This window comes from Tasmannia lanceolata, unplaced genomic scaffold (assembly GCF_043159265.1).
Source record: "Tasmannia lanceolata isolate RefF3 unplaced genomic scaffold, GAP_Taslan_0.1 ptg000037l, whole genome shotgun sequence".
Taxonomy (NCBI): domain Eukaryota; kingdom Viridiplantae; phylum Streptophyta; class Magnoliopsida; order Canellales; family Winteraceae; genus Tasmannia; species Tasmannia lanceolata.
Genome location: NW_027518714.1, coordinates 13,300,665 through 13,415,408, shown reverse-complemented (window position 1 = coordinate 13,415,408; position 114,744 = coordinate 13,300,665). Strand labels below are relative to the sequence as shown.

Genomic DNA, 114,744 nt, shown 5'->3' with positions numbered 1-114,744 from the left:
TTTGCTTCTAAATTGTGGAAACAAAAAGAAAATCTTAATAAAAAAATTTCATCATGAAATGTTTTTCCTGCAATCCAAATAGGGCGTAAAGGAGAATTGTGCATCTGTATACACGCAACATACATGGGAAAGACATGAGTGACGACTCTGAGGATCACTTTCTTAAAGTCGAACCCGTCTCATGTTCTCTACACGACTCCAAGAGTGTTAGAAAATCAGACAACAAATCTATATGGTACACAAGTCAAATATGATCGATAATTGGGACCATTAATTTGCTAATCCACCACCAAGCTCCACAGTAGGGCCTAGTTTCATGTAGAACAAAGAAGCCATTGCTTGACAAAGGTGTGTAAAATCATCAGTCAAAACTCTTAAATAACGCACTTATGGGAAAATGACTTCGGAGGTTGGAGATGAGAAAGATGGCTTATGCTGGTCGTGTTATGAATGTGTGTGTGAGAGAGAGAGAGAGAGATTTTGGAGGATTTATGGTTAGTTTAATCTTCATTGTTCTATGCCTATCTTGGTCTATTATTCTTAGTAAACCATAGAATTGTGCGTGTTTCTGAAACACGGGAAGTAGGTGAGAAACTTTAATCAAAATGAAATTGATAGTTTGGGTAAACTTTTAGGGCCCCTTGAAAATGTATGCATCTCTTAAAGAAACCGACAAGAGCATTTGGGCACCGGCCCCACACCATGCTTTTTCCACTTGATATTCACCTTCTTTCTTTCCATGCATGTTAAGGCCATATTCATTTTAGATTTTTGACAACTGATTGTGAGTCCAAAACCGATCGTTGGACTCAAAATTAACGTAATTTTGAGTCCAATGATCCTTTCTGGACGAGCAAAGAGAAAAATCTCCCCTTTGTAAAGTGTCGAGTGCTCGATTGGCACTCCTAGGGTACGTAGTAACATTCACATGGTCGTGGCCACATAAAAAACCAATGTGTGAATGGCTAAAAAGAAAAGACTTCTGATTAGTTAGTAGGTATGCACTAAGGTAACATGATGGAAGAAACCTTGAACCTTCCTAATCTTTATTGTCCCGTGTCAAGGAAACTATGGGCTCCACGTATTACGAGTAGTTTTGGTGTATCACGAGTGTTCCCAAATTTAAGTGTGAAAGTTATTCTCCATTGGGGAGGGGACCTCTTGGTAGCGTTGGAAACGACTTTAGTGCTTAGTTCCTTTCATATTGGTTTGACATACTTGGAAGCAGAGGCATGATAACGGTCACAAAGAGCTTCATCCATGGAAGCTTACAAGAATCATATCTATGTGACAAAATCAACCCATCATTCTAAGTTGTCCACTTTATTGCACCTGTCTACTATCCGTACTGAACAAGCTCCCATAATAATGTCGTATTTTGGTTCAAAAATTTGCTCATTTAATCTCACTTAAGAAAGCATCATTTTCATTGTGACTGTGCCCGCTGTTAAAATAAGGTCTGTTTGCCTAGGACTCGATCTTGGGTAGAGCACAAACTTAGATATGCGGATGAGCTGGTAGAAAGGTTGAAGAAAGAAGGGGTGGAACGTGTAGAGTTGCTAATAGGCGACACCGTCCCACCCTAGGGTGGCTGCATTTTTTAGAGAACTAATGGGTATGACGCGTAGCCTAAGTTGGGAGGGTTAGTGTGTGGAGGAGCTAAATATTGCAGGGACAGCTCGTCCTCATGCATGCTATGGATTCTATAATGTACGCCACAAGGAGATGGTGTGTACGTGATCCAAAATATTAATCAATTGAAAAGAAACCGGTCTTTGGTTCAATGGAAAAGCCACAAAAGCCGCCTCATCCAATAGTTTGTTAAATATTTAATCAACCTTTAAGCAGAAATAAATCTTTATCTCTGGCCATGATGATCAGATTGAAGCTGTTGATGGTGCGCGTAATCCAACAGTTGAAGACGCTCCTAAACAAACTCGGTTTTGATGTGGCCTTCATATCTATAAGCTGTTGGGAAACTTGCCTTGTTTCTCATGGCTCGGTGGAAAGTAAAATTAGAAACAAAGTGTTTTTCAGAATTTAGTAAAGGGAAGTGATATTTACGCCCCTTTTGATCACGAGGGACACCCAACGTCAGTGTATCAATGGCAAAAAGGGAGCTGATGTACTTTATGTCAGAAAAATCCAGTGGCTTTGATTGCAAAGTACACTGGCAAATGGGTGTCCCGGTGATGAAAGGGGCGTAAATATCATTTCCCTTTAGTAAAACCTAAGGTATAAAAAGGCAAGAGATGTTCCTCTCTTGGTGTGGGGCGGCTTTTGGGTGACGGCTGCCAAGTGTTCTGCAACGATTACGATAATGGCTTCGGCTTCTTTTTTTGAGTGTGGAGAATGAAATGATGTAAATAATGCCTAAAATCTCATTCGGCTAACCTAATTAGCCCACCAAACCAGTTTCCAAACTTTCTCATTTTTACACGACTAAACGATGGGATTATGTCAAGTCGCTCCTCAGATTCTCATCAATTCATTTCCACCCATTTATCATTCGAGCGAGAATGGGAAGCCTCGTAGAACACACACTTAAAATTCTAGAATCAAATAAAAGTAGGAACATGTTGGCAGATGAGGAGATCAGTTTTAAGAAAAAACAAAATAAAATAGATCTAGCTTGGATTTTTCAAGTAGGAAAGTATAGATAAGTTCCCCATCCAAGGTCCCAAGGAGCTAAGGAAGTGAGTCATATATCCTAGATCACAAGCAGTTGCCAAACAAAACATCAAGTGCAATATACTAATTCAAAGACAACTGACTTAGGAGCTCTTTGGATGTAGGGAAAATATTTTTCAGATTTTTTTTCCATGGAAAATGAATTTGCCAGTGTTTGGTAAACTGATTTTCCATTGAATTCTTTTTCCAAAATTTAAAAAATTCCTTATTTTTCATGGAAACCTGCAAACCTACCCGACTTTGGAATTTTGTTTTCTATGGAATATTTTTTATAGAAATTATTGTTTTCTATTCCCTAGATTCAAACACTCCCTTATGCCATGTTTGATGTCTAGGAATTTTTTGGAAAAGTTTGGAAAGGAAAGATATTTCTAAATTTTCCTACTTTTTGACACACGAATAATAATAAAAAGATGATTTGGAACCAGCACTGTGCAATTTTTACTTACAGGGACCTTCAATTTATGATAAAATCCTTCCAAATTAATCGCAGTCATATCATCTCCCTCTAAATTGTGGAAAGGAAATTTTTTCCCAAGAGACAATTTTCCATCATAATTGTTTTTCATTCAATCTTTAGGGCCTGTTTGGGTTGTTGGAATTTTTTGGAAAGTATGGAAAAGAAAAGCCTTTTTCAAAATTCCCTGTTTTTCCATTGTTTGATTACACAAGAGCAGAAAAACAAAGGTAACCTGAATTTTGAAGACCTTCAGTTCACAAGTTTTATTTTCAAAGATCATAAATTTAGGCTACAGAGGTTATTATTTAAACAGCCATGTTTTGATAATTGGACTTACTCATCTTGTCTTTTATTATTTAAACAGCCGACAAAGGTTATTACAATTCCCAAAAAGCTCAGAGAAACCCATTAAAAAAGAAAAGACAAGACAAGCTGAGTTTGTAAAATCATTAAAACATGGTAGTGCTAATATCAGTAGTCTAAATTTATAATGATATACCTCCAAATAAATCATAACCATACGATTTTCCACTAAATCATGGACACACAAAACATTTTCCTAGGCATTTTTTTTCAAACCCGAACCAAAATCCGAACCTTAAACATGTGGCTTCCCTTGCCTTCCTTTCACCAAAGGGTCCCACCCATGCTCAAACCAATGGCTCTCAATCAAACACCACCTTCATCACATCTACTACTCCAAACCCAATTCTCTTTCTTCCTTTTCCCAACTCCAAACAGCTGAAAAAAGAAGAGAAAAAAAAGGAAGAGAAGAGACTCTTTATCTTTCTCTAATGGCAACATCCATTTCAACAACAGGGCTCTCTTCTTCCTTTCATGGAAGATGGGGCACTTCCTTAGCTGGAGAAGACCGAGTCATGATGCCAAAATCGGTTCGAGTTCGAGTCGGGAAGCCGACTCGGTCGAACCCAGTGATGAAGAATGTGAATGAAGGGAAGGGTCTCTTTGCTCCTATAGTGGTCATCACACGTAATGTAATTGGGAAGAAGCCTTTTAATCAGATCAGAGGGAAAGCTATAGCCTTACACTCACAGGTACCAAATCTTTCAAGCTTCTTATCCTTGGAACTAATGATGACCTGTTTGGATTGCAAGAAAAGCATTTCCTTAGGATTGTTTTTTGTTTCCACAATTTCCAAAGAAATGATAAATTTTAGGGATATCATTAAGGTCCCTGTATATAAAACTTGAACTGTAGTGGTCCAAGTTGCTTTCGTCCATTAGTAATCAAACAATGGAAGAGCATGAAATTTTGATATAGTTTTTCTTTTCCAAACTTTTCCAGAAATTTCTTGCAATCCAAACAGGCCAAGATAAACTGAGTTTGTTTGGCATTAGAATGAGCAAGAAAGTTTCTTTTTCATTTGCAGGGAAAATTAAGATACACCCACTCAACTTTCTGACATTTTTAATGATAATCCTAACTTTTCGAAGTCATCAACGACACCCCTTAGTTTTCAATAATGCTTGTTACGTGACGGGGTCAGGGTGTTTTGATGAATTTTGAACTATAAGGGTGAAAAGTCAGAGGTCTACTCTATGGATGGTGAAAAACCGGCGGTAAAGTCAGGATTATCATTGAAAATGTCAGAAATTTGAGGGGGTGTGTCAGTATTTTTCCCTAATTTGTATTGGGAAGTTTAATTTACTTATTAAATTCTTCCGACCCTGATGCCCAATTCACTTGCTTTAATAATGGCACTCCACTCCTCATTTTGCACTCGTAATCCGCTTTTAATGGCTGTTATAATTCTGAAATGGCTATCCAATGCCCATCCAAGAGAAGTGTACAATAAAGTCACGATTGTCATCGTAAAAAAGAGGGAGCGCCGATGCCATTTTCTTCTGTAAATTGTGATCAAAATTACAACATTTTGGTGGGAGATAGAGTCCCATCCACCAATTCACGAAGACGCTATTGTTTATGAATCTCCCCAGCCATCCTTATGTTGCCGCGTGTACCAAAGATAACGTTATGCTTATTATTATATCAAAGAGAAAAGCGTTACTGCGCAGCTGCAAAGGGAGGGAGCCTTGCGCTTAAGTGACTTAAAAAGCCTCCCATCAGTCCCGCTATACAATCCAAATGGAAGGCTTTTTAAGCCACTTAAGCGCAGAGCCTCCCTGCCCATAAACACTTTCCTCTATATCAAGAGGCATGAGTATTTTTGTCATAATAGACAGCTATTAATGTAACGGTGTACATGTGATGCGTTATAGAGGGCTGTTAGGGTCCTCCATGTGTGGATGTGTCTTAATGAGAGCATTTTCTATGATTTGCAGGTAATTACTGAATTCTGTAAATCGATAGGTGCGGACGGGAAACTACGTCAAGGTTTGATTCGTTTGGCCAAAAAGAACGGAGAAAGGCTCGGATTTCTTGCATGATTTAACAGCTGAATTTTCTTTTCTTAAAAAAAATTTGTGGGATCATAAGTGGAAAAGTGTTTCTATTTTTTCCAAGAGTTGTTGCTCTTGTTGTTGTTGTATTCGTCTGTCCATGTATCCGGGAAATGATATATTCACCCCCTCTTATTCCCTGGGCCAACCCCTCCTAGTGTAAGAAAGTAGTCACAATTACACCACAACAGTAGCACAAATATATTTATTTTTATTTATCTCATCGTTAGCAGCCATGGGCCCAATTAACATTATGCCACTTCAACTTAATCAGATAATCATATGGTTTATCGACGCTGGTAAGAGTTTATAAACATTTTTATACCTGTAGATTGGTTGCTTTACTGAGCTATTGAGTCCAAATTTCTTTTGGGATTGTCCGCTTGTGGATGGCAAGTCCGAGTTTATTTTCACCTGGGATAGACTTGTCACAGTTTACGTGGTTCTATGTATTTTTAGTTTGGAATGAACCTTAATGTTTTTTATATGTGGAACAAATAATTTATGTCACCTTTTTTTTTATTGAATGGAAGTTGATTTCTTTAAAGTTTAAACAATGCATTGCATCTTATTAAACTATTTACGAATGATCGTCTTACTTATGCAGTAGTTCCTAATTAGTCTGTTGCATGAGAGAGCAGCCACATAGGCTCACTTTTCAACATATTTTCTCATTATTCATGAGGTGGCTGCTCTTTCACGCAACGGATGTTCTGCGAAATGCCTTTTGCGATGGATCCTAGCAAATCTCTTCTAATTATGTATTTATCTTTAGGGAGATGATATTTTTACTCCCTTGCATTACACATGCACTCCCCTTATAACATGAAAAGTGGGCAACTTTAACACTTTTAGACGTCAAATCATGTCGCGGCGCGCGCGTGTGTGCGCGGGAGGGGGGGGGGTGAAAATATCATCGCCCTATCTTTATTATGGTGCTTTCAGAAATTTATCTTAAATTTTTATAATTTGCATGCCTTTTTTTAATACACTTTTGTGATTGTATACGTTTTTCATTGAAATCAACCTATTGCCATATGGACCAACATGCATGCCGAAACCGAAATTTAAATCCTTGTTGAGAAAGAAAAAAGAAACAAAGCATTTGAGAGAGGGAGAGAGGGGAGGGGAACTAGCCAAAGACACGGTCTAGAATCATCTAATGGTGGTGGATTTTTGTGTATAGCACATCCATAGCAAGGCCTAGGGAATAAGTGGTTTGACACTTTGAACCACGGCTCGAATTTGTATTCCCTCCCGTTCAATTTTTTGCTTCAAAAAACATTCCTTGCATCACAAAACAACCCTATATTGAAAGCTATGTTGTAGGGAAGTTGATGTGTGCACCTCATGTACGATTTTGCGGGTCCCCTAGTATCGGAGTTGTAACAACCAATGAGAAAATTGGAACACAAAATGGGTGTTCTTCTCAAAACAAGGGAGTGCAAAAATCATTACACAAAGTTTTTTTCCACGATTGATATAGGGGAATTGCTAGCGTTGCAAAAGGCTTTTCGACAGACCAGCCACCTCGTGAATGGACGCAACTGTTGTCTCCATTCACGAGGTGGCTGGTCTGACGTGTGACAGGCGTTGTCTCCATTCACGAGGTGACTAGTCTGACGTGCGACAAACCAGCCACGAAAAACCTTTTGCAATGGATCCTAGCAAATCCCTATGGGGTCCCATTTCTATTACCAAGCGATCGTGAATTCATATGGGTTTTTGTAAGGTTGAAACTTGGGTCGCGTAAAACCCAACCCATACAAAAAAAAAAAAAAAAACATGGGTGGGGTTTAGGAATCTCAGCGACCCGGCATAACCTGAGATAGCTTATAGCGTAGTGTAGGGTTCTCGAAAGCCGACCCGCCCGACTCGATTTGGAACTCCAGTTTTTGTGTCTTTCACAAATGACAAAATAATGAAAGGAAAGAAAAAAAAAATCTCTAATTATTTAATAAAAAGAGCTGATCTGCTTAAGTTAGAAAGATAATAAATATTGAGATGGGTTCATTGAATTCATATGGGTTTTTGTAATCCGATATATCGAGTTATAAATGTAATCAGTATGGGTTGGAGATATGGGATTTGCTAGGGACTATCGTAGGAGGCATTTTGCAGGCTGGCTGTTACATGAGAGAGCAGCCACATGGGCTAACTGTTCAACAGATTATGTCTTATTCATTTAATTCATCTGTGGTTACTGCTCTATCCTTCAACTAGGGGTGCAACTCGGGTCAGGTTGAAACCAACCCGACCTGACTCTCAAAGAAGGCTAACCCGACCCGTCTGAAAAAAATAATAACTCAACCTGAACCCAACTCGAACCCGGACAAATTTCCCAATTCGGGTTGGGTTGACCCGGTTATGGTGATATGTTTGCCCTTTAGGATAAAAAAAAAAAGAAAATGGAATTTTTTTTTTAAATGTTGGGTTTTGATGCAGGTCGTCTGGACAACCTGACACCTACCTGCAACTGCTGGTATGCGAAATGCCTTATCCCAATGTCCCTAGCAAATCCCATATCTTTTTTTTTTTTTACGGGTAAGCTGGTGCTGGGGTTAGGAGCAAATCCCATATCTATCATTAATAAAAATTGCTGAAAAGGGAGTGGAAATATCATTTCCCCGTGACAAATACAAAACCCTAATCCGCAACGTGGCAATTGCGAAGACGAGAGTCGAACTACAGCCGTGTGGCTCAACTTGCATCACATAAACTCTCGATATTTTACCAAAGAGCAATAATTTTTTCGCCCCACTGTAGGATAATGCGCCCCACCCTTTTAACGTGATTTGACGACAATATCCTTCGTTTTCGTTTCCCCTTAATCTCCCTTCTAGACCCCCCGAATTTCATTTTTTAGGGCTGTTCTCTCTTCTCTCCATCCATCTCATTCTGGTAAGAAAAAATTTGTCTCTTCTCTTTCAAATCTCTCCCTTTTTCTTAAATTTCATACGATTCAACTGTTTTGATCTTCATTTCTCTTCTTTTTTACCAGTGAAATCTGTTCTGATCCAACTCAAATGGCTTACGGAAGAGCAATTCATCAGCTTCTGAGGAGGAGGTTTCAATCTCAATCGACTGTAAGATCTTTTATGTCTTTTTTGCGTTCGATCTTTCTCATTTATGGAAGTTTCCTGTTTTCTAGGGCATCGAATTTTCCTCAAACCCTATTATCGTATTTCAAATCTTTCTTAAAAACTCTAGATTTCATTGTAGCCTAAGTAGATCGCCCTTCTATTGCATCCTGAAAATTGTTTTTTGGATCTGCAATGCAAATGAATTTTGATAAACTTGAGTTGTTTGATTGTTGTTGTAGAAGGTTCAGTGTTTGAAAATTGTGCTAGAGTTTTCTTTCTGATTGGCTTTTAGTTTTCTATGTTTCATTTCTTACAAAATGATTAGTTATAAGGAATATGTTACACACCTGAGAAGGAAACTAGAAATCAAAAATCTAATAAGGACGTGCTTGGAAATGTAATTTAATATGTCCTACCTCCACAAAGTCTAATAATGACGTGCTTGGAAACGAATTTAAGAAGCAAGACGTGAAACGGAAGTGGAAAACGCGAGAAAAAAAAATAGAGAGTAAACAAGTAACTGGTAAGCAATAGAAAATTGCTTGAGAAATGTTTCTCAGGAAATGCGCTATAAACATTCCAGAAACGATAGTGAAACATCAAGGGAAACACATATGAAACACTAGGTAAACACAAGAGAAATGTGTGAGAAATGCGCCTGATAGTTTTTTGCTTTTATTTTTGTTATTTTTTATGTTATTATCCTAATTTTCTTTTAATTTGTATTTTCATAAGTTTTGTGTATTTATGTGTGTTTGTAGATTTGAAATTTATTAATTTTAAAGTTCTACAAGTTTTTACGTATAAATTCATATATTTATAATTTTTATTTAAATTAGAGACATGCATAGATGATTTATATATGTTCTTTCTATATTTTATTTTTAGCAGAATCTTTTACTTATTTCTATTATTATTACTACATATACTATTGTTTTCCTTTAAATATTATCCTACAATTTTTACGGTGTGATTTTCGCAAAATATTTCCCATATGTTTCACACTTTTTTAATAGTTATGTTTCATGTGTTTCGCATATGTTTCTCACGTGTTTCACATAAGGTTTCCATATGCTTTTGCTCTCCCACACGTTTCATAATGTTTCTGCCAATTTTTTTTTGTGTATCGTAAACGTTTATCAGAAACGTTTTCGAAACGCGTTTTTGGAGATCCCCCTCATGAGTTTCACACATGTTTAACATAAGTTTTTCATATGCCTTCCACGCTTTCCCATACGTTTCCCATGTATTTCAGAAATGTTTTCGCCAAATTTTTTACATGTATCGAAAACATTTCCCCAATTTTTTTCACGTATCAGAAACGTTTTCGAAACGCATTTCCGGAGAACCCCCAGGCATTTCCTCTAACTATGAACTACGCTACATACCATCAATCCCCACAGTGGATTGGCTATAAGACAACCAAAGTACTTATCAAAGTCATGTGTGCTGCACCCTGCTCTATTATTAAAGGTGGGTAATTTCTTAAAACTTCTTGTTGAAAAAAGTACTTGATTTCAAATGGCTTTGGCTTTCATCAAATTCTTGATTTGGATATTGAAAATGAAAAATAAAAAGGGAAAAGAAAAGGAAAGATTGTTGAAGCAAAAAGAAAAAACTTTGTTTCTAAATAAAAAAGATGACAAGATTTTTTTTTTTGAACCTACCGTTTTTGTTGAACAATGAAGAATTTATTAAAAAAGAGAAATGCCTACATGATCGAGATGATTAAACCACAAAACCAAAAAAAAATGACAGAAGAGGCACAAAGAACGGCAACAAAAAAATCAAAGTGGCAAGTGATCAAACATCTCTAAAGACTAGCTCAACCCCGAATCAGGTCAAATATCCTGCCTCTTTATTAGCTGAGAGAAATACATGGTGAAAGTCATGTTGTGCATCTTGACCGTGTCAAGGATTTCTTCAATGACATGAGCAAATCTCCATGGATAAGGAACGCCATCTCTTTCTGATTTCAAAAAAGAAAAGAAAAGGGAATGTCATCTCTAATCCACTGGATCACATTAAGAGAATCCCCTTCAATGATAAGTGAGTCAAGAGAATCCTGGTCCACATTCTCCATTGAAGCCTGGATCTCCACCCATTAGAGGATAAGGAACGTCATCTTTAATCCACAAGATCACTTTAAGAGGATCCCTTCAATGATGAGTGAGTCAATAGAATCTTGGTCCACAATTATGATTCCTCTAGGCAAGCCTGGTGTCACGGGGAAACAGTTCAGGACACAACCGGTATTAAAATCCATCTCGTCTCGTCTCGTTGCGTCTTGGAAATGCGTTGTTTATAGCACCTTTGGTCGCCACTGGTGGTTAAGGGGGTTGGTTGGCCAAACACTATAGGAGGAGGTGACCCTGTGACTTGTGACTTCTCCCCCGTTAGGCCCAGCAGGTGTGGGCAGGAGCCTTGGTGGCTTGCTCATGGGTTGCAAGAGGACTTGCTTGTGCATCTGTTGCACACAGTAGGAAATCATACTTCAACTCGTAGGCGTGCCCTAAGGGAACTTTGGGTGCGGACTGCGAGCTATCCATAGGGATGCTCCAGTTTCTTTGGTTGAGGATGGGGGCCAAAGACAGTGCATGTTGGGTTGGGTTCCCACATGCATTGCGCGGCGGACCGGTGCAGGGGGCTACTTATACTGTTTGCCCCTCTGCACCGCGGTACGTCTCGTGGGTAGGCCATTCTCTAGGTCTTCCATGGGTTCGTGCCGGGGCGACTTCGGTTGCCCTCGCGAGGTGTACACCTTGCGGATCAGTCCATGGGGCATCTTGCTCCTTGGATGACCAAGCCCTAGTGCTTGGCGGATTGGTGCGTGGCATCGTCATGCCTCGTACTCGATGGACTTTGCATTAGGCCCCAAGGCCTTATGTTCGATGTACTCGTGATGCAGGCTGATCATGAGTGTGGGTATCTAGAAGCGCATGTCAAGATCTGAGCCAAGTAGCCTGTTGAACAGCTTAGAGTTTGTGTGCACATTTGAAGCATCAAGGGGTGTTGGCGTGCAGGGCCTTTAAAGGCTTGCACGATTGAAGGCTGGCCCTAGCATTCGTACATGTTGGGGCGCCGCACGGGTTATTCCGTTGCTCAAATATTTGGCCCGTGACACTGGTCTCCACCCATTAGAGTTGCAAACACCAATTGACCCCGAAAATACCACAGTAATCATGGGTTTCCTAAAGTCGAATCACCCCCCCCCCCCCTTCCACCACCTCCGCCGCAACCATCACACCCACCCCACCTCGCGCCAATACACACATCCTCCCGCCGCCACCACTACCCCACCCCACACCACACCTCCTCCCACGCAGGTGGGTACCCATATGGGACAAGGGTGTTCCGTCCGAATTTGGCTCAATCTAATATCCTCCCGGGAAAGATGGAAAGTGGATTTAGAAACACCATTAAAAATGTGAAGAGCCCCCAACCACTGCACAATTGCCGTAAAGATCTACTGGTGAATGAAATGAATACCTTTCGAGGCACTTTTACAAACCTTTCTGTTCCTTTGCTTCCAAACTAGCCGAAGTGAAGCTAAGAGAAACAAGGCCCAAAGAGTGTTACTTATAGCAGCCCAAGCTGCAAAGATCCAAGCTTCAAACAACTCAGAAATGTGACCAAGTTGAACTCAACTTACCCCAAACAATCAAAAAATGAAACTCCATATCTCACGAGCGAAACTATAATCAATAAATAAATGATCAATCGTCTCTTCCGCTCCAAGACACATGGCGCTATGATTAACAATAATCTTAGCAAGATTTCAGACTTGCTATACTGGCCAAATCAAGTTGTATCTTTTTTGTTCTCCTTGCACAGCTTTGTCTAAGAGTGGATACTAAGTCAACCTTTGTCTTTTATTGTGAAATCCTCACCTAAGAGTATGTGGGAAGTTCTGTCAGGATACCATACCCTTTTGTGTTAACCTCATTTACTTAAGAAAGCTGATTCTTATATACCCCCAAAAGTAAAGGGGATAGAGAGATAGAAGCACTTCTCTTTATCTAACAGCATAGATTAGTATTTGATTCCAAGTTCACTAGTTTTAAGAAGTACCGTTACTAGTAGTTCATTATTGCTTACTCGCGGTGCAGGCCCCTCCAATGGTGTCATCATTTATGTTGAAGCACGATCAAGATGGATTTGGATCTTCTGGCACAAAGTCTATGAGAATGTTGGCACTCCTTGGAGCTAGTGTTTCTGGTCTTTTGGGTTTCGCCGCCATCGCATCTGCTGATGAAGCCGAGCATGGCTTAGAGTGTCCAAACTATCCTTGGCCTCACAAGGGCATTCTCAGTTCCTATGACCATGCATCGTGAGTGAGTGCACCTGTAATTTGTCACGAAAGAGGAATACTAATATTATTTTCCCAAGGTGAGAAAGAGCATCTCCCGCCCCTTTGGTTGGCCCAGGCAATGGGAGCCATACCTGAGCCGACGACTTTGACGTCTCAGGTATGGTCCCATCCCATGCACCAATCAGTGAGAAGGAGCATCTCCATCCCTTAGGTGAATGATATTTTTTTTATTAGCAATCATTGTTTAAAAATAATCTGATTTCTATGTACTTTTCTGATTGAAAAATAATCACCTTGTTATTTGACAGAAATACTACATTATTATGGAACCTGCAAAATTTAAAATGACTGCAGTAGTATGATAGCGACCTCTGCGTAACATTTCCTAGTCTAAACTTGACATATGCAGGATTCGGCGTGGTCACCAAGTTTACCAACAAGTTTGTGCATCGTGCCATTCAATGTCTCTGATTTCATATCGAGATCTTGTGGGTGTGGCATATACAGAGGAGGAGACAAAGGCTATGGCAGCTGAGATTGAGGTGGTTGATGGGCCCAATGATGAAGGTGAGATGTTTACTCGTCCGGGTAAGTTAAGTGATCGTTTCCCTCAGCCATACCCAAATGAACAGGCAGCACGGTTTGCTAATGGAGGGGCATATCCTCCAGATCTTAGCCTCATCACTAAGGTAACTCCTAGTCTTCTTTTTTCTTTCTTTTTTTCGTTTTTTTTTTAGGTAACTCCTCGTCTTACAAATATTTGTTTTCACTGATGGCTATGTTGTTCTACAATACACATCTATTTGGTGCTTTCAGGCACGACACAATGGTCAGAACTATGTGTTTGCGCTACTTACAGGCTACCGTGATCCTCCTGCTGGTGTTTCGGTAATTATCTGTCTCTCTCATTAGCACGGAAATCTATTAGTCTCGATGTGCTATCTCTTTGGATTTCCCATGTTTTCTGCAAAATCTAGATGCCTCTGGCTGTGACGTTGGACAAAACTCAAAAGATGTTTTGTAGCTCATCGGAATGGACCTACAGCACAAAAACCGCCTTGTCAAGCTCTTATTGTGCTTGTACTTTTGCTTGAGATTATCTACGCATTGATTGTTGTCTTGGGTACATAGCTGCCACAATATAAAGGCCTGTGTGTTTTTTTGTAATTCTCTCATTTAGTGTTGCATTAACTCTGGTGTCTACTGACCTTCTTAGGCAGCCACAATATTTGTGATAATTCACATTAGGTAATGTCCTTTCTGTTTATTCTTTAGCCCAAGTATTTTTTTTTTTTTTTTTTGAATGGTTTACCCTAAGTACCGTTTGCATTGCTATTCAGTTCAGCTATTCATGTATGGTTTCATTGTTTCCTTGAATTTCTGTTTGGTTTTTGCACAAATGTAAGCAGTTTGTTGTTTGAGAAAAACTTTATCGTTCCCCACAAAGCCACAAGGGGCAAAGACTAACGCGGTGCGACCAATGGGACTTGTACCCAACCAAGGGCTGATGTTTTATTCTTTGCTCCTTATGGCGAGTGATACTAGTTTTCTCTTGTTCTTCTATCATCTGTGCAGCTTTTATTGTTACTTTTGTTATGTATTCACATGGATTGGTCGTTACATCTTGCTCGCAAAGCCTAATTCAATATTTTTATTTGTATCTTGAATTGTAGGTTCATTCATTGCTTGGTCTTTACATCTTGCTCGCAATGCCTAATTCAATCCTTTATTTGTATCTTGATTTGTAGGTTCATTCATTCTATTCAGTCATAATCTTTTTCAACCATTTGTTCTTGTAGTATATCTTTGTGTTCTCCTTTGTGGTGCATCTTGCAACCCAGCATCAACTACTTGTTCCCTGTTCATTCATTTTATTCAGTCATAATCTTTTTCTACCATTTGTTCTTGCAGTATATCTATGTGTTATCCTTAGCTGTGCATCTTGCAACCCAGCATCAACTACTTGTTCCCTGTTCGTTCATTTTATTCAGTCATAATCTTTTTCTACCATTTGTTCTTGTAGTATATCTATGTGTTATCCTTAGTTGTGCATCTTGCAACCCAGCATCAACTACTTGTTCTCTGGTTACATTTTCTTTTTTCTTTTTTTTTTGCATTCTCCATTAATACTATAGGAGCCCTTGCAAACCCATTGAGATCCCTTCTCTGCTTTAGCCGATCTCTCATATGAAAAGGCCTTCATATGAAAACCATGAGGTTGGGGGTTCAAGCCAGCTTACCTATCAAAAAGAATAATTGATCCATTCAGCTCATCCTGCTATTGTGATGCATCCATCGATTCATCTATGTGGAGACTCATCTAGGGAAAAAGTGAAAGACGATTATTAGTTTGAGGAATTTAGATGCTCCGTAGTCATTTCTTTCCAGTATGTTCATGTGGGGTTCCGTCATTCATTAGTAATGCTCACCGGGCTCATCTATACAGAAAGCCTATGATATACATGTAACATATTTGAGGGCAGTTCTATTGTCCCAACTCTGTCCCAAGGACAGCTTGTCCCAGGTTGTATATTGAACATTTCGGGAAAAAAAAACTTATTTTCACTAGTCTTACTTCATTCTTACTTGACATTTATTTAATTTCCGCATCTGTCTTTCCATGCATAAAATATTGTTTCTTTAAAATATTAGAGTTGATTCCAATCCTAGTAGATTGCAATCACCCATTTTAAGAAACCTCCCTTACTGCATTTTAACTTAAAATAATATTATAGTAGCGCCATTAAAAAAATATATATTATAGTAGTGTTTGGATAATTTTCTCATTTTTTTTCAAAAACATGATCGGTATCAATTTTTCTTCTTCTCCACATCTTGTTTTTTTCTTCATTGTTGTCTTCTTCTCTATGCATCTCTTTCCTCGTTCTCTTGTCGATCCACCTCTGTGTATGTATGTCAAAAGGCAGAAATGTGGGGCTTCACCGAGGAGTTGGGAGGAGCTGACCAGTTCATGCTCTTATTTTACAGTAGTAGGGTTCCTGGTGTGGTCATAACTAAGATCCTGATGACAAGATCAGAGCCACGAGGGTGGAGGTTGGGCTGTACGTTTACGATAGACTAGATGAGATTACAGGATCAGCTAGGGACCCGTCTTGTCAAATCCAAATGGAGACTTGCGGTGAGGGTTTCGTTGTCATGGATGGGGAGGACAGAGAAATTTGTTGTTGGCTGCAGTGATAGGGGTGCAACTTGGGTCGGGTTGAGGCCAACCCGAACCCAACCCGAGGAGGAACCATTTACCCGAACCTAACCCGAGTTCCGACCCGAGGAGCCCTTTCTTCAAACCCGAACCTGACCTGAGTTCAACCTGACTCAACCTGAGTTTTTAAGCTTACTTTTCAAAAAAAATGATAAAAAATGTCGGGTTTCACCCGGGTCCCGTTGCCCAAGCCCCCAACCCGAACCTGACCAAAACTCAAGCCGGGTCGGGAAAATTCAACCCGAACCCAACCCGAGTTCAACCGACCCAACCCGACTTTTTTTAAGGTTCAACCTGACCCGAGTTGCACCCCTATGCGGTGAGGGTTTCATTCTCATGGACATGGAGAAACAGGAGGGATCGTTGTTTGCTGTGGCAAGGGTTTCATTGCTATGGACATACGTAGTTGGCTAGTTGCAGAACAAGACTAAGTGTGTGACTGAGGCCATAGTGGTTAGATGGTTGGGGGAGTGGCGAGAGCAGCCAAAGAAAGGAAAGGAGGAGAATGTTGTGGATTTGGGATCCATGGTGTTGATGATTGTAGGGGTTTTGCCGTTGACAATTTTTTTACGAATGAGGGAGAGAGAGAGAGGTACTTGCCTGACGATAAAATATGAGAGATGGAACTAAGTTATGATCTAATTGTCTTAGACTCTTACCCTAAAATTTATTTCTACATGTTAATTCTGACTTTGATGCTACGATTACCATAACCCATAGAGGAAGGTAGGTATGCATATTCGGCTTTCTAACCTTTTTTGGGAATTTGGTTTCATGATTTGGAAGTATTTCCGTCACTGGAATATGCTTCATACAGGGACTATCAGAGTTAATCCAGTGAATAGTTGGACATTTCTGATTGTGAGCAAGGTTTTAAATTTCGGTTTTGTGGTATATTTCGGTCCTCACTGAAACCGAAATTTCAGCCGAAATTCGATAAAGGGCCTCGTAATTTTGGTTTTTTGGGCCGAAATTTCAGTAATTTCGGCTGAAATTTGGTAAAGGATTAAAAAAATTAATATTTTTTCCGAAATTTCAGCGAAATTCCCGAAATTTCAACCGAAATTTGTACGTTTCGTCGATTTCGGTCGTTTTGGTTCCGGTCTCGACCGAAATTTCGGATTTCGGACGAAATTTAAAACCTTGATTGTGAGAAACATGTTGTGTTCGTCTTGTTTATATTGTTGCTGTACTGCCTGTTCAATTGTAGTTTCTCGAATTTGTTTTAAGTGACATACCCTTGGATCTGGATTCTAGATTCGAGAAGGCTTGCACTATAATCCCTACTTCCCTGGCGGTGCAATAGCTATGCCCCAGATGCTTATTGACGGTGCTATTGAGTATGAAGATGGTACTCCTGCCACCGAATCCCAGGTACTCCTGCCCTAATTTCAGCACGCATTTTCAGTTTATATTTCACTTTGATTTGGTAGCTCATGTTTCCTTTTTCAACTGTTACTGTAGATGGGGAAAGATGTTGTGTCATTTTTGTCTTGGGCAGCAGAACCTGAGATGGAAGAGAGGAAGCTGGTAAGCTTAGGCTTTGACTTCCTGGTTTCTTACTTTGCATACCTAATTTTTGTCAGTTAATATTTTATTAATTGAAGCTTTAAATGTTGATAGAATTTCTCATATGCAGATGGGTTTCAAATGGATATTTGTTTTGTCCCTTGCTCTTCTCCAAGCTGCTTATTACCGACGATTGAGGTGGTCAGTTCTGAAATCACGCAAACTGGTCGTTGATGTTGTCAACTGAAATTATCTACTTTTTTTTTTTTTCCTTTCCTTTCTTGTGTGGAAGGATTTGGATTGGAATAATCAGTATGATTTTGGAACACATTCTAGTCATATTACTTTGTCTAATAAGACAATGGAAGACACAGAGGTTGTCCCATCTCAAGTTTTTTTTTTGGAGAGAGAGAGAGATCTGATCTACTCAGGTAACTTATTTCCCAGCTTTCAACTATTTATGGGAACATTTTATTAGACTATTGGATCGTTCTTTTGTATGTTTTACAGAGACATCCGTGCTCCAGTTAATTTTGAACTTTCAATAACTATACTTCAAAGGTGGAATTTTGTGTTTGACACCCATGAATTCCACTATTTTCGACACGGGTGTCGTGCCTAATTTTGAGGGTGTCTAGACCTGCATCCTTTAAAGGGTAACAGGCCAATGCTATGTTGTCATACTCAACTCAGCTTAACTAAGCCTTTGTCCCAAACTAGTTAGTTGGGGTCGGCAATTCAATCTTGGTAAAAATGTGTAGGGTATGTCTTGGCATTTGTTTAATATTGACCTTTCTTTACAATACCAAAAAGAAAGTTTAGCAGCTGACAGATTTTCTCGAGATCTGGACTGGACCTTATTGTGGATAGGCACAATGCAAAAACAGGTAACCTATATAAATAAGATATAAATAAGAGGACTTTGTTTTTGGAAAGTGACATATTTCATTCAGATAGCATTCGGGAACAGAGTCCCAGCATCCATCCTTTCTGCCCAATTCGTTACAACGGGTCTAATTAGGTGAAAACGAGGGCTTTTGCAGTGTGTTTCTCGTTCCTCCACCTTGCATTACTATATCGACCAATACAGCTTATTTTGTTGAGAAAAGGCATCAACAGAACAAAGTCATGAATTAGAGCAGAAACATTTGAGTATTATTGTTTCAAGTTAGAATGTATTTGAATTTACATGCATAACAGAGAGACAAATTCTGAAACTGCAACAAGGGATGGGATTCACACGCTTCTGGGAGCATAAAGGGCAGAGTTGTGCTGGGTGGCAAACAAATTCCCTTTTCTGCAACCTTTTGTGGAACATGGATTCGATTTAATAAGCAACCATATCAATTAAACAACTGTAGTTTCTTTTAAGTCTTGTGTTTTTTAACTCTATTCCAGTCGAATGATTGATTGAAGCTAATCTGAAGGGCATTCTCTCATGCAAAACCAGCTGTGAACTGGCTTTCCCCCAAATTGCCTACCAAAACCCAAACTTATAATCTAGTACATTATTAGGGGATCCATCGTAAGAATTTTGAGTTCATCGGTTTGAAAAAAGAACCTGATTATTTATCTAAAATTCTAAAGTATTTGTCAATACATGTGATCAACTTCTAAAATAGAAAAATAATAATTCATGATTTATCAATTCCTTTTTTTTGAAAATTGACGAAACATATTTATACTATGAGGATTACATTGGGGAATGATTTATCAATTCCTTATAGTATTTTACTAACTAAATATAAAATAATAATCACAGGGATGTCTAACAGACTTTCAAAAATAATACTAATAAATGAAAAATTTTCCATTTCAAAATGCAAAGTTGAAATCAAACTCCATGACATTTTCTATACAAGCTATGAAAGAATTACCAGAAAAATCATTAAATTGCTCCCAGTGAAGTGAAAATCTAACAATGAAGGCCATAAAAATTTCATATAATAATACTTCTCTTCATAAGCATACATCAATTCGGCCTCCCAACAGTATTTTCAAAACAAGCACTCCCTCTCTTCAAAAGAAGGTGCAAACAGTAAGACAATGACCATAATAACAAAACTAAGAAGCTTTTTTATTTACTACAAAGCAAAAGAGAAACAATGACATTTGGTCACTCAAAAGAGAGAGTCCACCAGACTGGTTCTTCAGCAAGTTTCTTCAATACCTTTCTTGATATTACCAAGTTTCTCATTACACTGATCAATGCCATCTTGATCAGTCATCTGCTCATCTGGAAGATGGAGTTTCTGTGTCGAGTACTTTTGAACGCTTAGCAGGAGGAGAACATGGTCCACCTTCAGTATCTGATTTGATATCAGAGGTTTGAATTTCAGGCATCTTTTGGTTGCCGCCCAACTTGCTGGAACTTTCTTCTGTTACTTCCAAATCGGTTGCATCATTCTCTTTTTCAACTTGATCCATTTCCAAGTTTTCAGCTTTGGCGGAAGAATGAGCTATGTCTGATGATTGAGCAGGTGGGTCAGCCAGAGCAGAGGTTGCCTTGAGCTTGTCACCTCCCGACATGCATTGCTTCTCAAACATCATTTGTAGGTATTTCCCTTGCTCTTCTATTCGCAACTGGAGATTTCTCTGAATCTGCGAGAAGAAATAAGATGAAAATCAGTGTTTGAATAATAGCGGCTGATGCAGATAGTTGTGATATGAAGCATTGGGCAAGTGTACATTTTTCTCCTTAGAAACTATTGACAGGAGAAGTACAAGTGAGAGCTTGCTTAGGATCCAAAATCTTGTAGGCCTTGCAATGGATCGGCTGGGTCCATAAAATCTCCCCAGTGAGAATATCCCAATTCTTTTGTTTTTGGAGGCTTTCCTGATGAATGTAGACAATTACTTTTTTTATTTTAATCCATCTATCTAAAGGCCACAGATTGGAGGTTTAGGATAGCCCAATGGGGCAGATTTTGAGAGGGCTTGGCCCATTTATAACAAGGTCTAGCAGATAAATTTGGTTTGGAACATTGAACAAGTGGTCATCATTTGTACTTTAGCCAACCCATATGGACATGCATCATATGACAACCAGATGCAAACCTTGTACGCTGCATCAAATTTTAAGAGAATGCTTATCTACATGCAAACATGTGCAAAAGCTAGAAGATACTAATGAAGAGATTTGAAATACAGCCATTGTAGCGGTAACAGATTTTGTAGTATTACCAAGTTAAAATTTAGAAAAACTGAAACTGAAAATACAATAGTAAACATTCCCACGCTGGCTTGATCCATCATTTATCGATTGCACGAAGTAGCTTCTCTGTCTCCCCTTTGAGAACATCTCTCCGAAACACTTCAGATGCATTCAGCCTGATTTGTTTGCAGTGTGGTAAAAAAGGGTCAACACTTGTAGTGAATGTGACCCCTTGAAAAAACTAGCAAATACTTCTTTTTAACTTTATTAAGAATGAATTACAAGTGAATTTCAGCGGGTAATGATTTCCCCAGTCTAGAGCAAGGAAGTGCCAACCGTTAGTTTTTTATGGAAAGCTAAGATTGAACCCATTACCTCAACATTGCAACATTTCGTTCATTGCCACTGGGACGAAGGAAGCGGTCAAGCAAGCATCCATGGAGACTACAGTTACGTATTTATTGAAAGGGATTTGCTAGCGTCCATCGCAGAAGGCATTTCGCAGATGGTCTGTTGCATCTGACGGTAGCCACCTCGTGAATGAAGATAAAATCTGCTGAAAAGTGAACCTCTGTGGCTGCTGTCAGATGCAACAGACCATCTGAGAAATGCCTTCTGTGATGGACGCTACCAAATCCCTTATTGAAATTATGGATTTTTCAAAGAAATTGAACTTCTCAGTATTTCCAGCATCCACCAATAAGGCAGTTCAAAAGCTGCCTACCTTGCAAACCTAGGACATCCGCCCCTTGCCCTCATTCGTTGGAACCGTTCTAAGTGTAGTTACCTACCTGATGTTGTTATATTTCTAACCACAAGGAGGCATGGACAGTCAATCAAGTAACAATAACAGTAGAAGAAATTTGAGGAGAATTTTAAAAGAAAAAGGAAATTGTTTCGATATCAACTTTAATATCTCACTCAGAGGACACATTCCTACAAAGAGTCAATGGGAGGATTCGGAAGTGGGAGTCTGGTGGCTCATTTTCTGTGATAATCTTTTAACATAGTGATTACAGGAGATTGTAGAGATGCTTCATGTAGAAAGGACGTGGAGCAAATGCCTCATGTAGAAAGGATGAGGACCCCTAATCCTTAATAGTTGTCTTTTATTTTTGCAACATAGGCAAACCACCAAAGGCTACCTAGGCACAAAGTTATATCCTATAGGCCACACAAGGTTGTTTCAGTAAGTACAAAACAATATCACTCTCGTTGCTGTCTCCTTCTCAAGAAGTACATGAGGGTCAACTCTATCAGAGTACATCTCAATGGAAATTACTCTATCAGAGTAAATTATAACATCACAATTTCTTTTGAAAGAGACCACGTACTAATGAAGAACGATACCAGTACATTGTTATGGGGGTGATATTTCTTGCTGCATCCATTTAATTTAAAGTATTTGTCTTGCATTCCATTTCAAATATATATATATATATATATATATATATATATATATATATATATATATATATAGAGAGAGAGAGAGAGAGAGAGAGAGAGAGGAAAGTGTTTCTAAGCACATGCTCAAAAACACATGTGGCCCACATTTTTTAGGGGATCCAAAGCATTCATTTGGAAGGCCCTTCCATGGATAGGGTGTGTACCAAAAATCAGCCCTATGGGATCATCCTAACCCTGCCATTTGTGGAGGGGAAAATGGGCAGAAACATGGACACATCTGTCCATTTTCCACTCCAACTTTGATTGGGTTAGGATGATCCTATAGGGCTGATTTTTGGTACACACCCTATCCATGGAAGGGCCTTCCAAATGAATGCTTTGGATCGCCCAAAAAATGTGGGCCACATGTGTTTTTGAGCATGTGCTTCGATAAGTTTATCCAAGCACGTGCTTAGAAACACTTTTCTCATATATATATATATATATATATATATATATATATATATGAGGAAAGTGTTGGTGAGCAACTTATGGTGAGCTTAAGCGCCCAATCACATTGGGGCCTACTTTGTTAGGATGATCCAAAGCATTCATTTGAAAGGCCCTTACATAGATGGGGTGTGTACCAAAAATCAGCTCCATAGGATCATCCTAACCCATCCATTTGTGGAGGTCAAAATGGACAGACATTATTTGTCCACAAATCTGCCCATTTTTGTCCTCCACAAACGGAGGGGTTAGGATGATCCTATGGAGCTGATTTTTGGTACACACCCTATCTATGATAGGACCTTGCAAATGAATGGTTTGGATCACCACAGAAAATGTGGGACCCATGTGATTGGGGAGCTCACCATAAGTTTTGCTTAAGCTCACCAACACTTTCCTCATATATATATATATATATATATAATGTCCTGCTTTAACAGACTCTAGAGCCTGTCCAACCCAAGTCTCTACTGTTTATTTTCAAAAGTGGAGAGCATTTTCCTTTAATGGAACATTCTTTTCTTTTGCATATTTTCCTAGCTGCAAACAGACTTGGCTAATGTACGTCTTCCAAGAGACAATTATTTTACCAGATCTGGTAAGAAACTCAATAAATTCATACCTCAAGTTGTTCATGAAGTCGTTTCTGGACTTCCATTTGGAGTCGTAATGCTTCGGTAATCTCATTGCCCCTGCTTGCCAAAACAGTGCTTAAGATTTAGACAATCAACCGAATTCAACATAACAATTTAAAGAATAACTCATAATGGCTATATGACTTGCTGTGCAGGACGAAAGTCAAGAAATACACACTAGAGTGTTTTTTTTTTCTGAATGATAACACACTAGACTTAAATCGAAAATATTTTTTTGAATGGTAATGGCGAATTCATTAAAGAAACCGAGACCGAGAGGGTCCCAGAGATTACAAGATAGAAGAGGGCCAATCAACCCAAAAAATTACAGAAAATAAAAAATAGCTGAGGAAGAAAGTCGAATAGTTCAACTTTCTCCCTAAAAACTCCTTCTCTAGCCAATTTGTCAGCCTTTTCATTCACTGATTGCCTTATATGGTTGAAGGCAATCGAAGTGGAACCAATTCTATCTTGAATCTCATCGAAAAATGCGGCAAACCTCCAAGGAACCATGAGTGAGCATCTGACGATATTAAAAGAATCCCCTTCTACCATCATCCTATTTATATCTTCATTACGAAGCAATTTGATACAATGATGGATGGCTCGAACCTCCGCTTCATTGGAATCTGCTACTCCTATGGGACCACTAAATGCCCATATCACTACCACCTCCTCATTCCTCAACAAACCACCAGTACCTGAAGGATCCGGATTCCCCAAACTTGAACCGTCAAAATTCAATTTGAGGATTCCATGAGAAGGCGGGGACCACACTTGGATTACTTTGGAGTTAAATTGAAAAAATTATAACCAAAAAAATTGAAATGTGAATTGCAAGTAAAATCAAATCCCAACAGGCCCGGTCAAGCCATCAACAAGAAACTGCAGTAGACAAGAAATTTTTGGGCTGAAAATTCTCTCCTTGAGTATTAGGTTGGACTGGATCAATATACCCACTACATGGTGCAGTTTGATGGAAGGCAAAAATTACCATAAAATGACATAACACAGTTCTAGAAATTTTTCAAAAGAAACAGCTCTAGAAATTTTCATAAATGAGCAAATAAATATTAACTTACGTTTTTAGGTCCAGAGATGACATTCCTTCAGGAGTAGTCATCTTTCGCTCTGAACTCCCTATACGAGGCAGAAGGAACAAAGACAGTTTTAGAAATAAAAGTCATAAATCATAGTTCCATACAACATGACTACCTGACAAAGGTTAACAGATAACACTAGGTTAACAAAATCCAAGGCGAGATAAAAGAGTAGAAAAACATATGTAAATATGCAAGAATATAATCAGGAAAAAAACTAGCCTAGAATGCCATGGAAACATTAAAAAAAAAAACTGAAACAATGAATCTTGAAGATGACAGTAACTTACCTTCAGATGAGTCAGGTCTGTACCTGGCTGTTCTATATTTCTGCAACTCAAAACGAGAATGATATCCAATCAAAATCAAGGGAATACATGGTTCTTCAATGAAACCAATGTCCAGATCAGAACCTACATACAGACCTGCAGGTGGCTTTTTACATGGTAGATAGTCAAGCCATCAACATTCATGAGCTTCAACACACCCTTAGGAGTTGCCCCTGTAAGTCAAAAATTACAAATCAATACACAAAATTTGGCCGACATAGGATCTAGAATTACAGTATGTCATAGGTGGTTACACACTTTCGCTACCGCCAAGCTGATTGACAGCTTCTACAAAGCATTCGTGGAGTTCCGGGGTCCACCGCATGCGTGACTTGGTTTGGGCTCCATTGACAGATGATGAGGGACTAGCGATAGGGCATACTTCTCCAAAAGGAGTAGGAATCTGCTGATGAATTTGCGTCTGGTTGAGTGAAATATTAGAAGATGGTTCAGGTACCTGGTTTATGATCTAAAATAAACAAAGAGAAACAGAAAGTCAAATATGTGCAAGTAATTTAATACAATAATAGAACTACAACATGTGTGCAGTAGTATTATGTCTGCGTGTGGAATTAATCAGCATTTATGTTGCCTTGGATGGGAGCATGGTTTTAAATTTCAAATTTGGTCGACCGAAACCGAAACTACCAGCCAGTCCCAAGTTTCGGTTGAAATTTCGGAAATTTTTGTGTTTTTTGTTAATGAAATTTCGGTTTCGGCTGTGTCCGAAACTGAAACCGAAATTTTAAACCTTGGATGGGAGTAGCCTACCTTTGGTTCCAGATCAGGAACATTTGCATCAACAAGATTGTCACTCCAATTGGAGGCCAGAGGGTCATCAACGGTGATCAGCTGATCTGCCCAATCCTGCCAATCAGTCCTCTTTGTATGGTCCTCAGAAGATACACTACCACTATTATGGACTTGGCTTTGTTGGATGGAAATATTATCAGGGAAATCAAGAAAAGCCTGCAAAGGATCTGTACACCATTCGCTGTCTTGTTTAGTAAAACTACTCGGAGTTTCAGACTGAAATAATCCCGAACCACAAGAATGTGTTAAAGTCAAATTTGAAGAATGAGAAAGAAATGGAACACTTCTGGAATGCCTCTCATGAGATGAAATGGAAGAAAAATGAAGATCTGAAGAGAATCCTGAAGCGGACGAAAATAAGTGCCCAACAAATGCACTGTTGGAGGGTTGTGGAGTTGGATGTAGGGACACGGGATTTGTTCTCAGTTCTCTTTCCAAGGAAACCTGTTGATAATCTGGTAATTGTGGGTACTTATCCTCAAAAGGGATGGGGAGAACTGGTGATGATGATGACATAGCTCCAGATACTCCTAGGTTACTGAATTGTTTTGGGTCTGATGACTCTGATCTCCGCATTGACAAAGCAGGTCGTGCCTCCATTCCTTTCCATGTATAAATAAGGGCCCTGTGTGTCAGACATTCATCCAATTAACAGAAAGTAGCATGTGCCCTCCAATACATTAAACCTATTCCCTTAACCAGCTAAGCTATTATACGCGAAAAGAAAAGCACTGATGCAACATGTCGAGCAGTAGAAGTAAACCAATCACTGACCTACAATGAGATTGAATCACAAGACATGGATTACCATGCTTTGAATTATTTAAAATCTTTTATCCACAGAAGCAGAGAATTACACTAGGGTGGTAATGCGATTGAACAGATGTCACTCAGAAAGTCTCATTTCAAGAAATTTTCTGACTTTACAGAGACAGAAATGTAGACACTCGATGAAAGTTACAGACCACATGATACAGAAAAGTGCACACTGAAATCCAACTCTCAGAGTTTGACTCTGCAAGGTCGTCACAGCAGTACAGTTTGGGATAAAACATAATCTTCCCTTGATATCCACCTTCATAGAAATTAGAAAATTATATGTATAGCAATGTTAAATTTATATAAATATTGAATGTTTATATGTTATATCCCAAAATACCATACACAACATTCTCGTTAAAACGGATGTCCTATGGTTTGAAATAATACCCTGTGTGATAATTTTATAATATAGTTACAAGGCTACTAATAACGGCACAACCATGTTTTGATAATGGGACACCTGACTTTGTTTTACCCTTCTCTGATTAGCTGCTGAGAGCATTTTGGGAAGTGTAATAGCACTTGACAGCTGGTTAAACAATGTAACACAAGGTGAGCTCGTCCCATGATCAAAACATGGTCGTGGGGATACCAGTCCCCTAGTTACAAACATGTCGTAATTTTTTATTTTAGTACAAAATGATAAAACAAGAATCTCTTATGAGCTATAGAAAATCATAATTAACCCAATGGTACTCCCTAGTACATTCTAGAATATGTAAAGAGGCAATTGGTCAGGAGAGTTGATATTCACACCCCCTTGTTTTAGTATCGTACAACCCTTCTATTTATTTTAAACTCCTTCACTGCCTAGGGCCAACATTGCAACTTAAAAGAAGTCTAGTATTCTATTTGTCGTAGGAAAGATCCATGTAATGGGATTTCCCAAGTCATTAGGAGTTTGAGTTGAATTACGAGTTTCATTTCAAAAAAAAAGTAGTTTTTTTCTAGTAAGATTAGATATAGTCCATGTAAAGAGACTAAGAGAGAATAGGCTTGCATAGCTTTTTTTTAATGGATTTGGCTTGCATAGCCTGTAAATATGAAAATCTTATTAGCACAGAAAACGTTTGAATATGAATGAAAATTGATGGTTTCTTATGTTGATTGGGTGTGATGCCTTTTCTGAAGTGTGATGCTTTATGTCCTAAGGTGTGATGCCTAGGAAAACCTTAGTGTGATTCCAAGTCAATTTTCTAGCCATAAACTTGTTTCTTTTTCTTTTTCTTTTCTTCTCTTTTTTTTGAATAGCATTATTCTTTTCTTCTCTCTTTGTCCATCTTTCTTTATTTCTTTTCTGTGACCTATTCTCCCAAGCCTTGCGCCCATCGATCCCATCATCAAGCTTTTTCACCACCTTCAACCTTTCTTCACAACCTTACGCTCTTTTTTTTTAATAGTATTTACAACCTTACCCTCTTTACATACTATTATCTAGCTATTACAAACCTGAAGTAAAATCCCTTACAGATCAGTCCTTACACAGATCTGACACAAACCTAAAACCCTATCCAAAACTCCTCTTTCCTAAGCCTGCATAAACCCAGCAATCTACTACTAAAATCTGAAATATAATTGTGCAGTTACAGTCCACTCTTAGAGACTGCAGAACCTGTAAATCCACGGATCAATCACTTCACCCTTCGTAAACCCCATCAATCCTTCAATATCTACCCGAAATCGACCAATAAACCTTAGCCTATTACTGCAGTTTAGTTTTACCACCCAAAGACCAATAACGGTCCACTTTAAAACTGTAACAGTCCAACTATGTCAACTGTACAGCCCATAAACCTTTCAACCAGTCACATTAACCGGTAAGTCAACTCGCAACCCGTTTATAAACCTTATATTTAGGCTGTAACCAACAAATACAACTAGTTTATATCCTAACAGTCCCTGCACATACTTGTTTCACCTAAAAATCCCACATCTACACACCAGTCATCCTAATTCCTACTGCACATAAACCAGTCCTAAAACTCTGTTACAAATAATTTTCAGACCAGTTACAGTTAGAACCTTATTTAAAAACTGCCAGTCTCATATACATAAATCCAGTCCATGAAACCTGTCTACAGTCTATATAAACCCAAATCTCTTGCCTATTCCCACCTCATACTTAACCCAAACCCTTGATGAGTTAGTTCCCAAGGGCTGTCCTAGGTGAATTGGTATCAGGGCTACAATACCAAGTACCTTTCTCTTTTCGTCCTACATCAATTTGGTATCAGAGAGAAGTATCGGTCGGTCCTTTGATCGTCCTGCATCACCTTTGGTTACCAACAGGATTCTGCATATCGTCTGGAGCTATATGCACCCTATTATAGAAAAGATGGAGAAGAAATTAGAATTGTGGAAGAGGAACTTACTCTCCTTTGGATATCATATAACCCTAATTAAGGCGGCCTTTTTCAACTTACCTATACATTTTATACCCTTATTTGTGGGTGGCCAAGAGATTGGAAAGAACTCGAAGAAACATCTATTGGGAAGGAGAGAAAATACGCAAGCATCTCGTGAAGTGGACCTTGGTGTGTAGACCCCAACAAAGGAGAATTGATTATTGGAAATCTGATCCAACGGAATAAGGCTCTCCTAGGAAAATGGTTGTGAAGATTTAGAGAGGAAAAAAACCTCGATGGAGGAGACTGATTTTTGGGAAGGATATTGTTAGATTTGGGCTAAGGGATGGAGAGAGAGGGTGAGGTTTTGATTAAACATATGGTTAGATGTCCCATCGTGCCAAGCTTTCCCAAGCTTGTGTAGGTGGTAGACTATATCGAATCATTTATCATATTTCATTACTTTACCAGTGGGGATAGTGAGAAACGAACCCGCATGTTCTCTTTAGCAAAGATCAATTTTACCATTCAACTATATCTCCATTTTATTCATTCCTGATACGATGCATATATGATACACATCATATATGGATCTAGATCATTTTTTTTTTGTCAGATACTTGAGAAGATTCCAATTCTCTTCATTTTTTTTTTCATTCAAGCCATTATTTCTATGGACTATGGAGGCCCAATCTTGACTATTCTTACTCCGGAGATTCTGTATTTTCTCGGATCTTAGTTAAGGAATAAATTGCAAAAAAAGACAAATGCTATGAAATGGTGGGTGTTCGCGTGAGTGCTTTATAAGAATCTTAAGGAAACTGAATTTACATGTTTGATTACCTTACTGTGTTCCCTCGAGGAGTGTTTCAAATCACAGGTATGTAAAGACAAAGGACTATGAGCCATGGACCCAAAGGGGGAGTTCACAATTAGATCCTTCTTTGGGACACTCATCCCTCACGAGACCACACTACTCACATGGAAGGAATGGAATGTGTCGGTTCCAACCAATATTCAAGCATTTGTGTGAACAACATCTGTAAGGAAAACGAAAAGATAGTGGGTCATCTTTTTAATCATTGCAAAGGGGAAGCAGTTATATAGTTGCAGGTTTATTTCTTGGTTTGGAGTGTGTTGGACAGTTGGCAATGTCGAAACCTTGGTATTACGGGCAAATGTTTCCTTTTGGAACAAGAAGAATGAAACATTTGGGGATGGATTTAGTGGCTTCTCTACAGTTGCTTGGAATATCAAATTGTCCCTGGTAAGCTGAGCACTGATTAGGAAGGAGTTCCAACAATACCCCTTTGACGTCATATTGAGGAACTGGAGCAGGGCACTAATTAGGAAGAAGTTCCAAGGTTACCCCTTTGACGTCATATCAAGGAACTCGAGCGAAATCGCAGTGTTAAGAGCCCCTAAACAAAAAGTTGGCTAAGATTCTTTGGCAACTTGTCAAGCAATGAATATTCCCTATAAAGAATAAATAGTTGCATTCTTAGGACAATATGCACAATGGATGTGTCACGATTCACGAGGTTTTGTGATTTCATGGATGTTGGTTCACAAGAAGTTCCACTTTATTAAAGGTGGTAATTTACAAAGAAGTTGGAAAGCAGTGGTGGGTAGGGCTGCACAACAAAACCGCTCAAACCGATAAACTGAACCGAACCGGGCCATTCGGTTTGGTTCGGTTCGGTTTTTATATCTACCGGTTCGGTCACGGTTACGATTTTCACAAAACCGATCCAATCGGTTCGGTTCACGGTTCAGAAAATATTAATCCGCAAAACCGAACCGAACCGGTTCAGATATCTCTTTTTAGTATTTTTTGCCGTTCAACTTCAAACTTCAAACGGTTCGTCCATTATCCCCAAAATCAAATGGTCCAAAGTTGTCCATTATCCCCAAAATCAAACGGTTCATCCAATATTAATCCATTTATCTTTTTCTATTTATGACTGCCCATTACTTATAGGTAAAATACAAATAAACCGTGAACCGAACCGAACCGAACCCGTCAAAACCGGTTCGGTTTGGTTCGGTTCAACTGCCAATCGGTTCGGTTAAAGACATTCCCTTAAACCGAACCGGACCGAACCATGTGCAGCCCTAGTGGTGGGGAGTAAGGATAGCCAGACGGTAAAAGATGATTTAACAGAGAGAGAGAGAGAGAGAGAGAGAGAGAGAGAGAGAGAGAGAGAGAGAGAGAGAGAATCCAACTCCTAAGAGGACTCTTTAAATGATTTTGGAGGCAGTTCAACCAGAAAACCAGACCATGAGCGTACGCAATCTGATTAGTGATGGAAGTGGAGGTTTCAGATTGACATTTTTTTGGGTCCAGATGGAATAAAAGAAACCAAGGAAAGCTGAGGAACATGCCATTCTGCATAGGATCCGTGTCTTTATATTTTCATTTTCTGGACATCCTATAATGAAAGAAGACTCTCTAACACGATGAGTGGATAAGAGGCACAGATCAATTTCCTTAGCTAATAACAGATGCATAAGAGGATACTTGAGACTTGCCTGTGCCTATCAAATAATCTTTCAATCATATCCGCATTCCACATAAAGGCTACACAAATTTCCTTTTATATAACAGAAAACCCTATCTGAAACACACACGACTGGGCACATCCACTCAAGATGGATTATATGAACATGCGAAGACAAGAGGTACTCAAATTTACATCAATGATAGCCCAAATACCAAAGTTCAGGTTTACATTTAAAGGTCATGTATGACATTGACATAGGATAAGACATTATCAAACACACGGTAGAAAAACTTCAAAATCCTCTGCATCACCATGCCCTGTCCAATTACAATACGTAAATTGTTGGGTCCCTAACCAATACGCCAAAAGCTCCAGAGCTAATGGAACGTGTTAGGCTAGGCCCTTTAAACCTATACCATACCAGTATGGGTCCCACCTAGTCCCATACCTAGGCAGGCCCAGGTAGCCATTTCCACAAGTCTCCCCTTCAGCGGCAGCTCACTCCATGGCAACTTCACTCTAGCGGCTTTCACTCTTGACTTTTTACCATGTAACCCTCTCCAAGTAATCCTCTCCACAGGGCGACCCTTCCAGGACAGGACACGAACAGGGAACGCCCGTGCCCGTGTGTCGACCCAACCTGTATGGGTCGAGTTTTTAGTAACCCGTAAAAAACAACCCGTGGGTGACCCAACCCGCAAAAACACGGGTCGGGTCGGGTCAACCCTCGGGTCTTTTGCATTTTTTTAACATTTTTATTTTAAAAGAGGAGAGGAGATCAAGGGCTAAGATCAAGGGCCATTTCTCTTTACTCTTTCGTTTAGTTAGGGTTTGAGAGTTGAGACTTTGACTCTTTGAAAAGAAATCAAGAAAAGAAGTAAAGAACAGAGCATCTGAAGCTTGAAGAGGCTCAAAACTTTTTCCCTTCTTCCAAGCTCCCAAGCTTATGCTCTCAGACCTTAGATCTACCCTCATTTCCAAGATTTGTCCATTCTCACGGATCTAAACCTTAGATCTGAGCCTTGTTTTCTTCTTGTTCAGCAACCTCGCCGGAGATCCGACCAACTATTTCCGGCAATCTCGAGAAGAGGGCTTTTATTCGGGGTAGGAAAGAGGGCCATAATGTAAATAGGTTGTGCCCACAAAATCATTAGCATAGGATGATTCTAACCCTCCAATCTAAAGAGGGACTTCCAATATGGAAACTTCTATAGATCGAACGGTTAAGATCATCCTATGGCAATGATTTTTGGGGCACGATCTATTTACGTTGTGACACATCAAATGGACGGTTTGGATCATCCTATGGTGTAGGCTGTACTGTCAATTTTGAAAATTTGGGGGTGAATTTATCACCGCCCAATAAAAACTTTGCTTTGGAAAAAATATGCGGGTAACCCGCGGGTCGACCCAACCCACCTGCACTGGGCACGGGTCATCTGATTTCTGACCCGTCGGAATGCGGGTCGACCCGACCCACCCGTTTGCCAGGTCTACACCCCCCCGCCAGGGACCGTAACATAAATCCATAAAAGGGGAGCAAATACTCATCATCCTTAAACAAAATCCATCTTCAGATTGCATCTTATAAAAAAAAATTTCATCCACCCCATTAGGAAGACAAATAAACGGAGAGACAATCATCCGTTATCCATTAAGCAGAAAAAGAAAAATGGGGGAAACCAATAAAAAAAATTAATCCAAATAGATATCAATACACCAAAAAACTATTCTCAGGTTTGATCAGAAAACCAAATATCTCAGAATAAATTCGAGGGATTCTGCTAAAAAAAAAACATCAAAATCGAGAAATTGGCCGGGCCTCTTACCTCGCGCTGGGTAAAAAGCAAGCGAAATCTCTGAATCAAACCCTAGAATTCCCAAAACAACGATCGGAGCCTTTATGACTTTGCCACGACAGAGAGAAAACAAGAAAACATTCCCGCACGGCCGTGAGTCTGACGTCCATCTCACAGGGATAAGAAAGTACGCCTCCTTTGCCTATTCTCTAATAAGAGATGTGATATTTTTACACTACAAACGGGTGTCCCGGGGAATAAAAGGGGGGAATTATATAATGCACGAGATTTTTTAATTTATCGCGATATTTTTCTCCATTGTTTCTTTTAGCTGTTCTCCAAATCTTATGCCCCGCCAAGCTCCCATGGCGATCAACGGTTGGAAGCATACATCCAGTGGGCCCTCCTTCTATGTACATTTTAAGACTATCAGGCAAGAAAAATGCACCAATTGAGCAATTGTAGCCATTGATCATTTACAAGAAATCAATCGAGCAATCAAGATCATCCAAACAATTAAACTTCGCATATCGGCCTATCCATTGTGGGACCCGCCATTATTTCAAGAATGATTCTTTCACTCTCGCTTGGCATTTGTATGATACAGACTAGAGCGGGGCACAAGTTGTGGTGGACCCTGTAAACTTCAGGCACTTTCCTCTTTTTCTTCTAAGAAACTTAGAAAGCATATATGGATAAGAGGTAAGGAAAATGACAAAAAAAAAGCCCCCTTTTGCACGAATATCAAGAAAGCAATGGTAATTTGAAAATACCAAAGAAGAGTGCTTTTCACTTTTCATGTATTTTGGATGACAGAAATGCCCCTCCTACCCATTCCACTGACAGGTTTCTTGTCAGTCATAAATCCTAAGCTAAAAGTAAGACTTTTTCATTTTTACCTTTGGGGAATGATGTTTCCACCCCCTTTGACGGATAAAATCCCCCCCTTTAACGTTTTCCATGAGAATGGTTCACTGCTTGAGGATAAATTCACCCTCTTTAACGCTTTTTCTTACCTTTGAAAGTTAACATAAAACATTTAAAGGGGGGATTTTATCCGTCAAAGGGGAGGGAGAATATCATTTCCTCTACCTTTTTCTCTTCTCATTTTCAACTTTCATGATCAACCTTTTACCTCATGCCTTTTTCGATAGTGGTTCAGAACTGTTGAAATAGTGGTTAATAGTGTTCGAATAGTGGTTCATGTGTTTACATAGTGTTTATTAAGTGTAAATAGTGGTTAAAAATGTGTAAATAGTGGTTCAGAGGGTATAAATAGTGGTTCATAGTCTACCATCAGCGGTTCGTGGGTGTACGTAATGGTTAAAACAATATAAATAGTAGTTCAGGGTTGTAAAAAGTGGTTCATTGGATCCGATTCCATCTAGTTTAAAGTAGTTCATTGGATTGGATTTCATTTACTTGAATAGTGGTTCATGAGTGTTGGAATAGTTATTCATGTGTTTATATAATGTTTTCTAAGTGTAAATAGTAGTTCAGAGGGTATAAATAGTGATTCCAACTAGGGGTGTAAACGAGCCGAGCCAAGCTTGGCCAGGCTCGGCTCGTTAAGCTCAAAAGCTCAGCTCGGGCTCGAACCAGGCTCGGCTCGGCTCGGTCAGGCTCGCGAGCCTTACCAAGCTCGAGTTATATTAAGTTCACACCCCTCATCTTCCATGGACAACCCTATCTAGTGTAATTTGACTACTTTTTTTACACTATGGGGGGTGGTCCAAGTAACAAATGGAGTTCCAAAAATGAAATGACATATTTTGCCTCCCCCTTTCACTCCCTGGATAACCCTTTTAGTGTATATATTAATATAATATATATATATATATATATATATATATATATATATATATATATATATATATATTATAGCAGAAGAGAAATTAGAGAATTTTTTGATTTGTTTGTAAAATCTGTGGATTTAACACGTTAGCTGTCTTTGCTTTTCTCAAAATACTCACCTGTAAACTATCAACTTTCCAAAATGTCATTCGTCATTTCAACGACAAGTTCTGTCTTTTCCAGGAAAAGTTTATCCCGTACAATATTTTCCGTCCAAAATGGCCTTCGTATTTTCTCGCCAAACAGGAAAAGTTTTTCCCGGAAAGTAATCCCCTCTCAAAAGTCAACAATAGGGGCTGCTTTTTTAATGCACAAGTACGAAACTGTTGTGTTAATTACACAATATTACGGATTAGGACGCTTTTCAAACTATTGATGAAATCCAATTATTTTAAATACGGATTGGGGGCACCTATCAAACTATCGACGAAAATCTATATATATTATAGCAGAAGAGAGATTAGAGAATGTTTTGATTTGTTTGTAAAATCTGTGGATTTAACACGTTAGCTGTCTTTGCTTTTCTCACAAAATACTCACCTGTAAATTATCAACTTTCCAAAATGTCATTCGTCATTTCAACGACAAGTTCTGTCTTTTCCAGGAAAAGTTTATCCCGTACAATATTTTCCGTCCAAAATGGCCTTCGTATTTTCTCGCCAAACAGGAAAAGTTTTTCCCGGAAAGTAATCCCCTCTCAAAAGTCAACAATAGGGGCTGCTTTTTTAATGCACAAGTACGAAACTTTGTGTTAATTACACAATATTACGGATTGGGACGCTTTTCAAAATATTGATGAAATCCAATTATTTTAAATACGGATTGGGGGCACCTATCAAACTATCGACGAAAACATGTAATCTCACCACTTTAAACCCATGCATAGTATGCATCCGATGGCCTGCGGGTCCACCCATGCATAGCATGGCCCTACCATTTTACATGTGCTTCTTTAGTGGATAGGGCCCACCTTTTGCACATCATTTTTATTACTTTGCATCTCACCACTTTAAACCCATGCATAGCACGGGTGACCCGGGGCCCAACCATGGATGGCATCGGCCTACCATTTTACATGGGCTTTTGTATTAGATAGGAGCCACCTTTTCCGCATCATGTGTTATAAGGTTGGGTCTAACCACTTCAAACCCATGTTATAAATCCCCGTGCCTTTTTAACAAAACACCCATTAAAGCCACAAAATTTCAATCTTACCCCCCTGCTTTATGGTTTTTTAATAAAAATTCTATAGGGCGATCTTAACCATCCGATTTAAGAGGAAGTATGAAAACCTCTATATATTGGAGGGCTATGATCAGCCTATGGATATGATTTTTGGGGCACAACCTATTTATGTTGTGTTCCATCACATGGACGGTTTGGATCAACCTATGACATAGTCCGTACAGTTCTTTGTCGGCCCGTGCATCGCACGGGGTTTTTTACTAGTATATATATATATATATATATATATATATATTAAATTCTTAACTTGGTGAAGAAGAAATAGAAAGTTAAACATTTTGGTAATGCAGGCCTTTTGGCTTCAACAAGTATTTTCTTTTTTTATTAGTAATTTTCATATTTTGTACAGACAGAATTTACTTATTTTATTCTGTTTTTTGGCCTTTAAATAGAGGACAGGTTTAGCCATAATAATTTACCAATGGCTTCAAAATTTATTAAGTCTGTTATTACATGTAGAAGTACATGTAGAAGTTATGCTTCAGTAGGTGGAAGAATTAGGAAATACCAATGTCTGATTTGTTTAGATGATGTGCGCAAGGATTTTGACAAAGGCTTCTCTACAAAGAATAGACTTATCGATCATTCAAAAGCATTGCATAAAGCGTACAGACATTTTTGTCCCACGTGTAGGAATGCATTTATGAAGAAGTTTCAAGCGGAACCAAAAGAGCATAACTGTTTTGATTCCGAGGAATATAAGAAAGTTGATTTTTTTTATTTTTAATCTTTTTAGTTTTTAGTTTTCTTATTATATATATTATTTTTGTAGAAACTTGTTGATCCGAAAGTATGGTACGTCTAAATAGGAGGAAGAAGATTGATAATGGTGAGGAGGAATCGCTTGAACCGAGTGCAGTTTTTTTTTTTTCTTTTTTTTTTCTATTAAGGTAAGAAAGATATGAGATTCTATTTATACTAAAATAAAAGGATTCTGGCGCCATGATTTGCATGCCAAATTTGTAATTGGTTATTGGATGGACCCGATCGGCATGCAAATCATGATGCCGTAACCCTTTATTTTAATATAAATAGAATCTCATATCTTTCTTACCTTAATAGAAAAATAGAAGAAAAAAAACTGTACTCGGTTCAAGCGATTCCTCCTCACCACCATCAATCTTCTTCCTCTTATTTAGACGTACTATACTTTCGGATCAACAAGTTCCTACAAAAATAATATATATAATAAAAAAACTAAAAACTAAAAAAAATTAAAAATAAAAAAAATCAACTTACTTATATTCCTCAGAATCAAAACAGCTATGCTCTTTTGGTTCCGCTTGAAACCTCTTCATAAATGCATTCCCACAATTGAGACAAAAATGCCTATACGTTTTATGCAATGCTTTTGAATGATCGATAAGTCCATTCTTTGTAGAGAAGCTTTTGCCAAAATCCTTGTGCATATCATCTAAACAAATCAGACATTTGTATTTCCTAATACTTCCACCTACTGAAGCATAACTTCTACATGTACTTCTACATTTAATAACAGACTTAATAAATTTTGAAGCCATTGGTGAATTATTATGGCTAAACATGTCCTCTATTTAAAGGCCAAAAAAACAGAATAAAATAAGTAACTTGTGTTTGTACAAAATATGAAAATTACTAATAAGAAAAGAAAATACTTGTTGAAGCCAAAAGACCTGCATTACCAAAATCTTTAACTTTCTATTTCTTCTTCATTCCAGCTCAGCTGAAACCAAAAATGCTTTAACTTCTAAACAGGACCATTGCATTTGAATGCGCCCAAAGGCAGCAAGCCAACAATGGCAAAAATGGCTCCATTCCATCTCACCCAAAGAGGAACTCAACAATTGATAAAACACTACATTTGTACCTAGCGTGAAATTCACCATGGGTACTGTATTAAAACATAAAATGCTTATAGTTTCAAAAACTTATTGCTTGCTAAAGCTAAAAGCTTCAAAAAAAACTAATCCAAAATCAAATACAAAGTTATCAAGAGGGAAACACCAACTATGCTCAGTAGTTTCAAGAAATCCTTCAGGTAATAAGAAACTCACAAACTTAAGCTACAGTAATAAAAAAAAAATGAACCAGCAGCTCTTATACTATGGCATTAGCTGCACTCGCAATTCTTGGCCACAAATCCGCGCATTCCTTTCCAATCGGCCCTGTAATTGCAGACCCTGAAACAACCAAAACAGAAAATTAGATTATACAATGTCACCATATGTTTTTATGCTTGGTGTATCCACCAAAAACTCTTTAAGGCCCTGTTTGTTTCAAATTGAGACAGCCGATGGTGAGGGCCCCAACCGTTAATTGGCCCAAAAGTAAATAGGGCCTGCGTGTATAAACTAATTAGTGCAGTTTAAATGGTGGAGATACCAACATGCTAAGGATTCGAATGAGATATAATTGGCAGGGCCCCACACCTCAAGAGCTACACACTACTCATTGCCTATATCTTATTGTAACAAGTGATAAATATGGTATGTACTGAACAGTAAACATATTATTGGATTTTTATGAGCAGCTAAAAAATTAGTCCATGAGTTGTAAAAGTTGACAAAATTGGCCTCAAATGTTGAGAAGAGCCTGAAGATATATATAAATGACATGCCTTTGGTGCAACAAGGGTATTTTCAACATTAAGATGTTGCACTTAGTAGACGAAATTTCAGGATAATTACTCTTGTCAGAAAACATAGCCTTCTTATTTTGTTCAAATAATTTGCAGTACCTTTCATTTCTCCCTTTGGATTTACTATCACACCAGCATTGTCTGCAGATTCAATAAACAAAACAAAAGGTTAGAAACTCACCACCAACTCTAAATAACATGAAAACAATTCACAGAATGAGGCGGAGAAAAGGAACAGAAGTATACATCAATCATTATGAGAGAGCAAAGAAGCAACAATTGAAAGAATAAGGAGAAAAGGAACACAAGTATACATCAATCATTATATGAGAGCAAAAGAGCTTTCATATCGCACGTTCACAACCCACCAAATCATACATACATTGGTCGAATTTATTGATTGTATGGTTTATCCTCCAATTGCTAATAACACAGTCTACACTATAAATTAATTTATACTATATACCGACATGGTTTACCAAAAGTTCTAGGGATGAACAGTTTTGCAGCAGATAATTTATAATCTCTAAATTCTAATAAGTGATATGAAATCTTTATAATTTATTATAAAGTTTTGTCGGCCACACTTTCTTGAACACAGATATTTTAATAAAAGCATACAATATGGTATACGTAGCTATAAGGAACCTAAAATGATATTTAAAGGAAAACTAGTAAAGGAAAAAACATTATATAATTAAAATATTTTCCCCTTTTTTGCACGATAACTCACTATTCAATCATAAACAGAAAGTCAGACACAACAAAAAATGAAAGGAGCAGCAAAAAAGAAAGAAAAACAGACATCACAATGAGATAAAAAAATTAAAGTGAGGATCACATTCCTGCCTAGTACTTCCTTCGTGGGGAATCAGCCATTCCGTTTGCCTCCCGCAGGATGTAAGAGATGCAAATATCCATCTAGCTGCGCAGCTGAATGAGTTTGTTCAGCGTGTGGCCAAACCTCCACATGCCAATGCCACGCCTCACGGCCAATCCAATTACTTTGCTCAGGTCCCCCCCTTGCACCCGCACCTTATACCCAAGATTTTCTTTAAACAACAGAAGCCTAGTTAGAAGTTCCACAACCTCCGTTTCAGACGAATCCACACTCCCCAATAGGAGCAAAGTATGCCAAGATAATCTCGCCCCTATCATTCCAAAAAAAATACCGCCAACTCCAACAGAGCTGAATGGTCAATGGAACACACATCAAAATTTAGTATTGCGGTGTTGGGGGTGACATAATCCATCCAGCAGAGATTCACTCTTTTATGTGTTTCGCTTTAAGGACTTCCATTTACTCATTAAATTACTAATTAAAATTGTTAAGACGTTTTTGAGTTTAGGATTTCTCAGCTTGGATGTCTCCATGTTGGGAGATTCTAGAATATGTATATTTTCATATTCTAGAGTTGCTAAAATCATGTGGTCTTGCATGTTTAAGCATCATTTCATTGCTATAGGACAATCCCTAAGTTTGGAAACGTTTGGAAGGGAAAATTAGCTAAATTAACTCTTGCCAATTTCACACAAAGAATCCAAACGAATTTGCACTTATTTAGAAAGTTCTACGGAAGCTTTTGCCTATAAAAAGAGACTCTGAGTCCCTCTTTCCACCATCACAAAATGTGAGAGGTCCTTGAAAGTGGCAAATCACATTGAGAGACTTCCCATTGAACCCAGTGGTGAGTTAGGTAAGAGAAGTGGTGAGTTAGGTAAGAGAAGTTTTGTAGGGGAGTTTATGGGCTGTTATTGTGCTTAGAAAAGGCCAAAGCATCGTCAGTCTACACTTCAAGGAGGAGGAGCCATGGCTCAAAAAAGGAGATCTCCCCTTGGCTATTCTCTTTCCTCTCCAATCACTAGGCTTAATGGGAAGCCTCTATCGAAGTGAATTCTCTCTCAAAGAGCACTCACATTTTGTGATGGTAGAAAGAGGGACCAAGGGTCTCCTTTTATAGGCAAAAACTCCCATAGAACTTTCTAAATAAGTGCGATTTCGTTTGGATCTTTTAGGTGAAATTGGCAGAGTTAATTTATCCAATTTTTCCTTCCAAACATTTATAAACTTAGGAATTGCCATATAACAATGAAATATTGCTTAAATATGCAATGCCACACGGTTTTAACAACTCTAGAATATGAAAATACATATTCTAGAATCTTCCAACATGAAAACACCTAAGTATAGAAATCCTAAACTCAAAAACGTCTAATAGTCTCCCACTTGCCTACATGGGCTTTATACCTTTCACATCAACTTTACATTCCGTTCAATAAGTTATACTAACAACGGATCATGTAATCATTAGATTATTAAATTATCCAACGACCTTCCCATGGTCAAATATGAATAAAACATGGTTCACTTTATGTCATTACCAACATTCTGCTTTCAAAATACCAATTCAATGTGCACAATACAAATAATGAAAAGTAGAAAACTTTTTTTTATCAAGATCAAAACCTCAAAAGTGATCACAATACAATGTCTGTAAACTTTATGCAGACTCCCACTAATCAACATAACCGGACTTGCCAACCCCATGCGCACTACATGGTCATTAAAGGCCTTAGGTGGTAAGCCTTTTGTCATCGAATCTGCCAACAGAAGTGTGGAACTTATGTATTCAATAGACACCAACTGATCATAAATCCTTTCCCTAACAAGATACTTCAATCTAATTATTTTTTTGCCATCTCTTAATTTGTTGCTCTTGAAAAAGAAACCCGCACCAGAGCTATCACAATATATCTTTATTGGCTTCCTAATGGCTTCCTAATGGTATCAGCAACCTGAAGCCCCAAGATAAAGTTTGCAACCACAAGGCTTGTGCCGAAGCTTCCCAGCATACTACAAACTCCGCCTCCATAGTAGATGAAGCTCTAGTTCCTTGATTTACGCTTCTCCAGAATATAAGTCCTCTTAAAAAGCATACAGATATATCCTGATGCGGATTTCATGGTGTCCCGACAACCAGCAAAGTTGGAGTCAGAATAACGCATAACCTTCTTAACAGCTTTCATGCCCCCCAAGTAGGCCAAAACTGGACGGGTACAAACTTGAGCATACATGAGACTTCCTACTGCCGATGCATAAGGAATTCTGTTCATTTCCTCTCGTTCCAAATCGTTCCTTGGGACCCTGTGAACCACTAAATATATCGCTTACCCACAGGAGCAATGCCAGCTACGCATTTATCCATGTTAGATCTTTTCAGGACTTTCTCAACATAGGCCTTCTAAGACAATCCAAGCAATCCTTGAGTCATGTGTCGGTAAATCATCATAAGAAGCTTCACCGAGATCCTTCATGTCAAATTTGTTAGAAAGGAATTTCTTGGTTTCCATAAACATGCCTAAATTGCTACTGGCAAGCAAGATGTCATCAACATATAATACTAGAATGATGAACGTGTGCTCCCACTGACCTCGAGATATATACATTGATCCACAGTATATTCCTTAAACCTAAATTTTGTGATAATTGTGTGAAACTTCAAGTACCACTATCAAGGGGCTTTTTTCAAACCATAGATGGATCTTCCAAGCTTGCATACTAAACGTTCATTGCCTTCAACCTTAAAGCCTTCAGGTTGAGTCATATAGACGACCCCATACAAGTCTCCGTGTAAGAAAGCAGTCCTGACTTCCATCTAATGTAACTCTAAGTCGTAATGAGCCACTAAAGTCATGAGTATCCTCAAAGAGTCTTTCTTTAGAAACTGAAGTCTCTTTATAGTCTATCAATGTGAATAATCTCTAGTAGACCCATACTCCTAGTAGCTCCTTTCTTATTAGTTTTAGTGTATTTTCCTTTAATGCGATCTGTTCACACACCAAAATCAGAAAAGTCAAGTGGTTCAAGAACTCCTTACTTCACAAGTTGTTCAATCCTATCTTCGATATTTGGCCCAACCGTCTAAGCCATAGAAGTGAGGAATCCTTGTCTAATTGACTTAGTTTATTGCCAACATTTCTAATTTTATCATTCATATGCAGAGAGAGTAAATTTTGAGCATGATAGGAGTCTAATTTGATCCTATATAGATTCTCCTCCAAAAGGCCGGAACATGCTTTCTTTCTTTTTTAAAATGGCAATAAACCGGAACATGCTTTCTTGTCCAATAGAAAACTTAAATTCAAAATCAAACAAATCAAGTCTTGCAACAGAAATTAGATTCCTAGTTATATTGGGAACATAAAAAGTATCGACTACATCTAGATAAAAGCCCGTGTCCAAATAAGACGAAAAGTCCCCACAGCTTCCGCATCAATCTCTATTCAATTTCTTAATTTAATGGTCCGTTGTCCTTTGCTCACTTATGCATTGAATTTGTAATGTGGACAGATGCTCCAGTGTCTACCCACTAAGTATCCTTAGGTGCGTCAACTAAATTTGACTCAAAATACATAAAAAACAAAATTATTACCTTTCCTTTCAAGCCATGCTTTGTACTTAGCGCATTCAACCTTTATGTGTCCTTTTTTCTTGCAGAAGTAGCACTTAATACCCAATTTTTATCCCTCAAGAATGTGAAAAACTTCTTTTTCAAAGTGGGTGGGTGGGGGGTGGGATGAATAAAGCCCTTGGAGGCATGAGAACTTTCTAATTTTAATTGAATTGTCGTATCCAACTCACGATTCATTAATTAGATCACCTGTGTAAGAAAGAAAAAAATAACAAGATCTATTGGCCCTACTAAACTTGCCTTACGAATCTCCCCTTTGTTAAGACTTATTCCCCAAGAACTGCACATTTGCACCACTTTCTACGTCTTGGGTATTTCCCTCAGCTAACCAACTTCTATGGGTAGCCAGTAGCAACCATGCGCAATCTCCTTCATTTGATGAACTCTATTACATATAACTCCCTACCCTGCCAATTATATACTCATGGAGGTCCATACTTTGTACCTACATCAACACAGCCTACTCTCATCTCAACAGCTTTTAAAACTATTGATTTCAACTCTACCCACATGAATACCTTGATCTGATAGCTTTATCTCTAAGGAGTGCATTCTAATCTAGATATTTGGACTAATGGCCTTACTCCAGGTTGAAACCAATTGTAGGGGCTCTTTTCTCCCCGATTCACAAATGGGAGACTCCTATCTGTACCATGTCCGTTGGCTGTTCATCAAACTATGCATCCCCTCAAGGGTGTCCAATATGAAGCTGATATCAGATTGCTTCAATATTTCCCTAATAACTTTTTTTTTGCTTTGCCATGGCTAAAAGTTAATTGCATATGAACTAGTTCACCACATATGTATGTATTCATTTAAAAGTGGTACATTCAAAGTAAGCATGTGGAAAATAAATAGGTAAAAATTGCATGCCTTACACAACAAAAAAAAGAGTTACATAAAGTTTCTTGGAACAACTAGCTGGTAAATGTGTGTACAACCAGGCAATTTTTAATGGTTGGACTATCCTTTTTTATAGAGATTTACTATGAGACAGGTGACACCATGAAAGCGCAAGAACATCAGGATGTCTAATGCTGGAATTTTATATATGCTTCTCACTTTAAAAGAATCCATAGAAAGCCTTGCACTACCGTGAACAATAAAGAGAAAACATTAACTTCATGGAAAGTAATAAATACCAGTCAAGTGTCAATTATTTTTTGTTGTCTTTTCAAGTTTGTGTTGAGAAACTTCTGATAAAATAAATAATTAAAAAAATAGCAGAAAAACTAGAAAATAAATAAATAAAGATAAACAGTTAAATTTATGAAACAGAAAGGAAGATGAAGTATGAAACCTGGTTATATTTTTGCAATTGTTTCTTATATATTCGTCACAAATTAACATGTAGTCAGAAAATCTTGCAATATTTTCAGACAGAAAATGGGTATTTTGTACGGGTTTCAAATTCAAGAGATCCTGATATTTCCAATATGTTTTCTTCATTCAAAATCTCAAATATATTTTGGTGAGTTTAATGATAGGGATTTCTTAGCATGGGCATAAAGGAGATATCTACTTTAACTACACTTCTCCATAAAGGCTTTAATCTGTTACAGTATGTCTCAGATGTATCGAATAGAGAGCGATTTGTAATAAAAATCGCTCCAACTTTAATCTGTTATAGTCAGTCTCGGATGTATCAAATAGAGAGATTCGCAATAGAAATTTCCCCCATGCAAATCCAATTGGATTAGTCCCATGTTGCTAGTGCTAAGACTCTACAAGAAACAATGTATGATGCAAATGACAAGATAAGACAAATCCAATGAGTGTCTAAAGTTAGTAGCCCCAATCCTTATTGAAATCAAATACTAAGAAATTTTAAATAAATATATATATATATATATATATATATATATATATATATATATATATTGCAACAAGATACATTTACTCAGATCCAACAACAAAATCACCGTGACAATGCAAAAATAACTCATATAACTCATACAAGTCCTATGTAGCTAATGCTAACATGTATAATGCAATTGATACGATAAGATGAAAGCCATGAATGTCTAAAGTTAGTCACCCCAATCCTTATTGAAATCAAATACTAAGAAGATTTTAAAAGAATATAATGCAACAAGATACATTTACTAAGACCCATCAACAAATTCACCAAGACAATTAAAAAAAACACTCATACAAAACCAGAAATAATAAGAATGATTACCCTCAAAGCAGATGCAACAAGATACATTTACTCAGACACATCAACAAAATCACCATGACAATTCAAAAATAACACATATAAGTCCTATGTAGCTAATGAATAACCCATACAACTCCTGTGTAGCTAATGCTAACATGTATAATGCAATTGATACTATAAGATGAAATCCATGAATGTCTAAAGTTAGTAGCCCCAATCCTTGTTAAAATCTATTACTAACAAAAAGTTAAAAGAAAAAAATGCAGCAAGATACATTTACTCAGACCCATAAACAAATTCACCATTACAATTCAAAAAAAAAAAAAAAAAACTCATACAAAACCAAAAATAATAAGAAAGATTACCCTCAAAGTACATGAATACACCGTCCTTTCGGCGCCAGGGCTTACGCTGGCGGACAATGACTGCAGGCATGACCTTCTTCCTGAGATCGGGCTTTCCCTTCTTAACGGTGGCCATCACCATATCACCGACACATGCCGACGGCAATCGATTGAGACGACCCTTAATCCCCTTCACGGATATGATGTACAAATTCTTTGCCCCGGTGTTATCAGCACAGTTCACGGTTGCCGCCACAGGAAGACCTAAAGACATTCTAAACTTGTTTCCAGCCGAACCTCCACGACCTACATATGAGACAAGGAAATGAAAAACACGCAGAGATATTTAAAATAAGATCACAAGATATTTCAAACAAAAATATATATGTAATGATACTGAAACCCTAAACCTAATATTGTGAGTGAAACTGGTATCAGGATCCAATAATCTGAAACCCTAAACACTAAGAGGTAACCATTCCTATAAAGTCCAAAAGAGGGAAGCTTTTGCCTTCTCTAATGGATGTTTATATCTTAAACCCAAACCCTAACCCTAATATTGGGAGTGGAACAAATAATCTGAAAACCTAACCCTACGAGGGAACCAATCCTAAAAACTCCATGAGAGAGAAAGTGCATGTATTCACTTCCAATTTGAGATTGCAGTTCTTAAACCCTAACCCTAATAATGGAGGGAGAGAGAGAGAGAGAGATACCTCGCTTCGACATTTTCGACTGTGCTTCCCCCGATCGAGAGAGTTAGATAGAGGGTTTGCCCTTTTTTATAGTTGGTTCCTCGCTAGGGTTTCGTCGATGAAGGGATGTTTGTGTCAAATTACCAAACACACTTTATCTTTTCTCAAAATGGCACGAAAACTCGCAACACGGTCCATGCGGGCCGAGTGGGTCCGGGTCGGGCCACGGTTGAGTTTGGTTGAATTGAGAAAGCCTCTTATTTCTTGGTAAATTTCAGGGCCGGATCCAAACGACCAAGACATTGTCCGATCAATGATCTTCAAGTGAAAAAATAAAATCCAACTTCACATCACATTTTGGTATTGCCACTCTTCTTGTTGGTGAAGTCTACGACAGCACAAAGGGGACCCATTGACATGTAAAGGAATAAAGGACCCCTCTTGAGGACCAGCCGACCAGGGGAGGCTTGAACCTAAAACAAAATGATCTCTAATCAAATTCAAACTCTCAAAAGATGTAGAAAAGTGGGGCAAAATAAAAGATAAAAATTTTAAGAGGGATTTTATACCCACGGGCGCCCTTGTAGAAATGGTGGAGACGGCATTATTGGGTCCACATCATTGCATCTACTGTTTTCAAAGCCACAATAAATGCACTAAACTAGGAGGTGGTTCCAATGGTGCCGCCCTTCTCCACCGTTTCAACAGGGCCCTGTGAGTTAAGTATCCCTCATTTTTTTAAATACCTTTTGGAAGCATAAGGCATATATATAATAACAAATATGTGGCAAATCACCTTGCTTCCCACAGACTTGATGGTAATCAAAACCAGTGTTTAAAAACTCCTTGACTCGACAAGGAAGACGCTCGAGTTGACTCATTTTTACCTTGGCCGCGCTCCACGTTGCACCCCATCCGCATTCCGTGTTTTCCCTACATAGTCAATAAACTCCTTTGACTCTCCCGAGTCATGACCGCGTCAACCGTGTTCTTGGACACGTCTGCGCCGAGCAGACAAGGATTTTTCTTGACCGCATTCCACGTCACATCTACTTTTAAAACACTGATCAAAACTACTTGTCACATTGCCATGGCTATTCATTCCATCGTTGCTTGACAACCATCCGAAATGTAAAAAAATGGATTAGGAGGTTGCCTTTCCATTCCCAAAGAAAAAAAAGAGCAATTGGAAACAAAACATTCCCTCTCATTTACTCCAAAAGCTTAAGCTGTTAGAGTTAGAATTATTTAATCATTTATGCTTCAACACCCCTTAGTGTGCCCCTCTTTTTTTGGGGTTGATCATGCAAGTGAAGTTTTAAAACAAAAGCCTAAGGTGTTGAGTTGGTGTTATTTAGTCATTTGTACTTCAAGAATCGTCCATCCGAAGTGGGAAAAAAAATTAGATTAGGAGGCTGCATTTCCATTCCCCAAGGAAAAAGAGCGATTGGATACAAAAAGTTAAGTAGTTTAAGATTTATCAATTCTATCCTAAGCTTGGTATAATTGTAGGGAATTGTGGGTGCAAGTCAAAAAATAAATAAAATACGTGTAGATATTTATAGACTAGTAAAACTACATGTGCTATCTATTTAAATTATCCATTTAAAATTGTAAATACCACATCATAGGTTGATCTAATCCGTCCATGTGATGGAACACAACATCAATAGGTTGTGCCCGTAAAATCATTTCCATAGGCTGATCCTAGCCCTCCAATCTATAGAGGTTTCCATGATTGTTGTCCCTCTTAAGATGCGCAGAATTCGTCAATATTTTTACAGGTGTCATGCATTCGTAATATCAACATTTCTGTAATTTGACCTGCACATAGTGAATAAGGAAAAGTAGTTTTTTCGTCAACGTTAGGGGTGCAACTTGGGTGTCAACCCGACCCAATTCGGGTTGGATTGGGCTGGGCTACCCCGATTTGATATGGTACCAATTGTTGATCACCTCAACTCAAGCAGGGTTGTTTTGGATTTTGAGAACCAATAGTGAGTCACCAATAATCAGTTTTTAACTCACAATCGGTTCTCAAAATTCAAACCAAACAAGGACTAACAATTAACAAAGGGAAATATTATCTGCACTACTATATTTTGATGATCACACTCCTCACTTTATTCAAGTACGGTATGGCCCGCACCATAGGATTATCCAAACCGTCCATTGTGAACTGTGGAGACTATTTTAATGTTGAAAAAGAAAAACACAAATATACAGAACTTCTTCAGATGGAACCCAAATTCGGGTTTCGGGTCGGGTCCGGTTGCCCGACAGTCCAACCAGACCCAACTCAATTTGCGAAAAAGCTTTACCCGAGCTAACCCAAATTCGGGTTGAACCCGACATGCGTGGGAACATCCAAGTAACAATGACGATTTGAAATTATATATACTGCTAATGTCCTCACTACCATATTTTATAATGGCACTGTTCATCGTATTTTGATGATCGCACCCCTCACTCTATTAAAATGTACGGTATGGCCCGTACCCTGTGTCGGTACTTTCATATGTAGATTATGATTTTACCCTGAAATAATTTCTCATAGAGATATATGTTAAATATCAGCAAAGGGGTTAATGGTAAAAGAGTAATGCTGACGTGTAAATCCCAGATAAAAAGAAAATAAATTTCTTTTGGATGGGTCACTTCCTACATAGGTTGTGCCCCAAAAATAATTTTCATAGGTTGATCTGAACCCTCCGATCTATAGAAGGTTATATGTTAATCTAAACCGCTCGTGTGATGGAACACTACATCAATCGGTTGTGCCCGTAAAACCATTTCCATAGGTTGATCCTAGCCCTCCAATCAATAGGGGTTTCCATAATTGTTGTTCCTCTTTAGGTGTCCGTAGGGCTGCAACTCGAGCCGGGTTTTACCCGACCCGCATCGACCCGACCCGAAAATAGCCTGAGTTGGGTTCAAGTTTCATGGGTCTCGGGTCGAGCCGGGTTGAGCATTCAAAAGCCCGCATGAATCTCGGGCCGAGCCGGGTTGAGCATTCAAAAGCCCGCATGAATCTCGGGCCGAGCCGGGTTTGAAGGAGACCGACCCGACCCGACCCGAGTTACATAAGTTATAGTATGTACATTTTTTTCTATTGTTAGTTAAAAGTTAAAAGTGTAAAACCCACGTGCCTTGCCAAACAAGAATTTTCCTTAAAAAATTGCGTCAACGTGAAAAAACCCGACCCGACCCGACCTGACCCGAGATTTATCATGGGTAGGGCCGGGTTTGGGAATCGTGGGTTTTTCGAAAAAAAAACCCGACCCGACCCGACCTGAGATATTTCTTGGATAGGGTTGGGTTCTCCAAAACTCGACCCGCCCGACCCGAGTTGCAGCCCTAGGTGTCCGGAATCCATCAATATTTTGCAAGTGTCCTGCATGAATAATATAAATTAGTTCTTTCGTCATTGTCATATGTCTTTGCCTCTTCTTGGTAGTTTTTTGCTGTAATTGTCATAAACAGGTACTCTGTGTCGGTACTTTTCGTATGTAGATTACGATTTTGCCCTTAAATAATTTCTCATAGAGCCGGATGTTAGATATCAGATCAAAAGTGGGACACAAGCGAAAATAACGACAAAGGGTGGAACATATTAACCCATCATTTTGCCTTTATATATAGTAGTTAGATTAGATTAGATTCGTCGCCACTTTAATTGGGCAATCTACAACCCACAATGGTGCTCGAGGTTCCCTTAGTTTTACGAACCTTTTGTGGAGTTCCTCCGTGATCACAGATAAAATATGAACTAAAGTTACCTTGTTCGCTATCTTGATGCGCGCTTGTACTTGTTTATTTGGTGCTAAAAGTCCCTCTAGATTGGTGATTGTTTTTATATATTCTAGTTTTTTTTTTTGGTGTGAGTGTAGGTGCGTGGTTGTTGTGTGTGTGTGTGTGCGCGCGCGTGTGGGGGGGAGGCTTGCAAGCAGTTCATTTGTTGAGCCTTAACGTATATAGGCTGTGCCCCAGATCATCTCAACCGGAAAATCCTAACCCTCCAATCTACTACGACAACAACTCATAAAAATCTCTACGGTCCTGAGAGTTAAGATCATCTTAGGGAGATGAATTTTATGGCAAGGCCTGTGTGTATTGGACCAAAACAAATGGAGGGTTTGGATCTTCTAAGAAAGTGAGCTCAAATGATTTTTTTTTTCTAAATACACTTTTTTCGGTATCCACCTTCTTCAAAGATCTAAACCATTCATTACTAAGGATTCACATTCAAAGGATTCACATTCAAAGAGAGAATAGATGTGAGAATAAGTATAGGTGGGGGCCTTACTTGTTCAAAGACCCAACAACCGAACAAATGTAGAAAATATATTGGAGGCCACTTTGTTGGAAGATCCAAACCGTTCATTTGTTGAGCCTCAATGTATATAGGTTGTGCCCCAAAAAAATCATTTCCGTCGGATGATCCTAACCCTCCAATCTACTACAATGACACCTCATAAAAAATCTCTACCATTCTAAGAGGTTAGGATCATCTAGAACTTCGAAAATGTCTTGGATCCTAGCAGAAATTGAGCTCAAATACACTTTTTATGGTGTCCGCTTCCTTCAAAGATCTAAAAGCAATGGTTGTGAAAATCAGTCTAGGTAGGCCCCACACCCAGGGCTCATGGATGATCGTGACCCAACAAAGGTTCACGTAGAGAGTTCTTTGGTGCCTTTCTTAATTGCACAAGATCCCTCCCTCTATTTTGAGACATGTTTCTCATTAAAACCTTTTTCCAAGTACTTTAAATATGAAAATACAAATATACAACAATTTGATTTTGCTTTGGTTGGGGTGCGCCAGGCCTGTGCAGTAGTGCAACGCATAGGCGACGCTCAAGGACCCCAATAGCAAGCTATTGTGGTGGGCCCTTCCCCACAAAAAATTAGATTAATATCATGTGATCCGATGGACCACGTATCAGATATTAAACTGATAAGAACAGATACTACACTTGATCTTAGCCAAAAGGCCGAGAAAGGTATGCTTTCTCTCAACTCTCCCTGCCCAGTTTATACACAAGCTCTCTCCCCAAGTCTTCATTCCCATCCGATGTGGGACTAAACATCCATACGAGTCTACAGGTCTACATACCCCAAACCCCTCTTTTACATTCAATCAAAACGCTGTTAAATCTCCAACTTAGAACGATGAATGTCCTGGAATAAAATCGTCTGGATTTTGTGAAAGATGGGATGGTCTTATCCAGATATTTCTCTGGAAGATGTCGTGAATTTGGTTAAAGGGTTCGTAGATATTTTAATTCTCGCTTCTGGGTATCAGTCATCGGGTCTTCCCGCCGTGTGGGACTCTGAAAATATCAAGAAAGCTATACAATGGGGCATATTTTTCGAAAATGTATGTGCCCTTCTTTATTTTTCTTTGTTTATGCTTCACAATTCAGTTGTTTCATACATTGGGGTCTATTTGAAAGTTAAATGCTCTTCATTTTGTTTTTTTTTTTCTGAAATTTTCCTTTTTCATTATGTTTGCTGTTTGGTGGTAAATTTTATGCTTGATATCATGAAATGGGTTGGTTGTTCTTTTACTAAAATTCAAGAATTCTAGTGAAACTGTATCCCTGGATATGTTTTTTGACCTTCTTATGATCCTATTTCTTTCATTTTTGCTCGAATATTCACTCCTTTTCTATATTGATCTATGTTTTGTTAGGCAGTTACAATGTTAAATTTTGTGTGGTGCAATGGCTTTGATAGTTTTTCTATTTTAAAATCATATGCTATTGATACCGACAATTTTTCTAATTGGCGATATCGACATTTTATTATTCATAAAAGGTAGAAACAAGAATAGTTTTAAGACCCAAAACACCAAGATAAGCAAAATAACATTAAAACTTTAGAGCCTCTTTAGATGCCACCAAAATTGGTTCTTATTTGCAAATAAGATTATGCGAATATGACATTAAGGCCTGTTTGGAAGCCATTAAATATATCATTTCTAAAGCTATTATAACCAATATTTGCAGATAATCATATTTAACTCCAAAAACACTTGTGCATATAAAGATTATATACAAATAATTTTTAGATATATCCAAAGGGGCCCTAAATAACAGGGCCTCCTCGGATACCTCAAAAAATTGCTTCTTATTTGCAGATAAGATTATGCAAATAGGACATTAAGGCGTCCTTGGAAGCCATTAAATATATTTTTTATGAAATGAAATAAAACAATCGAACAAGGAAGGAGGAGATATTAAATATATAATTTCTAAGGCTATCATGACCATTATTTGCAGATAGTCATATTTAACTTCAAAACCACTTGCATGTAAGAATATATGCAAATAATTTGTAGATGTATCCAAAGTGGTCCTAAATAAGATTGTTGAGTTATTTCTTATTTGTTGGAAACTCATGCTAGGTTCACATTATGATTATTTTTTGCTCTTATGCTTCATATTTGTGTTTAATTTCTTTCCTTATGCTCGGGGTGCAGTAATAGGTTATGTGTAGTGTGTTTCTATTTTCTTCAGTTAGTCTTCCAATTGTTTTGCAACAGTAATATTCTGGTTGTTATTGAGCAGGTCTTTACTCTCCTACAGAGCTCAGACAATTATCATGAATTAATGAAGGAATTGGATGCAGCCTTACTTGAATTAACCTCCAATCCTCTTTTCCCTCAGGTGATGGATGTTTTATCTCTTTCTTCTTCTTTTTTTGTGAAATTAGAGAAACTCCAACTATCCAGGATATCTTTGTTCTTGAATATTAACTTGGGCCCCACTTTACTACTTGATTATCTAGAGAATGTTCTTTGCTCTATATCTCTCATTGTTAGTTCTATACTTCAGGGTCTTGCACATCTGTCTTCTGCAACTCTTGCTAGAGCCAGAAACTTTGTTTTAGGACATTTACTTCAGAACATGCCATTAAGAGACGAACATCTCGGTTCTCTTCTGACTGCAACTATCGAGATGGATCTTGATGACCTCAGTAAATCAGGATATGATAGCCTTAGTGTATACATTGACAAGTTGATGCATCAGATAACATCACTAAGTCTGAGTCCTGATGGCCATAGAGACACTGTCATAGATCCCAAATCTCCTCTCACTATTTCAAATATGAAGACAAAGGAACACACTGGTGAGAATCATTCGAGATTTATTATTCAAGAGCTTTTGAAGAGGCAGACTGTCATATCGTGCATGTCTACAGTTGAGATAGGCTTGGATGTTCTCTCAGAGATTGTTACAAGGGAAAAGGGGGTTGGATCTGGCAATAGCCTATCGGGAGAGCAATCATGCAATGACATTTCTCTAGTGTAAGTAGGCTATTCTTCAGATCTTTTTGACATTGTAAATGACCCTTTTTGGCATTTCATTTCCATAAATTGTTACTCGAAAATTTTCAAACAGGGTGAACTTTTTGTGTAGAGTGTACAACCTAAGTATCAAGCCATTATTGTTTTCTATTGAAGTGATGAAGCTTTTGATGCTGCGAAGTGTGAACTATTTCTGCTCATGGTGCATGTTTTACATGTTATGGAAGCAACAAGGGACTACCTTGCGTATGTGGGCACTTGATTGCCTGAATCTACTTGCCTCTCCGCAAGTCAAAGCTTAATACATAGATTGTTGGAGCTAAATTCATTTGCTTTACTCGTTTCATCATTATCCATTTCCTCATCATCGATTTCATGGCAGTCCTTGGTATTTTCTTTCATTAGTTTGCTTAGATTTCCTTTGGAGTGCACTCTTTATCTTGTGCTAGGTTTCATTAATCAAACTCATTGGGCTCTGACTTGACCAGCTATTACCCAATTGTCTCTAGATTGTAAGTCTTGCTCAGAAAATGTGTATCATTTATTCTTGCAAGTAAGTTGGGTCTGACTTGACCAGTTATTACCCAGTTGTCTCTAGATTGTAAGTCTTGCTCAGAAAATCTGTACCATTTATTCTTGCAAGTAAGCTTATGGTAAGAAAACTAATATATGGTGCTTCCAATCAGGCGTGCAGATAAGTTTAAGGGATATGTTCTTTGGAACAAGTGGAGATCAAGTAATCTGTCATATTTGCTTGACAAGAGAACTATTAGATTGGTCTCAGGTGCCAACTTGATTTTTTCTGCCCCCAAGGTTCAGTGGCTTCAGGTGTTTGAGCCATTGAAAGTTTCAACTGAAGCCCATAATGACAATTTGCTTGAAATCATAGTAAGTTGAATCTATTGTTAATTGTTGAGATGAAATGGTCTTTAAATCTGTGTTATAGTACTTCTTAGAGACTTGAATTTGTTCGATGATATTGGATTTTAATTCAATTATTGTATTCGTACATAATATCATGATGCCTCCTGAGTACGCTTACATTGGAAAGATATGCAAGTTTGACGGTGATGCTGATGAAATTGCGGTGTCGTGACAGCACAAATTGAATGAATCAAATACATAAATTATGAACATAGAATCCTTAACGTCACCAAGCAGAGTGTTTAACGTAGGTTCATTTCTCCTGCAATTTTGTCAGTTGTAACTTACAGGAGAAATCAACTTTGAAAGGAATAACACTTCTATTCCAACATAATTATACGGATGCTTCCTAGGGCCTTTTTACTTGTATTTTTATTCTTCTCTGATTCCGAAATGAACCTCTTCCTAATTCCTCCGGCCAAGTGTTGGATGATTGACTCGAAGATGGATGTCTAAACCCTAAAAGCTGCAGTCAAATTGAACTTGATGTAATAATCTTTGCTGTACCAAATAAGTGTACTTATATTTACAGTACACCTATTCTAAACAATCAATAAGGCAATTTTTCTCTGGTAAAACATTTATGCTTTTCTATGAAGAATTCTAAAATTCTCTTCAATTATTATTCTGATAACTAAGAAGTTTTTAGATTTTCTAAATCACCACCGTCAATGATTGAAGGAAGTGGCTGCAACAGCTATATGCTTCTAGAAATGATTCCTTAGTAAATGTTAATATATTTGATTCATTAAAACCAAAGATTAATATATTACTCTCTGAGAGTAGCAAAACTTTCTTTTACACAAGCAGTTCTCACCGGGCACTCCAGAAATAATGCCTTTTGACTCTCAAAAACCTATCCCGCATTATCAAATAATGCATGCATGAGTTGCAATTTTTATTTTTTAAATATGAGAATTTTCAGGTGTATTATAGTGTGGATACCTTAGAAAATAAAATCAAGTTTTCCCTTTCCTTCAATGCAAGGCAACTAAAAGTCACATTAAGGCCATTCAAACCACCTGTGTCTATACACAAGTAGAACATCATAATAGAAGAAAATCATGTTAATTTTTGCAATTAACTGTTTAATCATAAAAAAATCATAATTAACTGTTTAATGCATGTAATTGTGCTTAGAATTCTTTAATATCATTCAGTTTCCTGATATCTATTACGTTGAATGCACCTCCTGAAAAAAATCTGATTTGGTCAGTCCTGACTTGTTTTCAAATTAGATAGTAGTGGGTTTTGTCTCCATGCATTATCTGAAGCGTCACTGATAAATATGTTGCCACAGGAGCTCTCATTATTAGGCATTCTTTCAAGCAGATGGAGCTGTGTAATTGAACACTTAATGTCAGTTTCTCATGATCCCATCCCTATTTATAAGCAATATTATGATGTGCACAACTTGCTCGAGGGGAAATCTCACCCTCCTCATTCTAAAGAGAAAACCATGGATTCAAAGGTACTTTTCATGTTCTTTTTTTTTTTGAGTGGGGCCTTTTGTTTAGTTTGTGAAAAGTAATTCCCATGTAACTACTGTAGGGAAGCTTGTTAAATGAGTTAGCTGTTTTCTTAATGGTAATCCTGTTTAAAGTTTTTTCTAACACTGCTTAATTTGTATTGCTGTGTTCTAGCACACTATCTTTTCACAGTGCTCTCATATTAAATGTTCTTTTTTTTTTCATACAAGAATTTTTTGGCTTTTCCGATTCCTATTTTCATTTTTGTTCTGGAATAGGACAATGACATTCTTGAGTACTTAACGATGTTGCTGGGAACTCAGCTTCATCAGTTGTGGAGTTTAGCCCCTGTCCTTGTAGCGGCAGCAATTCCTTTGTGGTAATGCATTTTTTCTCATTAATATTATGCATATGGAACTGATACCGTCCAATCTGATTGATGATGGCTATAGTTTCTACGTGATATGCATTGCACTGCACATCCATGAATTTTTACTTTGGCAATATTTATGGATTTTTCACCAATACATAATTCATATTGTTTCTGAATTATGCATACATGCATACATACACACATCTGCATAGATATATATTCACATATATGCACACACATATAATGGGGATGGATGTGAGACCTAACACATAGATGTGCATGTGATTACTTTAGAAGGCAATGGGAAAGCTTGGCCCCACGTCCCATCACCACTTGATAGTTGAGCACTAATTTGTTCCTCTTGTTGAAAATTCTAAGTTCACATTTGTACAGCCAGTAAAATTGTAGATGCTTCAAAACTTCTCATTCTTCTCAAATTGTTCGAGAACTGTCACTTATCCTTCCGCTCCCGCTTCATTCAACCCTGGGATAATATAAGGAAGAAACATTTAAAGAATATAGGAAAAAAGGAGCTAATTCTATTAGGCTGACAAACATTAGATTATAATAGTTTGGACCAGGACTTGTTAAATGAGGTTTGCTTTTCTAATTCATAATTTGCCACACCTACAACATTGCCATTTCCAATTCATTTCAGACAAAAAATGATTTGTTCAAGGAAGTGATGCCTAATTATGTGTGTTAAATATTTTGGAACAATGCATATTTTTCGATTTTCATACTTAACTTGAAATTATACCAGTTAAATTTGTTAATGAGTGTTAAGAAGAAATTTGAAATCTCACCCAGTGAGATTTGGTGTAGACAAGAAGGAAAGGAGGCTGAAATGCAGAGGGAGCTATTAGAGGAGATGAAGTTTTAGGGCTTGAGAAGTTGAGAGTACAAACCCAATGACCTCCATAGATGCTTACATAATAACCACTTTAAATAAATTACAATTGTTGCCACTAGGTCACCCATTATGATGGGGCCCATCCTAACTGCTCACGAATAACCGAAAAACACATGTAAAAGCTATACAAAAGCGATATAAACTTCGTATCTCGTAACAGTGAGAAACATTGGATAGTGTGTCACGAGAGCAAAGATTAGCAACATCAAGCTTTATTCTGGTTAACTAAGATTGCTGTATTTTTAATTTTTTTTAAAAAAGAAAAAAGATTGCTGTATTTTTACAGAATATTCATTTTTAGGATCAGTATTGTTGAGAGAGAATGGAGAGAAGAGAAAAGTGAGTTGGGAAAATCTCCCCCTCACTTGTGTATTTATATTAAATAGGATAAGTACAAAAAATGACAACTATGCCCTTAGGCAATACACTATATCCAACAAGTATGAACATTTAAAGGGGTTAAGATTTTGGTCATTTCTACTACCTGATTTAAGACCATAATATGGAGCCTTGCATAAGTGTTGTTCTTTACAGCTAACTCGTTTATTAATTGGCTATCTTGGGGCAGACAAATCACTGTGGCAAATTTCGTTAATTGTCTATCAGTTCATGTATTTCTTGCTATCATTTTATATTTCTACTTTTTTTTTTCCTTATTTTGAACAGTTAACTCTACCTTAACTTAATAAACTTAATTTTTTTTATACCTGTGTTATATTTTCTAAACTGCTCTCTTAGTTTTTTACCCACCGTTTTAATGCAATTTATGCAAATCTTTATATTTCTTATGCATTATTTTATGTGTTCTCAACTTCTCATAAAATAGCTGCCGATATATGTTTGATATTTCCAATGGTTAAGATCAAGACCATTCTATCTTATAAAGAATCTCCCCGATCCCTGATGAAATCAACTAATTTAAAGTGGCTGACCAATTTTGCCAGCAGGGTCCAGTCCTGAGTTGGAAACTTGCCAGCCAGAGGACATCTAGATTTTGCTTTTGGTATTTCTTCTTACCAACTGAAAAGAGCTTAGTTCGGGTAATTAGATAGAGTTGACTATAGCCATTGTTCTTCCAGGCCCACCTTGACATCAATAAACATCCAAATTTGATAATATTCAAATTTCAATTTTGTCAAAGCTTCCAACCGAACTTCTATTCCCATTTTCATTAGAGGAGGTACTACATGTCCTTAAAAAGTTTTTTTATCAGGCCCATTCTCCGTTCTTAGGTCAAATTGATGCACAACTTCTCACCAACAATCTGTTTCATTCTTTTCTATTTTCAATTTACAGTAGTCACTGTTCTTCATAATTCACCTTCTAATATGCAGCTCGCAGTTGTATATGTTTTGTCAAAATTGTCCTGTGACATTTCACTTTCAATAAACGTAAGGTATTCAATTAGACGTACTCTCATGTTCTAATCCTTCACATGCCAAAATGCATTCTCAGCTTCTCCATGTCTTGGGTGTTTTTGAAGAGTGGGAATAAGCTTGCTTTTTTCTTCATATAAAGCCTGCATACTAGAAAAAGAAGATATTTCTTGCAGTCAGAAGGTGAAAGTTGTATAATTTTCATCATTGTGTTGACAACACTTTTTCTTTAATGGGTTTTTTTTTTCTTTGAATGGCTCCTTTGCTTGAACGGTTAGAGATGGTTGCAATTGGACTTGCAGGTCAACCTTGTTCAGATTGTATTTGAACGAAATAGAGAAGCAGATGGAACGAGATTCTTCCACTATCAGGTTTTGCCTTCAAATTTTTTCTTATTTGAGAGTTGTTCCTTTATGGAGATATTTATGGAATAACATCTCTACCCTTATTTTTACTTTTTCCATGTTTTCTTCTTGTAGAATCTGCACTTGTGGTCAGGATGGAAAGGAGCACACAGACTGTAAGTTAATGAAATGCACATTATTAGTTTTATATTTTGAAGTGCTTTTGTTTATCATTCTTGGCTCAAAATTCTGATTTTAAGCATTTTGAGTTAGGAGAAGCAACCAATGTGACACTAGCATGATCAGGACTGTTTATCTGGTGGGGCCCCTATATGGAAATGCCATATAATAGAAAAAAACTGATTAGATGATCTGGACCGTCGTTTACAAGTCAAACAATTTTTGCATACAATAATGATAAAATCAGTACAATCTCCCATGAAAAATTCTTCAACCCTGAACAAATAATTTACTTTTCCCTTGTTTTATTACATCACAGAGTGCATGTGAAATTGGTGCAGAGAATGACCAAAAGTACAACTAATATACATTGGTTTTGTGTATTTGCAGGTGAAATTGCTGAACGGATTTGGTGTCTCTACATCTTCCACGTTCGAGGTCCAAATCTAAATTTGAATGGCTGATAACAACACCGAAACCTCAGAATTCAGGTTTCAAACATTCTAGTCATTCAAGTTCCAACTTCTTCAGATTTTCACTTGGTTTAACAAACATAAAAGAAAAAAATAGAAAAAATATGAAACTAACCAGTTTGAGGCCCTGCTCTTTTTGGAATTTGAGAATTGATTTTTAGCCCAAAACTGCATATTGGACTCAAAATTGCATTTAATTTTGAATCCTGAACTGATTATTAACTGTTTATTGGACTCAAAATCAATTCTCAAAATCCAAAACGAACTGGGCTTTCGATTAGTAGATGTTTCCTATGTCACTGTGGACTGCTGTCCATATTTTTTATGTAACTACTCATTTGCCTGCCACCGATCCATTTGATTTGGGTAGTTGGATTAGTGAATTTTTGTTGCTTGGCTGAGAGAGACTAAATGAATGGTATGGTCATTGAATCGTGTACCACATGGGCCTAGGTCACATGTGCTTCCTCTTTTCTTTTCTTGTTAACTGATGAAAAAGAAAGAATGGGTGGAGTGATGAGTCATTCACCGGCACATTTCCTGTTTTCTTAATAAACCTCTTCAAACATCACAGCAGAAGACAGGTGGTCCAAAATAAGGAGTATGGTGTAGGCCTACTGATATTATATCAACACTGCCATGTTCTAATAATTGCACAAACTTGGCTTGTATTTTTTTCTGTTTTAATTGGCTTTTGAGAGCTTTTTGGGAACTCATAAACCTATGACAGCTGTATAAATAGTAAACGACAAGATGAGTTAGTGCAATTATTAAAACATGGTAGTGCCAATATCAGTAGCCATGATGTAATGTAACAATATACATGGTTTTGGAATAATTTTTGCCAAGTTTCCAAAGCTAATCTCCCCACTTTTTTCCCGAAAGACAGCAATTTCATTGGGCCCTTTACCACAAAGTGAGAATTTTTTTGGACACAAACATGAAGTGAGATGCTCATATTGTCATTACCTTTACCCTGTTCAAATCCAGAGCTAAAGGAAATGGATGAGGACGACATTGGGTCATGACCCATGAGAGAGAGAGAGAGAGAGAGAGAGAGAGAGAGAGAGAGAGAGAGAGAGAGTTGTGCACAACTCTAGAACTCCCTTGGAAGAAGGAAGAACGGTTCAACAACATTGGTAGTCGTGGCCTTCTGAAGCTCAACCCAATCTCTGACATAGATGAGAGGTAAGGAGGTCAAGATGAGAATTTCAATTCTAAGGAGCATGAAAGGATGCAGGGCATGGATCGGTGCATGAGGGTTACTAGTAGAGAGAGTGGAGTAACGCTGGCTAGCGTTCAACTAAGAAGAGTGACAATGGGCTTGAGGCAATTGGTGTGGAAGCTCAAGTCTCTCTAATCCATTTCAGGGCACAATGGTGCACCGATAAGAGGTGTGTGCTTATCAGAAACATAAAAGAGCTTCGAAGGTTGTTACATAATGCAATTTTGCTTATAAGATATCTATTAGTAGTTGGATTTTGTAGCAATCCTTAGTTGGAAATTCAAAATGTTATAGATCTTTGCCAAACCAAATATCTATTAGTATTTGGCTTCTGTTGAGCCTTGGCTGCTTTGATTTTGAACTTGGTTTCATTAAAGTGCCCAATGAGCTTATTTTGGTAACATCGGTGTGAATTAGATATAAGTAAACCTCCAATACGATGATCCGTAGTAGGAGATAAGTACAGAATCCACATGAAAAACAGCATAACTTCCTATTTTCCTTATTTATCAACAAGGTAGGAAGAAGAAGTCCCCTTCTTAATTTAGCTCATCTTGTCAGCCGCAGCTTGTTGCTTAGCACAGAACTCGAACAAGCTACCATCAAAACAACGTCTCACTGCTTCTTTAGGTAGAAAACCCTCTTCATCTCTAGCAAGAACATATAGGAGTCCCCACTCCATCTTGCTCGCAATCCTGCAACACCAAAATCTCACTTACTCCTAAGCCAAAAAAAAGAAAGAAAAGTGAACTATGTAATGAAAAAAAATCAGTAGAACGTACCCTCCAAAAAAGTCATTGACAACCCTATTCCCCTCAGTCATTTGCCAAATCTCCCCAAACGTGAGCTTATCCGGTACTGTAAGTGCATACTTACTGAACATGTTCTCAAAGTGCACAGGCATAAACCTGGAATCCATCAAATGAAAAAAACAAATCAGAGCGATAGTGGGTCGAATTTATCAACCAAATATTGAATTTTAGTTGAACAGCAAGCATGAAGAAACATCTTACCTTCCTTCAGTATCATATGTTCCTGAGTCACTCCCATGCTTAGACTTATGTATGTTGTGCACATATATTGGTAAGAACGGAGAAGGAATCCACCCCTGTAAAAATCATGCCAAGATTTAAGTCAAAACCATATAAAGTTAGAAGGGTGACATTAAATAGAAACTGGGAACTTACTGGTAGAGTACTGTAACTCAAGGCTCCATTAATAAGAACGGCCATGATTGCAGATGCAATGAAATTGAACCCAATTGCCCGGAGTCCTAGAACAAAAGGGTCGAGTGCTTGTTATTTGTTATTAGACAGAATAGGAGATGGAGACAAACAAAAGGGGGTGAAATGCTTATGTTAATGTCAAGAAAAGACAAGCACAAAGGAGTGGAAATACCAATATTTCAAGGCATAAAAAAAATGTGTTACCTGTATAAGTCTCCCAAGGGTAGACAATTCCGTTGTCATCTTGGTCGAAGAAGGCAACATGCTGTTGAAGCACACTCATTTGGTAGTGATTGTGACCCACTGTGCCTAGAATGTGTTCCGTATCGGGCGTAACTAAGGCTCTAGCCAAGTCTACAAAAATAAAAGACAAATTCAATATCAGTAGATAAATTTTTCAACCCCTTGTTTTGGTACGTGATAAGGTGAGGTAAAATTAATTAAAGGTTGAAAAGCATGAAGTAGAATGAAGAAGAGAGGGCTTACAAGGCTTGGGAAGTGTCTTTTCCAAGTCGTCTCGGACCCTCCTTTCCATTGTAACAGGTGCCTGTAGTGCCACAGTCTCCATTGCATCGTTTGGGCTCTTCACACTTTCTGCCATTTTCTTCTCTGCTGTATTTCTAATGTTTCTATAATATCTCTGCTGTATTTCTCTCAACAATGTCAACCTCACGAAACCCAAATTTCGAGACACCTCTTTACATTCTAATGGGTTAATATATGTGAGATAGGTTACAGGCCAAGCCTTTGTTTCTTGGACACGCATATACAACTTTTATTATACGTGTGTTCTCGCATGTTACTCTGCTTCAGGGATGTTGTCAATAGCGTGACACCTTTGCGTTACATTTTCTGTATTGTCTAAAGCCATAGACACGTGGTATATGAGTGAAGTCACTCCATAAACCCACGCTCCTTGTGCAGTATCGAGGGCAAAAACCGAAAGAAAAAGTTGGGCACCTTGTATAGATCAGGCTACATCGTGGGCCCCACTCAGTAATCGGATCCTGATGCTGAAAATCTGTACGGCACTAGATGGACGGTCGTAATCAATGAACTGTTAGTGAAATGTGTTCAGTTATTTCTTTTTTGGGTGTGCACGTTTTCTTTGCCACTTTTTGGCTTTTTGGAAAAGAAATTATCCTCTTCAGGTATGTACGATACTTTGTACAGACAATTGTAGGGCTGCAACTTGGGTCGGGCATCGACGCAACCCGAAAATAACATAGGTCAGGTTTAGAAATCAGGGGTCTTGGATAGGGTTGGGTTTTAAATTGGAAAACCCGACTCAGGGCCGGGTTTAAAGAAATAAAAACTGAAACCCGACTCAATCTTGTGTAAGACCCTCCATCTCTGCCTAAACCTATGCATATGTTGGGGCCCACCATTTCATACCATCTTTTGATACGATGGGGTCCAACCAACTCCACTCAAACCCATGCACTGTGGGGCCCATCATCTTACCTCATGTTTTTTATAAAGTGGGATCCCCAATTTCCACCCACACCATGCATAGGCTGGGTCCCACCATTTTACTCCTCATGTTTTTAATAGGTTGGTACACCCGGGTCTGTTCAGTTGCGCTGATTTGGGCGGAAAGGATACGGAAAAGGCATCCTTTTCCCTGGAAAGTAGCAAAAGTGGTTGTTTTGTTGCCAAACTTTCGGAACCTCGGAAAATGACATGGAATCCAAGAAGTCCGATGTGTTAAGTTATTTTCCGCCCATCTAATTCCGTAAAAAAGGCTCAGATTTTATAAAATTTCTCTCGGAAATACATCTATCACGACTCTTTTTCACATCTCAACACAAAAGACGACCACGCATCCCATTCTTCTTGAGAGCCCATCGTCTTCCTCGCAAGGATTTCGACGTCGCCGGAGCTTCGGTACGGTAAGATCTACCTCTCTCTCTCTCTCTCTCTCTCTCTCTCTCTCTCTCTCTCTCTCTCTCTCTCTCTCTCTCTCTCTCTCTCGTCGTTTTTAGCTTGTTCTTCTCCTTCTCTTCGTCTCTATCTCCCCCCCTCTCTCAGATCCGAGGGTTCTTGTTGGGATAGGGGTTTTCAGTGTTCTTTTTAGGTTCGTTTTCTTCTTCTTCAGGTCCAAGGGTTGGATTAAAGGTTTGTTGATTTAGGGATCAAGGTTTGTTTAGGGTTTGTAGGGTTTAGGGTAGGGTATGTTGATTTCATCTTTTTTGGGCATTTTCAGTATTTTGCGGCATCTTCTCCCATGATCTAGAATTTTTATTTTTTTTTTGGGCATTTTTTTATCTGGGGTTTATTTGGCTTGTGGGTTGTATTTTAGACTCATTTTTTTCGAGAGGAAGACTTGTTTATTTTGTGGGTTTCAATGCCTGATTGTTCTTTAATTTTTGTTTCCATTTTTTCGCTCCGTTTTTGGAGTTGGGGAAGAAGATGAAGGGGGTTGTGTTCTGTTTAGAGTTAGGTTATGTATCTATTTATCATCTGGATAGGATTTGATTGGGATGGGCTCTATTTGGGTTGGGAAAAGGATGAGAGGGGTTTGGCAACTGAATGCAATTTCTTATCTGTTACTTTTTCATTTCCTTAGCAACTGAATACACACACCTGCAGCTTTCTTAGCTGTTTCTTTTCCTTTTCTTTTCCTACTATCACGTCATTTCCGTTTCTTTTCCGTTTCCGCCGCGCAACTGAACATACCCAAACTAACTCAGATGCTAATCTTTTATGTAGGTCCACTAAATGAACGGTCGCGATCACCAAACGATAGACTCTACTTACCTATGTTTTTAATTGTCGAAGAAAGTAAGTCAAAACGAGCTCAAAAAATGCCCACCTCTTTGCTACTGCCCGTCTCTCTCCCTCTCCCAAACATCCACCGGAAAAGCAAGAAACCCAACAACGGTAACGTCTGCCACGTCAGCCCTAGAATTCGAATGTCCCACCAAACACCAAATTCTGACCTCCTAACCACCATCTCCCGCCTCTTCTGGGGCAAATCCCTCCCTCCCCAACTCCTCATCTCCACCGTCCGTTACACATGGAACTCCACGTGGCATCTCATGATGAGACAGCTGGCCCCCTCCGATCCCTCCGGCTCCTATTCCCGCCCCACCAGCAACTTTCGCTCCAATTCATCCTCCCGCCAAAAAACCAGACCTATAAATCTCCACCTCTATGCAGCTCTTGCCTGCCCCTGGGCCCACCGAACCCTAATCGTTAGGGCTCTCAAAAACCTCGAAGATGCAATTCCCACATCAATCGCCTCCGCCGGCCTTGATGGGTCTTGGGAATTTTCCGGCGCCGGCGTTGTCGCCGCCGGCCAAGTTCTCGCCCCGAGTTCCGATCGCGCCAATGGGTGTAAAACCCTGAAAGAGGTATCAATGTACAAAATCGAAGATTATATCAATGTACAAAATTTTAATAAGCCTAGATTCCCTATTTCGTGCTCATACAACCCCATGATGATTCTTTTACACAAATTTCAAAGTAGATTATACATGTTCTTTAGAAGATCATTTTTACTTATTAACTTTCTTATATTGTTTTTAGTCTTACTTGTTTGGTTCAAGATTCAGTCTATCATCTTTTTTTTCTTTTCTTTTTTCACATTTCACTTGTTTTATCTTATTATTAATGCCTAAATCCTAAAAAAAACTATTATATAAAGATTTATTACAATTTATCTCTTTCAATGCTATTTTAATTTCACTCTTACTCACAAAATATCATCTTTTACACTATTGTGTTTTCAAGGTTTACCGGCTTCGGAAAGGGGGCTACGATGGGCGATCGACGGTTCCGATGCTTTGGGATATGGAGAAGAGGGATGTGTTTTGTAACGAGAGTTATGATATAATCGAATTTTTCAATTCGGGTTTTGATGGTTCTGAGGGTGATTCGGGTTTGGATCTCAACCCGCCGTCATTGAAAGGGAAGATTGAGTACTGGAATCAGATTATTTATCCAACTGTGAATAATGGGGTTTACAGGTAAAGGATCGTGGCTGATCTTTTTCTCCATCTGGGTCTTTGGATTATTTGGATTGATGTTTGTGTTTAAGAACTTAGAATTGTTGCGTCAATTGTAATGGTTCTCATTTTTGTAATCTATGAGGATTTCCTAAGAGCTCCATTTTAATTGACTAGAAAAAGATATTGAGAAATGGGTTTAGTCAGTAGGTGGTTTTATTTTGTTGAGGTGCATTTATGTATTCATAAATGTATGTATGAGACAACCAATTACTTCAAAAGCTTAAGCTATTAGAGATGGCGTTATTTAATCATTTATACTTCAACACTCCCCCTCATGTGTGGCCCCTCTTTTTTGCGTTGGCCATACACTTGGCACACGTGACCCCTCTTTTATGTTGGCCTTACACGTGGATTTTTAATATCAAGGAGCTGTTGGGTTTTGAAACCAGGACCTGTGGCAAGAGCTCTAATACCATGTGAAACAACGGATTACTCTAAAAGTTTGTTTTTGTTTGTTGAATGCTGTTTTCTGCCCAAATGGTTCCTTTTTTATCTAGGTTTAGATTAATATGGAGGTGTTAGTTTAGAATGTATACTTCCTTTTTCTACTTTTTGCTGTTTTCAGAGATATTTACTGCGATTCATTCTAAGTTATTTTCGAAATTTCCTGTTTGAAGATGTGGATTTGCACAGAGCCAAGAAGCATATGATGTTGCAGTAAATGGGTTATTCAGTACATTGGAGATGCTAGAGGCTCATTTGGCTACTTCTCGGTACTTATGTGGGGATGCATTGACCCTTGCTGATATTTGCCTGTTCACCACTTTAATTCGCTTTGACCTTGTGTACAATGTTCTCTTCAAATGCACGAAGAAGAAGTTGCTGGAGTACCCCAACCTTCATGGCTATACACGCGATATATATCAGGTACATGCCTATTTTATAGTCCTAGATGCTTGGTTACAGTGATTTGGTGGTTTATCTTCAGTTCTTTGCAGTCAGGTCTGTGTGATATATGATAATTGAAAACAAATATAAAAAATATGTTCTAACATTTCAGTGAAGTGGAATATAAGGATTATGGAGGCACATTACACAGCTAAAGATATGAACTTTTTTCCCCTGCAAAACAGGGCCCTTAATCCAAAAATTGTCATGATGAATTCTATATATGGAAACAAAGAGGCACATTCCACAGCTAAAGATATGAACTTTTTTTCTTGGAAAACATGGTCCTTAGTCCAAAATTTGTCATGATGAATTCTATATATGGAAACAAACCCAGGTTATAAACCAGGCGTTTATCAGCTATCCCAGTGGCTATGTTATAATGTTTGTAAATGTAGCAATAGTTAGGATATTTGAAGACAAGAATTTGTTCATCTTTCCATTTTTTGCTTCACTGAGTTGGCCAATTCGCTATCTTACAATTGTAGTTAATTAACAATGAGTATTGCAAAAAATGGAGTTAATTCACTGGCTGCGTTTAGTATTGATTCATTTGCACAGTAGTTAATTAATTGGCCGTATTGTCTAGTGGAGTCAGTTCGCTGTATTGTCTAGTGGAGTCAGTTCACTGGCTGCATTAGTATTGATTGATTTGATTCATTTGCACATTAATTAATTAATTGGCTGTGTTGTTACCAGACCTCTGCTTAAATGTGTAAGCCAGTGTCATGATATGCAAGCCAGTTTTGAGGTGGAGATACTTTCTAGTGACATTCAACTATGTGTCAGGTGGGGTACTAGTCCAACCTCTTCAGGAAAGGTCAGTTCCAGCAGAAACATCACAGAAAATAAAGTAAATCAACAAAGACAGCAAGATTACTTTCTAAACAGAGTAAAGAAGGGGGAAATTTTAAAGAATCAAATCGTAACTTGCAGCAACAAAGAAACAGTTATGTAGAAAATAAATATATACATCAAACAGCGATTTATGTATCCCAATCTTCAAATTGTAACGTGCCACAGAAAAATGGAGAACATCAGACCCGATAAACTCACTTTGTATTCGTATCCCAATCTTCCTTCACATCTTCATCCATACATCCGAATATACTAGGACTCCAACTTCTACTCAACCATATCTTCAAATTCAAGGCAAGTGTTGCTGAAACCAAACTAAAACAAAACTCCTAAATCAGGAAATAAAATTCTTGGAAATAGGTGTCTGTAGAAACTAGATCCAAATAAAATTCACACTAAATCTTCATAAATCAAAACATAAAGCGCCAAATTTCTCACGATCAGGACTTCGGTGGCCCTGTGCTAATAGCAGGATGACTCATCGGTTCATCTGTCCCTCCTGTTTCCCAGTGGTTCAATGATGTCCCTTTAGGAAGGCACTCCTCTACTTGATCTGTGTGACTAACGCAACATTGTTGGTGCCTTACAATTCCTAACTCTCTCGTCCTGATATCAGCTACACTGTTAATCAGGTATGTCAAGTTTATCATGCCATACATATAAGGCACACTTGGATTTGACCTCACTAAGTCCAAGTCCACTGTCTCTAGTGGCTGGATTTTTCGATGCTAATTGGGCTGGTTCCCCAGACAACTAATGGTTTACCACAGTTTCTTCGTGTACATTGGATCCAGTCTGCTCTCGTGGAGGTCCAAGAAACAACCTATTGTTGCTTGAGTGTCTGCTGAAATTGAGTACACAGCATTGGTTGTCACTGTCTTTGAGGATCTTTGGCTCTCCTATAATCCCACTTGCTTCTGGATTTGTGAGTTTCCTCATCTCCCACTCGTTGTCTACTGTTATAATATTAGCCCTTCTCGTGTGGCTGCTCATCCTATTTTTCATGTACACACCAAACATATTAAGACTACCATTTTTGTCTGTGATCTCCTTGCCGATGAAAATGTCACTATTTGCTTTGTACCATTTAACAACCATATAGCCAATGTCTTCACCAAGAATCTTTCTTTGCCAACCTGACTTGCATTTCGAGACAAACCGATGGTTCATCCTCCTATCAGATTGCAGGATAATAATAAGCATACTTAATGCCACCAATATGCACTGTCATCGTGGGTTATTAAGCCAACCGATGGATTGTTATTGTGGGTTACTTAAACCCATTGCTGCTAATAATATAAAAATATGCCCAATCAGGGTTTAAGCTATTCACCCCTAAATGCGAACCGAGTAGGTGGTAGTGTTAGTTGTTAGTTGTTATCTTCAATTAGGAGTCCAAGTTCCTGTTTACTTTTTCAGTTTTTCTTGGTAGTTTTATAAAAGGGTTTGTCTGGTTTGTAAGCACAAAAAAATTGAGGAATGAAATTTTTGAATGAAATTTTTAAGAGATTTTGCTACCTCTTATCTTGCCGTGTGGATTCATGGTGTTTCCGTTCCAAGTTGATTCCTCTCCTAGAGATCAATGGCGGATTCCTTTGGTAAATGGTGTTTTCACTTCTAGGTTGATTCTGAGAGATCTAGGCAGATTCCTACAAACCGATGGTGGATTCATTCAGTCACCCTTATTTCCTTAATTGTTTCTGCATTACTGTTCTTTCTTTGCTATTCCTATAAATTTTCCACTTTTCAAATTTAGTTTCTCAATTTAGATTTTAAATTTTGTTTTCTCTATTCCCTTTGACCTTACCCCTTTTCCACATGTTTTTGATACTTCTCATTTATCTACTGACTACTATCAAACTATTCCAACCCTTTTCCTTATGTTTTCGATTCTTCTCATCTTTCTACTAACTACTGTCTAACTGTTCCAACTATAGGTTTCCATTACCGTTTGCTGTTTTTTTATCTCGTTTGTCTTCTCTCAATCCTTTTATCTGGTTACTAAATTACTCAAATCATTTGTCTCTAATAATCATCTATTAATTATTTGCTTTGACATCTGAAGTATTGTTTCAAGATTTAATTCCATCGCATGTTATCTGTTCTGTTCTGTTTTTACGCCAATATCTCAGACAATTACAGGAGAACAACTGTTCTAATCCAACCACAGAAGTCTATTATGCACAAACTGAGTTATCTTCTTAGTTTCTTGAAATTGTAATTTATGGTTCTGTTTCTGGACTTGTTACACTGATTTCTGCCTCGTTTTTCTTTGTTTCTTCATTCTGAAATCTGCTCTTTACATTATGATTTTTGTTCTTAATTTTTTATAGTTACTCCAACCAAAGTTCTTTTATTTTGCATTTTTTGTTCCTGTTAGAATCAATTCCTTATTTTCTGATTTGAGATTACTAGTTAGGGACAGTCTTAAGTTTACTTGATAGTCCTCTTTGAGTTCCCTACACAAGTCTTCTTCCTCATGCTGTGAATCATTGAAAGAGTTGGAGGAAACCTTGTTGAGGGGCTAGGGACCTTTGGGCCCACTTATTTTGCATTGAGTCCCTATTTGGTTTGTTTTTTTTATTCATCACTGAGCATACTTCTTAACCCTAAAACATGCCAACTTACTAAATTAATGTTAGCCCATTTTACAACAAAGGAATTGAAAGTTTGAATATCAGTTCACAAACAAATTTGTAATTATATTCATCAACATTCGACTCCAATAAAAATGGTTTAGAAAACTTGACGAGAAAAGGGGTATGTAAAGAAAAAGACTCTTTATTGGGTAGATGCTAGAACGATGTTCAGAAATTTCCTGAGCTCAGCTTAAGTGAAGTTGGCTTGTTCAGGCTCCAAAGTTCAAACACCAAACCCAAATTCTGGTTACATAATAAAGCAACCGAGTCACTGAACACCTGCCCTGTATTTATAAAGTGAGTTTTTTAAATCGAATTGATAGAGCAAACCCAGATATCAAGATGTACGATTTCCAAATTGATTACATGTGAAATTCTTCAGTTTGTTTTCAAAATCAGCTAGCTTATCAACCCGGACGGGTGTGGCACTTCAGCTTAAAGTCATGGGTATGCTCTCCAATGACGCGAGATTGAATCCACCCCTTAGTAACCCGATGCTCGTGGTTTATGGGTGATTGCGCACATCCATAGGGATTAGTCCACGCCCTAAAATGGGGTGGGGATACCCTATGTCATAAAAAAGGGGGAAGTGATATTTATGCCCCTTTTGATCACCAGGGACACCCAGCGCCACTGTACGTGGCAACCAAACCCACTGGATTCTTCTGACATCAAGTACATTAGCCTCCCTTTAGTCATTGATACACTGGCGCTGGGTGTCCCTAGTAATAAAAAGGGGCATAAATATAACTTTCCAAAAAAAATCATCTAGCTTATCATTGACACTTCAAAATTGTAAGCTGCTCCTGCTCATTCCTGTTGCCATTGAGCCCTTATATTTAGCGATATCTCTTTTATGGTCTGTAAACAGATTCCAAAGGTTGCAGCAACCTGCGATTTCAATGCGATCATGGATGGTTACTACAGGATTCTCTTCCCCCTGAATCCGGGAAGTATTCGACCAGCCTTGCCTTCTGGTTGCGAGCATGAGTCTCTTGCTAAACTTCATAACAGGGAATCACTTGTATTAATGGGCAAGCAGAGCCAGGTATTTGTTTCATAGAGAGGCTGTTGAATTCAATTGATCATGCTTTGTTCAAGCCCCAGGGAGTTCTGTAATTGATGGACGAACCCTGGTTCATCCTTCATACAAATCTCTGCTTGATTTGGGTAAGTTTTCCTTGTTATGTATAAATGTTGTACTTAATTAGGCCTTTGTCAATAGGCCTACATCCTTTTTTCTTTCTATTTTTGTAATGGAAAAAATCTGTAAAAATGCCTGGTAAAGAGTTACATAATTGAAAATAGACATGTATTTGGGATGATTAGTTTGATCAATGGTGGTAAGGTGAGAAGTGCTTGCTTTAATGCACTCCATTACTCATTTTTTCTCAACACCATTTTCGGACCGTAGATTAACAAACCAACTAATTTCTACATGGCAACTTCATTAGGCATTTTCTCAAAATAATGTGACCATTAGGGCACTAAACCATGATTTTTTTTTTGCCATGTATAGTTTTCTCCTAGTGGTGAGAGAGGGGTAAGGCGGGTGGGAGAAGGATAGACTCGAGAGGGCGTGTATGAGTAGAGGGTGTGGAGTGAGCTGAAGAACAAGGAAAAAGTAAATCATATCTCGGGTGGAGTTTTTTCAGGCTTTTCTTTACCATATACTCGCTCAGCCCCCCTCCTATATATTCCTCTCCCATATGGTAGGGAAACGTTCCCTTAAGGGCCGTTTGGATACCCGGATTTTAGAATCCGGGATTTCTTCAAAATTATAGCTAAGAGACAATAGAAGAAGTGGATCAGCCATCGTTTTTTACTTCTCAACCTTCTTTCCAACAGCAAGAAAGTAGCAGATCCTCCCATATTTCCAGGTTTTAGAAATATCATGATGCAGGAGAGATTTTTAAAACCTGAATTTCTCACTTAAAATCCAAGAAACGCTGTCAGGACAACATTTAGCTGCTTGATCATAAATCCTCTTTTACACTGTTTTCAAACCAAAAATCTGGATTCTAAAATCCGCATATCCAAACGGCCCATTGATGTTTGCAAACCTTGATGGACCAGACACGATCTCTTTTTGACGTGAAAAAAAATTCATGGTAGGCAAACGTAGAGGGAAAATTGAAAACCGCCAAACCATTGGATACTTAGTTTTCTAAGCCAGCATTAAGTGCAAAATTAAAGCTCAAAGGCATGTTCTAATGGAAATGTAGTCCTCAAATCAACTAGAGATATAGCATGGACTATTAGAGGGACGGTGAGTGAGGAGAGTGTGGAGGGACTGGGAAATGGCAGAAAACAGGGGAAAAGACTACTCAAAAAGTATATTTTTTAGTACATGGAAGACTCTCTCTCTCTCTCTCTCCAGAGAAGAGTTGCAGAGACTTTCATAGTGTAAGGGAGAGCAAAAACTCTCGGGTTGTTTGGATACAAGGATTTTATGCTCCCAAGAAGCTGGATTTTACAAGCTAAAACATGGGTTGTACATTTTCAGGATCGTAAAATCCAGGTTTTAACGCGTAGATTTTACAATCTTACAATCCTTGATTATAAAATCCACGTATCAAACAGCACTTCAATGTCTGGCGACAACTCTGAAAATGCCAGTGAACTGTAGCTTTATTATACTCGACACACATGGAACTTGCAATTCAAGGCATGTTCAGCAAGGTTTCTAATTCTCGGCACCAGAACTTGAATCCGATTCCCCAGAATCAACATAGCTTAGCAATTAGTAGCAAATCAGGACCCAATATATCCCCAAAAAACATGTACAAAAAGCTGTAATATCTACAGGCAGAGATATTAAATGGAACCTGTGCCAACAAAAAACAAACTGGAGCTCCCCTCTTTACTGTTGTTTCTCCAAATTAAAAAGGCTATCATATTTACCTCAAGAACTTGACAGTTTCATAATCCCTCGTCTGCAGTGTTGTTGTTCCTTAATGTATCCCCATTTGTTTATCTCAAAATTAATGCGCCCGGCTTAGTTCCTGGACCAAGAACTAATCATAATTAGCTCACTTGAAAGCTCTTGTTTCTACAATAAGACTATAAAAAGAACACGACTAGCAAATATTTAAAATCCCTGAGTTTCAGGAATAGCAAATATTTTCCTTGAACATCTACTAATCTTTAGGAAACACTAACGTTTGCCATTTGTCACTCTTTTGCCTCGACGCTTCATATCTCGGCAGCATTTGCTACTGCAATGACATCTAAATGCCTTAACCGGATGATTGTGATCTTCAAAATCGATCCCATAATCCTGCATATTGGACACCACATGCATGAAACAGATGATAGCAATGTACGTCTCAAGTACCTTAAAAAGTGGACTAATTTCAAAAAGACCTTCACAGATAATTTCAGATGTGTTATTAACCATAGTTAAGGTCCTAGAGCAGTTTTCCCAAGAGTTTTGCAGGCACATGAACTAAGCACTATAGTCATGAAAGCACTGCAACAAATAATTTCAGATTACAGCTGTCAAGTGGTTGCCAATAGCTGGCCCCTTTCTAGAATCTTCATGGGCAACCTATAAATAGGTTAATAGTGGCTGCAGATGGGAGTTTTTAGATCTCAGAGATTTTCATGTACTTTCGTTTGTAAGCTCTTAGAGGTATTTCCTCCATGAATGGAGAAAGGAGAAAGCACATTCCAAAATTCTGTTTTTGAGCTTCTTCTGTTAAAAGTTCTTGCTTGTTCCTTCTTCATTACGACTCAAATTCGTTTTGTAACCTGAATTTCTGCTAGCTTCTGTCATGGTGAGATTGACTGTATATATCCAATCTAAAGTCCTCTTTTGACATAGATCTAAAGTCATTGATGCAAGGTCTGATCTACCTCTTGATTGGTTTGAGATTGTAATTGAATCTCTTCCAAGAAATTTTTATCAATTTCAATAGTCGACTCAGCTTCCAGGAAATTTATGAGCATATCTTGTTCTCTGTTCATTTAGGGAAATTACATGTGTTAGGACCAGGAACGCGGTTCATTTTGGTACTCAATATGGGAATGGGTACGAGGTACGTTGGTAGCTTGGTACGAGGTACGATGAGGGTAAGCTAAGTTAGTTCGCTATATGGGGTCGCGGGTTGGTTTGGAGCGCTAATTTGGGTCACTCTGGTGCTCTCTCTCTAGTTTAATGGCATGCCAAGAAATGCTAAAGCATTATTAGACAGTTTTTGGGAAAGGTAATCATAGTTGACAGCTATTTATAAAAGAGATTAAAACTTGCAGTGCCAATATCAATTTTTGGGAAAGGCAATAACATTTGACAACTGTTTAAAAGAGAGGTTAAAACTTGTAGTGCCAATATCAATAAGCTTGTGGATGGATTTTTTGTTTAGGGATTTTAAGTGGCTGCATGCCTTCCTCGGTTTCCCTTTTCCCTCCTCTCTTATGCCATTTACAAACTCCATTTCTCTCTGCAAAAACAAGGAGGCAAGGAAGGAGGTTTTACTTATGATTAGATTAAAGCTGGTAATGAAAGTTGTTTTTTTTATTCTCATTCCCCCTTCTCTCTCTCTCTCTCTCTCTCTCTCTCTCTCTCTCTCTCTCTCTCTCTCTCTCTCTCTCTCTCTCTCTCTCTCTCTCCGGGTCGCCATTTTGGCGATCCGGGTCGAAAACGACCCACGTTTGGGGTTAGCGACCCCGGATTACAGGTCAGAGGGCGATCATGGTAACATTGGTTAGGACCTCTTTAGCGAAGCCCGAGAACTGTTCATTGTCTTGGTTTAGTAAAGAGCACTTGTAAAGATTCCGTTCATCTGATCCTCATCACCTGGGTTGACTCCCTTCCACCTTTACCGTGTTCTTGTTAGAGTCTACATTTTGCACTACAAAGTCAATCAAAACACCTTTGATTCTCCCGAATTATGACCATGTCAACCGAGTACTAAAGCGCATCATGCCGAGTCAACTTGTATTTGCGTTGGCTGAATTTTGACCCACATCTGTGTTTTGAAAAAGTACTTCCATCTGTCACCGTAGGATGAATCATAGGGCACACAAAATCATCATCCCATCATCAATGCTAAAGAACTAGTTTATTCACTTGGAACGAACCAAGTCCAACATCCAATCTGACACAACAAAGTCTTAACATGATTTTAGATTTCATCCGGACCAACATGGAACGACCGAAATGTTTCTATTTCCATCTCCACCTAAACACAAACTTAAAATGTATACCGAAACCAAAGCTATAAGTGCACCGGTCATATACTATTACTACTTAATTATATTTATATGAAGAGGAGTTCTAAACTGAAGGGTGCCCTTGCAAAAAAGGGATGACAGGCCGCCCCATTGGTTGTAAATCACCATAGTGCAATTAATGTTCTTTGACTTTTCATCCCATTTGATGCACTTTGGTGATTTACAACCAATGGGGGCACCCTTTCATCCCTCTTTTGCAAGGGTGCCCTTCATTTTAGAACTCCTCTTATATGAATTGCAAGTGAAATGTGGTGTATGTATCATGTATAAACATTTATATGAAGCCTATTGATATTTGCTCACCAATGTTTTGATACTGACACACTCACCTCGTCTTTTATTATTCAAACAGATGTCAAGCTATTACATTTTGTGAAAAGCTCTCAACAGCCAATTGAAACAGAAAAGACAAGGTGAGTTGATGTCATTATGGAAACATGGTAGTGTAATATCAGTACCCTATATGAATCACATATGACATCTAGTATGTACTAAGTTATTAAAAATGTGCGACGTCGCATGCCACCGGGTATTCGATGTAATTAAAACAGTATGGATGATTTATTTTCTTGTGATAGTTTTTTAGTATTTATTCTAACACTTCTTGAAGTTTCCTCCTAAATGTCCATCATTTACATATATATTTTTATCATTTTACAAGATTTCTACCAAAATTTCCATCAGAAACCGACCTGTAACCGAAACACATATCGGAACCGAAACATGAAACCTTGAGTCTAAGTCACACGTCAAAAGTTAAAAGTCACAAGTCTAGGTTTTTGGGCATTGCCCATGAGACAAGATGAGTACAAGAGAAAGCATAAATATTCCCTGGCATTATGACTGGACTGAAATCATGAATCATCACACATGGCTAAAAATTATTGATGTCGGAGAGAGAGAAAGAGGGAGCTACCAAAGCATCGATAAGGATGTATCACAAGGCAACTCTTTATCCCCGATATGATGAATATATTCATGCATCAATTCGATTGCCACATCATGGATCATGACTCATGCTGCCATGCATGATATGCAGGTTGATGTGATTTGGCCTTGCTTGCCTCCTATATATAGAAATTCTTCATTTATTCAATTTTTATTTTATTTAGGACTTCATATTTCAGCATATTATTATTGTAGGGCCTAGATGTGGGGGATGTCCACATCATCCAGGTCTCATGCCACTCACACACCACCTCGCATGCTTATTCCTTATTTAGACCCCTTTATCCCTTATGCCGGTGGTTTCCTTTGTTTATATGGCGGTGGTTAAGTCATTTTGTTACAACTTAAGTAGCGATGGTTTAAGTAATTTTGTTATGACTCAAGTCACTCAAGTTAAAACAATCTCATTGGTTTAAAGGGAGGGCCCAACACCTTCATTTAAAACACCTTAGAAAGTCCCAAATGGAGGGGACTAAATTGGATAGAATTGATCATTCTATCTACCGCATTTTGATGCAAAACTCTAAAGAGAAAAAAAAAACGCACGGCTAGGGTTTTTTTCTTTCTACCTTCTTCCTCTCTCTCTCTCTCTTCTATCTCTCCTATCCTCTACTCTCTTTCTTCCTTTTTTTTGAAAAATGACAATATATTCATATTAAGCATTAAAAGCAGAAGGGACCAGGAGTCCCCCAGAATACAAAATATGAAAGGCACAGAAAAAGATTCTTATGCTGAGGGAAGAAAGTTAAGAGACCCTCCTCTCTTTCTTCCATTCTTTCTTCTTTCTTTTCCTCTCTTCTATTTTTCCTTCCAGTCCATACTTTCCTCTTCTAAAACAGTAGGTTTGTGGGTTGGCTGACCGCAACTTCCGGTCCCTTGTTCTCCTCCTATCCTTTCTCACCTATTTCCTTCCATCTTTCTCTATTCTCTCCTCCTCCTTTCCTCATTCCCCTATTCCTGCAATCTCACTGCAGGATTTTCTCAGTCCATAGACTGTTGGGCATCCTCCTAGGCTGTAGGACATCATCGTCAACCCCTGCTTTCTCTTCTTGTTTCCTCAATCCCTTTGCCCCTTCATCATAGGCTATTGGACCCTTTCCTTGCACTTAGAGTGCCCCAAGATTCCCCTTTACTGCTCTTTTCGCCTCTTCACTGCCTATTGGTCTTCGTCTATTCTTCGTTGTCCGGAGGTTGCAAGATCAGCGTCACATCAAATTTTCCTTCCTGGACAAATCTAGAGGTGTTGACTATAGTTACGAAGGCTGATCGGGTCTTTCCAGCTTCTTCGTCATTGTTCTCGGACCTCCTCTTCACTAGATCTGCGGGCAACGTGACTACCTTTCGGGTAAGATCTAACCGTTGATATTTTCATCCCTTTAGCCCTCATTTTACGACTCCTAGGCACCCCTTTAATCCTTGATCTGGAGCCTCTTTCTTCAAGGGATTGTCTATCATAGATAGAGGTTGTTGGACCCTAGATTTCATTTACTTTTCTTTGAGACCGAGATCTAACCTTATATTGGTGTTGCCTTGTTAATATACATATGCTGATTATTTAGTGTGATCCATTTGTGCGATGCATGGTCGGGATAGAATTTAATCTAATTGTTATCTTTAAGGTTAGTTTAAAGTAAACTCCCTGACACAACTTGATGAATTTCTTGAATGCCTATGCTGAAATTAGGAGTCGGTTTATATTACTTTATGAGAAGAATATTCCCCTTAAGTTCCAAAAGGGTTCATGGGTATAATTTGCAACCTCCAGGTTTGCACCAAGTTGGTATCAGAGCACATAGCTCAAATTCCTATTCGCTTCCAGACTCATATGACTTCTCGGTGTTAGACACTTTTCATCTAGGGTTTAGGTTGTCTACTCTCCTTTGTTGGTGTGTCATAGACAGATGGTAAGTTTTAGGTAGTTCTTAGTCGTATGCCACAATTAGCTTTCCCACGTTTGGAGGGAAGCTAATGCAGCAGCAGATTTTCTATCTAAAGCAGATTGTGTGTGCAAGGGGGACAATATTCCTCTTGAACTCATCCCTTCCCCGCTTACTGATATCATTTTTAATGATGCATCAGGTTGTTTGTACTCCCGATTGTAACTCCTATGCTTTAGGCCTTTTGAATTGGGAGCCTGTTCCCATTTGGCTGCTTTTAAAGCCCCCCTAGTTGTACTCCGTTTTCCATTTATGATATCTGGTCGGGGTCTTGCCTAACCCCATCTTACCTACCAAAAAAAAAAAAGAAAAAAAAAAGTCAGTCAGTTGCCTCTTCTGTTCTCAAGGGAGTCTTAGGTGTCATTTTTCTCATCTAGGATTGTCCGAGTCTTAGGCTAGGTGTCTACTGTTCCATAGTCCATACAACTGTCCTAGACACAATCACACATTTCCAGGCTGTGGCTAACAGGGCCAACACTCTACGATAGGGACCGGGTCGACCTCAGCCCACTGGAGCCTGACAACAACATACCTCGGCCACGGACTGACACTCTACCATGTTGGCCGACATTAGCACAGCCCTGACTCGGATCAACGAACACTTGGGTTTACCACATCCAGGACGCACAACACCACCTAGATCTACCCTCCCACCTATGCCAAGAGATGTTGGCGCCGGAGAGTTAGATTTTGACGACTCTTCGGAGGGTCAGTCTAACCAGGATGATGAGTTTGCTCCTTATGAAGAGCCACGGCGGTTCCAAAATGGACCCGGCCACAGAGGATAGGATAGTGGGCACTTTAGAAGGATATGGGGATTACGGGATCCGAGTTGAAGTTGGGGATTTTAAGGGTCACCTCGAGTCTTGACCCCGACGAATTCCTTGAATGGGTGGATAAAATAGACCAATTCTTTGAGCGGAAAGAACTCCCTGAAGATAAAATTTGTTACCATAAAACTTAGGAAGGCTGCCCTTGTTTGGTGGAAACAAGTCCAAACAAGGAGAATTCAAAGCAAAGGACAAGATCAATCGTTAGGCCAAAATGAAAGAAAAGATAAAAAGCATGTGATTGCCATATGATTTTAGAGCCACCCTCTCTGCCAGAGGATTCTCGGCCTTAAGCAAGGGGCTCATTCTGTGAGGGAATACACGGAGGAGTTCTATTTTTTGATAGCCCGAAATTTGGTTGAAGACGAAGAGCAAGCTACTACTCGAAACATCAACAGGCTTAAATGATTGATCAACAAATGATAAATACCTCATATATTACACCAAATATATAAAAGAAATTTTTAACGGAAACACACAACAAAGAAATGGTAGAAGATGGATAAAGAAATATATCAAAATTGAAGAATGTCATTTGGGCCTACTCGGGTCCTACAAGAGTATCCGAATCAAACGAGGCGGAAGTGAGGGCCATCCACCATGGTATTCAGCTTCTAATCAATGTTGGGTTGGAAAAAGTTGAGATAGAAGGAGATTCAAAGAACGTGATAAGTTGGCTTAATGGGACACACTCAATACCTTGGAGATTTGCGGCATTTTTTGATGAAATCCGTGATATATCAGGAGGAAGACATTTAAATGCTTATCATGTGAAACGATCTGAAAATGGTGTGGTGGATAAGCTAGCTAAAGATGGGGTATTCAAGTAAAATCTGGGGCAGTTTGATTATCTACCACCTTGATTTTTTGTTTTTCTTGAGATTCTTATTGTATCATTTGTTCAGGCCTTCTCGGCCTTTGAACTCTTATATTAATACTATTCATCATTCAAAAAAAAAGATTGAAGAATCACACATGATTTGAGAAAGTCAGACCCTCTCTTCTGATATCATTTTTTACTTTGCACAAAAGGCGCTAAAGCATATTTTAGAAGTAACATCTTGAAGATGTGCTTCTAAAAGGTGCTAAACCAAATTTTAGAAGTTTCCTAGAAGAAAACAATGCAGAAACTGTCCGGGCCCAGGGTTGATCACACTTCATACACAGGCTTCTTGTGACTTCATCCTCACTGAAATTTTCTTCATGCCACTGACAACTATCTGGGTCCAAACTATTGAAATCAAGCCCATCTGGTGAAAGAGAAAATAAATATCTGAGGAGTTTGGAAACGATAAAAGTTCAATATTTCAGTATGAATAGCTACCTGATCAATGCTTCAAACCTTGTTTATTACGAGGGTGGTTCCTATTGCTCCTTGCATTGCACTGGCGATACCATGAAAGTAAGCAGTGTTTTTACGCCCCTCAATAAGCCACTTCACTCCAGAACGTTGTCTCCATATCAACTCTTCCTACTGGATTATCCAATTATAGTTTCCTTTGAGAACCACCCTCAGAGTCTCCTGCTTGTTGGATAAGGGACTCAATACTTCCTTGTCCTCAAGGTCCTTGATGTGCCACGGTACTTTAGCTTTTTTGAAGACGGTCTGCCCCTTCTCTTCTCTAAATCATCTTCTCAGTCTATATTTGACAAATCTCAGCTTTTGCCCAACCCTAGCATCAAAGGGGCCAAAAGACTAAGTTACTATCCACTAGCTGTAAAGCTTCTCAAGCATCTTAATTTCCAACAGCAATGCCAACTCAAAACGAAATGGAGTTGGCCCCCAAGAGAAAGGAAGGGGCAGTGATCAAAGACGAGACCAGCTTAGGTAACACAATCTGGCAGTGGCAGGTGTTGGGAAGCAGTCTAACCATGCCTGACACACAAAGAAGCGATCCATCCTACTTTTGCTTTGATTTTTCAACCACGATTTTTTGCCCCAATCAACGGAGGTCTACCAAAGTGTTCCTGGCGATGAAATCTAAAATGGCTAGCATGTTGGAGGAAATCCTAGGACACCCATGTCAGTCTTCAAGGAATCTAGTGACATTGAAGTCGCCTCCAACACATCCAGGGTGTTGCCACTTGTCTCTGATAGCTTCTAGTTCAGCATAAAGAGAGCTACCATCTGCATAAGAAATAGGGCTGTAAACATCGGAGAAGACCCAAAAGCGTGAGTTGTTCTTCATCCTGAGCTACACTGAGACAGTAAAGGAGTCTGCGACTTCATTTTCCAATTCCAGTTGGGAACCATCACAAGATCACATGTATCCCACTAGTCGCACCTGTTAAATCAAGGCAAAAAGAAGAAGAAGCTAGAATTTCATCCCAGCCTGCTTAGCAGCAGTCTATTGACGGCAATAATTTCCGTTTCTTGCTGGCAGAAGATTATAGGCTTACTGATCCTAAGCATTTCCTTGACATGGGTTATCTTTTCAGGCAATCTAAGGCCCTGAACATTCGAGCAAAGAACTTTCATTGAGAAACTGCCCATTCTAGCAAAGAAGTCACATGTTACCTCTCAATCTAGTTCCTAGATTTCCCACTTCTTCTGCTCGAAGAGCCATTTTCATAGTTCAAATTTAAATGATCCCTTGATGAATCCAAGGGATCATTTAAATTTCAGTCTCGGACTTGCAGCCTTATAAGTTATAAAACAATAATTTGGCCTCCGCTTCTAGGCCAACAAAAGATAACCTCAACACCCTGCTAATTATCGTGATGTGATTACTCACTAAATCCGAGATAAACTTCTCATCATCACTCCAGTAACATCAGTAGAGCTTCTGTCAACTCCCCAGTTCAATAGCCTGTCCGACCCTTCATTGATAAAGACTATAGCAAGTGAATCATCTCCTTGATTCTCATCAACAACAGGACTTTTAACACATGCCTCATTTTAGATGTTTCCATAGAAAGGCTCTCCTGTGATGTTCGTGATAAATCCCTAATTTTTATCAGTAGTGTGAATTGCAACCTAATTATCTGAGATGTTTTCATTCATATTAATTATAAGTGTCATCAGCCCTACTACACCCTCCAACAGACAAAATAGAGCTACAAGAGCCTTCCAAAACACAAGAGAGAGTGATAATCGTACATTCGTACTTATTATTGGGGATTGTATGGCATTGCTGGGGTTCTTAACAAAAGTCTGCCTCACCGTCCCACTCAAACCTGCTGCCAGAAAAGATTGGAGTAGGACCATCCAGCTCTACAGCACGGCGAAAATTGGACTACGGACCCACGCTCCTCTCCGATCTTATAAGCTGATGCACTAGGTCCCGATCAAGCTGCCTCGACTCTCGAACGGGGTTGTCAATCTTATTGTCAAAGCACACGCCTCGTTGTGAAGCCAATCTAGGACACTTACTCCTCAACGCTATGGTTAGACCCCATAAACGGCAAAACAATACATTACTGGAAGTGCCAGGAAGCAGCCTCAATGGTTCCTAACAGTCCTATAACCTCACAGCAGCAGACCTGGGGCCCACCTAAAGCAATGGATGCTCCAACACTCCCGTGGACACTTGTCTCTACTAAGACGGGCTCTAACGTAGCGAGTCATATTAGGGAACTACACCCATTAACAGTGGGGATGAAAAGTTGTTCATAGTAGTCTCTAGAGAACATGCAGAAATTGACTGAAGCAGGAAGTAAGCGGATCCGCAGTGGCATGTGTCTAAAGGGGTTCAGGCCCACTGCCAAGAATGACCCCATCGGAAGCTACAACAATGTCATCCTTGTACCTCCCATGCCCAAAAAGGGGAAACTAGAAGGCTGAAAACCTCTTACGGCAATGTCCAAGAGAATTGGCCTCTCTTGCCCACCGTCAACCTGGAAACCGGATGTTCTTTCTGTAGATACAGCATCTCCACTGCAATCCACAGTCGTAAAAAATTGTATGTCCCCACTGAAGGGAAAGCGCTCCCGTTGTTGCATGGCGCGCTACAACTCTCCTGTGGTATCTGGTGGGAGTGACTTGGCACGTGCAAAGCATCAATACAACTTGGATAAATCGACTGAACCGGCCAGGCATATATACAGTCAATAATGGGAGCGTCCTAGAGACCATGGGATGGCCTGCTACCCACCTGTCATTCGTTGGCATGCTCCTTCGAAGACCTATGTACACTTCTTTCCGGGGACTCGGGGTCTCATCTACCGCATGTATCATGTATAATAGCAACACTGGCTGCTCACGTCTAAGGCGCTGCATACCCTTCATTCGCCAGCCAACAAGGTGTATTCTCCAAATAGACGCCCGAGATCTGAGGTGCTTCTAGGAAAACGACTGAGTTTTATCGGCATTCGACGGACTGCCTACATTTCTTGCCCCAGTCGTGCCAAAGCTTAGGCGACCAACCACATTGCTCGGCTACGACTTCCTCCCAGAACGACGTACCATCAATATCCAAGCCTATGCATAACGAAGACAGATAAGATTCAGTTACCAAAGCGCATAGGCGAGTGATGCCACAACCAAAGCCTCGATAGCACGACCAATCGAATAAAATAGCTTCCCCGAGACACCGTCCGATTTTTTCAGAGGTCTCAAAAGACCACACATGTGCCAAGACCCCACGGACCTCCCACCACCGATGAGTGGCCTCGGTGTCACACCTTGACTAACCTTATGAGGGCTACGGTCACTCTCCCGAGAACCACGAACTTCCTAAGCCAACCTTCTAGTAACCTCGAGTACTGCCCACTTCGCCATAACATCTCGAACCAAGTGAAGGGCAGCCGAATACCTGGGGGTACGCAACCAGACTCTAGTGAGGACCCCTCGCCAACAAATTTCTCCTTAAAGGGCGAGCCATTTGAGGCAGGGCCACGCAATCTAGGACGAGTCTCCTTGATAGGAGTCACGAAAGATGAGCAATCCCCGGACTTTTGACTACCATAGGTACTCGATCCTCACTCAATTCTCCCTCGGTTGTGCTCCAATATTTTCCGTAGTGCTTCAAAATGGGTAGCAGCCAAAGCAAATCTAAATTGACTTGGCACGACGCAATCAAATACTTGGCTGATGCGGTCTAATTCTCGGTTGACATGGTCTAGTACTTGGGAGAGTCAATGGAGTTCTGATTGACTTTGTAGGGAAAAACACAGACTCGGACGAGAACACGGTCAAGATAAAAGGGAGTCAACTTGAAGAGTCCACAACGACGCGGAAGAGTTTTGAAACAATGATTTTATGTAGCACCAGAAAGCGATCCTTCTTTTAAACTTTACAAACATGCTGCTACAAATCCGGTCCCTCATATTAGTGTTGTTTCCACTTTTAAAATTTTAAAACATGCACCAACTATGAACCACATTCCAAGTTCTTTGTGGCTCATTTGCTTGATCATCCCACCGTCCCACACGACTGAGGAGTCTTCTGAGCTAACCTTTCACAAAGCATTCCGTTTTGCTGGGTTCACTTGCCCTTTGCAATTTCACAAATTTTGTGCAGTAATTCGGGTTCTCTCTCTAGTCTTTGTTGACCTGAATATCACACAATCTCTAGTTCCCTCTCTTTCTTTGCTAAAACCTGTGTCTGGCTCGATCTCATGCTCGATCTCATGCTCTCTCTCGCTCCTTGAAATATTCTTTGTCTTTGTCAAACAATGTCACAAATATTTGTCTCATGAATTTCTCAGCAAAAGTATATCTTGGGATATTTATTTATTTTTTGTTAATTTCGAGTTTATATCAGGGAAAAAACTAAAATAATAAAATATATAAAAATATAAATTTAACAACAAAATTAGGAGTTTAGGACAACAAATAATATCGTGAATTTATCGCAATATTTTCATGACAATTTTGCAGAAATAAGAAGATATCTCGATATTTTTTAGAATATTGGGAAAATGTCTGAATTTTCTCATTTTATCAAAATGTCGTAACATGTCACGACATTTTTGAAAATATCAGAGATATTTGTGTCTAAGATGTCAGACACAAGCTCTTGCATTTGTCTCTCGGTCTTTGAAATCCTCCATCTTCCTTGCTCATCCAAATTGATCACCAATGGCAAGAGTTATTGGATGCATAGTTGCCAAACTCTTACGAGTCGCAGGAGTCAACTCTCGAGTCGAGTTGCTGGGCTTTCGAGTCGAATAGAGTCGAGTCGCATGGGTGAGTCACCTCTATTGAAGACTATTACGAGTCGTCTGGTTACTCTCACGAGTCGCTGCGAGTTGAGTCAAAAAACTAAGACTCTTACGAGTCAAGTTGAGTCGCTAGGCCTAGGCTTTCTTGTTTTGATGGCTGAAAACTTGGAAGTTGGAACTTAAAACTTAAATTTTTTTTTTTGAATGGTAGGCAATTGTATTAAATGTGAAAAAAAGACCGAGGAGGTCTATACAAATAAAGAGACGGAAAAAGAAAAAGAAAGATAAGAACACGCCCCACTACAAGGGCCAAGGAGGAACGAAGTTAAATAGCTCCATTCTCTCCACAGAGACACCATCTCAAGCTAAATTGTCCACTACACCATTAGTTGACCTCCTAACATGATAGAAAGAAATCGATGCATCCCCCGCACTGTCTTGGATCTCATCGAAGAAAGAGGCAAATCTCTAAGGGAAGGAATGAGAGCCACTAAGTTACCTTATCACATTGAGCGAGTCTCCTTCTACCATTACCTTATTCAAATCTTCATTCTCAAGATATCTTATTCCTTAGTAGGTAGCACGCACTTCAATTTCATTAGTGTCTGAGACTCCAATGAGAGCCGCAAAAACCCATTTCATAGCTCCAAATCCATCCCTCAAGACTCCCTCAATTCCGGCAGGACCGGGGTTCCCCATGCTAGACCCATCAAAGTTTAGCTTCAAAAAACCATGTGCGGGAGGCTCCCAGTCTTGGACAATCTTGGGTTCTTGGCTTGAACCACCACAAATCTCTTTCCAGCCATACCATAGATCATGTGCAGATACAAATCTAAAGCAATGAAGGGTTATCACCCATGATTAAGTTCCAACCAGAACTTAATTATTTTTGTGCATGGAAGTTACAAGCATATAGTTATTTATATTTTTGGCTTAGTGCTTTATCTATGGGCTATTGGGTTATATTTTTTACATGTTTCATCTTTTGATATATAATTATATTTTTCAATTAAATTTTTGTTCTTGTCAAAAACTCCTACGAGTCACAAGTCGAGTTGAGTCATAAAATTAAGAAATCGAGTCGCGGGTTGACAACTATGATTGGGTGCATGTTAAAACCAAGGCAAACAAGGTTAGGAATGCTTGTGGGTCGGTGGTAACAAGATTTTGCTTTAAGAAGATTGCTTAGTGGATCGATTGTTAGTCATATTCATTTGCACTTTCTACCTATGATCAAGGTTTTAAGTTTTGGTTTCATTCAGCACCGAAATGGAAACATTTTGGTTTCGGTTGGAAACTTTTGTGGGAATCTCGTAAAATCACAAAAACATATGGAAACATGTGTAAATGGTGAGATTTTAAGACCAAAATTTCGGAAATGCTAGAATGAGCAAAAATACATACATAGAAACCATCACATAAGCAAGAAAGACATTCATAATGGATTCATAATGGCTTGATCACATTGAACACCTAGTGACACGCATTGTTCCATACGTCTGAAACAATAAAGTCAATAAAAAGTACAATGTAATGAAGTATAAGAAAGTACAACGACACATCATTCTTCCAAGGACTGCAACTCGATGGTACCACATAAAGTTATGAGATAGCATTGGTCTCATGCCGATCTGACATCCCATGCATAAGATACAGTTACTATGCGTTACCATGTTGTGCAGTCCAATAACATCACCTACCAAATATCATTCTCTACATTAATGCAATAGTCCAATAATGTCACTTACCAAATATCACTCTCTACATTAATGAAATAAAATGAAATGCAAAGTAAAATTTCGAACAAATACATTGAGATTTTGTTTCGATGGGATGGGATGAAAACGGAAACATTTTGGTCGTTTCGTGTCGCTTTCGGTGGAAATTTATAACCATGCCAATGATCACATTCCCCACTTATGATATTAGATGGAATAAAGCAGATATAATATGGTCATGGAATTATGAAACAAACTACCCTCTTTTGACAAATATCGAACAAACTATAATTACAGAACATTGAATTAACCAGATATAATATGGCCATGGAATTATGAAAAAAAACACCTTTTGACAAATATCGAACAAACTATAATTATAGAACGCCCAAGTCAGGCTACTTACCCAAGATAGCTCCTCCAATGCTTCTACCTTTCTCGTTGTAAAAAATGCAAGCTGCATTAAAGAACAGTTGGACAATACGAGATATTCATTACATCAGTTATGAGTAGCATTGCAAAGGAGGCCGATAAGGAAATTGTGTGAAAATGGAGCAAGTCAGATTGCATACATGATAATAGTGATGATCTGGTGTCTCCACTTCGACTGGGATCTCAACCAAGTTTGCATCAAAGCACCTAGTGCAGTCACAGAATTTAGGAGCAGGATACAATGCTTTTCCTTTAACTTTTAATCATCCAAAATTACATATTCAACAAAAACTAAAGATGAAGAGGAATGTTAGCTTTCAGCTACACATGGGGGTTCAAGCTCCACTAGACTTAATGGTATACTCTAAGTTATGAGGACATATGGTCAAATTCTTTGAACAGATATCAGGGTAGTAAAAAAAAGGGCGGCCCAGTGAACGAGGCTATAAAATATCAAGGTAGTAAAAAAGAAACAGTAAATTAGTAAAGGTAAAACAGCACTATAAAATACCACAAGAAGATACATTCGTTTGTAAATTACCTATGATTAATGAACCTTGCCACATTTCCGTAAAATGTTGCGTCTAAACAAAGGGCCTCTTCATCCTTTAAGACTTTTTCTGAACCCCAGTCAGCGTCTAGTAGCACTGGATAAGTATGTTTCTCATTACCAGTGCTCTGCATATTTCGATCATACAGCTCCGTGTTAGTTAACACTTCCCCAACATATTCACATACAAAAGCACCTCTAGGCAAATCCTCAAGGGTTCGGACACCCCACCCTTTTCCTTCTGGTGTCAAAAACACCTGATATACGCAAATGATAGTTAGAAGCTGTGAACCATACCCAGAAAATTTAACCTAACCAAAGAATAGAAAAGGCATGATTCTCAACTATGTTATGATAAATGAAATGTACATCCTATTAATTGAAGGATGAGAAAAACATACAATATCTTCAAAATGATACATTACAGAGCTTAGAATCATTATTTCAGAGAGTGCTGCCACGGAAACCAATAGTGGAACCGAACAAATCACTCCTCATCACATGGCATAGGAGGGTTAGTTTTGCCATTTTAAGCAAAAAAAAAAGAAAAAATTCCTAACATGGGAAAAGGCTATTGGTTCGGCTCCACTCTCAGTTACCATATCAATATTCTACTTCAGAATAAGAATAATATAATGCTACTCAAATCAACTAGCATTCGGAATTTTAAATCACATGTACAAGTGAAAACTGACCTGCAGATTGCGTGTTATACCTCGCTGGACGACACGATTTCCGCATTGTTTATTGCAGCCACATTTGCTCCAGCACTCTTTGATAAATTTCCTTACTAAATGGCCCTTGCATGGATCGGGCATAAGCTCATATTTAGACCTTTCTAGAGGGCAATCTTTACAATAAACGTGACTGTGCTTTTGCGGATCACGATTCATAGAGATACATTCATCCATAAACTTTTCCTTAACTAGGCCATCTGGTGTATAGGCATACTCGCCCCCAGTTTCACGAGCACACGCACAAGGTATGGCTGACGATAAACAATCACCAAAGCAATCTGAACAACAATGTTCATCTCCAATCCGAGCAAGAGAAAAACTAACATAGGCATTTTGGTAAACAATATTTTGGGGTATGTAGTAAAAAGTGGGGGGATACGGCTCACTACTGACTTCATTTACCAATGAAATCTTTACGCTTTCTTCACCTTTACATATGTCATTGACGTCGTGAAGTGGCTTTACTTCGTCAATGGAGAACCGGCATTGCGGAATAGCCACCAAACTACGTGAATTCAGCTCTTGAATTTCTGAACCTTCCCGTTCTTTTTGCGTCGAATTGCATTCATTCTTAGAACTACCTGAAAGGTTCCCATTAGAATGCGTACTGGACTGACGACCATGAGCTAGAAGCCTTGGAACCACCTCAGAAGGGTTTCGACAGTCAGGTGAACCATTTAAAGAACTTGCTGGCATGTTGACTTTTCCATGTAAGTGACTAGTTTTTGCACCCAATACAGTTTCGATGTTAGATTTCTTCGAGAAGTCAAGGGTCGGAGTTATATTTACATCTTTTCCCAATTTTTCAACCCTAGAATTGTTGCCCAAGTCCAAACAACATTGGCATAATTCTTTCATCAGCTTCTTGAGAGAAAAACTGGGTTCAATAATTTTGTATGATTTGAGGCATTTCTCCTCTGCCATTTTTAAAACTGCATCTAGACTTGGCATTTGAAAATTGAAACGATCGAGTGCAGGGTTACAGGTCAGAGAAAGTTTAACCTCTCCAGAGTCTGATGATGCAATCTCAAAACTCGAAGAAGCTGCCTCTGGAACACTTAGGACTGTTCCACTCATACATGCCACACCCGGAACACCATCTTCTTTCCCTTCCCCCACCGCCTTCACACACTTTGATACCATGGAATCCGGGGAATCTGCGTGTCCAGTAGAATCATTTCCAGCTGCAAAGCCTTCTTTACATACAGGATCAGGATGAGCTAAACAAAACAATAGTAGATAGTTAGAGCTGCATATTACTGAAGTCATTTATCCAACCAAAGGCTAAGCAATCAAATAGAAACAGAGGAAAGCCATTTACACCACTAGACCAATTGATTTAATTTGGCCTTCGGTGTAGACAATATTTTGAAATTCTCTATCTAAAGTGAAACTAAAAAGGTAAGAAAGGTTGGTGTCACCTATACCCTAGTGGTGAAGCAGAGCAGAACCTACAAAATAACTCAACCTATACCTTCATGGATTTCAAAATCCCTGCTTGACTCCTAGCAGGCTGAGCATAGTTCGAAATGCATGGAACCAGTAACTAAGAAAATCTAAGCTCCCCTTTAGAACTCAAATACAACACTGTCCAGATGAAGAAATACAGAAATGACAAGCATACATCAAGAAAAATACACACCTTCATTTCTAGTGGAACTTGTGACAGCAGGATGGATTACAGCAATCGGAATTTCAAACTCTGGGAAGTCACAAGTGCACGGTTCGCTTTTGGGCTTAATTAGTGCGTTACTAGGTGCATCTTCTTTCGGCAAAACAATCCCAGGTTTAACCTTTGGCTCTTTAAAGCAGCTAGCGTTGGGAATTCTTTCAGACACTAGCTTTTTCCCTCTAGTAGTAAGTTGAACTGAAAGAGCCTCAGTTCTTTTCTCTCCCGGGTCTGCCTGAGGTGAATCCAGAGCCGCTAGTTCCTGTTTGAGACAGGATTGAGGTGAAACAGCCACGTCCATTTTTGGCCTTCTCGGTGAAGATTCACCAATTGTCATGCTGGAATTAGGCACAGAAAGAGAAGACGGGCCATCTTCTTGTCTCAACCGCAATCTTTTCCTCGGAGGAACGGGTTCATCGTTTATCCAATTTTCTTCATTCTTATCTTCCCCTTCCTGCCACAAGAGGTCAAAGGGCCAAAGGGGAGATTCATTAGCAAAGGAATGAACAGAAATCAAACCATATCAACTACAACTCTACAAGGAATGGGATTCATACATCAATAATCATCTCTGATTTCCTTTTCATTCCTTCCTCTTCCGACTAAAGAGATTAAGTAAATATCATCATGAACAGAAATAAAAAATAGCTAGCACAGTTCAAAAGATCAAAAATTAACCTATGCATAAATGAATACTACAAATAGAATGTACCTTTGAATCCTGAGAGTCAAAGATGGCATAAATGAATACTACAAATAGAATGTACCTTTGAATCCTGAGAGTCAAAGATGGCATCAGCAAGTACTCTATAATTTTCCTCTTCGATAAGTTCCCAGTTGTTATCATATACTTTCAATAGATTCTTCAGCACAGGTTTCACTATATGTGACTTAATTCCTAAGGCCTTCATTGCTTCGAAGGCCTTGGAACCTCTCACACGGGACATTGCTGAATTCAAAAGTTACAGAAATCCTCTACAAAATGCCTCTCAACACCCAGACACAAAACTTGTACCTACACTTTCCTAGACCAATAAGAGAGCAAGAAGTTAAATTTCCAGACATTTCTTTTTCTTTTTCTGAATGGTTAATATTCTCCAAGCATAATCTTCATCAACAATATGTTAGCTACAACTAAGTACTATGGAAGTTGCACTTTAACATAAAATGCTCAAGTTCAGAGGAAATAAAAAAGACCATAAATGAAGCCTCCAGTAATTAAAAAAGGAAGCCATCAACATTTAGAGAAATAACACCATCGATGAAAACAAAAAAGAAAGAAAGAAATCTTAACTGAAGAGGTAAATTTGTGTACAAAAGAGAAAAAAATCCAACAAAATAGGCAAATTAATTTGAAAAGTTTAGGCTCTGTTACCAGGTACATCAATGGTACGGCACTCACACTAATTTTAAGGGTCAGACAGAAAAACACAGCCCATTCTACAGTGTCATGTTAACAGGTCTTAGGAATGATTCAGGGCATGGTTTCAGTGACACTAGCTGCAAGAAGAAGAAAACACCAAAAGGAAAACTCCAGCCAAAGAACAAACATTAACAAAATAAAAACTGGCTCAAAATATATTTTTTTTAATGGTAAAAACTGACTCAAATTCTTATGCATGAAATAGGAGAAGGAAGATACATGTCATTGGCAGGGACAAAATTCGATATGGAAGCTGAAATATTGATTGAAACAAAATATCTAACAAATATTGCTCCCATTTTCAAGCACATGCAGTTTCAACAAAAATAAAATGCTCAACAACCAGTGGGAAGTTCAAAAGAACATCACATTTAAGCAAAAGCATTACGCAGTTTTAATCATATCGCCACTGTAATTTTACTGGGACAGCTGCAACTGAATAGAACCCATAAAAGATAAAGACGACCATATGCTACACAAGCATTGACCAAAATACCCAACGTTTTGACTTAATACAATTAATACATGAAGCCATTTAAAAAAAAAAATTACAACATGAAATTTCGAGGTGAAAAAAAAATCACATATCCGTATCGACCAAAATAAAGGACTCAATAAAAACCTCAAAAACATGCATTCCCAACAAAAAAAAAAAGGTGCCACAATCACTACAGGTAAACATTGAGGGAAAAAAGCATAAGAAAAGCCCCAAATTTCAAGAATAATGCTCAAAAGTTCCAAATAATGACCAACAATAAATAAATAAAAAAGAAGTACCACAATCACTACAAGCAAACATTGAGAAAAAAAAAAGTACAAGAAAAAGGCCCAAATTTCAAGAATAATGCTCGGCCTAACAGAAATACAATCTCTGAAAAAAAAAAGAAAAAAAGAAAAAGAAATGCATCCTCATATATTCGGCGAGGCAAAAAGAAGACACATAACCAGCATGCAAGACGATCTGAAGGTAGAACGTTACAAACTTACAGAGAAATCGCTCTAAAAATCACGTCTCTGCAACTGATTCAACACATCAAAGAAACCTCAAAACACATAAACTCTTTCGAAGTAAAAAAAGAAAAAACTGCAATTTCTGAAGGGTTACGACCTAAAAACCATAAGAGAACTCAAGATCATGTACTAACCTAGAAGCGGAAGAGACTTATAATCACTCCACAACTGATTTCAAGTCATTGAAAGAGAAAACAAGGAGAGAGCGATTTCTGAAGGGATATCCGCCAAAAAAAAACCCTAAAAACGCAATTAAAATCAACTTTCAGCTTAGCATTCCGTGTATACAACTGAGATCATACAGTTCGTAGCAGAAATCGAAGTTTTCGAAAGGAAAATACGGCAGAAACCATAAAAAAGAAGAGAAGATCGTCTCACATTGCTGTTTTTCAGGAGGGTTAGGGTTTGAAAAATTAGGGCTACGAAAAAAGAAAGTTAAAAAGGAGAAAGGCCTCTTCGAGGTCTGTCTACAACTGGAGAGGGGAAGCAGAAGGGAGGGAAATGAAATGAAATGAAACGGGCTTTATTTAATTGGCTCTTTCTATTTCTAGACTGCGACACGTAGGACGGCGAATCTCGTCAGCGATCCAGTTATAACACCGGGCTTCACTAACATGCGCCTCCGCGTGTCGGACACTACGTATCAAGGATTTAAAGTGCGCCTCTCTCTCTCATTGCAACTCAGGTCGGGCGGGTCGGGTTTTCCAGAACCTATTTTGGGTCGGGTCGGATCGGGTTTATTTTTTGAAAAACCCATGATTCTTAAACCCGGCCCTACCCAAGATAGTTTGTCGGGTTGGGTCGGGTTTTCACGTTGTTGAATAATTCAATTCATCCAAAATAGTTACTTAAAATATCAAGAAATGGGTATAAAATTATTCCCAGAGAGCATAGCATCGATCATCCTCTTCTCGGAAAGGCCCCTGTTCTTGAACCAAAAGAGCTGAGCATCGATCATCCTCTTCTTCTCATTTATCCCTGATTCAACTAAGTGTAGAGAAAGGGCTTGTGACAACAATTGCAGCATTTGATTTCTAAACACACATAGAGAGAGAGAGAGAGGAAAACCCTAGTTGATCTCTCATTCGAAGGGAAAAATAGTGGGAAAAAATCCGACTATCTTATAGAAAAATTGAGAGACTATGTAACTCAACAGAAACACTAGAAATCATGAAAAAAACTAGAGAAACAGAACTCCATATTGAGCTGAAAATAATGGGAGAAAGGGGGAATAAAATTAAAAAAACTCACTAGAGGTTGATGCTCTGTAGGTTTTGGGTTGAAGAAATTCCATTGTTCCATGGATAGTGGGTGGAGTAGATAAAAATTAAAAATCCTAAAAAAGCTGAGAGTGAAACTAAATTTTTTTTTTGAAAATCCTGGGGCAAAGAAAAGCTTAAAAGTGAAAGAGGGATAGTTGGAAAAGACGAGAGAGAGAGAGAGTGCGAGTGAGAGTATGGTGCGTTTCTACTTTTTAGCTTATCTAGTTTTAGCTTTCTATTTTTGAACTTATCTTGATTTTGTCACCGTGTTTTAAAAGTACTAGTAAAAAACCCGTGCGATACGCGGGCCGACAAAGAACTGTACGGACCACGTCATAGGTTGATCCAAACCGTCCATGTGATGAAACACAACATAAATAGGTTGTGCCCCAAAAATCATTTCCATAGGCCGATCCTAGCCCTCCAATCGATAGATGTTTCCATAATTCCTCTTATCTTAAATCGGATGGTCAAGATCACCCTATAGTTTTTTAATTAAAAAACCATAAAGGAGGGGCGTAAGATCGAAATTATACGGCTTTAATGGGTGCCTTTGTTAAAAGCATAAAGGAGGGGGTAGGATTGAAATTATAAGATCTAATGGGTGCCTTTGTTAAAAGCATAAAGGGGGGGTAGGATTGAAATTATATGAGTTGAATGGGTGCATTTGTTCAAAAAAGTCAAAAAATGTGACTTGTAATTCTCATGTGATTTTCAAAAAAATCGAAAAAACTCTCATCTTTTCATCCCAGCTTATTGTATTAGATAAAAAATTATACAAAGGAAACGAACCTCCGGGGTTTTCGAGTTTCAGGTTTCGGGTTTTTAGCACTTAAACCCAACCCTACCCGAGAATGCCTCAGGTTTTGGAATTTGAAACCCGACCTAGCCCGAGACCCAATCTCTTTGAACCCGGCCCATGTGTTTTTCGGGTCAGTGAGGCAAGTTGCAACCCTATCTCTCTCTCACAGAAAATCACACGTTTTTGCAATCACACGAACATAACTGCGCCTATTTTTAACAACGAACAGTGGGTTCCAAGATCCAAACCATTCATCTGTTGGGCCCCAACGTAAATAGGCTGTGCCCCATAATCATTTCCTTACTATCCTAACCCTCCAAATCTATAAGACACATTATATGAAGAAAGTGATATATTCTTGAGGAATGCTAGACTGAGAGTAGCCCTTGGAAAAGTATGGGGTAAAGGGTGCCCCATTTGGTCAATATACATTCCAGGGAGCCCTTTACTCCTACTTTTGCAAGGACACCTTGTCAGTCTAGCATTCTTCTATATTCTATTTCCGGCTACCCGCCTTTGCTGTAATTATTACTACATTTTTTACGCTAGAAGGGGTGGTTCAGGGAAGAAAGGGGGTGAATATATAAACTCCTTCAGATCGGACAGTTAGGATCATCCTATAGAGATGATTAAAGGGCTCAACCAGCTATTGCTGGGGCCTGTTGGAGCAAGCGGTAGAAAGCATTGGATCAAACTAATTAAATTTTTGCAGAAATATAAAATACTGACTTAAATAGATGACGACAAATAATTTGAATTGTGATACTACCGTACGTTCTTGAACGCCCACCTTAAAGTGTTGTTTGGCCTAACTCCAGTGCAAGGATCACACGACCAATCACCTCCAGAAACAGCAGGAGAATGGATTGTTGTAATGCACCGCTCAACAATCCGATCAGGCAAAGCACTCTATAGAATTAATTATACACTTTCTATTATTTTGAGACTCTAGAGTAATCTCCTTTTTTTCCGGTCTCCATGGATGCTAGAATGAGGGCTCTATTTATAGAGTTCAAATAGCAACCCAAAGGTCTCCTAAGAAGACCCTCCCCAAAGGTCTCCTAGGAAAACCAAGGGTCTCCTTGAAGAGACGCGCCCATTTATTGTGACAATTTATGGATTCATAGAATTCTAGGTGACTCTTCATAGAATCAAAGTCTTCCAACAGTCATACATGAATATTTAATTAATGCCAAGAGTCATCACTAATTAGAATACTCAAAACTAAGAGTCACCATTAATGAGTTAACTAAAGGGCCAAGGAATATAAAGAGTTGCTCACAAAGAGTCATATCTATCATTAATCCATTAATGTGAATCATTTAGGGCCCGTTTGGATGCCGAATTTTGATTTGGATTTTTCACATTTGTAGCCCTTTTTGCATTGTAATTTGTTCCGGATCATATTCTTGGATTTCCAATTAAGCAACTGACTGTGAAAAAATCAGATTTCCAAACATGGCAAATAAGAAATTAGAAATCCACAGATGTGGCAGTTTCCTTCACCCTCTTTGCTCCTCAACCTCTCCCCTCCGTTAGGAAGTACCTCCTTCCCTCTCTCAACGCCCTCTACATGAGCTGCCGGATCTATTCATTTTGTATTTAAAACTCAACTCTAAATCCAAATACAATATATGAGGTATCCAAACGATCCCTTAATAGATTCAGTAGTCTAACTCATTCACTTATCCAAGTCATGTTTTTGTAGTTTCAACGAATATGAAAAGCCAGCCCTATAAATTAGAAGTTGAAAGGTTGGAAACTTAAGAGTTTTAGCCTAAAACAACAGGCCCAACCAACGAATGGTTTGGATCTCCCAACAAGGTAGGGCAACTGTACAACGAGTGTGGATGTACAAGGACGTAAAAGTATTAGTAGGACCAACTTGTACAACGATCTAAACCATCAACCGGTTAGGCCTTATATAGATGTGTCATGCATCAAAATTTATTACCATCTCTATTCTAACCATTTAATTTAACTGACGGTACTCGCGGCAAAAAAATGGGCAGTTAGGATTATCTCATACGATTAGATTTTGATGTAAACGACCAAAATTTAGAGTATTAGGATCATCTGATGGGATTAGATTTTGATGCATAGCTTCTTCATACCGTGGTCCAACGGATAAATGGTTTGGTTCGTTGAGAGTCTTTAAAGTTATGAACAGAGTGCCATCTTACCGCCTTACCAAATCGATGTATTATTTAAGATAAGAGTGCACTGATCTTTCATAAAATGACAATTACAATCTAATTTTGGTACAATATAAGAAAAATGAGCCAAACATCACCCCCTCTATGCCCATGTCACTAGTTCACCGAAGAAAATCTAGTCAATCCCGCTATTTTTACCCAAGGTTTTGCCACTTCAGGTCTTTTAACTGAAATGCATTAATCCGCAATATTAGTAAGAAATGTCCTATCTTTGAGTGCGGTTTGAACTATTGATTTACATAATTGGAAGTAACCAATTAGGTTTATGACGAAACCTAGATATCGATCGCTGATCCAATTTGAGTACCTCTACGGGATAGACCTCAACAGAAAATTGAAGAGTAACGGCAGCAAGTGATGTCCAGGATTACGTCCTGGATCATTAGATAGGAATCCAAAGATGAAGATAGAAACAACTAATTCTAATTAACGGGTGACATCAAATCGGTTTATTTTCAGCATCATATACATAGTTAGCACATTCGTCATAGTTAGCAGCTTCGTATCACAAAGCGCCCCTATACTTTAGAGTCAGACGTTTTCGGAGCTGGGTTGAAAGAGAGAAAGAGAGAAGGATTCGAGGAAGGAGTTTAAAAAAACAATAAAAAAATGGAGGTATGGATTTTTGCGCAACTTAACTCAATCTTCTGTTCTGACTTAAATGGATCTTTCAGACCGGGCTGTCAGTAATAACTCTACCAGATGGAATCGTCCGTTGCGGTATATAAAAAGCGATCGATTGGAAAATTCTGTATGAACAGAAATGTCACAATATTTTTTTTCCACATGTCACTGCCAAACAAGACTCTCCCTGTTTGCACATACAATCAGTGCCACGAACATGATAGATTCAATGGCTTACAGTTGCCTGCCTGGCAGGAAGAAAACCTAGCTACTTCCTATTGCCATTGCCAAGAATACTCTTCCTGTTTGCATCTACAATCGGAGCCTCTGACATGCTATATACCGTGTTGTTGAATATATTTTCAAAATTAAAGTGGCTTTGAAAATAAATAAAAAGTTATATTAACTCTTACATAAAAGAAAAAAGTTGGCGGAAGACTAAAAGTTTAGTGAACGTAAAAACAATGGAGAGAGATTAAAAAGTCTCTCTCCACTCTTCTTTCTTTTTCTTAAAGAGTACACGCCTTTTGCAAGTGGTGGGTCATGACTCCAGATGGTGCGTTGCACAAACCCACACATGGATGGCGTGGGTTGTAGGGCGCTTTTTAGCGCATACATCACCGCAAGGACTTTAATTTCCGAAAGAGAAGTATTTCTAGTCTGCTGATTAGAGATCATTCTCTAGTCCGGCGACCAAAAACACTTGGGTCCCACATTTTTTGTGATGATCTAAAGCATTCATTTGATAGGCTCCATCATAAATAAGATGTCCACAAAAAATCAGCTTCACAGGATCTTCTTAACCCTTCCATTTGTGGAGCTAAAAAATGGATAGATTTGTGCCGATTTATAGCTGTCCATTTTAAGCTCCACAAATCACAGGGTTGGGATGATCCTATGGAGCTGATTTTTTGTTGATGCCCTCTCTATGTCAGGGCCCATCAAATGAATGCTTTGCATCACCCCTCTAAGGTGGGACCCAAGTGTTCTTGGTCGCCGGACTAGAAAATGATCTCTAGTCGGCAGACTAGAAACACTTTTCTCTTTCCGAAATTCAACACCGAGACCGAAATTTCCAAAACGTACAATATAATAATATTATTTTATTCCTTTACGAAAATTCAGCTGAAATTATAGAAATTTTGGCCGAAATTTCAGGAAAAAAAGATAAATTCTACCGAATTTCGACCAAAATTTCAAGATTTTGGCTGAATTTTCTGTTTCAATGAATCCCTAAATTATAGCTGAAACCGAAATTTAAAACCATGGGTGCGATCAAAGACAGATGCTCAGGTGTGATCAAGGACAGATGCCGGCGATCAATCATGATCCAACAATCAAATGCCCATTACAAGGCGGATAGGGGGTTAATACTATCCAACAGTTAAGCTCTTCAGTCGATCTAGACCGTAGAATCATGATCGGGTGCGATGCAATACAACAGTCAGATTATCAACCCGCATTGATGCGGTGCCTTTAAAAGGTGCAATTCAAGTTCACGAGGCACAAAAGGTCTATAAATAGACAAGAAATCCATCATTTACAATAAAATTCGCCATACTCTAGTCATTTCCAAAGCCTTTTATATACATTATTTATTTATTTCTATTGTTTTCTCTCGATTATCTGTTGTTTTGCAAGAACAATAAACCAGTGTCTCACAGACTGGCCAAATTCAAGGGTGTTTACTGTTCAGGGTATATTTATGTCTGTAAATAACATGTTTCGGGCCTATTTTCATCACATCAATTCGGCCCGTAATTCTACTGAAGAGTCTTAAGAATATGCCTTATGTACCTACATACATTATAAAGTAAAAAAAAAACATCTAAAGAGAATTTTAGGGCATGATTGGCACAACCGTGAGAAGAAAATCCTTGGAATATTGTTTATCCAAGGTGAAAGAGGGTGTAGAGAGCTTGCGACAGAGACTTGAGAAGGCAGTGAAGAGAGCATACGATGATAAGGGAAAATTGAGAAACAAAATCCAATTTATTTTTCAGCACCCACTAACGGCCACATGAAATGAAAGTTGGAACCTTGGGTTACTCATTGGTGGAGTACCGGGTAATCCAAAACCTTTTTGAATGATAATCAAGAAAATAATGTTCTAGTAAAGTTCATAGAATTAAAATAACTATTCCTGTTGGACGAAATGATTAAAATGATTAAGGACTACCTGGAGACAAATACAAAAGCTTCATATAGGAATCTACAAAGAAACGATACGATTGGTCAAAATGCAGAATGGAAATCATCTCCATATCATTTTGCATTTCTCAGCAAATATATAATCGATTTCGCTATTCTAAGTGGTTATTCTATTAAGAACTTGTCGTTCGTAATTCTTGGGTTCGAGAATTCCTCTATAACTTACACTAGGTAAACAAATATCTCCCACCTCTCACTTACACTAGGAAAAGATGGATTTTAGGTTCCAAGTAATGTTAAAAAAGCATGAGAAATTCCATAAACTTCTAGCATAAGTAGACCAATAATTTGACTCAAGGATACCTAATGGAAGATTTTTACCTGAGGGATTCTTAATGCCAATGAAAGTGGCACTGTGTCATGATTATTGAGCCAGTCTTACATTCAGCTTTTCTGCACTGTCCACTTGACCTTTCCACCACAAACACCTGAAAAAGAAATTTTAGACATCTTTATATCAATCAAATCGTCTGAAACAATATGTTTTTTAGAACATTTAGATGAATCCTGTGGCTTAAACACAAACTCATCAAGACATGGTGGATCCCTGAAAATATCATTTGGATCGCACACATCATCAAAAAGATAAATCACCCGGGCAATATGGCCCTCGATAGCCAAAATGCCAACACTAGAATTTACTGGACTGTGAAGAGAGTAGCAGTCCCCTCAGATATTGACTAGTTTCTTGAAAAGGAAAAAATGGAAACTGTCAAGTTCTGTTCTAAAGTTGCATTACTGTCAAGCTGGATCATCACAGGCTTGATTGGAAGTTGTCTTCGTGTAATTCTCTTTTTTGCCTGATGGCTTATTTTTTAAAAAGAAGAAAATTAGTAGAGTAATCAGGAACTGAAATCCACATCAGGGAAAAGGATGAGAGGTTTTACTGTGGAAAAAATAACAAATCTAGATGAGACTGATGAGTCGTGCAAGACTGCCAGAGCTGGCTGAACTTTGAAGTTCGAATCATAGTTTTAAAACTCCTCCGCGTCATCTTGGACTTCTCAGAGTAGACTCCTTTTTACCTCGGCCGTGTCCTTGTCCAAGTCCACATTTTGCTTACAAAGTCAATCAAAACTCCTTTGACTCTCCCAAGTTATGACCACGTCAACTGAATACTCTCAGCTGCATCAATCAAGTACGTGTCCGCACCATGCCGAGTCGACTAGGATTTTCTTTGATCGCGTTTTGACCTGCATTCGCTTTTTGAAACAATGATTCGAACACCTACAAAAAGAGCCCCCTCTAAAAGCTAAAACCATTTAGAATGTCAACGAATAGATAGGTAATTTAGTTCGACCTGTTTACTGTCTTGGATAATGTCAAAGATGGGCAATATAAAACGGAATAACCAGAATTCTTTTCAAGACTTTTACAAAAAATAGAATCATTCCAAAAAAAAAGAATAGAAAGAAAAAATAATGTCATTTCACATTAACTTTGAGATTGATCATGTTGTGTTTATTAAACACAAATGACATAAAACAGTAGAATATTTAACAATCTATACATGGTTAGTTGCAGCTAAAGCAATATTATAAAATCTCTGCAACGAACATTTCATTATACATGGTTAGTTGCAGCTAAAGTAATATTATAAAATCTCTGCAACAACATTTCATTATCTAGGAATTAGCTACTTGACAAACATATACACCAGGTAGTGAATTGAGAGAAGGAGACAACAAATTTTTTTCCTTGTTTTTTTATGCAATTTACATGCTACTTATATATTGTATATGAGAAACATAATATGGTCTACATGCATACTTTTCCAAGGAAAATGACTGGCAGTAAAGGTACAAATTGGGGTTCAGAGGTTTGGTGACCCAAATAATTGACCTAGCAGGCCTTACAGTGGATGAGTGCGAGACAAGAACTCCCGTACTATCCAAATCTTCTTTTAATGTTTGTTAGTCACCTGCCTTAATCTTTCTTTGGAAAAATAGGGGCAGACACCATGTAATTCCTCTATCTCATATATGGCTATATACCCAAAGACATCTTCACACATAATTTCTGCTAATGGATTTTCTAGAAATCATATATCATCTCCTCCCATTAATACAGAAGACGTTATAAACAAGAAAACTAACTGTACAGAAAACAAATCTGACTATCAGAGTTGTCGCTTCTTACCGCTGACATCCACATCTGACAATAAACACACATGTCCTTATCCAATCGTCATTTATGTATAAAGACAAACTCTGGGGAGCCCGTGTTTCTGCTCCACTCAAACAGAAAACCATGTCATCATCACAACACAATGCTTACAGCTACAAAGTGAAACAGCAAAGTCTGAGTCACATCATTTCTGCTATGATTGTATGAAATGACATAAGATGATATATCAATCTAAAAGCTTATGCAAATTATAAAGAAAACCTTTGTTTCAGTATTCACAATCTAAATGAAAAGCGAAAACATATCACTTCTTTCCTAACCCTAGAGTTTAATTTACCATATAATTACTGCTCACAGTATCGCAACTCAAATACTTTCTTCCTCTCCCTCTTCAATTCAAATGCTCTGGCATCAGCTTGTGAAGCGTTCAAGTGAGGACGGAATAAATGATTCCCCCTCAGTAACAATAACACAACATTACCATAAGAAAACAATCTGACTATAAATGAGAAAATAAAAATGCGAAAGTAATGACACGCATCTTGTTTTTTGTATAAAATTTTAATCTTTTGATCTCATGTATAAATAGAGACAATTACAAAGTACATCAAACCCATCCCTTGCAGTAGCTGTATCAACTTCTGCATACCTTCGGACAGAGAGCTGGGCTCTGGGCATGGATAATTGCCACTGCTATTGAGAAAGACTGCAAAGGTGTCAGAGTTGATTGGAAGTGAACAAAATACAGGCCTTCATGTATATTCACAATTTTCAGGGTCGGTACACCTTCCTTTGCACCCTGCAAATTTCAAGTTGGTCAGCAATCAACTTAGAGATACTTTATGTTAATGCATAATTCACATCATATACAACAAAGGACAATTTATGCTTTTAACTGGAATTAACTGAGACAACAAAATTATTCTTCAATTCAATTTAATCAAACCAGATCTTTATTTTTGGAACTACCAAAATGATAAATCCCAAATTCAGAACAAGTGACTGTAATTCAAGCGGGATTGTTGTAGGAATGCTGTGGAACTAAGGACACAATGCTAAATCCCAAAACCTGAATAAGTGGCAAGAACTCACATGGGATTGTTTTAGGAATGCCGCAGAACTAGAAACACAGCACCACAAATGCTAAACTCGTGACGAAAGCAAAGGGAAACAATTGACAAGTAATTGCAACCTGTTACTAAATAGGAAGAGGTTCCTAGATGAGCCCAGAGGACAAAATAGCCTAATAGGTTAATGTCATTAACCTGACTGTCCCCACTAGTAAAAAACACCTGGTTGCAGAAAAGCCAACCCTGTCGTCCAAAGTAAAAAAGAATCACCAACATTCGCATAAAATTAAAATATCCTAATATCATCAATATCATCTGATTTGAGAAGGTGGCATCATAATATGACCTCAGAAAAGTGCATGCGCTCTATCATAAGAAAAATGGAGAAAATTTAGAGGAAATATAAGGGTGTTCTGATATCAGAGATTGCTGTAGCTTTCCCTAATATTAATCTTTAGAGATTTTTGTAGCATCCCCTAATAACATTCAACATTTTTAATGCCCATGGGTCAAATAAAACTGCCAGAAAGATATAAGAGTTACACACCCTTAGGAATAGAGCAAATGACTTGCAGTCTTCTTGTGTATCTGCTTGAGGCAAGATTTTGGGATTACTTGAACTGTTGTTGAGAACTGTGAGAGGGCAGCCAATATCCCACCCACCACAGTCACAGTGTCCACCCGACCTCCATCTCTCAGTAAGACTTGACGGGCCTCCATTTCTGGTTCTTGGGCCACCATGAATCCCTGCTGGGATGAGAACACTAACACCCGTAACAGACTCACTTTTATTTCTCAAACAACTTTCTCCACAATTTTCAGAAGAGAAGGATACCAGAGAATTATCACAACAATCAATTGTAACCTTTTCAAGAAATTTCAAGCCCCATCCCCCAGCTGCTACATTCTGACTGTTTCCATGGTTATAATCTTTCACGACAATCGCAGCCAACTCAAGATTGGTTGAGAGATGATCCTGGACGATTTTCTCTTTACCCAAATCATCATGCTCACCCAACATATCCAAACAAGGTTTCTGAGAAAAACCCTCAAATTTGGAGCCTAGAATACCAAATTTTGGAGAAGATTTGTGCTTAGCTGAATGGTTTGGCCTTAATATATCCACCACTTTCTTCGGCAACCCCTTCTTTTTCCTAAAAGTATGTGAGGAACTTTGCATATCCTCAAAATGGTATTCATTAGAACCAAACAAGACAAACTCAGTCTCCATGAATTTTAAACTGTTAGAATTGAGAGTCAGATAACTCGATACCTTCATTGTACCAACAAGATTCGACAAAGTATCACCACAACTCCTTTGGGTTTTTTTACCATCAGTTATTGAATGGAAAAAGTACATATAGTCAGGGGCTTTAGTGCCCAAAGATTCTACCTTACATGGGCTGGCAGTATACACCTCACCTTGATCATCCACAGAGAACACAAAATTGGGGGTCCCACCCTTCCATGTACAGTGAAGAAATCCCTTGAAAGCAGGGCTGCAAGACGATGAAGAGGACTGATAAGAGGATGTTGAGTTTGTACTTAAACAGGAAACAAGCATTTTATCTGAAGCCTCTGGTGGGTATCTTTGCTTTTGTATAGGCATATTGTCCCCTACTGGCTTCTGCGGGAAAGAAATTTGTAGCCTAGGAGGTGAGTTAACTAACTCTGATCCTTTTATATCTTTAACAGCAGCTGACATCACTTTTCCTAAGCTCCTATTAGTATCCACAGAACCTAGATGACAAGACAACGGGCTTCTCAAGAGACTCCTCACCTTCTCACTCCTTTCGGTTGAATTGAAAATCCGGTGTCCAATGGCAACGGGACTAATTATTACATTCCCTGGCCCAGTTGCCGACGTACACTCAACGGCAAATTTGCTCAAATCACTCGTACTTTGTGTTCTCCTTCTACGGGTTTTGATGCTGTCAAAAAGAAATTCCCTCTTTGATGACCTGAGGTTCACCGGAATATTAAACAGGGATGTTGTATTACAAATTAGACTAAGAGAGTTAGATGCTCTAGCTTCTACCAAATCCAAGCATCGTTGCACATGACTCTCATGGAGACTTACAAAACTCATATAATTTGGGATCCTAAGTCCCCTAACACACTGATTTGGAAGGTATGATTCCTCAATGCAGCTTGGATGAGGTCTTTGTTGCTTGATACCTAAGGTTAATTGTTGCTCTTGTCCTACCTCTTCGAGGACCCTTTGGAGCCTTGGCACAGAAAATGCAAAGCCATTGTTGTCTTCTATTTCTCTGTCCTTGATAAAGCTAAGTGGTAAATCCTCCTTGTTTTGGAAATCTTCTTTCAGAGCCACAACTTTCTCTTCCATGTCCATGGTCCCACTGAATGAGGCACATTTAATAGTAATTTGCATATGCTAAATCACTGATAGCTTCGGCCAAATTACATATTGAATCTGAACAATTAACGAAAAGTTAGCATCCACACATGATAATAAGAAGAAAAGTTACATTTTTCATTAGTCTCTAGATACATAAACATTACTTAATGCCCCAGTTATGCAAAGCTGTCAACCACATTACCTGAGTTCCTATTTGACAAGATTTCGATTTATAATTATTAATTAACCATTATTAATTAACCAATGACTATTTACGCAGTTGATGCTCTTCGTGTAGAATAGCTTCAGATCCATAGAATCACCAACCAATTTTGAATTAAGAAAACTACTTGCCCTCAATTTATCACTGATACTGGCCAAAATAAACTGGTCAACCATAAAACTTTCACAATCTGGACAGATGGGATGCCTAATAATTGTAATAAATCAACAGAACCCGGTTTGATAGACCTCGAGCTCTAACTTTAACATTAACCCGGTTACTTTATTTACTAAAAAAAAATTAATCTGACAAGCTTGTAGTACGGCTAAGAACAGATGTAAAAGGAAAGTCAACAAAAACTTGACGTTTACGTATCCTTGAGTCAAAAAATGACGAAAACAATAACAATAAACAACTGCAAAAAAAGGGGGCACGAAGAATAGCTTTCTTGAAGATAACAAGAAACTGACTGCAGCTCATCTACTCTTATGCCCTGTTTGTTTTGGATTTTGAGAAACGATTGTGAGTCCAAAACCAATTATTGTACTCAAAATTAAATGTAAATTTGAGTCCAATAATCAGTTTTGGACTCACAATCGGTTCTCAAAATTCAAAACAAACAGGGCCTTAGCGTTTTCATGCCAAGACAATGGTAATGCCTAGGGGTTGGCTGACAAACCAAAAATTCGTCGCCAAAAATCCTGCTTATCAACTCCAACCTTGCTGAGTCAAAAATGACAAAAACAATAACAATAAATAACTGCAAAAAAAAAGGAGGGAGGAAGAATAGCTTTCTTGAAGATAACAAGAAACTTACTGCAGCTCATCTATTCTTACGCCCTGTTTGTTTTGGATTTTGAGAACTGATTGTGATTCCAAAACCGATTATTGTACTCAAAATTAAACGTAAATTGGAGTCCAATAATCGGTTTGGACTCACAATTTGTTCTCAAAATCCAAAACAAACAGGGCCTTAGTGTTCTCATGCCATGACAATGGTAATGCCTAGAGGTTGGCTGACGAACCAAAAATTCATTGCCTAAAATCTTGCTTATCCACTACAACCTTGCTGAGTCAACTGAGTTTGGTCAGGCTCCTAGTATCAAGTCTAAACTGATTTTCCATTGATTGGGTTACTTTTTTGCAATATGTGTTTTTAATTTGCCTGGACAACTCGAACCCAGAAATCAAACGACCAATTTCAGAATCAAGGGTCCAAGTTACGAACATCGCCAAAATCATAAATCTTTTCCCAAATATCCAGATATTAAACCAAAATAAAATATAAAAGTCCTCTACTGCAATATCCTCAAACAGTTCATATCAAAACAAAACTACAAAAAATCATGAAAAAGAAAGAAAAAAAAAACTCAACCCATAATTTGAAATAATTAATTACTCGAGCATATTGTTCTGGTATCATCATGATAAAAATCTGATCAATAAATAAAAGATGCATATCTGTGATTTTAAATCAGAAAAATAAATTGTTTATCAGAAAAATTGAAAGAAACAAACACCAGCAACTACAAAATCCAACTTTAACAAACAAAAACCTAATTGAATCCAACAATATTAATTAAAAAACAAAAGGCTAATCAAATAATGAACATCCAAACAACCAAACATGTTCATTGCAAAATTTTCAGCACGAATCAAACAAAATACCCCAAGGCCCTGTTTGGATTGCAGGAATTTTTTGGAAAAGTCTGGAAAGGAAAAATATTTCCAATATTTCCTACCCTAATCAATTTTCTCTTAAATTAATTATAATCATAGTATTTTCTTCTAAATCATGGAAAGAAAAATTTTCCCAATAAAAAAATTTTTGTGACAAATTTTTTTCTTGCAATCCAAACAAGGTCAAAAGGATAAATTTTTTTTAAAAAAATGGAAAGCTTATTACGCCACTAATTCCAAGTCCCAACAACTCTATCTCCCTACCCCTTCCTGCTTATATAAAATCAAAACTAAAATTCAAAACTTCATAAATAAATAAATAAATCAAATTCCAAAATACCCATCAATAAACAAACACCATAAAAATACAAAAAAAAATAAAAATCACAGAATTAAATTTCTCACCTCCAGAACCGGATCAAAGAACGAAAACCACTAAAATCCAATCCTCCAACACAACACTCGGTAATGGATTCTGCTAACGTGAGCCTACAGACCTTTTAGGGGGTAGAATAAGAATGAAATAATGGCTTCTGCTACCATTCAAAAAAAAAAAGCTTCTTCTAACGTGCGCCTATAGACCTTCAAATATCTCTCTTAGGGAGAGAAATAAGACGAAGAAGAAGAAAAAGAGACGCGTAAGAGGATACGAAATGCGATCGTAAGCCACGTGAAGGAGGTTTTCTTTTTTCTCTAAAATCACGACGAACGGAGAAAAAATGATGAAGAAAAAGAAGCTCACAACGCGGATTTTAGGTGGAGAGGGAAGAGGGACCCCACCTTTTCTTCTCTTCCTGGTCTAAGTCTTCGTTTCTCTCTTTCAAGAAACCCTAAAATAAGATCAACAACCAAACCCTAGACATAGATATTGGGGGAGGGTGGGCGCACGATGCGCTTATCCTGCACTCCACTAGTCAGACTCTAACTGTTTATTCTTACTGCCTGTCCCTATCCCCTCCCCCCCCCCACTTCCATTTTCAGATAAATTAAACCCTTTTTATGCTTTCTCTCTATCTAATGCTCTAACATTTGCATTTTCCGTTTCTCTCTTGCTCGAAATATTAAACACTCTTCATACTCCTATTTATTACCCCCCCTGCTTTTGCATTTACTGTCAAGCGGCGGGAGGTGTAATCACGAAAATACCCCTGCTTGCCTCTCTCACTCTCTCGTGACTTGAAAATTCCTCTTACGAAAACCACCTCACGGGTGAAATAAAATGACGAGCCTGTGGGGATTTGCTAGCGTCCGTTGCAAAAGGCATTTAGTGGATGGTCTGTCGGATGTGAAAGCGTGCCACATAGGCTCACTTTTCAGCTGATTTTGTCTTCACTGACGACGTGGCTGTGAATCACATGCAACAGACCATCCGCGAATTGCCTTCTTCGATGGACGATAGCAAATGGGACTACTAACTATATAAATTTGTGGAGAGCCATTTCTCGGCTGGCCTCTGCAGATCCCATATAACTATACTTGTTTGGGATTTGCTAGCGACTGTCGCGGAAAGGGCATTTCGCGGCTGGCAGTTGCATGTGAGAGCAGCCACACAGGCTCACTTTTCAGCAGATTTTGTCTTATTCATTTAATTCAACTGAGGTGGCTGCTCTCACATGCAACAGTAGCAAATCTCTAGCTGTTAGGTACCTTGCAAATGTTGACTTAATTGTAGCTGTAAAATACACATTGTAAATTTGCAGAGTAAATTTTCCTTTTTGCCATCCAATACCTTGCATCATATTGAAGGAATCTAAATAAGGGATGTTGTTTCTGGACCACACCAACATCTAGATAGAATCTGATTCAAAATACGTTGTGGATGTTGTTCAAGGATCCATACCTCCGCCCTGGAAGAAGATAAATGTGATTATTCATATCCGGGACCTCCTGTCGCATTTCAATAAATGGCGAAGCACCCATATATGGCGAGAAGGTAACTCTATTGCTGACCTCCTCTCCAAAAGATCATTCCCATGGAAAGGTTGCACCACCCAAGTGCTGTTTGCTCCCCCCCTTCTTCTCTCAGCCGTTGACGATGACCAAAATGGAACTCTGTTTTTGAGACTGTAGGCACTGGTTGCCTTTTTCATTTGTTCTAGTTCTAGTTTTGGGATTTTCATCCCTTTGCTTTGGCTCTTAAAGCCCTTCTGATGTGCTTGCTTATTCATCAATGAACCTGGTAGGGGTCTTGCCTAACCCAGCTTACCCATATATAAAAAAAAAAAGGAATCTAAATAAGGATTCACCAGGGACCATCACAGAAGGCATTTTGCGGGCCCGCTGTTGCATGAGAGAGCAGCCACATTGGATGAATAAGACGAAATCTATTGAAAAGTGAGCCTATGTGGCTGCTCTCTCATGCAACAGCTGGTCGGCGAAGTGCCTTTTGCCGTGGTCCCTAGCAAATCCCATACTGTACATACGTAGATAATTTCTCCGAAAGCCATTTTGCAGCTCACTTTTGTCGGAGAGTACGACCACACAGGCTCACTTTTTAGCAGATTCAGTCGATCTTATTAATTCAACTCATATGAGGTGGCTGTAGTCTCATGCAAAAGTGAGCCGAGAAATGGCGTTCCTTGAAATTGCCTAGCAAATACCCTGTATATGTAATGGAAAAAGTTATCTTGCCATGTCACTTTCCTCGAGTTATTTAGAACTTTATAACTGTAAGTTTCATAGTTACTATTAAATAACTAGATTGCTCATTAGCTAATTGGATAGGCAATGATATTTTCACTCCCCCTACAGTACGGATTCGCTCCCCTTTTAACTTGATTTTACATCAAAAAGCGTTAATAAGAGGAGCGAACGCATACTGCAGGGGGAGTGAAAATATCATCGCACATTGGGTATCTTAAATATGTTATACATAATGGGAAAACATAATTAAGATGCCTTAAAACATTAGAAATATAAATTTTCTCATTGGCCATAAATTAATCTCTCTTCTCTAATTTTTTTTATTTCCATCCCTTGAAATATTAGTCATGAATCGCGTTTGTTCAGAGCGTGTCATTTTCTTGTTGTAAATTGACCAGATTTTATATCTTGTGTGCACTTCAAGTCCAATATTTTTTTAAAAAGTATAGTGGGGCCCACTTCATAGGATGATTTAAACTGTTCTGGGTTGGGCCACAACATAAATAGGTTGTACCCCCGTAAATCATCTCCATAGGATGATCCTAACGCTCCAATCATAGAGGGACTTCACATATGATTTTCCTCCCCATCCATGCACACCATCCACTTATTTTCAACTTTATTTTCACTGTTACAATACCACTCAATTTAGAACAACCAATGACAACTTTCTGAATAGAGAGATTAGGGGTGTCATTGGACCCAAACGGTCCAATGGGCTATCTGAGTCCGAACTTTAATGGACAGGATCTAGACACATTAGTAGATCCTTGGACACATTTCGTATCCCTATCATAGGATTCAAAATTATTTCCTATAATATCTAGACAACTAGCAAAAGCCCATGGGATAGTCCTAAATCCGAATTTATTATACTATTTTTGTGAAAGTAGCCTTCAGTTTTTTTTACAATTTAAATATTATTTTAGAGGTACTTTAGTAAAAACGAGTCATGTATTTGTTTTCAAATTATTCCCGGTTTTAGTTTTTTGTCATCCATCTCTCGAGTATCGAGTCACTCTCTTCTTTTTCTTCTCTAACCATTGACACTAAGTCCTGATCCTACTGCTTAATCGTCGTTAGGGCTCGCGAAGTGGCAACCAAACAGAGTATTTCACTGACGTGGCAATTCATAAACGATGATTATCTCAGGTAAATCCTTAAATTAGGAATCCAAATAGAGCCTTAACAAATAGTAATAAATGTTGACTGGTTAATAAAAGGTAATTATCAAAACACGTTATTGTGAATATCAGTTGCCTAGTTTAAAAACCTTTAAATGGTATATAGATTTTGCATTGTCATCCATAAATTTGGGCACTAACATACCTACATCGTTGGTCTTCTACCCTATTTAATAGTTCATGTAATATTATTTTTCTACATACAAGACAAACATGCACCGGTAGAAGTGGCTTGTTTTAAGGGGGTTGCATGAGCCCCCTAATTCTTAGGGTATTTTATAAGGGGTTCGCTAGGCAATTTCACATAATGCCAATTCGCCCCCACTTGAATGCTCACTTTTTAGCAGATTTAGTCTTACTCATTTCCTCTTAGGTGGCTGTTGTCTCATACAATAGTGATCTGCCAAGTGGCTTTCGGAGAAATTGCCTAGCAAATCCCTAATTAAAAAGGAATTTACTTATATATTTTTTTAAAATAGCTATGAAGTTATTTACATTTCTAAGATATTTAATAGCCATCACATAAGGCATTTTGCGAGTGGTCTGTTGCAAGTGAGAGCAGCTATCTCGTGAATGAAGACAAAACCTGCTGGAAAGTGAGCCTGTGTGGCTGCTTTCACATGCAACAGACCTAAGCAAAATGCCTTCTGCGATGGACGCTAGCAAATCCCATAAATCTATCATATGTTACTCCATGAAGAAATAGTCGTGTAGACTTTGGTCATAATAATAGTTTTACAGGGGGGATTTTAGTCGTACTTTGAATTATATGGCTACTCCATATTGGACTAAAATTAGGGGTGGCAAAATTGGCCGAACCGAACCGGAACCGAGCCGAAAATTCGGTTTCGGTTTGGGTATCAAACCGAACCGAAACCGAATATTTGCAATTATTATGAGTAAAGGGTGGCAAAATTGGCGGAACCGAACCGAAACCGAACCGAAAATTCAGTTTTGGTTCGGTTTTGGTTTGGTAAAACCAAACCGATTCAAATTTCGGTTTGGTTCGGTTTGGGGGTCAAACCGAACCATTGCCACCCCTAACTAAAATGAAAAAAAACATTACTAACGGGGAAGCATTCATTGGCTATTAAAGAATCTCGAGTACGTGATCTCAACATCCCTAACAAAGGGACTTCCAACATCTCTAACAAAGCGAATCCCAGTCGTGTGCCCTACCCTAATTACTTTTTAAAGGGAAGTGATATTTTCGCCTTCTTTTTTCCCCTGGTCCACTCCCTCTAATGTATTTACGACTACTCTTTTTACACTACAAGTGGTGGCCCCTGCAAGCAATGGGAACCAATATCTCTTTCACTTATTTTATTGCAAAACCAATTAATTGCTACATTATTAAAGTCGTCAACCTTGGATGTATCTTTGGGATTTGGGAGGCAATTTGGTGAAAAATCATTTGGCGGCTCACTTTTGCAGGAGATTTGGTGAAGAGCCACACCGGTAGGTTTTTAGCACATTTTTTCTCATTCATTCAATTCATCCCAGGTGACCGAGTTTTTAGCAGATTTTGCGGGAGAGAACAGCCACAACTATCACACATGTTATTCACAAAAGTCAATGAAATATCTTCAGCATCTAAAGATAATAATTTGGTAACCGACTTTGGAACAAAGAATAATGATACAGTAGGCGAGTTGCGAAAGGAGAACATATGTAGAACCTAACAAATAGACTCTTCAGTCCATGGTGGCTAGGTCCGAAATTTCGGTAAAGTCACTCTACATGTTGGGTTTTTGGGCTGGAATTTAGGTAATTTCGGCTGAAATTTGGTAAAGGAATAAAAAAAAAAAACTTCTGTTGAAATTTCACCGAAATCGACAAAATTCCCGAAACACTGAAATTGACGCCGAAATTGATGCCGAAATTTCAATTTCGACTGAAATTTGGCACATTTTGCCAATTTCGGATTCGGTTTCGGTGTTGACCCTCAAAATTTAAAGCCATGCTCTTCACACGTTAACCACAAGTTACTGCTGTTCTTTGCCTTTTTCTCCAAATGGCAAAACCACCCCTCCTTGTACTGGCATGTAGTGATTTTCCCGTTCAGCTTAGGTATGAGTTGTCATTTTGGGATGGTACCAATACCTGAGAAATTATACGATTACCATCCGTCAAGTCACGTGAAGGTGGTACTTCAAAAGTACCACCCTTGATATTTGATCCAACAGCAGCGTCTTAAAAAGTAGGCTGCTGTTGGATCAAATATCAAGGGTGGTACCGTTTTGACGGTACTTGACGGTCGGGCATCATATAAAGACTCTCAATACCTAGCTAGCGGTTTGCCACATGATACTTTACAAGATCAACGATATTGATTTAAGAGATTTTATATGTTGTGCGCGCGTGAAGTTCATTATTTTTCAAAAAGTATTGTGGGCCCACACCGTAGATAGGCTGTACCAACTATATCTCTTATAAGGTGATACTAGCCCTCTGATCTGTGGAGGGATTGCACATTAAGGACGCAACCGTAGATTGTAGGGTTAGGATCATCTTATGGGTATGATATACTTCGTTCAACCTATTTACATTGTGGTCCAAGAAACAAACGGTTTTAATCATCTTAAGAAGTGGGCCCGCAGTACTTTTTGGAAAAATATTGGACTTCACAAGAATACAACATATAAAACCTCTTGATTTCAAATACATGGCCCCATTGCAACTCAAACCTTGTCGTTTACTGTTCATCGTGAAGGTGACTTTCTTCTCTGTGGGTCTCTTTTGAACAAAACACTTGTTATGAAAAGTCAATATCTTGCCTCCCACATGTACTGCATTTTCAAACTTTTATTCAAATCAGCGTTTAGGTTTTCTAGAGGGTGTGAATCCACGCCAATTCAATGAACAAAAATCAAATGTGGGAGAAAGAGACGGAGTCTGGTGAGGGGAAGATTCAAGCAAACACCCAACTTTCCAAAATTCAATTTCGAAACCTAAGACTAAGATCAACATGGGGTGGCCCACAAACTATCTTAAATGGCGCTCTCTCACTATTAAAACCTTAAAGTTTGCTTTAATTACTCCTAAGTTTCGCAAAA

General features: G+C 38.5%; 8 protein-coding genes and 1 non-coding gene across 23 annotated transcripts; 3 read left to right on the top strand and 6 right to left on the bottom strand.

Annotated features, from left to right (window-relative positions):
• The first annotated feature begins 8,320 nt into the window (after nucleotides 1-8,320).
• Nucleotides 8,321-18,177, top strand: LOC143860366 (cytochrome c1-2, heme protein, mitochondrial-like). The gene is made up of 8 exons (XM_077370952.1): nucleotides 8,321-8,472; nucleotides 8,573-8,657; nucleotides 12,764-12,984; nucleotides 13,376-13,655; nucleotides 13,783-13,854; nucleotides 17,444-17,560; nucleotides 17,651-17,716; nucleotides 17,826-18,177. The coding sequence occupies exons 2-8, from the start codon at nucleotides 8,598-8,600 to the stop codon at nucleotides 17,940-17,942; spliced, it is 933 nt and encodes a 310-aa protein (XP_077227067.1). The 5' UTR covers nucleotides 8,321-8,472; nucleotides 8,573-8,597; the 3' UTR covers nucleotides 17,943-18,177.
• A 1,434-nt stretch (nucleotides 18,178-19,611) lies between these two features.
• On the bottom strand, nucleotides 19,612-33,322 carry LOC143860244 (protein PHOSPHATE STARVATION RESPONSE 1-like). The gene is made up of 8 exons (XM_077370810.1): nucleotides 33,123-33,322; nucleotides 25,581-26,247; nucleotides 25,068-25,278; nucleotides 24,906-24,982; nucleotides 24,771-24,810; nucleotides 24,463-24,520; nucleotides 23,368-23,437; nucleotides 19,612-20,296 (listed from the first exon to the last, which is right to left on the bottom strand). The coding sequence occupies exons 2-8, from the start codon at nucleotides 26,220-26,222 to the stop codon at nucleotides 19,928-19,930; spliced, it is 1,467 nt and encodes a 488-aa protein (XP_077226925.1). The 5' UTR covers nucleotides 26,223-26,247; nucleotides 33,123-33,322; the 3' UTR covers nucleotides 19,612-19,927.
• A 4,716-nt stretch (nucleotides 33,323-38,038) lies between these two features.
• Nucleotides 38,039-46,658, bottom strand: LOC143862108 (large ribosomal subunit protein uL14). Its single transcript, XM_077373103.1, has 4 exons — nucleotides 46,502-46,658; nucleotides 45,807-46,091; nucleotides 38,908-38,949; nucleotides 38,039-38,350 (listed from the first exon to the last, which is right to left on the bottom strand). The coding sequence occupies exons 1-4, from the start codon at nucleotides 46,512-46,514 to the stop codon at nucleotides 38,268-38,270; spliced, it is 423 nt and encodes a 140-aa protein (XP_077229218.1). The 5' UTR covers nucleotides 46,515-46,658; the 3' UTR covers nucleotides 38,039-38,267.
• A 4,633-nt stretch (nucleotides 46,659-51,291) lies between these two features.
• On the bottom strand, nucleotides 51,292-51,487 carry LOC143862885 (U2 spliceosomal RNA). Its single transcript, XR_013240583.1, has one exon. It is a non-coding gene; the product is annotated as a U2 spliceosomal RNA (small nuclear RNA).
• LOC143862692 (fanconi anemia group F protein (FANCF)) lies at nucleotides 51,452-61,759 on the top strand. 4 transcript variants are annotated; one of them, XR_013240434.1, is made up of 10 exons: nucleotides 51,452-51,860; nucleotides 53,053-53,151; nucleotides 53,320-53,792; nucleotides 54,479-54,680; nucleotides 56,017-56,187; nucleotides 56,464-56,564; nucleotides 58,927-59,030; nucleotides 59,150-59,218; nucleotides 59,327-59,367; nucleotides 59,762-59,778. XR_013240434.1 is itself a non-coding variant. In XM_077373766.1 (10 exons), exons 1-9 carry the CDS (start codon nucleotides 51,693-51,695, stop codon nucleotides 59,833-59,835), a joined length of 1,398 nt encoding a protein of 465 aa, XP_077229881.1. In that variant the 5' UTR covers nucleotides 51,452-51,692; the 3' UTR covers nucleotides 59,836-59,862; nucleotides 60,835-61,759. The 4 variants fall into 4 exon arrangements, 3 of the variants coding, with proteins under 3 accessions (XP_077229881.1, XP_077229882.1, XP_077229880.1); XM_077373766.1 differs by lacking the exon at nucleotides 58,927-59,030 and adding an exon at nucleotides 60,835-61,759 and having other exon boundaries at nucleotides 59,762-59,862; XM_077373767.1 differs by lacking the exon at nucleotides 58,927-59,030 and having other exon boundaries at nucleotides 53,320-53,614; nucleotides 53,687-53,792; nucleotides 59,762-60,242.
• On the bottom strand, nucleotides 61,419-63,001 carry LOC143862694 (peroxygenase-like). The gene is made up of 6 exons (XM_077373769.1): nucleotides 62,782-63,001; nucleotides 62,500-62,649; nucleotides 62,257-62,342; nucleotides 62,083-62,177; nucleotides 61,852-61,977; nucleotides 61,419-61,764 (listed from the first exon to the last, which is right to left on the bottom strand). The coding sequence occupies exons 1-6, from the start codon at nucleotides 62,894-62,896 to the stop codon at nucleotides 61,614-61,616; spliced, it is 723 nt and encodes a 240-aa protein (XP_077229884.1). The 5' UTR covers nucleotides 62,897-63,001; the 3' UTR covers nucleotides 61,419-61,613.
• Nucleotides 63,002-64,036: 1,035 nt separating this feature from the next.
• On the top strand, nucleotides 64,037-72,061 carry LOC143862693 (Glutathione S-transferase family protein). The gene is made up of 5 exons (XM_077373768.1): nucleotides 64,037-64,187; nucleotides 65,008-65,651; nucleotides 66,031-66,266; nucleotides 66,926-67,175; nucleotides 71,565-72,061. The coding sequence occupies exons 2-5, from the start codon at nucleotides 65,058-65,060 to the stop codon at nucleotides 71,754-71,756; spliced, it is 1,272 nt and encodes a 423-aa protein (XP_077229883.1). The 5' UTR covers nucleotides 64,037-64,187; nucleotides 65,008-65,057; the 3' UTR covers nucleotides 71,757-72,061.
• A 1,303-nt stretch (nucleotides 72,062-73,364) lies between these two features.
• Nucleotides 73,365-94,674, bottom strand: LOC143861117 (putative inactive histone-lysine N-methyltransferase SUVR2). 5 transcript variants are annotated; one of them, XM_077372026.1, is made up of 11 exons: nucleotides 93,666-93,813; nucleotides 93,422-93,527; nucleotides 91,621-91,878; nucleotides 91,411-91,455; nucleotides 90,827-91,307; nucleotides 89,143-90,404; nucleotides 88,439-88,704; nucleotides 88,038-88,104; nucleotides 87,872-87,922; nucleotides 73,856-73,973; nucleotides 73,365-73,698 (listed from the first exon to the last, which is right to left on the bottom strand). In XM_077372026.1, the coding sequence occupies exons 3-11, from the start codon at nucleotides 91,798-91,800 to the stop codon at nucleotides 73,667-73,669; spliced, it is 2,502 nt and encodes an 833-aa protein (XP_077228141.1). In that variant the 5' UTR covers nucleotides 91,801-91,878; nucleotides 93,422-93,527; nucleotides 93,666-93,813; the 3' UTR covers nucleotides 73,365-73,666. The 5 variants fall into 5 exon arrangements, with proteins under 5 accessions (XP_077228141.1, XP_077228142.1, XP_077228144.1 ...); XM_077372027.1 differs by having other exon boundaries at nucleotides 91,621-91,868; XM_077372029.1 differs by lacking the exons at nucleotides 93,422-93,527; nucleotides 93,666-93,813 and adding an exon at nucleotides 94,539-94,674.
• A 5,056-nt stretch (nucleotides 94,675-99,730) lies between these two features.
• On the bottom strand, nucleotides 99,731-108,910 carry LOC143860396 (uncharacterized). Of its 8 annotated transcripts, none has more exons than XM_077370997.1 (6): nucleotides 108,267-108,910; nucleotides 104,147-106,033; nucleotides 103,179-103,328; nucleotides 102,867-102,916; nucleotides 102,542-102,629; nucleotides 99,731-100,830 (listed from the first exon to the last, which is right to left on the bottom strand). In XM_077370997.1, exons 2-4 carry the CDS (start codon nucleotides 105,989-105,991, stop codon nucleotides 102,896-102,898), a joined length of 2,016 nt encoding a protein of 671 aa, XP_077227112.1. In that variant the 5' UTR covers nucleotides 105,992-106,033; nucleotides 108,267-108,910; the 3' UTR covers nucleotides 99,731-100,830; nucleotides 102,542-102,629; nucleotides 102,867-102,895. The 8 variants fall into 8 exon arrangements, with proteins under 8 accessions (XP_077227112.1, XP_077227111.1, XP_077227108.1 ...); XM_077370996.1 differs by lacking the exon at nucleotides 102,542-102,629 and adding an exon at nucleotides 101,290-101,595; XM_077370993.1 differs by lacking the exon at nucleotides 102,867-102,916 and adding an exon at nucleotides 101,290-101,629.
• Nucleotides 108,911-114,744: the final 5,834 nt, after the last annotated feature.

Coding starts and splice junctions, on each gene's coding strand:
- LOC143860244 (XM_077370810.1), bottom strand. CDS start 26,222: ATGGAGGCACGACCTGCTTTGTCAATGCGGAGATCAGAGTCATCAGAC. Junction 24,811..24,905: donor ATGTAAAAAGCCACCTGCAG/GTCTGTATGTAG, acceptor TTTGAGTTGCAG/AAATATAGAACAGCCAGGTA. Junction 20,297..23,367: donor GACTTCATGAACAACTTGAG/GTATGAATTTAT, acceptor TTCTTCTCGCAG/ATTCAGAGAAATCTCCAGTT.
- LOC143862694 (XM_077373769.1), bottom strand. CDS start 62,896: ATGGCAGAAAGTGTGAAGAGCCCAAACGATGCAATGGAGACTGTGGCA. Junction 62,650..62,781: donor AAAGACACTTCCCAAGCCTT/GTAAGCCCTCTC, acceptor TTATTTTTGTAG/ACTTGGCTAGAGCCTTAGTT. Junction 62,178..62,256: donor TGAGTTACAGTACTCTACCA/GTAAGTTCCCAG, acceptor TGATTTTTACAG/GGGTGGATTCCTTCTCCGTT.
- LOC143862692 (XM_077373766.1), top strand. CDS start 51,693: ATGGGATGGTCTTATCCAGATATTTCTCTGGAAGATGTCGTGAATTTG. Junction 51,861..53,052: donor GGGGCATATTTTTCGAAAAT/GTATGTGCCCTT, acceptor GTTATTGAGCAG/GTCTTTACTCTCCTACAGAG. Junction 53,152..53,319: donor CCAATCCTCTTTTCCCTCAG/GTGATGGATGTT, acceptor TCTATACTTCAG/GGTCTTGCACATCTGTCTTC.
- LOC143860396 (XM_077370991.1), bottom strand. CDS start 105,991: ATGCAAATTACTATTAAATGTGCCTCATTCAGTGGGACCATGGACATG. Junction 103,329..104,146: donor CATTTGCTCTATTCCTAAGG/GTGTGTAACTCT, acceptor TGAAATTTGCAG/GGTGCAAAGGAAGGTGTACC. Junction 101,630..103,178: donor GCCCAGCTCTCTGTCCGAAG/GTATGCAGAAGT, acceptor CTCTTTTTGTAG/GTGTTCGAATCATTGTTTCA.
- LOC143862693 (XM_077373768.1), top strand. CDS start 65,058: ATGTTTTTAATTGTCGAAGAAAGTAAGTCAAAACGAGCTCAAAAAATG. Junction 65,652..66,030: donor GGTGTAAAACCCTGAAAGAG/GTATCAATGTAC, acceptor TGTGTTTTCAAG/GTTTACCGGCTTCGGAAAGG. Junction 66,267..66,925: donor GTGAATAATGGGGTTTACAG/GTAAAGGATCGT, acceptor TCCTGTTTGAAG/ATGTGGATTTGCACAGAGCC.
- LOC143862108 (XM_077373103.1), bottom strand. Junction 38,950..45,806: donor TGTATTCATGTACTTTGAGG/GTAATCTTTCTT, acceptor TTGAATCTGCAG/ACAATGCTGGTGTGATAGTA. Junction 38,351..38,907: donor TCCAAAGGGAGAAATGAAAG/GTACTGCAAATT, acceptor TGGTTGTTTCAG/GGTCTGCAATTACAGGGCCG.
- LOC143861117 (XM_077372029.1), bottom strand. CDS start 91,800: ATGTCCCGTGTGAGAGGTTCCAAGGCCTTCGAAGCAATGAAGGCCTTA. Junction 91,308..91,410: donor AATCAGAGATGATTATTGAT/GTATGAATCCCA, acceptor CTCTTGTGGCAG/GAAGGGGAAGATAAGAATGA. Junction 88,105..88,438: donor GCAAGGTTCATTAATCATAG/GTAATTTACAAA, acceptor TGACTGCACTAG/GTGCTTTGATGCAAACTTGG.
- LOC143860366 (XM_077370952.1), top strand. CDS start 8,598: ATGGCTTACGGAAGAGCAATTCATCAGCTTCTGAGGAGGAGGTTTCAA. Junction 13,656..13,782: donor ATCTTAGCCTCATCACTAAG/GTAACTCCTAGT, acceptor TGGTGCTTTCAG/GCACGACACAATGGTCAGAA. Junction 17,561..17,650: donor CTCCTGCCACCGAATCCCAG/GTACTCCTGCCC, acceptor CTGTTACTGTAG/ATGGGGAAAGATGTTGTGTC.